Source organism: Rosa rugosa, chromosome 2, assembly GCF_958449725.1.
Source record: "Rosa rugosa chromosome 2, drRosRugo1.1, whole genome shotgun sequence".
NCBI classification, from domain to species: domain Eukaryota; kingdom Viridiplantae; phylum Streptophyta; class Magnoliopsida; order Rosales; family Rosaceae; genus Rosa; species Rosa rugosa.
This window is the reverse complement of record NC_084821.1, coordinates 52,581,824-52,726,002: the sequence shown is the minus strand read 5'-3', so window position 1 is coordinate 52,726,002 and position 144,179 is coordinate 52,581,824. Positions and strand designations below refer to the sequence as shown.

General features: G+C 38.3%; 8 protein-coding genes, 2 long non-coding RNA genes and 2 pseudogenes across 15 annotated transcripts in view; 7 read left to right on the top strand and 5 right to left on the bottom strand.

Annotated features, from left to right (window-relative positions):
• LOC133728253 (uncharacterized) overlaps positions 1-3,176 on the top strand; it is a 3,233-nt gene extending 57 nt beyond the window's left edge. The window contains exons 1-7 of the mRNA XM_062155654.1: positions 1-100; positions 312-683; positions 1,096-1,323; positions 1,451-1,805; positions 1,887-2,014; positions 2,131-2,266; positions 2,600-3,176. The exon at positions 1-100 is cut by the window's left edge and continues 57 nt beyond it. Of these exons, the coding sequence (XP_062011638.1) occupies positions 340-683; positions 1,096-1,323; positions 1,451-1,805; positions 1,887-2,014; positions 2,131-2,266; positions 2,600-2,839 (1,431 nt within the window). The 5' untranslated portion in view covers positions 1-100; positions 312-339 and the 3' untranslated portion in view covers positions 2,840-3,176. The remainder of the gene's footprint in view (positions 101-311; positions 684-1,095; positions 1,324-1,450; positions 1,806-1,886; positions 2,015-2,130; positions 2,267-2,599) is intronic.
• A 12,013-nt stretch (positions 3,177-15,189) lies between these two features.
• Positions 15,190-20,033, top strand: LOC133728250 (protein GRAVITROPIC IN THE LIGHT 1-like). Of its 3 annotated transcripts, XM_062155652.1 has the most exons (4): positions 15,190-15,419; positions 15,656-15,889; positions 15,983-16,097; positions 18,109-20,033. In XM_062155652.1, exon 4 carries the CDS (start codon positions 18,110-18,112, stop codon positions 19,631-19,633), a length of 1,524 nt encoding a protein of 507 aa, XP_062011636.1. In that variant the 5' UTR covers positions 15,190-15,419; positions 15,656-15,889; positions 15,983-16,097; position 18,109; the 3' UTR covers positions 19,634-20,033. The 3 variants fall into 3 exon arrangements, with proteins under 3 accessions (XP_062011636.1, XP_062011635.1, XP_062011637.1); XM_062155651.1 differs by lacking the exon at positions 15,656-15,889; XM_062155653.1 differs by lacking the exons at positions 15,190-15,419; positions 15,656-15,889; positions 15,983-16,097 and adding an exon at positions 16,147-17,987 and having other exon boundaries at positions 18,110-20,033.
• Positions 20,034-29,721: 9,688 nt separating this feature from the next.
• On the bottom strand, positions 29,722-32,491 carry LOC133734793 (uncharacterized). Its single transcript, XR_009858579.1, has 3 exons — positions 32,239-32,491; positions 31,863-32,145; positions 29,722-29,827 (listed from the first exon to the last, which is right to left on the bottom strand). It is a non-coding gene; the product is annotated as an uncharacterized LOC133734793 (long non-coding RNA).
• Positions 32,492-55,842: 23,351 nt separating this feature from the next.
• On the top strand, positions 55,843-56,346 carry LOC133730984 (uncharacterized). Its single transcript, XM_062158470.1, has one exon. The coding sequence runs from the start codon at positions 55,843-55,845 to the stop codon at positions 56,158-56,160; it is 318 nt and encodes a 105-aa protein (XP_062014454.1). The 3' UTR covers positions 56,161-56,346.
• A 2,732-nt stretch (positions 56,347-59,078) lies between these two features.
• Positions 59,079-61,319, bottom strand: LOC133728246 (FBD-associated F-box protein At4g10400-like). 2 transcript variants are annotated; one of them, XM_062155645.1, is made up of 4 exons: positions 61,253-61,319; positions 59,920-60,876; positions 59,643-59,789; positions 59,079-59,550 (listed from the first exon to the last, which is right to left on the bottom strand). In XM_062155645.1, the coding sequence occupies exons 2-4, from the start codon at positions 60,868-60,870 to the stop codon at positions 59,260-59,262; spliced, it is 1,389 nt and encodes a 462-aa protein (XP_062011629.1). In that variant the 5' UTR covers positions 60,871-60,876; positions 61,253-61,319; the 3' UTR covers positions 59,079-59,259. The 2 variants fall into 2 exon arrangements, with proteins under 2 accessions (XP_062011629.1, XP_062011630.1); XM_062155646.1 differs by lacking the exon at positions 61,253-61,319 and adding an exon at positions 60,952-61,240.
• A 13,210-nt stretch (positions 61,320-74,529) lies between these two features.
• Positions 74,530-76,846, top strand: LOC133730983 (uncharacterized; annotated as a pseudogene).
• Positions 76,847-78,580: 1,734 nt separating this feature from the next.
• On the top strand, positions 78,581-80,704 carry LOC133730982 (probable metal-nicotianamine transporter YSL7). Its single transcript, XM_062158468.1, has one exon. It carries the CDS (start codon positions 78,581-78,583, stop codon positions 80,702-80,704), a length of 2,124 nt encoding a protein of 707 aa, XP_062014452.1.
• A 248-nt stretch (positions 80,705-80,952) lies between these two features.
• LOC133728242 (uncharacterized) lies at positions 80,953-87,443 on the top strand. The gene is made up of 3 exons (XR_009855702.1): positions 80,953-81,274; positions 82,125-82,317; positions 86,875-87,443. It is a non-coding gene; the product is annotated as an uncharacterized LOC133728242 (long non-coding RNA).
• Positions 87,444-87,695: 252 nt separating this feature from the next.
• LOC133728240 (mediator of RNA polymerase II transcription subunit 21-like) lies at positions 87,696-117,847 on the top strand. 2 transcript variants are annotated; one of them, XM_062155641.1, is made up of 5 exons: positions 87,696-87,857; positions 88,695-88,915; positions 117,023-117,100; positions 117,203-117,254; positions 117,507-117,847. In XM_062155641.1, exons 2-5 carry the CDS (start codon positions 88,709-88,711, stop codon positions 117,683-117,685), a joined length of 516 nt encoding a protein of 171 aa, XP_062011625.1. In that variant the 5' UTR covers positions 87,696-87,857; positions 88,695-88,708; the 3' UTR covers positions 117,686-117,847. The 2 variants fall into 2 exon arrangements, with proteins under 2 accessions (XP_062011625.1, XP_062011626.1); XM_062155642.1 differs by lacking the exons at positions 117,023-117,100; positions 117,203-117,254; positions 117,507-117,847 and adding exons at positions 89,538-89,615; positions 89,724-89,775; positions 90,011-90,314 and having other exon boundaries at positions 87,701-87,857.
• LOC133728241 (probable leucine-rich repeat receptor-like serine/threonine-protein kinase At3g14840) lies at positions 90,498-102,030 on the bottom strand (annotated as a pseudogene).
• A 2,395-nt stretch (positions 117,848-120,242) lies between the features above and the next one.
• LOC133730981 (probable metal-nicotianamine transporter YSL7) lies at positions 120,243-122,366 on the bottom strand. Its single transcript, XM_062158467.1, has one exon. The coding sequence runs from the start codon at positions 122,364-122,366 to the stop codon at positions 120,243-120,245; it is 2,124 nt and encodes a 707-aa protein (XP_062014451.1).
• Positions 122,367-123,567: 1,201 nt separating this feature from the next.
• On the bottom strand, positions 123,568-126,321 carry LOC133732376 (mediator of RNA polymerase II transcription subunit 21-like). 2 transcript variants are annotated; one of them, XM_062159915.1, is made up of 5 exons: positions 126,163-126,321; positions 124,957-125,177; positions 124,258-124,335; positions 124,111-124,162; positions 123,568-123,874 (listed from the first exon to the last, which is right to left on the bottom strand). In XM_062159915.1, the coding sequence occupies exons 2-5, from the start codon at positions 125,161-125,163 to the stop codon at positions 123,798-123,800; spliced, it is 414 nt and encodes a 137-aa protein (XP_062015899.1). In that variant the 5' UTR covers positions 125,164-125,177; positions 126,163-126,321; the 3' UTR covers positions 123,568-123,797. The 2 variants fall into 2 exon arrangements, with proteins under 2 accessions (XP_062015899.1, XP_062015898.1); XM_062159914.1 differs by having other exon boundaries at positions 124,957-125,139.
• Positions 126,322-144,179: the final 17,858 nt, after the last annotated feature.

Genomic DNA, 144,179 nt, shown 5'->3' with positions numbered 1-144,179 from the left:
AATCCAGATCCAAAATCCGACTCTGCAGCTCTCTCAGATCGAACGGAAAAACCCATTTCTAGGGTTTCGTAGGGGAGCTCCCTCAATCCCAATCCGCAAGGTCAGTCCCTAACGATCTCGATTTCAATACTCTACATCTCGTTGATTCGATTGGTTCTCAGATCTGTTTAAAATCGAGTTCGATCCGTTTGATGTGTTTATTGTATGAATGTTTGGATCTCTATGATGAATCTATGTATGCATGTGTTTCCGCATTTCAATTTCGTAAGAATTAGGCTGGATCTGAATTGGTGTGAATTGATTTGGGGTAGGTGTGATTAGCGTGGACGGAGGAGCAATATGGGAGGTGGATTTAGGGTTCTTCATTTAGTGAGGCCCTTCCTTTCGTTTTTGCCGGAAGTTCAGAGCGCCGATAGGAAAGTCCCGTTCAGAGAGAAGGTCATCTACACTGTCATCTCGCTCTTCATTTTCTTGGTGTGCAGTCAGCTCCCTCTGTATGGCATTCACTCCACCACGGGAGCAGATCCCTTCTATTGGATGCGTGTTATTCTCGCTTCCAATCGGGGGACTGTCATGGAGCTTGGGATCACCCCAATTGTCACATCTGGGCTGGTGATGCAGCTCCTTGCCGGGTCAAAGATTATTGAAGTCGACAACAATGTGCGCGAGGATCGTGCCCTCCTGTAAGTATATTTAAGCCCATTGGATTTTATGTGATGATTGGTGATGCATGCACCGGAAATGGTTTTCAGGACAATGTTTGTAAAACCTGATTGAAAGCATTCGATTGCCTGTGTTCAGTTCAGCGATTATGATATAATTTGTTTTCGAATGGTTTAAAAAACTGTATTAGATAGCGGTCATATAGAACAGTACTGGCTTGAGCATTGCTTCTGTTCATGGTTTGATTGCTTAGTTGTTATAATATATGTATGTGATGGAACATGCTCTGTAAATGCATGCAACTTGTGATTAGTAGATCACATTTAATTTGTATTGTCTATGTTTATGAGCATTCTATTCTGCGATGGAATGGCTTTTGCAGTTTGTGCTATTTCATCCACATGCTGATTTCTGTGTTTTTATTTGTCCCAGAAATGGAGCACAAAAGTTATTGGGTATCCTGATAGCTATTGGTGAGGCAGTTGCCTATGTTCTATCTGGCATGTATGGTAGTGTTGGCCAACTCGGAGTTGGAAATGCCATCCTTATCATCATCCAGCTCTGCTTCGCTGGCATTATTGTGATATGTTTGGATGAACTCCTTCAGAAGGGATATGGTCTCGGCTCTGGAATTTCTCTTTTCATTGCTACCAATATCTGGTGAGTTGGTCCTCTTTTCTGTCTTCTTGCTTTGTTCAGCACAAGATTTGTTTCATGACAATTCAGTAGTTTGTCAGTCAAGTGTCTTTGTTCTTCAAATTTTAACAGTTGTTTCCTTCTTTCTCAGTGAAAACATTATCTGGAAGGCTTTCAGCCCCACCACCATCAACAGTGGCCGAGGAGCTGAGTTTGAAGGAGCAGTTATTGCTCTATTCCATCTGTTGATTACTCGAACAGATAAAGTTCGAGCACTTCGGGAGGCCTTTTACCGGCAGAATCTTCCAAACGTGACCAATCTGCTTGCCACAGTCTTGATCTTCCTTATAGTCATTTACTTCCAAGGGTTCCGTGTGGTTCTGCCTGTCAGATCAAAGAATGCCCGTGGACAGCAGGGTTCTTATCCTATCAAGCTATTCTACACATCCAACATGCCCATCATTTTGCAGTCTGCACTTGTCTCCAACCTTTACTTCATCTCCCAGGTACTGGAGTTTGTTAGTTGGGTACTTGTATGGACTCATTGGGGGTACCATTGTAACCATTTTCTTTACTTTCTTGTACAGTTGCTATACAGGAGGTACAGTGGAAATTTCCTTGTGAATCTTTTGGGCAAATGGAAGGAATCTGAGTACTCAGGCGGACAATTCGTTCCTGTTGGTGGTCTAGCATACTATATCACTGCACCTTCAAGGTAATTAGAATATTTCCTTTTGGAGGATTTTATTTTCTATGCCTGATAAAGCTTAAAATCTTGCTCTTTGTTGGTAAATCTGATGATTATGTGCCTGCTTCATTAATATCTTGCAGCTTAGCTGATATGGCAGCCAACCCTTTCCACGCACTCTTCTATCTCGTCTTTATGTTGTCAGCATGTGCTCTTTTCTCAAAGACATGGATTGAAGTATCTGGATCCTCTGCCAAGGATGTTGCCAAGCAGCTCAAGGTATAAAATCCCAGCAGTTCAAATATCTTCAATTTTGATGAGGTCTCTTTGTTGCAAGTTTAGGAAATTTTTCAGTTCTTTGAACATTTTTCTTCATGATATTACTTGGTCGGTATGACCAGTTTGGTCCCAACCTACTCGTTTTCTGCTCTCTATTAACTTCCGTCCCATTTGTTTGACAATATGGTCTTCATCTTTAGTGGCCAGAGGAGATGTATCCTGATTGCCAATATAAATCTGAACCTAACTTACCAACATTTATAGAAATTCTCCAGTGTGGATACTAGACATTTTTTTATCTATGCATTTAACACTACTGATTATAATTTGCAGGAACAACAAATGGTGATGCCTGGTCACCGTGAGTCAAACTTGCAGAAGGAGCTGAACCGCTACATTCCCACAGCTGCAGCTTTCGGAGGCATGTGCATTGGTGCATTGACCGTGTTGGCAGATTTCATGGGTGCGATTGGTTCTGGAACAGGAATCCTGCTTGCAGTGACCATCATCTATCAGTACTTTGAGACCTTCGAGAAAGAGAGAGCCAGTGAGCTCGGTTTCTTTGGTTTCTAAGTATTTGTTGCTGGAAAATGGTTAGTTGTGCCAATGACAATTTTGGTGTGTTGAGAGATGTAAGTAGGTTTAACAGCGAAGTTCAAGATACTAGGCTAGTCTCTTATCACTCCTGTCCTTAGAAATACCAAGCAATGAAATCCTCCAAAAAATAGTGTTATATGGTTGTTTTCCGTTTGCATTTCCCCCCGCTCCCGTTTCATTGTCAAGTATCATTTGGATCTATGTAACACTATCAGGTCCTATGGATCTTTATAATTTTATCTTTTTAAGGACCCCCCTTTAAGGAACTGACCATGATACTCATCTTTTTGTTATATGATCATTATTTACATGATGCTGAGTAGCCTTGTAATTTCTAACTTCAGTGACATTAAAAGCAAAAGGTGCATCAATTGGTATGAACCAGTATGTACCGCTTTTAACATGACTATCAAAAAATTACGTTCATAGAAACCTGGACATAATTTTGTGATGGTGAAGTTAAATTCGAACCTCCGATGGAGGTACTTGAGTATCAGTTATATGACTGATGAAGCCACAGAAGGCCTCAACCTAGCGTCCCTTGATCTCCCTCCCAACCTCGGATTGCCGTCTCCCCCCTGCTTATCTCATTCGCACTAACTGCTGGCAACCTCGTGGAGCTCTGAACGGCACCACCCTGTACTGTCTCCTCCCTCAAGCGCCATTCTATTTGGGTTGTTAGTTCCCTCGTCTTCTTTATTCTTCGTTTGATGTGGAATTCCCATTGTTTTCAATTTTTCATCTGATGTTGCTTCTAGATGAGTAGATTGCTTCAATGACTTGTTTGCACGGAACGGCATTGGTTGGTTCACAAAGACATCGGGACTGCAAAAGATTCTGATTGGGGTATCCACAAACCATCGATCCTCTCCTTCCTTTTCTTCCTCTGTACTGGTGACCTATTATATCTGCCGAGTATTTTTGCCATCTCTAAAGCAGGCATCTGCTTCGTTAGTGCCTTCGGCATTTTGATCTATGACGGATAGGGAGTTATTTCTTGAAATACATCGATGAACAAATAGTGTAAACTGTGATGAAGTTACGGATGTGGATTCTGCTGTAACGTTTGATCAATGAAGAAACAAGCACGGAAGAAAATCAGATGGTATCAAGTAGACAAGTAGCCCCCACAGGACGTTCATATAACAACCTTACGTTCATTACACACGTCTCTTGGCTTTTACGTTTATTTTGATCCGACATGAAATCGACCGTACATGAATTGAGGTCCTATTGTCGGACAATTTCCAGGGTTCATATATCTCTAGCTAGGCTAGGCTTCTCATTTAGCTCTAGGGAGCTACTACCATCATCTCCGATACTCCGACTATCATTTTTGAAAACAACACTAAAGTTTACAGTGCATATGATTTACAATGCTAGTTTGCAAAATGTTGCCACGGGCTTCAAAAAGATCCCAATTCAAATAAATTTATGAACCTTATACGGTTTTATAAGGAAATAATTCGTATTGATACATTTCCGACTTATGTCTGTCTAAATATTATTATTATTGTTGTTTTATTTGTAGTGTAATGTAATGATCGAATGATCATTTCAACGTATAAGTCCAAGTTAATTTGGACAAAAATGTTCTCCATTTTACACGCGACTTTTGCAGGCTTTATCAAGAGGCCTCACGACGGCATTTTTCTTGCATTGTGTATAATTGTTAGCCACCAACCTTACAGTAGAGCTGGCGCATGTAATTAGTATGCGCACATAAGGCCAAAGTAGATTTATATGTCGACGAATTAATTGATTCTAATAAGTTAAGCTATTGCATGTTCCTAAATCCTAATCAACTGATTTGTTATCATACATTTGTTTACTCAAACAACAATTATAGGGTAGACGGCTACCTTCCCAAGCACGCAAGCTTCTGGTTGTTGTTGATGTATGAACATTCCAAATGAGAAATAAGACATGTCGAAACATCATTATTTAGAGTCGAAATCAATGTATAGTTATGAATTTGTATACTCTATCAATAATGCAAATAAGAAATTACAATACGGGTACTATAGAAACTAACGATTTTAACCACTAAAACTACAAACGTACAGTTTCTCATGTGATACTTTAGAGAAGTTTTAAATACACACCTCAAATTACTGAATACACACTCCATACTGAATACACCACCCATTTAACTTCTCATTCTAATATTTTACTAAATACACAACCCAAAGTACCTAAAATATCATTAATCTCAAAAATCATGAAATATCCTATTATTTGACTATATTAAAAAGGCTACTATTTAATATGATTAGTATATTCTAGTATATTAATTGATATTTTGTAAATAACCATATTTATTACTTGTGTTAGTTATTAAAAAATCTATAAAGAGTTATTATTGTTCCCTTTAAATAGATGCATATAAATAGGTTTTATATTATTTGAGTTCTCATCCACCAAACACCATGTTGATCAAGTATAAAATTATGAGTTGAACATTTAACCAAAACTATATCAGTAGTTTCTCCACAATGGCGGAACTACAAAGTTGTCATTAGAGGGGCCAAACAAATTAACAATTACAAAGTTTTTTCACCCGTGATGTTTTATATTAGAAAATAAATGGATTAATCATATCTCTCAAGAAAAAAAAAGGAAATTAACTAAAAATGGGAGTAAACTGATTCGCTTTAAAAACATTTAATGCCATTGATTTTGAAATTCTAAATATTATGGTTTCCAACCTCACTTAATTAGTTAATTACAATTTATTTAAGGAAAAATTAAATTAGATAGTTTCTAACTTTATTATTGTATTAAATTAGCAGGCCATGTATAAAAATTTATTGTGTTTATCAAACTATTTATACATAAATAGAATAATATAAGGAAAATATGACTATTTTTTTTGTCTTCTAATGCATAGATGTCTATTTTGGTCATTTAACCTACCTACAAAATTTAATTTGAAATATAAAATAATAGAGATGTATATTAAGTAATTAGGGGTGTGTATTTAAAATTTCTCGATACGTTCGGTTTGTTAATAAACTACTTTTCTTTTTTATGTTATGTATAACTCCTTTTTGGCTAATTTAATTATTGCGGTACAACATGCAATCATGCATATTACAAATTGCTTCAAAATAAGAGTACTTTTTGGTCATTACCAAAAAAAAAAAAAGAATATTTTTGGTCTTGAGGACCCTAAACAGGTAATCCAGTCATGTCTAATTAAAACCTCATGCAATCAAATTATTATAGTCTCAACCAGTCATTACCCACCAATCACTTTAATAACCCCACTTCATAGCCAAGACAAGATCATCCGATAGACATAAATGGAAAAATGACAATAGAAACAAAACCCTCATAGATCCTCTCTAATTCTTCATTGACTAATTTGTCATCTTCAAAAACGATTTTCAATTGAAAGTGCTCTAATTTGTTTAGACATATAATTAAATTATCACAAGGAAGACAATTAGACAAAAGAAGGGTTGCTTCATTAGCTAGACATAGTTGGCCTGAGTTTATATTTATTTTCTTTGAGTATCAAACATAATTTTCTGGGACCCTAATTGATGTGAAGGAGAGAGATTTCAAATTTCTATTCTAAGACCAGAACCACAAGCTAGTGTTGTGGTCTTTTTCTTGCCCAAATTAAATTATTTGGGAATATGGAATTTGTATTTCTCAATTATTAAATGTATTTCCCACTATGATTTCGAGTTTCGACTAATCACCTAAAACCCAAATCTAGCTACTTGTTCCTTTCTCTTCCTTTGGAGTTTGGTGTTTAACTTAACTTAGGTTTCTAGATTTGTAGCCAAAAGCTAGCCTAATTAAACGAGGTTAATATGGCCTTATGAGGGACTTGGAAGACGGTCACTCCTTTACCCCAACACAAACACATACAAGAGTTCAATTTTTACCACCCTTTTTAGATCGGATGTTCATGTCGTAAGAATTGAACCAAACTTAAATATATTAGCCTTTTTTGCATGCCAAATGGCAACGGATAAAAACAAAAGTCAAGTGTTTGTGTAGAGTACAGAGATGTTCCCCTGGTCAGCAGCTGACCAGGGATTATTTGCTCAACTACCGTCCGATTGAAATCGAACGGTTGATATGTATCATCTCTGAAAAATCTAAATACATGTCAACCGTCCGATTGAAATCGGACGGTAGTTGAGCAAATAATCCCTGGTCAACTGCTGACCAGGGGAACGGGACCGGTGCAGAGTATATGCGCTTAGGTTTGTAAATTCAGTTGCATAGTTCGATCAAACTCAAGGGACTTCCTCATTCATGTCATCGAAAAAAAAAAAGGACTTCCTCATTCATTGATATTAGATAAGTCGGATGTCTCTTAGGTACGACATCGGGTTTTGTTTTGTAGGTGGAGGCGAGGCAGGCCATTATACATATGCTAAAGCTGGATGCAATGTTTATCACTGTTCATGTAACAGTGAAGTGACGGTTTTGCCCCTGAATTTTGACTGAAATTACAGTTCTGCCATTTTTTTTTTTTTTTAAACATCCTCGAATTGAAGGGAGAACATCCTCATAAAAAACATCCTCAAATTGAAGGGAGAACATCCTCATATTCTTTATCCTTTTTTTTTTTAACAATTCTGCCATAATGCCATATCCTTTCATTTTTTTTTTTAAGGGAGAAGAGTTCTGTTTTGTATTTGTAAATTTCTACAAATCATGGAAAAAGTTTATTATTGTTTGCATTTGTTGCTAATATATTATTAACAACAAAACAAATCATATTCTAAATAGTGTCGATGTTTTTTAGATTGTGAATATTCATTTATTATAGGATTAATTTCAGTTTAGTACCTTGTGGTTTGGGGGTAACATCATGTCAGTCCCTGCTCTTTCAATATGATCAGCAACACCCCTGTGCTTTCAATTTCAATCAGCCGTGCCCAAATTTTACTGTTCCGTCCAAATTTTACTTTGTCAATCCAGTCAAAGTTAACGTTCCAATTGGACGGAACAGTAAAATTTGGGCACGACTGATTGAAATTGAAAGCACAGGGGTGTTGCTGATCAAATTGAAAGAGCAGGGACTGACATGATGTTACCCCCAAACCACAGGGTACTAAATTGAAATTTATCCTTTATTATATATGAAACTTGAAAAGAAAAAATACAAACCCGCAGCATCGCGCGGATCAATTTGCTAGTAAAAATCTAAAGACTGTAAATCCACGATGCTTCAGACATTTTAGAATATTTAATAATTTTGTGCTCAAGTTTGAACTATTTATTTTACTAATTAATATAATTTTTTTTTTAGAGTAATAGTCAACCATTTTATTAATAATAATAATAAGAACGATTACAACTTGTAGATGTAGAGACTACATCAAAATAAAAAAATAACAAAAACAATACTAGATGCAACAAGGCATCGGAAATAAAACCTAGCGAGGATAAGAAGGGATGCTAAAAAGCATTTGATGAGGCACCGGGCAGACCCCGGGCTATGTAAAATGGTACCAATAGTATGGTCAACCATGCTTCCACACAACAATATGCGTCGAATAGAGGGTAACCTTCTATCAAGGTAACCGGCGGTAGTGTGACCGACCTTACCCACTCCACGCAAATTAATACATCGAGTAGAGAGCAATCTTCTACCTAAGTAGCTGAAATTCCAATTCCAGAGTGTAGCAGAAAAAGAAGTCCACAAAAAGTCTCCTGGATCCCAGATGCGAATACAAACAGAAAATAAGGCCCAAACAAAGGCCTATATTGAGTAGCCCAAACCCACAGTTGGGCACCCAAAATTTCTCTGGGCACCCAGATCTGCTCTGCCCTCAACCCCCGGCGTTGCGCCGTCAGTCCTCGCCGGAAACCTCCCTTCCCAGACCTGTCCGCTCGAATCAAAGCGCTGCCACCTACCCTAGTGGTACTCGGATCCACCGAATGGAAACAAATACGGCCTGCATCGTAACTCCTCTATGCAATCCAGACGTCGAACAGCCGAAAAAAGGACGCCGAAAAGCCAGAATAACACCGGTCGTGGAGAGAAATTGCGGACCAAATCTGACCAGACCCGGAAGACCGCAAAAACTCCAATTGCGCCCGCCAAGATCTACCCAGATCTGCCAACGCCTCCGTCATCACGACACTACCTTTGAGTCGCGCTCGCCTAGGCCTAGACAAGCCACCACAAAACGGCACCACCATTGGGATTGCATGCTGCACATCAAGAGACAATCGATCTGGAACCCAAGTCTCCACGCCTCCCAGCCACGATGGCTCAGAATACGTATGCGACAAAGAAAAACCGGCAATAAGCGGATAGGATTTGGGCAAATCCAAAGAAGACGTCGTAGGTATACTCCATTCAGGACAGAGAAAGGTACAGAGAGGCCATAGCCGAGGGCGGCACTCTCCCAACCCTAGCAGAGTTCTGCTAGGTCGAAACATCTGTAAACAATGATTCTGTGTTTTGTTGTCTTATCTTTGCTGCTCTGTATTAATATAAAAATTTATTAAATAAATCTTAAATAAATACTGCATAGCACAGTAGATGAATATATTAAAAAAGAAATTTGTGCAATTGAGAACCAATATCGAATTATAAAAGTTCGTCCCTTTTAGATTATTTTTATAGGCGATTTTTTTTTTCAATGAACAATTCGTTGGCATATATATATATATATATAGATGACTTTTACCGATGAAACTTTCATCGCTCAAGGTGTGTCATATTCTTTTTTCTTTTTTCTTTTTTCTTTTTATGGAAGACTTTAGCCGACAAAAAATATAGTTGGCAAATGTGTGTCCCGTTTTATTATTAGAGGCTTTTGTTGACAAAAAATTCATCCGTAAATGTGTGTCTCAATCTTTTTATTTTATTTTTATATGTGAGCCTTTTGGCAAGAATATATCATTAAATTCATTTTATTTTATTTATTTATTTTAGTAAAGAAAGATGTGGCCTGTCTTTTTTCGTTGCATTTTCTTTTGTGGACTTCGGTTTTTTGCATTTTCCATTAGGATTTTAGTAATGAACAATTGAGCAATAGATGTAATGGTGGTCTTAGGATCCCTAGTTTGACCTAGTAAGATCGTTGATTATCAGTGGAATTATCATCCGTTTTCCTTAAAAAAATAGTGAGATATTTCCTCTCCAACACGCCATCTCACATGCAACTTTGTTCTAGGTCTGCACGTTTGGTCTCATCAATGAACAAATCTAATTCCCACTTGGCAAAATTAACAAATCTATCAGAAATTGAGATACAAGTCAGTCCCATATTGGAGACTTGGTCAATCAACAATCCAATCGCAATATTTTGATGGCAATATAAGGAACCTAAGTCCGGGTCCATTGATGTGATTGAAGAAGGACCTGCTTTGATACAATGTTAAAGAGCGACAAGTGTGACTCTTGCCCCACTATTGTACATATATTGTCTCAATTTAACCACTCGTTAGGTGTTGGATTTAATCACAAAAGACCTCCATACAATTGAGTGTGATCCACTCCCTAAGGTGGGGGTTGTTCATGTTGTCTTGAACACGTACAAAGTCAACGCACCTATTTGGCAATTTTATTTGTTTCTTTTGGAGGTAGAGGTTTAAGAAAACCAACTATACATATACACTATATAAGAAAAAAACGTTTTCATATATTGTGACTAGATCTATCAACTATCCTCATCATATATTAAAGAGTAATTCTTACATAACTTTTATGAGGTTTGATGTTTTAAGTGCGTGCAACAATAATTTATTTTGGTTCCGGCCACTTACTTTAGTAGGAATGTTTCAGTAATCATAATAGTTTTGATTCCGATTCAGGTTAAATTGTAAACAATATCGCTTATGGTTAGTGAATAATAAATTCAAGGGGAAATATCACCAATGGTCACTGAGTTATGACTTATTCGACACTTAACTCACTGTATTTTCAACAATATCACTTAACTCACTCAGTTTTACATCCGTCTTTCACTTAACTCACTGCCGTTAATTCTACCGTTAGAAGCCGTTAAAATTGAGGGTATATTTGTCAAAACACTTAAAAATCATTTTTAACTTTAAAAAACTACATTTATTAGACTTTTTTTCAATTTTTTTAAATTTCTGAAATTTCTAATAAAAAATGATTTTTTTAACTTAAATATAATTTGAAAAAAAATTGTCTTTTTTTTTTAAAAAAAGTTAGAAATGCATTTTTTTAGTGTTTAGACAAATATACCCTCAATTTACATTTATTAGACTTTTTTCAATTTTTTAAATTTCTGAGATTTCTAATAAAAAATGATTTTTTTAACTTAAATATAATTTGAAAAAAAATTTGTCTTTTAAAAAAAAAAAATAGAAATGCATTTTTTTAGTGTTTAGACAAATATACCCTCAATTTTAATAGCTTTTAACGGCAGAATTAACGACAGTGAGTTAAGTGAAAGACGGATGTAAAACTGAGTGAGTTAAGTGATATTGTTGAAAATACAATGAGTTAAGTGTCGAATAAGTCATAACTCAGTGATCATTGGTGATGTTTTCCCTAAATTCAAATATTCAAAATGATTCACTCCCATACCAAGTCACATTCATGTTGTATCCTATTTATGAATTTCTCAATTTCAAGTAAGTAACGTGTCATAAGTTTTACTATAAAAAGTGATAGCATACAAGGTTGCAGGCAATGGCGGATCTAGGATTGAAACCTTTGGTGGGCTTGAATTTCTTAAACAAATTTTTTTTTGCATGACATGATTTGTTTAACAGTTTGTACACAATGCAGATATTGTTCATATTCAACTGTCACATTGGTCAAAAGAGAATACATGAATGCTATGTAATATATAGTGGTTCAATAACTATGCAAAAGAAAAAGCAAGAAAAATAATCTCCAGAACTCCATACGTGTAACTGTGATAAAGGCATGGTTATTCACTATGGAATATAATCATATATTATACAACATGACAGAAAATGTACATAAATTCCAGGTTTCCCCATTATTCGGAGGATTCCGTACTGATAAAAGCTTATGTGACTTGGCATTGGGAGGCAGTTTCTCACAGAAGTTTGTAGCAAACTAAGAAAGACCAATATCCCCAGTATTCCTGGTCAAAGTCATAAATCTATTGAAAAAAAAAAACAAAGGACAAGCATATCAGCCTTATTCTTGTGAAAATGATTTCTGGAAGCATAATAGTAGTACAATATCCTACAGTCAACACTTTCATTGAATTGTGCAATAAGTTCAGCATCAGATAGATACCAAAAACTGCAACATGAATCTTTCTCTTCAACTAAGCTTGTGTATTCAATATTCACCATTTCTTATTATAAACACGCTTGTTTTCCAGATTATCAAATCAATTTGAACTAAATTCTTGAAAACAACTCTGTATTCACTAATTGAATCAAATCCTAGCTCTAGCTCAAGAGAAGCTTAAGCCTTTAGCCCTTTACTGCCACAAATTTAGTGAAACTCGAGAGAGAGAGAGAGAGAGAGAGAGAGAGAGAGAGATACCATGATTGTGGATAGCACAGCAGCAGCTATCCCTCTTTTGACTGCAACCAAAGCAATAGAATTTGAACCTTCATTCTTCAATCCACGAAATCTTCAATCCACTACAACATACAAAATTGAATTTCACATCACTCCTTAAACTTATAAATTTCCCCAAATTGGATTGATTCAATTAAACAAAATTGAACTTACATTTAATTCATTGCCCCAAATTGAACAGGGAGAGTAAGAGAAGTAGATACGACTTGATCTTTGAGAGAAGTGGAGAAGGGCAGAGCCGCAGAAGGCGAGAGGAGGAGGAGGAGAGACGATTCTCCAGTTCGAATAGGCTGTAGTCGAGTTCGGGACTCGGGAGTACTTCGGGTGGGCTACTGGGCTTCAATATGGACTATACCCAATTAAAAAAAAAAAAAAGTATACATCTAACTTTTTGTGAAAGCCCAAATATCTCGAACGAGCTTGAGCCCGCCCCACCCTCTACCTAGATCCGCTAGTGGTTGCAGGCTGTTGCATTTACTCCGATTGGTTGCCTTATTAACATAAACATTAGGGAAATTTTATTCACACATCCCTAAATACTTAATACACATCTCTTACTTAATACACCACCCATTTGATTTCTTATTCTATCATTTTATTAAATACACCACTCAAACTACCTAAATTATCCTCAAATCTCAAAATTCTATATAAAATCACTATTAAAATCATCATGCCAAACTTTATCATAATCACAACATTCTATATATATCATAATGAATTTAAATGCATTTAATTATCAGAATCATCATCATAAAATATCATAATGAAACATTCTGTAGAGATTTCTGATATTATTTCAGAAAATATTCTAGATAAGCATCTAATCAGGGGTTTAGGCTCAATGTCCCCCCCCTTGTATTCGACAGTTTCATTAATCGAGGCTTGAGGGCAGCTGCACCAGCCCTTTATTCAAAAAAAAAAAAAATATCAGAATCATCATAATAATTTTAATTTTCTTTCAATTATTATCATGAGACCTGTACAATCTTAACAATTTTGTTATTCAAAATTGCTGGTAGTCAAAATTGTTGAAAAATAATCAAGAACACATGAAGAGGATCCCAACTAGGTTTATAACTACATTGTTATTATTTTCTCTCCATTAGTTATCATGAAACAACATATACAATCATAAGGATTTTGTAATGCAAAATTGCTAGTAGTCAAGCTTGTAGAAGAAGATTCCAATTAGGGTTTATATATATCATACTAGGTTTTATTTTCTTTCTATTAATTACCAAGAAACAATATGAACCTTTCTATTAATTACCAAGAAACAATATGAACGATCATAAGAATTTTTTTTTTTTTTGAAAGGGGTTTGGAACCCAGCCTAGCTGGGAGCCCCACGCCCGATTCCATTTATTATAGTAATAGTAAAATTTTGCATCGGGGGGGACATAGCACCTATACCCCGAGCTACAGATAAACAATGACAATAATCCTCATAGAGAACATCCTGTATAATAGCAGGTGTCTCCCCTAACCAAACTTCATCAACGGAACAACTACGATCATAAGAATTTTGTAATGCATAATTGCTAATAATCAAGCTTCTCATGAACTCATGACAAAGATTTCAACTTGAATTTATAACAATATTAAAAGCTATTAAACATATTCCAATTATAGTTCATTTTCTAATATGAATGTCTTTTCAGTATTTCATTTACCCATATAATCTGATTGTAAATGTAAAAAAATTAGAATGTGTATTAAGTATTTAGGGATGTGTTAATAAAATTTCTCTAAACATTATTATTAAGAATAACTTAAAAAAAAAAGTTGGCATCCATTTTGCCACTGGTCTTCAATATACCAAAGTGCAATTTGAGAGTGATTGCCTTCAACTAGTACAAGTGGTGAATTCAATTGAGGAGAATCATTCCTTGTTAGGCTTTATTGTCCCATGTAAGCAGGAGAACTATTAGTATCTCATACTTTAGTTCATAATGCAACTGGACCATTTGTATAACCTCATACCATAATTCTTACGTAGGGCAAACATACCACGTGTTTGGTAGAGCTGACAGTTTTATACAAGATGCCCCAGTTTCTTGGTTCTTTTATGCTCCCAGTTTTATACAAGATGCTCTCTTGAAAAATATTTCTTGTTAATTATCAATGAAATTTTTCTTTAATAAAACAAAAAACTTAAAAAAATATGATATTCGAGCGATCTTATTTATGCTCGCCACCCACTAATGAATTTCCATTTTTTTTTCTCTATCAATCTCTACATTAACTTTTGTTCCAAATATTTACCTTCAATCCCTACCTGAGTTGACCCATAATATTTTTTGTGGATACTCAATTTTATTATGTCACGTAATCTATTTGACTATAGGCCTATAGCCTTCATTTTTGGAAATTTCAATAAATCTAAATTTTTTATTAAGAATATTAATTGACCCAAAAAAAGATAGAAGAATATGAAAGCTGGCAAGCAGATGACAAATGGCGGCATGCGCAACCAACTCACATGAAACTTTAGTTCTGAGCATCTTCACTCTAGAGAATCTCCATCTCTCAATCCCCACCGTCCATTCCCCCCACACTCTCTCCCACCTGCGCAAACGACGTAACATCCGCCAGTCTCTACCACATTCCCAATTCCCCAAACTACCCCTCCCAATCTCAAAATCCCGACCCACCCACCGCCCACAACGGAAACACACTCCCAGGGGCATATCCGTCATACAGAAAGAGTACGAAAGCTACCCAGCGATGCGAAGCTGCCCTTTTTAATTCCCAATGCCCCTCCGCGTTGGACCTTCCCCCGAAAACGTGTCTGTCCTCTTTCGTCATTTCCCTCTCTCTTCTTCTTCCTCCTCCTCCTCTCTCAAAGCTCTGCCCTTTCCTTCTCCGAAAGCCCATTTCGCTAATCTGCATCTCCAAAAGCCAATCTGTCAAACCCAACAAGGGTCAGAAGCATTGAAGCTCCTGAAGGGTTTTTGGATTTACGTATACACACACAAACAAACTAGTCAAACTCTGCGGTTGAAGCTACCAGCTTTCTCTCTTTCTAAGGTAAAAGCACAAAGCTTTCAAGGGTTTTGGGTCTTAAACACTTGCCATTTTCAGTTTGATTCGTTTTCCGTTAATGGGTGTTTGCTATTTTTGATTTTTCTCTAACCTTTCATTCTGGGTTTTAGGCCCTTTGAGCTTACCTGTTTAATATATGATATGACAAAATAAATAAATAAATGGGCATTCATATTTGGGATTCTGAAACGGCTTTGATGTTATTGTTTTGCTTTTTGTAGCTTTTAATCAGTGGTAGAGGTCGGTGGTTTTGATAATATATATCTTGTAAGAGAGAATGTTCTAGCTCCACAACGCATTGTTTTTTTTTTTCTGCTTTTGGATATCTCTTAGCTCATTCGCTTTTGGTTTATTGGTACCTTTTTCTTTTCTCTCTTTTCTGAAAGTGGATTTCTTTTTCACCATTCATTGTTTTTGCTTCTGGGTTTCTTAGACCACTTGTGTTTTGGTCATTGGTGAGTAGCTCTCGGATCTTTGTATCAGAAAAAAAAGCAATTTCTTTCATTCATTTTTCAATGGTTCTGATTTCTGGGTTTTGTGGCTTGCAGGGTTCTACTCTGCTTTTCTGTGGCTCTGTTTTCTTGTGATTAACGTTTACAAATGAAGAGGATTTGATTTGAGGTCGGCATAGTTCCATCTGTATCCAGTTTGATTGATTTCAAAAGGTATGTGAATTGGATTTTTCTAATTGTGTTTAATTGACTCTCTAGTAGTAGTCATGTGTTTGGTTTTTGATATTGGTTAATATACTGGTTCACCTCTGTTGGGGTTCTCTAAGGTGTAGTGGTCCTGGTTCTCTGGTCCATCCTTCATTACAGTGATTAGTCATCATATATTTTCTTTTTTTTCAAATTTTTCTCTGTAATGACACTGCCATGGTTATACTTTTGTGGGACCATGTGCTTTAAATTTATAAGAATCGTGTAGATTTCTACTGTCCAGTTTGTGGGGTTCCATATAAGATCTGTAAGGAGACAGTGTAGTAGCTAGCTATAATACACAATTACACACTGCTCTATGCATCTCATACCTTTTTTTTAACGTTCATGTGAGTCTACAGTAGATGTCATATTTGGTTAGATATATGCCAATATTGAAACTTAGTTTAGGGTCTTTCATTACTTCATATTGGAAATTACACTTTAGAGTTAAGAGAAAAATTAGTGTACCTGTTGATCACATCTCTTACAGAAGTCGGTTTAGTTGCAAGAGATCTGATTAGCAAATATGGTCGGTAAATTTAGTATTGGAGTTGAGGAATGGTGGTTAATTTTTTAAGGTTTAAAACATTTTTAATGTGACTTAAGCTTGAGATTTGTGCATGTTTATCTATACAGACCCCTCTAAATTTAAGTAGAATGTGATTTTGGTTTTCATTTTACACCAGAGGCTTAGATTGTACATCCTTTTTTAATATGGAAAAAAGGGAGGGTATTGGAACCTTTTTCTGGGTAATGCAATGTGTCTCTAACCATATACGTGTGTATTGGAACCCAAAAATGGGTTGCTAATGTTTGTCGGTATATGGGGGGGCAGGACAATGGCTTTGGGAATAGATTTCTGACCGTTGGTTTAGAATAGTTTGAGTCATATTATCGGCTCAGATCTCTGTGAGTGATGTACCATAAAAACCAAGAGTCTTTGATGGTGTGATGCATGAGGAAAAGAATCCACCGCCTAGTGTACGAAAACCCATGATTTGTGGTGTATATGATCCAAAATTCCTAATCAAATTTTCACTGTGATGGGTCCCTTTCAGTTCAGATCTTCTGGTTTTGCAGAGATTGCTTTTAGGACTACTGTTGTAGTTAGTGGGGTGCCTCAGGGAATCCAAAGGGATGTTTAGTTTTTTTTTTTTATCTGTTATTTACATTTGGCCAGACATCAGTGTTTTCATGTTGTTATCATAGCATATTATGGTAGCTGAATGAACACACAAAATTGCAAGACAAGGCTAATTGAGAATGTGTCCTTGCATTTGGGGTACTTATTCGGAGAAAAGTAAAAGCTATTACCTAAATTTTGTTGACTTGAATAGTAGGCATGACCAAAAGAAAAAAAGAATAGTAGGGATGACTTGGACCATAGAGTTGAGGAAGTGATTGATAAAGAATATTAAGAGCAAGAATCACCACCAATTGCAAGGTCCTCCAAATTCTAATTAAAGATTTTTTAATAATGTGTTTATTTTAATCTTTGATTTGGATGGTATTCAATTTAATAAACATCTATAATGCATGTTTCATGATAACCGAGGTTCCTAGTGTTCCACATATATATGCATATGCATATGCATATGATGCATTAACAAGTCTTTTGTGATTGTCCTTTGAATATCTCTCCACAGTTTCTCCATCGTCTGTTCTTCTCTGTGTCTCTCATTCTCCTTTTCCCGCCTTTAAATCTGCTTTTCTTACGCTTTCAAAAGAAAGCAAATCGGAAACTCCTAAAGTTGAAAGAGCAGACGAAAAGAAATTCCATCCTCCAGTAATGGCCTTGGTCTAAGTGTTAAAGCATATTGCTTTTTAGCTTTCCTTCAATACCCTCATCATAGTAATCATTGTCGTCCCATATCTTTATTCCAGTTGTTATCTATATGCTTTTTTTTAGATAGTCTCAATTGAGTTTTCATCACTCATATCCCTCTCCATCATTTGTTAATCTTTGTTCTGTAGATGGATTCAGTGAGTCGGTCAGCTGTAACTCCAACTAAGAGTAGGCTAGCACGTACTATTGCCAAAGTTCTTCATCTTCGCGCTGCAACAGGTATTGCCCCGGTTGATGGGATTCAGAAAGGTAACTCTCAAGAAATTGGCATTCAGAAGGTTAATTACCAAGAAATTGGGATTCAGAAAGCCAAGTCCCAAGAAATTGGGATTCAGAAAGTAAAGTCTAAAGAACTTGGAAATCAGAAATTCAAGTCGCAAGAAATTGGAATTCAGAAAGTCCAGGATGATCGGAATGCTCCTAAGGTTCGGGTTACTCTGTCTCAATCATTTGAGAAGAACAACGAGAAGCTACAGGAAAGAGCTGCCTTGGAAGCTCTTCTTGCAAAGCTGTTTGCCAGCATTTCATCTGTTAAAGCTGCTTATGCTCAGCTACAATATGCTCAGACTCCTTATGATGCTGACGGAATTCGTGCTGCTGATCATACAGTAGTTGACGAGTTGAAGAACTTGTCTGAGTTGAAGAGGTGTTTCTTAAAAAAGGAGTTCGATCCTTCGCCGGAGACTACTTTAGTGTTGGCTGAGATTGAGGAACAGAAGAGTGTTCTCAAAACATATGATATTATGGGGAAAAAGTTGGAATCTCAGGTCAGGCTTAAGGACTCTGAAGTAATATTTCTTGGTGAGAAGTTGGAGGAAGCCAATAAACTGAACAAGTTGCTTGAAAAGAGAGTATATCAGAGTGGGCAGCTATATGTGCCTGACAATCTTCATTTATCTGGTTTAAGTCCTAGCCATTTTATTACAGTTCTTCGGCACACAGTCAGGTCCATTCGGAGCTTTGTTAGGGCGATGATGGATGAAATGAAATCTGCTGGTTGGGACATTCATACAGCAGCTAATTCTATCGATGGTGGTGAAGTTGTTTATTGGAAAGAAGACCACAAGTGTTTTGCATTTGAACAATTCGTTTGCAGGGAAATGTTTGATGGTTTCCAATACCCCAACTTCTCACTTCCGAACGAGTTCCTGCCAGAGAAAAAGAAACAGCAGCAACAGCTCTTTTTTGAGAGATTCACGGAACTCAAACCTTGGAAGGCAAAGGAGTATCTTTCCCGGAATCCAAGATCAGCATTTGCCAAATTCTGTCGCGTCAAGTACTTGCGACTGATTCATCCCAAGATGGAAACATCATTTTCTGGCAATCTGAATCAGAGAAACCTTGTGAATGCCGGTGAGTTTCCAAGCACTAATTTCTTTTCTTTATTTGCTGACATGGCAAAGCGGGTCTGGCTCCTGCATTTGTTGGCCTTCTCCTTCGATCCCGAAGCTGCAATCTTCCAAGTGAGCAAGGGGTGTCGATTTTCAGAAGTCTACATGGAAAGTGTGGCGGAGGAAGCGTTCCTTTCAACGGCATCAGAACCACTAGTGGGATTCACAGTTGTTCCCGGATTCAAACTCGGTAAAACTGTCATTCAATGCCAAGTTTACCTCACCTCTCAGTTACAGTCCAATCCGGGAAAGCAAAGGTAAAGCCATTGTTGTTGATCATTGGAGGTTCAAGTTTGATTCTTTGGTAGTTTTGGGCCCACAGCATATCACATTACTGAAGAAGAAATGGCCTGCCTGGTTCCCTCTTTGTGTTGTGGGCACTTCCAATTTGGTCACCTGGACATTTTTCTCCATTTGTTTTTCTTTTTTGCCCATTTCAAAAAAGGAAGGCGCGTCGTCGACTGTTGTGTTGGAAGTTACCTTTGGAATCATTTCATTGTTTAATTTCTTCCTCCAAGGACATCCCAAAATTTTGTTAATATTAGGTCAGTGACAGAAGGGATTGTCTAGCTGTTCTGCATCACTCTTTACCGGACATTGCATGTTTTAATAATGTAAATAGTGATATATTATATAAGAGCTGCAATTTAGTTTCCTATTCCTATTTGTTTAAACCAGTCTACTTTTCCTTTGATGGTTTGGTATTTGTCTGTGTAAAAAGAATTTAGGTGCAAAGGGACTATTTCTGGTTTTGTTTGCTCAGTAGGAACAGTAATATAGAGAATCCAACCAAGACAAAACAGTAATGTACAAGATTTATTCTTCTTGCCCAGGAAAGACTTACTGATATGGCTGTTCGGTAGCTAAGCCTCACTTTCAATATCACTGTAGCGTAAACGGTGATTTTTACTCAAAGTTTTTGAAATGGTCATGAAATAAAGTCTTTGAGTAAACCCATCATGCCACGCATTAACTCCTTTAGGGGTTAGGGTAAGTTGAATCTCCTGGAACATTCTTCCATCTTACAGTACCTCAATAATTAGACCCATTTATAGTTCTAAATCATGACTCTTGACATTTTGCCACACCTTCCCTGTTGCCACTGATTACATTTTCCACTCCTCGGTTCTATTTATTTACAGCAACATAGAACTCACCGCAACAAGCAATGAATATTTTACCACTCATATTCTCGCATCTTAAAAAAATGCGTTGCACAACAGGAACCGACTTGCTTCATCCTATTCTGAATCAGGATAACGTTTATTGTCTTAGAGTGGATTGTTGCCGCTTTCATTGAACTGCAGAAATTTATTGCTCTGCACTCTGCACCCTGCAATATGCATTGCATATTTGCAGTATATACACAGTGGCTCTATAACGTTAACATCCCATATAATATGTAGAGGTCCTACAAAGCATGCCCACTTTATTCTACAAACACCGGTCGGTGCTAGATCAGGGCCGTCAATTTAGGATGACAGAGCCTAAAGCATTAGTCTTGGCCATTTTGTCTTCATCTGTGAAAGGGGCACTTGCATAATTTAGGCTCTTTGGTCACGAGGTGTGTTCCCCGTTTATAACTTTATACATATAAAGGAAAACTATCTGCTTCTGGTCATTCTTCTATTATTTGGTTATTGAAAATGATAGCGATTAGCTCTAGTTTTTAGTAGTTGTGGCATTAACTCTAGGAGAGACATCACTCCCGACATGAAATTTAAGTGGCCGTCCTTTAGTAATCTTATCTTTCTCCATTACCTGAATTATAAATGACAAATTGAGAGTGCGAATAATATACATGATAAGTTACGTATTTTACATTCTACTTGTTATGTGACACGTACATTTATGCTACAAAAATTAATTTTCTTTGTCGGAGTGTGAATTACAAGATTATTTTTCTTCTTAAACGATATCAATTATTAAAACGGATATTATCACATCTCTATCAAATAAGTCTTACACAGTTGCACAACATGCTAATCACACTCTCATGTTCTCATTTAGACGAGGCATGGTAGAGTTTGAGGGGCCAAGCAATTAAACTACAACTTTGAAAAAAAAAAAATGTCATTGAACTCCATTCGTAAATAAAAGAAGTTTTGTTTATACTTGAAGAACGTCATTCTTCACTTTAAAGTCAATAGTTTTTTTTTTTTTTTTTTTCAAAATACACAAGAAAGTGCATAATATTTACCAGATTTTTGCTATTTCTTCCAATATAGCTGGACATTTGCGTTTTGTTTGGAAATTTATGAGTAGTTAGATATGGATCATAATGATAGAGATGGTTGTGTTTACATTGATAACATGGGTGACTGGTATGAAAAGATGGCGGTTTTTGTTTTCTGATAACGATACATATGCGCGCCTTGTCATTCTTAATCTCTCTCCAGCTGCATGGATGAGAATACGAAACAAGTCAAATATTTTGATAGTTGAAAGATTGCTTAAGATAGAGGCAATCTTATCGTAGTTTCTTTTTAATTCATCTCATAGTGGTTTTGTTTTCCAGCAGCTTTTTGTGGGCAAATATTCAAATACTTCATCGACATTGCACATGGACAATTTCAAGCAAAGTCGGTGGTGGAAACAAAATTCCAGACAAACTATAATGGTGTTCATTACAGCATCTTCAATGGTAAATTGCTATTTGACGGCTCAATTTTAGCTTTGGAGAACACTTTTGAAATCTCTTAGACAGTCATTTCTGGACGGAAAGAGTCATGTTAGATGGTTGTCCTGGCCGGAAACAGTACGACATGTATGGTTCTTCCAGTCCAAAAATCATTGCCTTGAAAGTTCATTGGTCAAGCCCCTTCTTAATGACGTACATGTTCTTAATTACTTTGCACGTTGATAAAAGAATATACGTACCAAACTAATATATAAATAATTAACTGAAATTTTTCATTTTTTCTGGTGTTACTCCAGGTAGTGAAAAGACAAAATGTGCAACTAAAACTGTAATCATGAACAATATGGGAAAGATAGTTTACTATACTTTGAGGATATTATGGAATTTCAGTCAGTAATTAACGTTGGTCATATTTACATCAAAATTTAAGAATAACAACTCCAACTTCTTATGCATGCATCAATGTAATTTTCAAACATCAGCATAGCCTACTAATTTTATTAAAAAGTTTAGGGTAGAGAACAAAGGCAGAGTTCTCTATATTTGAGGACCTGAGATAGTGTACAACCCAAGACAAGATAAAATGCTCAAGGAAGAGCCAAACTAATACTATCCTGAAAGTTTGGAAACAAAGTAGCTGCTAGATGATCACCCTTCACTAATAAACCTAATGCTTAATCCACAAGCAAAAGAACCACAGTTTCTTTAGTAATCCACGCTGAATGTTTCATAGAAACAAAAAGTTAGGGAAGTGATGCAGAAATTCAAAATTGAAAAACAGAAACCAGACTAATTAAGAAAAAGCTGTCAAGGGATAAACATATCAGCTTGTTAGCAGAAAACATTTAGTATATGCTTAACAGAAAACATTAGGCGGGCATACGTGTAGTCGTGTAGACTAAATCAACTGATCAAACAATAAGATTTAAGTCAAACAAATTAATCTTAGAATAACACCTTCTCCCGATAAAAGTGAGTTTCAGAAGGGAAGCTAATGCCATAAGGTTACACTATAACTGCAAATAAAGTTAACGCCTACCAGAAAATATAGGATCCATTCATAAAGATCAAAAGATCCATTCAATCTTACAACTCTTAGAACTCTTTTGGAGTTTTGAACATTTTTGCTAGAACTCCACCACTGAGTCTTCCCAAAAATCACTAGAATAAATTGTTACCTTCTTCAAAACTTGACCGTCCTACAACAAGTACTCTGTCACATCAATCTCACCTTTTTGTCCTTTGAATCCCCGTATGCAAATACTCTTCAAGCATGATGACAGACAAATAGGCACAACCTCGGGTGGATACCAGTCACGTACCAAGTCTGTTTTATCATGAGCAAGAGGACATTTGATGTTCTACAGATAAAAAAAATGAAAGTTCAATTACAATCTTTGAAATATATATCTATATATATATATATATATATCAGTCCCATCTTTCATGGATGAATGACAATGTACCTACATTTTGATAGACAAGATATTCCAGATTGGGTGATGCATTGAGAATTTTTATCAGCGATTCCCAAACATCCTTCACAAATTAATGATGGACTATAAGTGCATCTTCCATAGTAGGCCATTTTCCCATTTTTGGCCTACCTCTCTCTCCCACCATAAACCATTACACGGACTTCGAAAACAAATTTGGCCTGCTAACATTTTGAAGGCCAAATTTGGCTTCCCATTTCATAGGCCAAATGGTTGGTCCATTTTTATATTTTGAAAGTATTATAAAAGATACACTTGTGAAATAATAGTTTTCTTATATAAATTTATAATGTTTCTGAATATAAAAATTACATCATTGTTAAGATCTTGTTGAGATCTTCAATATGAGCCTAATATTTGATATGTTCAGAATTTTTTTGCTTAAAAGTATTATGTAGATAAATATTCATTTTAAATATTTAAATCTAACGGTGTTGATGCATTTACATAATCTAATATAATGGTTGTCATTGAAGGTAATCCTATTCACATTATAGCCGTTGGAGATGATGATATTTCATTTTTGGCTTATAGAATTTGACTTACGGTGGCAGCACTGCTTTTTGTTGATAGGCCAAATAAGCATCTTGGAGGAAATATTCTCTTTTTGGTAGGCTAAATCTGTTTGGCCTTTGGCCTATGGTGGAAGATGCCCTAAGTCCACCAAACAATACTTGATCAAAACCACAATTTCCTCAGTATAACATAGCATTTTCCATCCAGAAATTGTGGTGAATTAAAAGGCTACCAGTCACTATGGAAATCAAATACATACTTACCCCCAAAATTGGAGCTGAAAGAGACAGATATCTCACACTGCTAATATCCAGAAACAACTTAAGTATTCGATCAGCAAATTCTACATCAAAGTCATTGACAATGGGGTCCCAATGATAACCTTGTAATTCAATCTTGGCACTGTTAAGGGATTTTGCATTCAAAAAGTAGATCGCTAAAAAGTTCTCCTTTAGATCCAAATTTTCAAAATTTGGAACATTAGCCTTGATGAAAATCTTGTACCTGTAATCTTTGTCCAGAAGATAGGCATTCAAACTTAATTTTAATCTTTTAAGTTTAGGTGCAGAGAGAGTTATGTTCAAAACTGAATCACCAAGTGACCCAAAATTTCCAAATATAATCAGATCTTCAAGTTCGGGACATCAAGCAAATAGTTCTCGATCCATTGAAGAAGTCAAGGACGATCGAGTGTCACATGTAGATACTTGAGACTAGGAAAACAATTTGAGGTAGGCGCAATGGCAATGAAATTAGCTCAGCTTCAAGATACGCAATGTTTTGCAAACGAAAATGCTACTAGCTAGGTAACTCAACATGCAGATCCGAGTCACGCCCGAAATCAGAAAGATCAAGGTCAAGTTCAACAACGTTACGCCTAATGGCAATGTTGATCCAAAGATCAATACGAGAGAAACAATTCTTAAATCTTGTACATTCAAGGCGGAATTTATGAATATTTGTCAAGCCACGAAAGAAAAGTACTCTATCAACAAACCCTGCAGACCAACCTTGTGATGAACATACTGATAGGTCTAAATTTGGAACAGAAAGCCAGGCATTCTTCCATCTATGGGATAAAACACTGGTCTTTACAGCATCTCTTGCATGTGGGCATGAAAGAAAGTATGTGACAACGAATTACATCCGGCAACGCACTGATCCTATCTTCATTGTATTCTTTGGCACGCTTTGAGTTCAAACCCATTTAAACGAAAAAATTTCAGGAGTAATTTGGAATGTGATTGAGAAAGTTGTGGTTGGTGGAGGTTATATTAAGCGTAGGAAACAAAAACAGATGAAAAGGAAGAGAGATCATTTGAGATGATTTAGACCTCAGACAGTGAGACCTCCTAGGGTAATAAGCTGAATATATTTATATCCTTTCTCACCCTTGCCAACAAGGCTTTAACGAAGTATAAGGACTCAGTTATTGGAAGAAACATACCTAATCTTGCTTGTACCGATAACTCTAATTGGCCAGTGAACTGGCGAATTTCGCAGGTAGAGAAAATTCGGAGCTGAACCAACCCCATCGAAACCGATAGAAAAGTTGGGAAATTGGGGCTAGTGGGTGGAGGAGTGTTCACCTTTTACCCTCAACCATCTCCATTATTGATCTGTTTTCAATCTCACCATCACCTTTTCCTTCCTTCCCTTATTTCCTTTTCCTGTTAATTAATCATGCCATATATTTCTATTCCACTCCATATCACCTCCACTGAACAGGGAGAAAACCAGAGAGAAGGACTAGGCCTGGGCTCGGGTCGGGCTGGGCCCGAAATTTGGTAAAACCGAGACCGAGCCCGAAACAATCGGTCCGAGTTGGTTCGGGCTTTTTCGAAAATAGAAACCGACAGAAACCGATCCCAAACGGGCCGGTTCGGTCTTCGGGCTTTTCGGGCCCAATATGCAAAATATACACAAAATTAAGTAAGAGGCGAGGTTTGAACCCCCGACCTCTTACACGAAATGCTTGCTCCCAACCACTAGAGCACGAGATGCTCTCAATACATTATGTGCAAAGCTTATATTTATTTCGTCCTAGGCAGTAAAAGTAAAACAAAATAGAACCCAGAACCCTCTTTTACTTTCTATACTCTCTTTCTCTTTGACACTTCTTCTTCTTCTTCTGCAATTCTACTTCATATCTTTTTTTTTTTGGACTAAATACTGTTTAGTCCTTGAGTTTTTGACCATAAAACACTTCAGTCCCTGACCTTCTAATTTCACATGTTTAGTCCCTGTACTTCAAAATTTCAGACCAATAGGTCCTTGCCGTCTAAAACCTCCGTTAAGTCGTGGCGAAATGTCTATTATGCCCTTAGTTCTTTTTTTTAATTAATTAATTATTTTATTTTTTTTTGGAAAAGGAATTTTTTTTCCCTTTCTTTCTTTCTATTTGTTTCTTCATGTATTCGATTCCTCATTCCTCGGATCCCTCTCTCTTTGAATAAAGAAAAAAAAAGAATAAAATAAAGAAAAAAGAATAAATAAAAAAAAGAGAAAGGAATAAATTTATTTAAAAAAAAGAACTGAGGGCATAATAGACATTTTGCCGCGACTTAACGGAGGTTTTAGACGGCAAGGACCTATTGGTCTGAACTTTTGAAGTACAGGGACTAAACATGTGAAATTAGAAGGTCAGGGACTGAAGTGTTTTATGGTCAAAAGCTCAAGGACTAAATAGTATTTAGTCCTTTTTTTTTTTCCTTTTTTCTTCCTTCCCAATCCCCATTATGCAGTTCTCTATTTACCAATTACCATATATTCATCAAATCAACATCTTGCGTCTGGGGAGCATGAGGTATGTGTTGGATCTGGAATTCCTTCTGGCAAAAAAAAAACTCTTTCAATTCCTAGCTGAGGTATGTGTTGTATCCTCATAGTCTTGTCACTTTTTCTGATTCCAACAAAAGCCCTTTGTTGATTTCTTTGTTCACATGGTTTATGGGTGTTTACTGAAATTTTGCTTCTTCATATGTGGAGACTGGGGACTCCGGTATTGCTTTGGTTGCTTCAGGAGCCACTGCAAATTTGAGTATGGAGGAGGAGGAGGAGCTGGCTTGGGAGGAGAGTTTTGAGAGGCGGAGATGATTTCGAGAGGCTGAGATGGAGGGGAAAGGTTTAGGAGGAGGAGGAGCTGGGCAGCTGGCTAGGGAGGTGATGGTTTCGCTGAGATGGAGGAGAAATCGGGTCGGGTCGGGCTTTCGGTCTCCGAATATTTGAAGCCCGAGACAGAACTGAAAATATACATTCGGGTCGGGCTTTGCACCGAACCGAGATTTTCCATACTAAAACCGAACCGAATCGGGCTTTTTTGCTCGGTCCGGGTCGGGTCTTCGGTCTTTCGGGTCCCGATGCCCACCCCTAAGAAGGACCGTCGTGCGACGGGCAATTTGCGGGTTAAATTTTCATAAACCCAAATTTCCCCTTTGTTTATTATAGAGGGTATAATAATAAATTACAAGTATTAAACTAAATAAAATCATAAATAAGTGCAATTGCAGTGTGCAAATTTTTTTTTTCTTATTTAAGCAAAATGTAAAAGAATGTGAATTGACACACGCTTAAGACTTAAGCGGGTGACCCTAGATGAGAAGAGAATAAAAAGATTATTTAGTTAAAGAAAGAATAACGAAAACGGTTGTTGGGTTGGGATCCTTTTCTAGTCCATTAACTTCTATTTAGGCTAGGGTTTAGGCTCTTGGCCCAAACCTATGTTTTTAGATTTTTTTTGTCTAATTACAATAAGTTTCTTTGTATTAGGAACCTAGAAGTGACTAGAACTTTAGCGCCTCCGGCGTAGTACCAATGGAGGATCTCCGCTATCTCTACGATCTGAAATTTGTAATGAGTGGGTCTACTTCTACGTACCACTGTGGGTACTACCACTACTTTTTTGTCGGTCTATGTCCTTAAATGACAACGGAAGGGTATGTAATGACCTATTCTGGCTTGTGATGAATATACTATTTCGCCCCTAGGGTTTGATTCAAAAAAAAAAAAAAACGGTTGATCATTTGGCGACACATAAATTTTAAGTTTTTAATTTTCATCTACATTTTAAAATCTTATTATCTATTAACTATGGACCCCAATAGAATGACAAGCTCATCACCGAGTTATACACCAATTTGTGATTTAGGGCCATTATAGAATGGAGAAATTCTTACATAGGGCAAACGTACCATGTGACGGTAGGGCAGCACAATCAAAACCTAGAAAATTTTAAGTGTATTCCGAAACTATCCTTACTTAATAAAATAAAATATCCAAAATACCCCTTTGCATGTTTATTGATTGGGCAGCCCTATCAGCCACGTGGTACGTTTGCCATACGTAAGAATCTCTCCACCTCTCAAAAGGGTTGTGTAACGCCCCAAACTGCACCTCACCAGCTTGAGCACGTCACAGTGCCGCGAGACCCCGAAACATAAACCGAAAGTTCGATTTACGTTCCAGAAACCCGCAAGGCATTTTATTAAATAATTTTTCATAAACCGCACAGCGAAAACGTTTAAAATAATATTGAGGTGAAAACTTTAAAACTTTTAATTCAAATGTTCGTCCAAGACTTAACGTTGCAAACAACCGAGGAATAAATGACTTAGCATCTAACAAACAAATTGTGACAAGTTCCGAGAATACAATTTTAAGGAACAGGAATAAGATTGGAACCCAGAACCTGACTTCTATTGAAATATGCACACCCAGCTCCGTCCGCTCCAATCCCGTTCCCAGTGCACAGTACCTGCAACCACACTGTTATAGGGGTGAGCTTTCGTCCTCGCTACTCAATAGGGGCTTCACCCGACTAGGTTTGAAAACCGACACATAAGATAATAATTTGGGATCCCAGTATGAAAAAGTTAAACCATTTCCTTAAAGAACGACAAACTTTAAGTATCTTTCGGACTCAAAATCCAATGCACGAAACTCAAAGAAATGCATAATACCTGATGGCCAGTCCCATGGACCAACTACATGGCCTTACCTCAAATAAAATCATCACCAGGTAAGCGTAGTGAGAGTGTCCACTTACTCCATATCACCTAGAAATAGTGCCACACCTCAGAGGATGTCAGATACCATTCCGTCCATACGGCCCCTCCGGAGGTTTAGGGGATCGAAGCCCAAGGAATCGCTATGTTCCACTCACTCTCAAGCCATCAATAACCAAACCATGCAACTTAAATTTGCATAAACATTTAATTCAAAACGGAAAACAACTAACCGAACCGAATGAGTCCCAAGTCCCCTACCTGGATTCCGATGCTTTAACCTTTTACGTTGTCCGAGATTCACGAACCTTCCGTTCCTCGGGTAACTGGAAATCCTAGATTTCGACATAATTAACGTTAATGATCCGTCGAACAAATATTTAAAGCCAACCCTTCCTGGTTTCCCCAGGATTGACCAAGGTTTGACCGCATTGACTAACGTTGACCAATGTTTGACCAATATTGACTAGTTTCACAAAAATCCCAATTATCAGATACTTTACTTGAAATTAAGATATCAACCAATTATATCAAGTGCACCAAAATTTACTAAGGGCACCCAATAACCTTCTTCTCTACTTTTCTTTCCCTTTTCAATACCAATTTACTTGGTTTTATTCCAATCAGTACAACAGTCCCTTAAGTGTGCTTCTCAAAGTCATAACAACAAATTAGTTTCTCAATTCTGCATTTTATAACTATTATTCAAGAATGAAACCAAGTCCAATTCCTCATTCTCGTAACACAATTTACATTAAGCATCAACTTGAATTCACAGTACGTATACAAGCATGGCAACCTAGGGGTCGTCAACCGGCCCGGCCCGGCCCATTCATAGCGGGCTTGGCCGGGCCGGGCCTTGCTATATTTTTAAATAATAGCGGGCCGGGCTTTATTAAAAATAGACGGATCCAAGCCCGTCCATATAAAGCGGGCTTTGCGGGCTTTTTCGGGCCGGGCCGGGCTTGGCCTTGCGGGCTTTATGTATAAATAAATATTTAAAGACACAAATATTTTTTTTTTAATCAAGCTTTGGAAATTCATTGGATAATGATCAAATACAATCAAAGATAACATATCTATAATTTTATATTGTACCAAAAAAAAAATCTTTATTTATATATAGATACTAATTTATTGATAAATAAATTTTTAAAGGCACTAATTTTTTATAAATTTATATTTATACATCATACACTCCAAAGAGCAACATATAGCAATTCAAAGAAAATGAGAAAACTGACCGTTGGATGTGATTATTACAATAAAATAAGAGTGTGGTTAAAAATTTAGTCAATTTCACCATAGTTTCAAACCCGATCGGATTGGTCAACTGTAGTCACTTGCATGTTTTCTTGGTTGACCGATGGCGTGATGAACACAAAACTTGCTTATTTTTTTACATCACGTTTGTAAATATTTCATCGATGGATGTGTGTGGACATAAGATAAAAATTTCAATTTTTAATTACAAATACGTTGGCCTATACTAATTTGTCTCCGAAAGTTGTATGACTTATACATTGCATTTAAATTGTTGAGGTCCATTCTAAAACAACCGTGAAGTGGAAGATGAATTTGGAGAAACCAACCGCTCGATTGAGAGATTGTAATATTTTATGGTGGTTGTAAAAAATCTAGCCAATTTGGTTATCGTTTCGAATTCGATCAACTAGGTCAAACGTAGTTACTCTTATAAACCTATATTTATACATCATACACTCCAAAGAGCAACCCCTATCAATTCAAAGAAAATGAAAAAACCGACCGTTGGATGAGTTTATTACAATAAATTATGAGTGTGATAAAAAATTTAGCCAATTTCACCATATTTTCGAATTCGATCGGATTGGTCAACCGTAGTCACTTATATGTTTTCTTGGTTGACCGATGGCTTGACAACCGCGAAACGTGCTTATTTTTTCACATCACGTTTGTATATATTTCATCGATGAATGTGCATGGTGATAAGATAAAAAAAATTAATTTTAATTACAAACACATTGATCTATACCAATTTTCTTCCTAAAGTTGTATGACTTATACATTGCATTTAAATTGTTGAGGTCCATTCTAAAACAACCATGAAGTGGAAGATGAATTTGGAGAAACCAACCGCTCGATTGAGAGATTGTAATATTTTATGGTGGTTGTAAAAAATCTAGCAAATTTGGTTATCGTTTCGAATTCGATCAACTAGGTCAAACGTAGTTACTCTTATAAACCTATATTTATATATCATACACTCCTAAGAGCAACCCCTATCAATTCAAATAAAATGGAAAAACCGACCGTTGGATGAGTTTATTACAATAAATTATGAGTGTGGTAAAAAATTTAGCCAATTTCACCATATTTTCGAATCCGATCGAATTGGTCAACCGATATTTAGAATATATATATATATATATATATATATATATATTTGCACATATTTTATATAGAAGTATAAGAACTTCCACACACACACACATATATATATATATATATTTATAAACACACACACATATATAGATATATCTATATATAACACACACACACACAGATATATATATATAAACACACACAAATATATATCTATATGTGTGTGTATATATATTTATAAACACACACACACACATATCTATATCTATATATATATATATATATAATATTTTACGGGCTTTTACGGGCCGGGCGGGGCTTTTGCGGGCTTTTTGCGGGCCGGCCCACTACCCACCCGAGGCGGGCTTTGCGGGCTTTTAAACGGGCCGGGCCGGGCTTTTAGCCCTCAGGGCCGGCGGGCCTCCATCGGCCCACTTGATCCGCGGGCTTTTTAATGAGGCCTAGGCAACCCATTCCAGAACTTAACTATACAAGGCAAATCCCAGAATTTTCAAATAGATTTCAACTCACCATGTGATCAAACTTGATCAAGATCAGAACTCCAAATTGCAAGTTTGCACCTGACGAAGAACACAGCAAACCCAAACTTCTCAGTTCGGTCACCAACCAAAAATTTCCAGATTTTACTCCCAAACCAAGGTCAGCCCTCACCTACAGACGCATTCCAACCAGAATCCAAGCCCAGAAGTGCCGGAAACGTCGCCGGAGTCGAAGAACACGGCCGAGCCGTGGCTACCCAGAAATGCAAAATCGTCAAAACTTGATTAAATCGAAAAAATAATTTTACTAGGGTGTTGAGCATGACGAGGAGGTGAGTTTCCATACCAAATGCAGCTTAATCGGTCGCCGGAAGTTGCAGAGGTGGCCGGAGAAAGCTCGGGGCTTCCAGTCGTCGGAACGGACTTCACAGCCGGCGCATGTACGATCCGAGGCCACAGACGTCACGGCGACGTCATTACGAAGAGGATGCCGGTGATCCGCCGCTGTGATGTGGCCGGACGGAGCAGCGCCGGTCGGATCCTCTTTGCGGGTCTCCGGGTCGCGTTTCTGGTCAGGGAGAACTCTGGTTCTCATTCTCTCTCTCGATCCTTCTGGATTGATCACCTGGTCCTAGGCCTATTTATAGGCTGCCCAAATAGCACTCAACGGCTGTGATCAAGTGATGGAGGTTTTTGACGGCTGAGATCACATCGTAGAATTTCCGTATTTTCTAAAGTCTCAATAACTTTTTTTTTTTTTGATTGAAAAAGTCTCAATAACTTTGGAAAACCGCTATAAATAGCTCGGGTATCCGGAAAATTCCCCGAAAATTTTCACAAACTCGCCGTGTCGTGTACTTTATTATCCAACTCTCAAATTGAGGTTTTCACTTTATGAAAATTTCTGAAAATATTCTCGAACACTTTGACAATTATCGAGATCGCGAAATAATTTCTCGTACGATCATCAATAAGTTCAACACATTTTTTTCCGGGGCTCACAGGTTGCCCATTCGAATATGCAGAGACGCGTTGTAGGACCAGAAAAAGTAGCCTAAACAATGTGAAAATGCAAGTAATACCCGTTTTTAAAGAGAAAGAAACATTTTCCAAGACTAAATTAAGGCTTATCATTCTATAAAGAGATTCTTACGTAGAGCAACGTACCACTTGGCTGGTAGGGCTGCTCAATCAGTTTGAGTAGTTACTGTTAGAGGTGATTTGCATATGGATAGTGGGACCTTAATTTATTCCTAATAAATACAATACAATCTCCTGTAGGAGGCGTAACCCTGACAATGATATTGATTATGAAACAAATTTTATCATTTTAACCTATTAAGAATTACCAAAAGAAACATTTTCCATAGTTCGACTAAGCCTAACAATGAGTATCAAGCCCTAATAGGTCTTCCCTAATACGATAATCTCTCTCCACGAGAGAACCCTAAAGCCCTGCGGCGTCCCAATTTGAGCAATCATTCTCGTCCGGCGGCGCTCGGACGAATGGGCTGGCCTCTGGCCTCACCGTCGTCGTGGGATCAGCTGCCGGACGGGTAGTCATGGCTATTGCTCTTGTTCCATCAGATGGAGTTTTGCTCGAGGCTGCTTGGTGGTTCTGGCTGGGATGGTGAGCGGCGGTTGTCGTGCTAACAAGTCCGGCGATTGAACCCTGATGGGGGCGTCATCGGTCTGAACTTGGTGGTGGTGGAAGATGAGTTCCTGGATCGGGGTTTGGTTTTTCTCCGTGGTGGCGTGGGTTGAGGCGGCGCAGATTGAGGTAGGTGCAGGTCGTGGCGGCGTGCGGCGGACGGAGCAGGGTTGGGCCGATTCGTACGACGGGGATGTGGAAGTGGGTGGACTGGACCGGATCTGGCTGAATGGGCCTTGGGTGGACTTTGCTTCCGTGGGCTTTGAGTTTCTGGGCTGGGGTTTCTACCCTAGTCCAATAGCTTCTAATTTGGGCTAGGGTTTAGGCTCTTGGCTCAAACCTATGTTTTTAGCTTTTGTCTAATTACAATAAGTTTCTTGTATTAGGAACCTAACGAGTGTAGTTTGGCTTGTCTATTCGCTATGTTTTCCATAGCTTTTAGGCTCACTTTTAAAGTGAGCGATTAGTTCGAATATAGTTGGTCTATCCTATGTACTACTGTGGCTCCTCCACGAAACCTTGATCTGGCCATTGTTATGTGTCAGCGGGTGAGTATGTAATGGCCTTCTTGGCATGCGCAATTATCAATGGAATTACCATTATTCAAAAAAACAATGAGTATCAAGCATCGTGACACTGTACTTTTTTATGGTTGTTTTTATATATGCAAGCAACAGAGGCAACAATTACAAAGCGATCCTTTTTTCATTTTTGACAATTTTGTATGAAATTACAATTATACTCATTTGAGCCCTAAATGTCCTCTCCCTTTGCCTCTATTTAATGTTGTCTCACTATCTCACTCTCGCATCGGCCATCATCTTCCAAATCTTATCTTGATACATTTTCCATTCATTTTTTTTTTCTTTTATATTGGATTCGTCAATTTCTAGATATCAAAGACAAGAAGTTCCTGATCTCAGATATAATGATCTAACCTCCTACTAGCTTGATTCTGGCCATCAAAAAATGAAATTGGTAAATGAAAAAGTTTATGATACTCTTCATTTTACATGCAATTTCATTCGCAATGTTAGAGAAGTAAAGATTTTTATGTACACTTGTGTATAAATTTAGAGTTTTAATTTTCTAATTTATGGATTCTTTTCTAATACGACTTATTATTTGCATATTCTATTGTTTAACTATTTTTCATTTCTTATTTACTATTAAAATTAAGGATTTGAGACCTTGTTTTGTTGATGATTGTAGAGTACTCATCCATTTTTACTTGTAAACGTTTACGTTTGTTATAGTGCTATTTAGGTTTTGATGTGTTAATTAGGTTGAAAATTGTGAAGGATCGACAAGAGTACTAACATTTCAGATTATGGAACATGTAAAAAATTTGTTCCACAGTAATTGTTTTGTCAGATGAAAACACTCGCTCATTTCCTAGTTTTTGATAAGCAGCAGGAAGTCAGGGTTATAGTTAAGGGTGTTTTACAGATATTGAGAAGAAAGAATTGAGTATTGAGCTTCAAATGTACCTATCAACACTTATGAGAGACTAAATTACTACAACAACTAATTATAAGCAAAGGTAACACTTATGAGAGACTAAATACTACAACAGCTAATTATAAGCAAAGGAAATAAAGTGGGTGTGTATCATAACAATATTGATCAAAGAATTAGTACGTCTAGTCCTCTTCAGGTAGTCAATTGATATCTTATACAGTTGTATTTAGTAGTTTTTGGATCTAAATTTAGAGGCATTGAGTTTATTTGCCTTCTCCCCAGCCCCTTGAATCTAAATTAAGGTAGTTGAACACAATTAAGTAGAAAATTTACTTTTTTTTTTGTGTGAGAAAATTCATTGAGTATGTGAACATGGTGAAATTCTATAATATGTTAAGACATATTTACTAGAAAGAGAGCCTAATTTACTCTAGTGAGGATCTTGTTTACCTTAACAAAAACTTTTTATTAGTTACTCTAGTGAGTATCAGTGTTTTTTTTTTCTTTTCTTGACAAAGTCTTTAAGAGTAGAAAAGCTTGGAGATATTTATGAATGTTTTTTTTTTTTTTGACACGGTAAAAGAGATTTCATTTAATCCCAAAGCCAGAACGACACTTACAAATAATCCTCATATACTTGCATCCTAGGGGTGGGTTCGGTACGGTACCGGATCTTGAAGCCCAATACCACGTACCGTACCAAACTAAGTTGGTACACAAAAAAGCCTACCATTACCAGCCACAGAAGTCGGTATACCAACTTCTCGGTATACCGATATCTCGGTTCGGTTTCGGTTGGTTGGGCCTAGTACCGAGTTTGAAATTGGGCCAGATTTCAGCTAAGGCCCAACTAAAATTTTAAAAGCCCAAACCTGTCAACAAATGAAAAAAATGCAATCCTCACATCAATTTAAAGGGCCAACCTGGAAATGAACAAACTGGAAATGAAAAATAAGCTAAAAACTCTCATACATCAACTTCACTACTTGAGTTCATCACTTATTCACTTCAGTTCATCCCTTTCATGGCTTCATCACTCCATAGTTCATACGAATTTTAAGTCAATAATTCATAGTTCACAGTTCACACAAATGAATCAAAATATCAAATGATACAATAACTAAGTGCAATAGTTGAAAACAAAGTGTTCAAGGACTCAAAGTTCATCTCATCATCATTTCATCACTTCATATTTGGTTGCTGCCTCTGTGCTCCCTCAAATTCAGTTTCTGGAAATTCAGTTTCTGCAAATTCACACTTCATATGATGTTTCTGCAAATTCAGTTTTGTTGAAAATGGTAAGCCATATTTTACCTTTGTGTGCCATATTTCTGGAGGAGGCCACAAGGCTCAAATACAGTCTCTGGAGGAGGCAACCTAGCAAGTCTAGAGCCCTGCATATTTAAGATATAGTTTGTCACTTAACTTAGTTCACATCTTACCATACGCTACATTTCATCAAGACCGTAACCAATAAACAATCAACCTACCTCACGACAATGGTAATTTGGACCAGGAAGGTGGGTGGAGTAGAATGTCAGGAGTAGAATGTCAATAAAAAAAATAGTACATGGTCATCAATAATCCAAGTACTACTAACTTCATTGTCTGCCCAAGGTGGAAAGTTGGATGAGAGTTTGACAGGACCAAACTTTCTCTTTGGCTAGCTGTATCTGACTGATGGCAACCAGTGTTTGTACTCAGGACGAAGACAACGTCATGGAGTCACATCTCAACTTGAAATCAGAAACTGAAATGAAGCCTTACTTGTAAAAGCAGATGTACCCTTTCTTTAGTATCCTGGAAAATCCAGATGCAGGGCGAAATCAAGAAGATAGAAACAAAATCTCACAAAGCTGAATCATCAAGAAAAACTTAAATGAATGTTATCAAAAAACCTTGCAATGAGAATTGAAATTTTACAATTCTGATAAACTGCTCCATTGCAAATAGCCTTGAAAACATGCAATAAGATCAATGTTGCTACCAATCCAGAAATAGGGATTTTGTAAAGAATGAATGCCCAGACCTACAGATCGAATGCCCAATAAACTCTCATCCAACTTAATCCATATGAATCAGATAAACCAATGAATGCCCAGACCTACAGATCGAATCTCACCAAATCCATATGCGAGAAATTATATTTGATTTTCAGAAATCCGAGTCAAAATCATACAAACAAAGCAACAAAAGGAGCAGAAATCCAACGCCAAACTGAAATTGAAATTGGTAAAGAAAGAGAAACTGATGAATAACATTCGATTCATGACTCAATCAAGAATCCAAGTGCTTCTAGCTAAAATTAAACAAAGAGAAAACTCACCGCCGTAGGACATGAATCGAACTTCAAAGGAGAGGTCCAGAGGCGGAGAGTTCTGGGTTTGACTCAGCAAAGAACTTCAAAGGAGAGGTCGAGAGGGCGGAGAGGCGGAGATTTCTGGGTTTGAATCGAAACGAGTGGCAGAGAGAGGGCGGAGATTTCTAGGTTCGAGCCTTCGAGGCCTCGAGGGAAAGAGCGGCTGAGGGAAAGAGTGGGAACTGGATTACATCTGTAGTCGTATTATCCCTTTAGGGTTTGGAGAGTTCAAAGTCTAATCGACGGTTATAATAAGACTTGATTAATGATCAACGGCTCAGATCGATGGATATAAAATATATTTAAATAAATAAATAATATATATAATATACGGTACGGTACGGTATACCGTATTTTTCTGAAAATCAATACCAGTACCGTACCATTATTTGGAGTTTGGTTCGGTACTACCGTACCAATATCTCGGTAACCGACAAGTTGGTTACCAACATTGTTGGTTTCGGCTGGTAATCGGTTGGTTGGTTTGGATCGGTAGAATTTGCCAGCCCTAATGCATCCTACATCAGTGGTCAAGTAGGTAAGGGAAAATGTGTACCATCCACTAGTACATTGTCGCTCACTTATTCAAGGGACTACACTACTACATCTCTCAGATTACACAAAGAAAATTACCTCGAATCTCCCTTCATCAATACACTCAATTGTGGTACTCTAGGAGATTCATTGACTTGGTGTAAAAAGGAACCATAACAATGTAAACTTATGCTCGATGAACCAGCCAGCCTAAATTGGGCCAAAACCCACTAGCTTCCCCAAAAACAATGGAGTTATTTGAAAAGTAAAAACATAATCATAAAAGCAACCTTAGAGCCCAAAAAGAAAGATCAAGCCCTAGGTCCAACCAGGAAAGGCCCATTTCAGGTCCAGACAACACCTCCTCTGCTAGTGCAGACCCACGCACAGCTGCAACACCACGACCACCAGCACCCATCCCTGCAGCCCCAGCGTTGCACCACCTCGACGACACTCCAAGAGGGCCGAGCGAAACTAGGTGTACCGAAATGAACCAAATCTCACCGGATGAGGATCCACAACACCCCAAGCCGTCGACAAAACCTCCATGACGCCGCCATGAAGTTTGAAACTGGAGGAAACCAAATTTATCCCAAACCACTATGCCTACGACCACCATAGTCTCAGAGTTGCGATCCAAAACCCGACGCCAAATCTCCTCCGGAACCTCCAAGCTCGATGATCGATCCCAGAGAACTCAAACTTGCAATAGCCATCGATCACCCGTCCGATAGCAAACCCGCACACCATTAGCATGGCCGAAGGCCATCACCGACGATGGGGTGCCACCAGACGAGGGTAGACTCCCTAGATCGGGATCCAAGTACTAAGGAGTGCGGCGCTCGTAGAAAACTAGAGCTAGGGTTGCTCTTTTTTCCCCTAGAAACAATATATATATATTCATGAATATTGAATCATAGATGTGAATAAAAATTGTATGAAAATTTTGAGCGAGGTAGAAATATATGGAAAATTAACTATTCGTTTAGGACAAATACTAAGTAGAAAATTATACTCCCTTTTGTTCTCAAGAGGGCATGAAGGTGATGTGTCAAATAAGAGTCAAAATTCACGTTTTGTTTGTAGAATCCGAAAGTAACATAAGAACTCCGAAGGTGACACAGGAGAAGTCCATAAGACTAAGAGAGGGAAAAGTTTCTGAAACATAGAGGCTATGTTTGGTTGGTGGGAAAGGAAAGGAATCAATTTCCTTTCCCATGGGAAAGTGAATCCGGAGGGGGGGGGGGGGGGGGGGGGGGGGAATGGATTTCCTCCACTTTTTCCCTTCATTTGGGAAAGTGTTTCCCTTCCAATGGCTATCCCAAACACAGGAAAGGAAACACTTTCCTTTCCCAAGGCCCATTTTCCGGGAAACAAACAAGGCCAGACAGTTCAGGGTCCTTAAAGTGATATAAATGGGAGAGTTCAAACTTCAAAGTCCTTAAAGTGACGCTCATCTTTTAATTTGTGAAAAATATGCCCCAAGAAGAAAAATTCTATTACCAGGCGAATTTTTATTTTAGCTTACTTTTAGTTAAAACATATAACTAATTGTCTAATAGAAAATAATATAGTAGCACATGACCAAAGATGTAAACACAAAAAACCCACTTTCAAAAAGATTTATACAAATAAGGACATGAGCTCAGGCCCAAAAACCAAATAATGCAAGCCTGACTCCCAATTTTAATAAAAAATGACCAAAATGCTCAGTTTAATGAAATATTTACGCGTATGCCACTGACCCAATACCAACGCTCCAAAACATTCCAACTCTTCTTCTTAACTCCACCTGCAATTATGAATTAAGGTGCTAGGTTTCTGTGGTGGGTGTTATCTTCATTTCTCTTGTTTAATTGTTTTTCATTTCTGCTGAAAAGTTGTGATCTTGGTAAAGGTTTTTATGTAAAGTTGGGATCTTTGGTTGTGATGGGATTGATGGCTTTGTGGGTATGGTGTTATTGTGGATGGGATAGGCTTTAGGGATTTGTGGGGTGGAAGAAACCAGAAAATCTATGGGGTTGTATTGTTGGGGGGATTTGATTGAGTTTATTTGGTGAAATTTGTGGTTTCAGTGAGCTAGGGTTGGTTGTTGTTCAATTGGGTATTTTTGTTTGGTGGAGTTTGACTATAGGCATTGAAGAGTTTGTGGGTTTTGAGGGGAGTTGTGATTAAGGCAAGCCTCGGAATTTGTATGGTCCGGTGGTGCCGGATTTGAAGGCGGTTGGGAAGAAGAGTTTGGAGTGAGATTTGAATGATTGGACATGCATACCACGTACCCATGATTTTGCAAAAGGAAAAAAATGATAATTTATCTTTAGATGAGCTCATTATCTAATGCCACAGTATGGTATACTTGTCATTGTCTAATGCTACACGTTATAATTGTCCGCCAATGCTCAAGTAACACACATAGCCACAAATTGATTTGCACGTGCTCCACTACATATTGATTTATACATGCTCCGCTACATATTTAAGAATGTGGGTGATATTCAGAGCCATTTTGTCATTTATTCACTACCTAGTGTCAGATCATAAAAATAAATATGAACATGTCATAATCTGCATAGAGATAGAGATACAAGTACAAAACATTTTGAATGAGTATAAATGTTCATAGATAGAATGAATACCTATGGAGTCCATCGTCTTCAAGCAAGGATTCGGTAAGACAAAGTCTTCTGTTCTCTCCAACAGTGATTTGTTCTATCTCTCAATGGGGCGAGATTACTTGTGAACCGGTAGAATTGGGAGAACAGGGACCTTGACTTATATAGGTGCCATGTGATAGAACCCACCCATCAAAGAGAATTTATCACTTACCATATGCACCTCCTTAGTGGTTAAGTCACTTGATTTCATATCCTTTAAGACATATTATTAGGCTCATAATCTATAACATCAATCACAACATTATAGCCACTGATTTACTGCATATATGATCCTTTGATTTAATTGAAAAGACATCACATATTATTATTGTGTAAACTTTATTATTAGATGATATGTCCAATTGGGTTCTTACATTCTCCCACTTGGACTATCATATAATACACAATAAAGATATCAATCCAAAACCAAATTAAACCAATCTTTAGTCGACATGGACAATACATACAGTATAACCTAACTTCAAGACTCTGTCAAACACAACCACTCAAACCAGATCATAAGAAATCTTATGCAACAATTTGCATAGCACCTTATGTCCATAGCATAAGCACTTGTATTCACATGAGCCACCACAAGATATGAAAATATTTGATATAGAGCAACTGAATGTGATTACTTAACGTCTCATATCATGGTCTCACCTTATGGCTTTGTAGAAAAGCCCTTTATGCTTCCAAAAAGCTAATGTGTTTCCAGAATGAAAACACATTTCAATTCATTGTGATCAAATACTTGAAGACAATGATCTTTCAAATAGCTATTCAAGACTTGAGCTGCAGCAATAAATTGTCATATACTAGCAATCAAATAATCTTTTAACAATTGCAGAAGTGACAATACATTCCAATATTAATGAGAAACAACCAATTGTATCAAATTGCAGCAATCAATATAAACCAAATCTGCAGACAAAAGGAAACAAACAGACAAACATTTGGAGATATGCTCCCACTATCCTATGGAATTATAGCTATCAACTAATCCCATATTTTTAACATGCTTGTTAAATACTGAAACTGACATAGGTTTGGTGAGGGGATCAACAATCATTTCTGTTGTCCTGATGTCTTCAACAACCACCTTTAGCTCTTCAGTTTTCTTCCTTACATGAAGAAATTTCAGTTCTATTTGTTTTGAGCTAGAAGACCTCTTGTTATTCTTTGCAAAGAAAACTGCAGCAGAGTTGTCGCAATAGATAGGCATCGGTCTTTCTATAGTTGGAACAACCTGAGTGTAGCAAATAAGATCTCTTAACCAAACTGCATGAGTAGTGGCATGACTCAATGCAATAAATTCATATTGCATGGTAGATAAGGTAGCCTCAGTTTGCTTTGAACTACTCCATGATATTGCTCCACCAGCCATGAGGAAAACAAAACCAGAAGTAGACTTCAAGTCATCCTTATCACCTGCATGATCTGAGTCAGAATACCCAACCACATCTAATGATTCACCTTTCCTGTACACTAACTTGTAATCTCTAGTTTTCTTCAGGTATCTCAAAACTTTCTTGCCCGCTGTCCAATGAATCTCTCCTGGATTAACTTGATACCTACCAAGCATACTAACAGCAAAAGCTATATCCAGGCGAGTACAAACTTGGGCATACATCAAACTTCCTACGAGTGAAGCATACGGCTTGTTCTTCATGGCATTCTTCTCAAAATCATTCTTCGGACACTGTGACTTATTGAATTTGTCACCTCTGCTCATAGGTAAATCTCCACCAGCACAATTTTCCATAGAAAAACGCCTCAGCACTTTGTCTATGTAACTCTCTTGAGAAATTCCCAGCAGGCCCCGTTTTCTATCTCTTGTGATTTTGATTCCCAACACAAAAGATGCTTCCCCTAAGTCCTTCATCTCAAAAGACACTGGATAAGAATGCTTTAATCTCTAAAAGCAGTTTCATATTTGTACTAGCCAATAAAATGTCGTCAACATACAGTATCAAGACAATGAACCAGCTCCCACAAACCTTAAAATAAATGCATTCATCTAGAGGATTCTCCACAAAACCATTTTCAGTTACAACTGAATCAAACTTCAAGTACCACTGCCTTGAAGCTTGCTTTAAGCCATAAATTGACATTTTGAGCCTACAAACCATGTGCTCACTTCCTTGTTCCTGAAAACCTTGTGGCTGCTTCATATAGATTTCTTCTTCCAACTCTCCGTTAAGGAAAGCTGTCTTAACATCCATCTGATGTAGCTCCATATCATAATGAGCTACTAATGCCATAATCATCCGAAATGCATCTTTGGTTGAAACCGGTGAAAAAGTTTCATGGTAGTCTATTCCTTCTCTTTGAGTAAAACCCTTTGCCACCAACCTGGCTTTATACCTTTCTATTCTTCCATCTGAGTTCTTCTTTGTTTTGAAGACCCACTTGCACCCAATTGGCTTGACATTTGGGGCTGATTCAACTAGCTCCCACACTTGATTATCTCTCATGGACTCTAACTCTGCATGCATTGCTTCTGTCCATAAAGCTGATTGGGAACTATTGATGTGGCTTGGTTATAAGTGATTGGATCATTCTCTTCGCCGATATCAAAATCGACCTCTTGAAGATAGGTACTAAACTTTTCAGGTTCTACTTCTTGAAGAAATAGCACATAATCATCTGAAATTGCAGACTTACGAACTCTTTCAGACCTCCTTATTGGAACAGCTTCTGGTTGTGCTATGGCTGCTTGATTAGGAGGAAGATCTTGGTGTTCGAAATCAATGGGATTCTCAACAATCTGATTATCAAGAACAGGAGGATCTTCTAGTACTAAAGGGTATACTATGGCTGGAATGGCTGGAGCATTTGCTACTGGATTTTGAATAGCTTCTTCACCCTCTTCCTCCAAAATAAAATCCTGAACAGTAGATGGCATATTAGTCTCAAGAAACTTGGCTTTATTAGTTTCAATTATCCTAGTGGAGTGACTAGGACAATAAAACTTAAAACCTTTAGATTTATCAGGATAGCCAATAAAATGGCAAGTAATGGTTCTTGGATCTAGCTTTTTCTCTTCTGGATTGTAAGGACGAGCCTCTGCTGGACATCCCCAGGTACGAAAATGCATAAGACTCGGTTTTCGACCATTCTAGATTTCAAATGGTGTTTTATCAACGGCTTTGCTAGGTACAAGGTTAGAAATATAATTCGCAGTCTTGAGTGCTTCACCCCACAAAAAAATTGGTAAACTGCTTCTGCTGATCATGCTTCGGACCATGTTTAACAACGTACGATTTCTACGTTCTGCAACCCCATTCTGTTCTGGTGTACCTGGTGTTGTGTATTGTGCAATGATTCCACATTCCTCCAAATATTTCGCAAACGGACCCTTATGTTGTCCTGCCTCATCATATTTGCCATAGTATTCTCCTCCTCTGTTGGATCAAACCATTTTAATGGATTTCTCCAACTGTTTTTCAACTTCAAGTTTGTAAATTTTAAATGCTTCGAGACTTTGAGATTTTTCAGAAAGTAGGTAGATATGGCAATACCGTGAAAAATCATCAATGAAGGTTATAAAATACTTTTTGCCACAGATGGTATTGACATTAAAAGGACCACAAATATCTGAATGGACAAGTTCTAGAAGATTAGAACTACGTGTGGAACCTAACTTCCTAGAGTTTGTCATTTTGCCTTTTATGCAATCAACACAGATTGCCATATCAGAAAAATCTAAGGCTGGAAGTATTCCAGACTTAACAAGCTGTTGAAGACGTCTTTTGGATATGTGTCCAAGACGTTTATGCCATAGAAAAGAGGAATTTTCATTAATTAAGACTCTTTTGGAACCTATAGATTGCTCTATGAGATAAGAATCAATAGAATAAGAACACCTCAGACGCCACATGTCATCTTGAAGATAAGCACTACCAACACAATTTGAATTAAGGAAAAACTTTATTTCTTTAGAAACAGTAAAATTGAAACCATCCTTAACAAGTTTGACAGGGGAAATTAAATCCTTCTCATTGAAGGAATAAACAAAACATCCTTTAAAATCAACACAAAACCAGATTCTAACTTAAGGTGAACAGTTCCTATGGCTTCAACAGCAACTTTGACTCCATTCCCTACGAAAACTTTGACTTCATCTCTACTTGGAGTTCTCCGGTTTACAAAGCCCCGCAAGGAATTTCAGATGTGGATAGGAGAACCGGTGTCATACCACCAGGAATTTGAAGGAACAGAAATAAGATTTGACTCAATTATTGTAAAAACATGAGCTGAACCTAGACAAGGACCTAGGATAGTAAAAACACGATACGTACCCTTCTTTTCTAGCCACGACTTATACTTAGCACAATTTTTCTTCATGTGACCAGAATTTTTGCAAAAGAAGCATTTGAAAATTGTTGTTTGTTTTGGCTTAAGGTTCTGAGATCCTTTGGATGAAGAGGAGTTCTGCTTTGGAGAAGCACTCTTGGCATGATGAGGTGGGCGTTTGTAGGATCCAACAGCCTTCCCTTTATTCATCCCTGACTGGGTAACCAAAAGGACAGATTTCTTCTTTTCCTTTTTCAGCCTAGCTTCTTCTTGCACAGAGTGGGCAATAAGCTCATCTACGTTCCACTTCTCTTTCTGAGTATTATAGCTGACCTTCAGTTGGCTATAGGCATCTGGAAGGGATTCAAGAGCAAAATGGACAAGGAAAGGATCAAGAATAGGAATTGCTAGGGCTGAAAATTTCTTGCTCAGGTCAATCAGCTTCATAATATGCGCCCTAACGCTTCCTTCTCCTTCAAACTGCGCCTTAGACAGTGCCATCATCAGGTTTCCTGTTTCTGCCTTTGAGGATTCCTGAAACTTCTGTCCTATGGCTGCCAGATAAGCTTTGGCATCATTAGTTTCTGCAATGCTACCTCGAACAGTCTCATTCATGTACTTTTTCATGAACAACAACGCCACCCTGTTGGATCTCTCCCATTTTTCAGCTTTCTCCTTCTGAGCATTAGTACTGGTTGGAGTAATCACAGGTTGATCCTCCCTTAAGGCTAAATCGATATCCATAATTCCTAGGTTTATCATTACATCATGCTTCCAGCCCTTAAAGTTGGTTGCACTCAAAATTTCTATGGGTGTCATAAGCGCAGAAGAAACTGTAAAGTAAAACATGTAATAGGCCTTAAGAAAATTATCCTAAACATGTCATACAATGAACAAAAGAACAATTCAGAGAGCACAAAAAAATTGTTCAAATAACCCCAATCTTTAGTTGCACTATTAAATAACACATGTGAGCAAGAAATTTATTAGTGCCTTGAGTTCTTTATCACACCACAAGCTTTATAGAACACGAAACTTGATAAATTTTATCAACGCATGTGAGCAAGATGATAAGATTTCTTTATGTACGTGCTCTAAATTCCTTTGATGTGCTGACTTAAACTACGATATACTTAATTAACACCTGTATGGCAAGATAATATCCATATATCACATTTTAAGGTCACAATTTTGGTCTAATATTATAACCATGAACTGAGAAAAACCTGAACAATTTTAACACTTGTATGGCAAGAAAAAATCATTATGGGGTATCTCAGAACTAGACCAATGTTTTGTTTGAGTCTTATGAAGTGTATATTTAAGCGTGAAGGTTTCGATTAAAAACTTTAACTTAAATAAGACCTCAAACAAAAAACATATATTGCAAAAAATATATATATATAAACATATGTTGGATGCTGAATTGCCATCTAGCCCAGAAAAATACTCATAATGAATAATTCTGCAATTATATGTTCTACGCATTCATATACTCTGATATGCAAGAATGAAACTTAATTAACTTAGCAAAAATTGCCAAACTGCATACCAATACCTGAGCATTTTGTTCCTGCAAATTGAAGTATAATACATACATACAATTTCTGATTATATCCAACCACACAATCGAGACATTAATTGGAAAGAAAATAAATGCTAACCTCAATGAATTTCGATCCTTAAATTTGATGATAGAAGCATGAAGTATGGATGGGTATAAGCATGGAAACAACAAAATGGACATGATATGGGCTCGCATGTGATAAGAGGATGTAAACTCATTGCTTGATTTGAGTAAATAAGAAGCATGAACACCCAAAAGAAAAACCCCCAAAACTGGGTTTGTGAAAACCCATATGTGCAGCGGAAGAATGAGGATGATTCATATTGATTCCTATGAAACAAAACGCACCGTTTGAAATAAAGAAAAAACCAGGCCCCATTTTATTTTATTGTAATTTACTTTATTCCAAATTTCCCTATTGTTTTGTTTATACAAAAAACCCAAATGAGATATAGAGACAGAGAGAGACACATCATTTTTCTTTTTAAGGAACAACCAAAACTTCAACCGATCTCTATATATGCAGAGTGGCTCTGATACCACTTGTCAGATCATAAAAATAAATATGAACATGTCATAATCTGCATAGAGATAGAGATACAAGTACAAAACATTTTGAATGAGTATAAATGTTCATAGATAGAATGAATACCTATGGAGTCCATCGTCTTCAAGCAAGGATTCGGTAAGACAAAGTCTTCTGTTCTCTCCAACAGTGATTTGTTCTATCTCTCAATGGGGCGAGATTACTTGTGAACCGGTAGAATTGGGAGAACAGGGACCTTGACTTATATAGGTGCCATGTGATAGAACCCACCCATCAAAGAGAATTTATCACTTACCATATGCACCTCCTTAGTGGTTAAGTCACTTGATTTCATATCCTTTAAGACATATTATTAGGCTCATAATCTATAACATCAATCACAACATTATAGCCACTGATTTACTGCATATATGATCCTTTGATTTAATTGAAAAGACATCACATATTATTATTGTGTAAACTTTATTATTAGATGATATGTCCAATTGGGTTCTTACACCTAGAGCAAGATGTCTCTAGAGCAAGTATGCTTAGTTTTCACTCATATGCATAGGATCATCAAGATAGACACAAATCTGCATGTCTTGATTCTCTAATTGGTCTGGATGAGCATGATTGCAGCGAGTGCAGTAGTAGGATCGGACGAGTGAAGTAGCAGGATTAGGCGATGACGAGTGCAGTAGCAGAACACGAGTACAAGTGCAGTAGTAGAACTGGACGAGTATGAGTGCAGCGAGTGCAATAGCAGGATCGGACGAGTACAGTAGCAGGATTAGGCGATGACGAGTGCAGTAGCAGAATACGAGTACAAGTGGAGTAGCAGAACTTGACGAGTATGAGTGCAGCGAGTGCAGTAGCAGGATTAGGCGATGATGAGTGCAGTAGCAGAATATGAGTACAAGTGCAGTAGCAGAACTTGACGAGTATGAATGCAGCGAGTGCAGTAGCAGGATTGGACGAGTGCAGTAGCAGGATTAGGCGATGACGAGTGTAGTTGCAGAACACGAGTACAAGTACAGTAGCAAGCAGTAGGATTTGAACAAAAAAGAGTTTGTATTAAAGAAAATAATTAAGATTTAGTTATCCATGCATGAAGGTTAGAATTGTAAATGTCTTATTGACACATGGCAACAAAGTAACATAAAGAGATTATTCTCAGAAGAAAAAAAAAGTAACATAAAGAGATTAGAAGTCAAAAGAAGTAATTAAATGTAAAAAAGTAAATTAACTCATGACATATGGCAAGTGGAGAGCAGGTTGTCCTTATTTGCAAGGTTTCAAATTTCAGTTTCGGTTTCGATTTCGGTACTTCAAATTTAAGGAAATTTCAGAGAAAGTTTTGATTTCGGTGGAAATTTCGGTTAAAAATAAAGAAATCAAATTAATTGCATTTATAAAATGATATTTTTGAATGAAACTTTTACATAGACTAAACTAACCTATAATAAACTTATTTACAATGTAACATCTCTAAAATTATACATTTATAATAGAATTATGATATTTTATATGGACGAGATTGCTAAACTAGTGTTTTTATCTATGTGTATTGATAATGTGTTGTATATTGATAATGTAAATATGATTTACTTTTTTTAATAATTAGAAAATTACAAGGGGGTGGGGCGGGGCACGTAAGACCAAAACCTCGTGAATGAAAATGAATGAGTACAACAAAAGGAATATAAAAGCTACTACGATGTGGTTCGATCTAGCTGGTTGAACTGCTTTCATTTAGTATCATACAATACTGCTCCCAAGTACATGAATTTTGGAAATGATTTTCGTACTTCATCACATGGTTATTGTATGTGTACGTGTTGTTCCCTTTCCACATGCAATCCATATATCGGATATTGTGGAATTACCTAATATGATGTTACAGTGTATGAAAGCATACAATATTTGAGACGAAGCACAAAGGAAATCATGTTATGGTTGGAGCATTCAACTTTGTAGCTGCAGATAAAAACAAAAAAGTTTTTTGTTGTATTCAACTTGATTGCAAAAAAAATAAAAAATAAAATCAAAATTTCATATTTTCTCTATAAAAGTGTGAAGTAAAAATTCATTGTAGGTGACAAAAAAATGTAACAGAAATTTTAGAGAAATTTCGGACAAAATTTCGGTGTGAATTTTTAAATATATATTGTGTGTAGATATTTCGGAAATTAAGAATTTCGTGGAAATGTACGGAAAATTTCGGAAAATTTCGGGAAACTTCTGACGGAAATGATATAGCATATGAATTTCGTTTCGGTACTTCAAAATTACGGAAATTTCGACCGAAATTTTGGCAGTTTCGGAGAAATTTAAAACCTTGCTTATTTGTAAGATTTAATCCTTATAAAGGGATTAGAAATCAAAATAAATAGTTAAGGGTAAAAAAATAAATTAACTCATAACATGTGGCAAGTAGAGAGCAGATTATCTTTATTTGTAAGATTTAGTACTTATATGTTTAATTCAATCTTTAAAGGGTGTATTTTTTTTTTTTTTGAAGTAAAGATGAAATTGTGTTAATGATTTATACGATTACAATCGTACTGTAGGGCATCCAGAACAAACTCTGGAGCTTGAAAGAACCATTCCATATGAATGTCTGAATCAAAACCAAAACCTGCTAATCTATGAGCAACATGGTTAGCAGTTCTATAAGTATGATGAACACCTATAGAATGCAATTCACCTAACAAACCTTTAATTTCTTCAACAATAGTTCCCAAAGGAGAAAAATCTTGGTCATCTGATGTCACAGCCTCTAAACAATCACTCATTAAAGCAACATTTGTTATACCAAGTGCCTGGATGATCTCCAACCCAGATTTAATAGCAAGCAACTCAGTATGATAAGCAGAAGACACATTAAGCACCCTATAAGCAAAGCCAACATCTTTAAAGGGTGTATTTGTTAAATCATCTTTTGTCAATAACTTATATGTAATTTGTTAATTGTTTAATTAGAATAAAAACTATAATTAGCAGTGATTTATTGAAAAACTGGAGAAATAGTTAAGCATACCATGAGTTCTTGCCCATAAAAAGTTTTTATTTAAGTACTTGAACCAAAATTAAAATATTCTGAACACTTTTTTTTAAAACCCGACATGCCTAGACGCCGCTTAGACTAATCGAGGCAATTAGCCACCGCCTAGACTAATCTATGCGGGCCACCGCCTTGGGTCTGTTAAGAACTTTTGAACACAAGAAGAATGTGAGCAAGAACACAACAAAACTGGACTTGAATGACTTGATTAATTCAAAGCAAAGAGCATGGCTTTATAGCCTTTACAACTTTAACAGAAAGAGACAATTCTAACAAGGAAACCTACGTAACAAATGATAAAGATATGAGCACTACAATAGCACATGAGGGGACAACCCGTGCACTACATCAAAAGGAGACAGCTCGTGCTCTCACCCAAGTACAAAAGACAAAGCATGCCAATGTCCGTCCTCCAAGACAAGTCTTGTCTGCATGTTCTATCCAACTCTATCATACCCTCCCTTAAACTAAGCTGCATAACTTAGTTTACTTTGGTGACTCACACACTCCCAAGAGACCTCGAAGCTTTTGAAACTGCTCCAGTTTTAATGGCTTCGTCAGAACATCAGCAATTTGCTCCTGTGAACCACAATGAACTAGCTGCACCACTCCTTCCTTGGACAAATCTCTTAAGAAATGAAACCGTACTCCAATATGCTTGCTTCTTCCATGCATTACTGGATTTTTGGACAATTTGATTGTTGAGCTATTGTCACAGAAAATAGTTGTACACTCATTACCTTCACAGCCAAGCATTTTAAGTACCCTTTTCATCCATATTGCTTGACAAGCACACGCTGCAGCAGCCACAAACTCAGCCTCCGTTGTAGATAACGTTACAATCGGTTGCTTCTTAGATGACCAAGCCACTGCCCCCGAGCTCATCATAAATGCATACCCCGAAGTGCTCTTCCTGTCCTCCAAACACCCTGCATAATCACTATCGGTGTACGCTGTCAAAACATCACTTGCCTCCTTCTTATACAGAATACCAAAGTCAACAGTCCCTTTCACATATCTTAACACCCTTTTTGCAGCCATAAGATGAAGTTCTGTTGGTTGAGACATATATCTAGCAATCAAACTTACTGCATACATCAAGTCTGGACGAGTAGAAGTTAAGTACATTAAACTTCCAACAAGCTGCTTATAGAAGGTGCCATCAACTTCAATCCCGCTCTCATCTTTTGAAATCTTGAACCCTGGAACTATAGGATTCAGTACTGGATTGCTCTTTTCCATCCCAAACCTCCTAAGCACATCCATTGCATACTTCTTTTGGCTGATAAAGATCCCATCCTGCAATTGTTGTACTTCTAATCCGAGAAAGTATCTCATTTTCCCTAAGTCTGACATGTCAAACTCCTTCATCATTGAATCCTTGAACTCCCTCATCATTGCATCATCATTCCCAGTGTAAATTAAATCATCAACATACAAACTTACGATCAACAGTTTACCTTGGGTGTTTGTCTTGACAAAAAGTGTCTGCTCACTAGGACATTTCTCAAATCCCTCCCTTAAGAAATAGGCCTCAATGCGACTAAACCAAGCTCGAGGGGCTTGTTTTAGTCCATATAAGGCTTTTCTTAGCTTATAAACTTTGTTGAGCTCCTCCTTCTTCTCAAAACCTTTCGGCTGCTCGACATACACATCCTCCATCAATTCACCATGCAAGAATGCTGATTTGACATCAAGTTGATACACCTTCCAACTCTTGTGAGCAGCGAGAGCAAGAATGATTCTCACTGTGTCCATCCGAGCCACTGGTGCAAATACTTCAGAATAATCGATCCCATACTCTTGCACGTAACCTTTGGCAACCAACCGAGCTTTAAACTTCTCCACCTCACCATGTTCATTCAGCTTTGTCTTGTAGACCCATTTGACTCCAATCCGCTTCGCTCCTTCAGGTAAATCAGTGAGAACCCATGTTTCATTTTTCTCTATGGATTTGATCTCGGTCTCCATTGCTTTCCTCCAATCTTCGCTTCCCACGGCCTCTTCAAAACTCACAGGATCTGCATTTGTGAATAAAGCAAAGTTTAAAAGGTTCACATCAACTTCTCCTTCTGAAATCCCTTCTCCACTTACGTAGTCATCCATCCAAATCGGTGGCCTCCTATTTCGTGCTTCTTCTGAACTCGAGCTTGAGGGAGATACCACTGCATTCTCATCATCAACTACCACATCTTCACCGACTACTGCATCTTCCTCTTCATTGTCACTCGGATTCTCAATCATCTCATCCTCACTATTCCCCATTCCAAGTCAACTAATATCTGTCGTTCATAACTCTTGTCCCAATCCCACTTTTTCTTCTCTTCAAAAACAACGTCTCTGCTGGTCATTATCTTCTTTGTCATGGGATCATATATCCTATAACCTTTCGACTCATCACTAATCCCCAAGAGAACACCACTGGTACTTTTATTCTCCAATTTTGTTCTTTTTGCATCAGGTACATGCACGTGACACACGCATCCGAAGACTCTCAGATGTTCAACTGACGACTTCACACCACTCCAGACCTCTTTTGGTGTTGCATCTTTCAAAGCCACAGTGGGACACCGATTTAGCACATAGATAGTCCACTTTACTGCTTCAGGCCAGAAAGGCTTTGGAATTCCCTTCTCTGATAGCATGCATCTCACTGAATTCATCACCGTACGGTTCTTTCTTTCTGCAACTCCGTTCTGCTGAGGAGTGTATGCAGTTGTTAGTTGCCTTCTGATTCCATTTTCTTTGCAAAAACTGTTGAACTCGGCTGATGTAAACTCTCCTCCTCGGTCTGTTCGTAGACATTTGATGGCAAGACTAGTTTCTTTCTCAACAAGTATCTTAAAGAACTTGAAAACAGCAAATGTCTCTGACTTCTCATTTAGAAAATAAGACCAAGCTTTCCGACTATAATCATCAATCAAGCACAGCACATACTTCTTTCCACTATTCGAAATTGGAGAGATTGGACCACATAAGTCAGCATGAATGAGTTCTAACCTTTGAGTTGCTCTCCAGGTGCTCCTTTTTGGAATAGGTTCACGATGTTGCTTGCCTTTCAAACAGTCAACACACACCACATCTGAGGCTTGAAGCTGAGGTAACCCATGAACCATTTTCTTTCGTTGCAAGGCTTGTAATCCTGTGTTACTGATGTGACCGAGTCTGCAATGCCAGAGGTGAGTAAGGTCCTGTGTTGTAGTGTTGAAGCAGATTTCTTGGTTTGAGTCGGACAAAGTTGGCTGAATCCTTGCTACCAAAATAAACATCCGATTGGCTGTCATCTCGGATTGAATGATAAGGCCTTTATGTGGGTGATATATCTTGCACTTCCCGGATTGAATGAGAATTGCAAGACCTTTCTCCTGTAGTTGTCCTATGCTCAAGAGATTGTTCTTCAATTCCGGTACATAAAATACATCACCAATAACACAATTAACTCCATTTACCTCCAACTTGACATTCCCTTTCCCTGAGACCTTCATTCTTGTGTTGTTGCCCAATTTCACAGTATGTTGAAAGGACTCCTCTAGCTCAGCGAATAGTACCTTGTTACCACACATGTGGTTGCTGCACCCTGAGTCTAAGAACCAAAGTTCTTCTCTGCTTGCTCCAATGTCTTCAACATAGGCCATCAACAACATCTCTTCTTGCTCGTCTAGCTCGGCATAGTTTGCTTGTTTATCCCAGGTGGGACATTCATACTGAAAGTGACCGAGTTTGTGACAACGGTAACACTCCACAGTAGCCTTGCTAAATCCTTGCTGCCCTCTTCCTCTACCTCTTCCTCTACCTCTGAAACTGCCTCTCCCTCGACCTCCTTTGTTTCTCTCATCGATAGTCACCTTTGGAGCATGCTCCTCTCCACTCATTCCACTGCTATTTCTGTTGAACTTTTGCTCATGCACAACCAATGAACTTTGTAATTCATCAATAGTGAGTGAGTCGATATCCTTGGACTCTTCAATTGAAACGACCACGTAATTGTATTTCTCAGTGAGAGTCCTGAGAATCTTTTCCACAATAGTGACGTCCTTCATGTCCTCTCCATTACTTCTCATCTTGTTTGACAGATTCATAACTCGAGCAAAATACTCAGTGATGGTCTCACCCACCTTCATCTCCATGATCTCCCAATCTCTTCTCAATGACTGAAGGGCTGCGCGCTTCACTCTAGCATTGCCTGCATACTTCTTTTTCATTGAGTCCCATATATCCTTCGAGGTGCGTTTCTCCAGAATCTGCTCCAGAATTGTCCTGTCAATGGCTTGAAACATGTAATTCTTTATTTTCTGGTCTTTCTGCTCCACCTCTTCCAATTGTCTTCGTTGTGCCTCTGTCAGCTCTGCTTCTGCTTGTGGCTCAGCATAACCCGTCTGAACCAGCTTCCAAAATCCCTTAGATCTCAGCAGATTTTCCATGAGCATTGCCCAATGGTCATAGTGCCCACTGAAGCGTGGTATGGCAGGCTGCGTGAACTCTCTCTCTTCACTCATCTCTCTCCTTTTTCAAGTCACTCAAGAAGACTACAACTCTCCTTTCTCAGGCCCCAGTGGAAGGGGGCTCTGATACCAGATTGTTAAGAACTTTTGAACACAAGAAGAATGTGAGCAAGAACACAACAAAACTGGACTTGAATGACTTGATTAATTCAAAGCAATGAGCATGGCTTTATAGCCTTTACAACTTTAACAGAAAGAGACAATTCTAACAAGGAAACCTACGTAACAAATGATAAAGATATGAGCACTACAATAGCACATGAGGGGACAACCCGTGCACTACATCAAAAGGAGACAGCTCGTGCTCTCACCCAAGTACAAAAGACAAAGCATGCCAATGTCCGTCCTCCAAGACAAGTCTTGTCTGCATGTTCTATCCAACTCTATCAGGGTCTAGGCCAGGCCTAGGTGACCGCCCTGAAGGATTTTTAGAACCCAACTTCCCACTGAGCAATTTGCTGACCTCTGGCATTCACGACCTATGTTTAGGTTAAAGACCTGGGGTTTAGACAATTAGTTTAAATAACTAATTAAAAATAAGGCCACTTATAATAACTTTGTTGCTCTCTATGCCATCTAACATTTTTTCCTCATAAAACCACCAAAATATAAGAAATATCAATATTTACAAAACTGTCACTGCACTTTTAGTTGTCATATATTTTTGTAAATATACTTAGTCAAAACAGCTACTGTCATTAATTGAAAAACCTACTTCCAACGAACAAAAAAACTACTTCCCATGAATAGAAAAGATACTTCCGACGAACAAAAAAGCTATTGTCGAATGACCAAAACACTACTATTGATGCATCGAAATGCTAGTATCGACGCACCGAAAAGCTACTATCAATTTTCAGAAAAGTTACTATTAATTTTCAGAAAAGTTATTATCATTCATTATAAAAGTCACTATCTTCTTTCGAATAGTTATTGTCAACTAACAGTAATTTTTCAGTTCATTAACAGTAACTTTTTGATTCGTTTATAGCAGTATTTTTTTAGTCATTGGTAGTAGCTTTTTAATTAATAAGAATAGTTGCTTGGATGCCGTGGTATTTTCGTAAATAATGATATTTCTTATATTTTGGTTGCTTCATGAGGGATAAAAACATATGGTGGCTTAAGTGATAATATAAGACCCTTATGGGTAATTTGCTAAACAAAAAAAGAAGCAACAAAGAAACTAATCCAATGGAAAATAGGAAACTTATAGTTACTAGGAGTTCTTTGATCGTCGTTATCCAAACCTTTTATAGTCTGGATTCTTTGGCAATAATAGACCACATATAACTTCTCTAACCAATTGGTAAGTAGAAGCAGGAACGACATGGCGGTTTCAAGTTCATTAACAACCATTAATTCATCCAACATAGGTTTTCGGCTTTTGAAGAAACAAGGTTGGAAAGAGGGAACTGGTCTTGGGATTTCTGAGCAGGGAAGGTTGGAGCCTGTAGCAACCTACGTGAAGAATAATAAACTGGGCCTGGGAGCAGACAAATTACAGAAGAAGAAGCTGCGTTCAGAAACCAAGGAATCTCGACTCGCAGCAAAGAAGAGGACGAAGATACAGGAGTTGGAAAAAAGATTGCAAGAGAAGGAATTTGAGCGCGCCTTTTGTAGGGAGTTCTGGCCAGATAATGTTTGACTCAAAACCTGCATCGATATCTTCTCATAAGGTGAATTGTGACTCAACTTTTCAGAGTTGAGCATTTAAGTTCATTAGGAGTAATTTCTGTGTTAACTTTCTTAAAAGACTTGATTTATTTGCTAGTCTACTATAGTGCGAATGGCCAGAGCGGTGTTATCTTCTCTGTTCTTCCTTTGAACTCATCTGTTCGTACGTAAAGGTATGTTATTTTGGGATTTCGATTTCAGTAGTCATTTTCAATTGTCATTATATTACCTATTTACCTAGCTAGGATATCTATATATCTTTTCTCATTCAAAGTAACTAGCTCAAACTTCTTCCTGATCGAGTAACTCAATCTCTGTAATTGCAGGCATCAATGTTATTACACTTGAAACATACTAATGGATTCGGGTCCATGGGTGGAAAGGAAGAGTGCGCCTATAAAATTTGTACTCACCAATGAAAGTGCCAAACCATAATTGCAATGTTTTTTTTTTTTGTCAATTATAGTTAATTACAAATTGACAAAAAAAAAAAAAGCATTGCAGTTATAGTTTAGGTGCAAAAAAATTATATGTTCAAGAAACTGAAAAAACTAAACCAGTCAAGTTTTAACTACAGTTTAGGTGCAAAAAAAATTATATGTTCTAATTCATGGTTAGAGAATATAAAAATCCTCAACAGTCAACACTATGGTAACAAACTTGTGCAATAGCTGTAGCTAGAAGTGAGAATGCGGTGAAACTAATCAGATAGAAAGAAAAATCACGATGATGAGTTTGAGACGCAAAACTGATTTTACAAAACTAAGCTATATATAGTTCTATGGATGGAGTACTAACAAAATAGTTTTGGTTACAATATCAAAATCTTGAGAAAATATCACATTGTATTATGAATGCTTGCACAGCCGTACTCCAAGTCAATCAAAAGTTCCATACCAAACCAATGATGCGAACTAACAAACTGCTATACAGAATTTGCAACAAATGAGTATCGCAGGCCAGCCATGGTTTTTTTTTTTTTTTTTTTTGAGAAACTAGATAATTTCAGTACTTATCCATAGCAAAAAAAACACATACATCAATTTTTGTCTTGATCCAAACATAAATGGCTCAAGCTATTGAACAAATTGACAAGAACCCTCATTAGAATACAAATTTAGCTCGATTATTAAACAAGGAGCCTAACAACAGACCAAAACCTTGAATAACCTAACTCTCATAATAGTAAAGCAGTCTTCTAGAGACCTCAATTTGTGTACAACTAGAGAAACTAAAATTAAGCAGACAAATGGCAAATGCCTATTTAGTAGGAAAAATTAGAAGACAAAACAAGCCTAGACCGGGCCGAAACTGTCAAAAGGCCCAAAGAAAGTCAAAACAGGCCCAACAGCAGGTCTAGCCCATTTCCAGCTCCACCTCCCATGTAGGATCGACCATAAGCACCGCGAGAGACACCGTTGCTGCAGCCCACCACTGCCGTACCACCGCCATTGACTCTAGGAAACATGCGCCACCGAGACGCCACTAGCCAGAAAAGACAGACGCATCTGTACGTGCCAGCCAGACCCGAACCCAAACCGAAATCGGATCCCTTGCGCACCAATCGATCGGTTAATTCCTCGATGTCGCCCTCGCTGCCTCTGCTGCCGGAGGAGAGCTGGAACACCATCCAAACTCAGCCCGACGCTGCTAACACGTCCCTATACCTGTGCCCTTGACCGCCACTACTGTCATCCCCACGCCAACAATCTCAGAAGCCAAAGGCTATATATATATATAGACCATCCAAACACCCGTCCGGCAGCATCACAACAGCGACGTCGAGGTCTATTTTACAAAATGGCAGTAGTAGTCTATTTTTTAAAAAAAGGTTAAGGATGCAAATTGGAGAGGATCTCGGCGGCTTTAGTGATGGTTTGGGCGGAGGAGAAGGAGAGGAGAGAGAGAGAGGAGGAGAGAGGAGAAGAAGAAGAATAGCTAAAATGACATCCCTAGAACTGGACCGCCTTCCATTCGGAGACCTTACATACTCCGCCTCGACGGCCACTCTCTCACGGTACCTTCCGGCTGAACGCCTCGTCTCGCTCAACAACTCGGCGGCCCCAATTTACGCCGACGGGTCGTTGATCATCTCAGCACCAGCAGGTTCTTCGACCGGTATCGGGTTCGATTGGAAGCTTCAGCCCCAAGCTGCTTGGCGCCGCGAAACCCTAAGAAGAAGAAGAAGAAGAAGAAGAAGAAGAAGAAGAAGAAAATCCTAGAAGAAGAAGGAAGAAAAAGAAATGAAAAGAAAAGAAAAAAAATGAATTAGCAAAAAAAAAAAAGGTAAATTGGTCATTTCACTTTTTTTGGGACCTACGTGCTTGCCACGTCAGCAAACATACGGCGCTGTCAGAAATTTTGGACGGAGGTATCACGTTGATATCAATTAAGGTCTTTGGGTATCATATTGACACTTTTGAGAGTTTGGGCATCAAATTGGTCTTGGCAAAATAGTTTGGGGACGATAGATGAATTTTTCTATAAAAAAAGGGTAAATTGGTCATTTCACTTTTTTTTTTTGACCCACGTGCTTGCCACGTCAGCAAACAGACGGCGCCGTCTGAAAATTTTGACGGAAGTATCACGTTGATACCAATTTATGTCTTTAGGTATCACATTGATACTTTTGAGAGTTCGGGTATCAAATTGGCCTTGGCAAAATAGTTTGGGGACGGTAGCTGAATTTTTCTCGAAGAAGTATAATGAAAACAAACCTCATTGCTTCTGTAGCGTTCAAATAAGGGTAGGGACAACTAAAGAGAAGATTGTTTTACCACTTACATAAGAAAGACAAAGAAATTGATTTTCCGCGAACTAGATGAGGCTTTAGTACGTTAGAACAACTAACACAATAGATTTGCTCATTATATGTTTAAAAACTTGATATAATCTTTAAATCCATCCACCACTATGGCCGAGCACTAAGATTAAATGATCTTGGTCCTCCAATATTAAAGAAGCCCAAAAGAGAACATAAAAAGTCAAGAACACAAATACAGATAAATTCAGGTTTCATAGACAAGAACAGGACCCGATGAGTCACTTAAAATGAGATCCAAAGACAGACCTACATATCAATCTTTGGAAATTCGACTTGACAAGTGTTTGAACCCTTTGGGAACATCGAAATTTCTTGGGATACCTTCAACATGTCTTCTGCAGGGACATCACAAGAATAAATTGTTACATTATTCAAGACTTCACCATGCTTCATCAAGTACTTTGCAACTTCTATATCATCTGGCTCTCCCTTGAATCCGCGTATGAACAGATTTTTAAGGCATGAGACCAAACAAATAGGCACAAGCTTTGGTGGAGACCAGCCATCCTCGTTAGGATACTCACAACATTGTATGTTCTACAGATAATTTCAGATAATCAAATTAAATTAAAATCTCTGAGACTTGCATATGGTAGAATTAGCTTAGGGGTAGATGGACGAATACTTACAATTTCAAGTACAAGATATTCCAGATTTGGCGATATAGTGAGCAATCTGGTCAGTAATTGCCAAGAGCAGCAGTTTTCCAGTTGTAGCTCCAAATGCTTCAAATTATTTAGTTTAGGCAGATTACAACGGCTTTCAGTGTCCGGATCCTTCAGCAATGAAAAAAAGGTAGAAAAGTCAATCAAAGTACTCTATCAGCATAAAACAGCATTTCCATTTACAGATTCTAGCACAGATAAGGGGTATCAGCACTAAGGTAGGAGGTCAAAGCATACTTACCCCTAAAAATGGAGCTTGAAGTGACAGATGTTTGACATTGAGAATCCCTTCAAAAAGCTTTTGTATATGGTCAACAGAACCAGTGATGAATTGAATGTCCTCAGAATGCAGGTCACTGAAACTAATGTTGGCTTCACTTAGGGCATTTTCACTCAGACAATAGCTCGCCAAAAAGTTCTCATTCAGATCTAACCTTTCAAGCTTAGGAGCGTTGATATTAAACAAAATGTTGGACACAGAATCAACTTCATCACATGGATCAAATCTCAGTTCCAGTCTTTTTAGTTTAGGTGCAAAGATGTTGAAATTCAAATATTGGTCCTCACCAAGATATCCCTCTATGATCAAGTGTTCAAGTACAGGACCACAAGTAAAGAGACTCTCCATTGTGGCAGGATCAGGATAAAAGACTGAAACATCAAGAAGCTTGAGACATGGAAAACAATCTGAGCTGGGAGGAATTGCAACATAATTCTCTTCCAGCGTCAGCTTCAAAACCACCAAACTCCTGGACATGAAAAGGCTTCTAGGCAACTCAAGAGGCTCATATCGAAAATCAGACTCATGAAGATCAAGTTCGAGTTCGACAACATTACCCCTAATTGCACTGCAAATCCACTCATCAAGATGAGGATAATTCTCCGTATCACTACATCTAATAGAGATTCTATGAATGCTTGAGGAGCCACGGAGGAAAAGTGCACGGTCCACAAAGGCCACAAAACGCTCTGGGTCGAATTCTCTTTCATCACTGCGAAAGTCATCATCACTTAAGTATAAAGTGGGAACACGCAGCCACATATTCTCCCATCTACGAGACAAAACGCTGGCCTTCACAGCATCAACTGTGGAAGTGAAGGAAAGAATGTGGCAAAGAATCTCATCGGGTAAGCCACTGATCCTATCTTGACCGGGCTTCGAGTTGGTCTTCGAACCCATTTGCATAGTCATATGTTTCTGACAATTACAATGCAACATTGGTTAAAAAAAAAAAAAAAACCCAGCAACCATGTAAATTTGGTGGCTTCTTACTTTCTTAGCATTGAGTTGGGTCTTTTTCTGCTATAACTGGTTCTTTTATGATTTGGTGGCTTGGTTAGAAATTAGTTTCAGGAAATCTCTCTCTATACCTGTAAAGAAACATTCTTTCTTTGTTCTATCCAATAAATCAGCTTAATTCGATTGTGGTTGGGATTCAATTAACTGTAGAACAACATTTCATTTTCTATGTATACAAACAGAATATATCCAGATGATGATGCACAATACAAGACAAATAAATTCAGACCCAAAAATGCAAACAGTTAAAGATAATTGAGCAAAGGAAAAGTACCTGATGCGGCTGAGAACCAGAGGAAGAAGAAGGGAAATCGGTCGGCTTCAAAGAGAAGGGTGAGAATGAGTCAATAACTGAAAACAGTACTAAACAACAATGATCCGTACTCCTGCCCCACAGCCCCGCTACCCTTTTTTTTTTATGTTTTTTCTGATAACTTTATCTGATACTCTGAGTGCCCATTATTTATTTTTATTTTTATTTTTTTTATAATAAAATTAAAATTAAAACTAAAAATCTACTTTAAAAAAACACTATCATTTTTGGGTGGCGTAAACACTCCAATGTATTTAATCCATATTATCATCATGTGGCAGTTACGTGAGGGGCTGCACAATTAAAATGTAGTTAATCCATATATATAGTCCTATAACATTAAGGAAAGGGGTTTCCTAAGTCCTAACTACGTGAATTGAATCTCAAGACTTATGAATATGTAGGTTTTATAGATAACGCAAACTAGTGCCCCAAAACATCAAAGTGTAGATTGAGAATTCACGATATCCACTAATTTCTTACAAAAACAAAAGAAAAGAAGTTAGTTCGCAACCCACAAATTAGTTTACGGAAAACCTTAATCTTAAGATGCAAGACCTATTCCTACGAAATTGAAGAAGAAGATCGAATCGCTGGGTGGTTTTCAAGTGAAATTGGTCACAGACTCGCAGAGAAGGTTTATCTTTGCTCATTCATTTTCATCTTCTATTAACCATTTTACTCTATTAAGCCTCACCAATCTATCATTTTGACTCAAGTACGTTGCACTATTTGGACTTTGAGTTTGGTCCTATAAAAAACAATTGAAGGGAGATTAATATAGTGTGAGAAAAATTCCCAAGGAAAGTAAACAGTAATTTGTTTGGATCAAAACTTCAGATATTTTCCCAAATTTGAACAAGGCATGTGTTTTTTTTCTCTCTAAAATCTCGGATACGAATATCTTGTACCTGAAGATAAACCACTATCTTTGCATTGTTTTGATCCTCCAAGAGTTGTTTCTTGGTCAATTGGCAAGCAAAGAGAGAATCCATCAGAACATTGAAATGTAATCTTTATGAAACACCTTCTGGAAATTCAATTTAACAAGTCAATGAACCCCTTGGGAGCATTAAAAGTCACTGCAATAACTTCATTTCTCTTCTACACTACTTAAATCACTGGTATAATTTGTCCAGTTATTCAAAACCTCACCATGCTTCAGAAGTACTGTATCTGAAGAACCTTGATGATTGACAACAAACAAATAGGCACAGACTCTGGTGGATACGATTAATGTTCTCACTCACCCTTGAAGTTTTGTAGTTCACACTGAATGTTCTAAAGATGACCAAGAAAAAAAGAGTTCAATCAAATGAAAAGTGCAACCCCCAATTAGTATAACGATTACTGCACATGCAAAATCAGAGGGGATAAAACGTCGGGCACAAGAACTTACAAAGAGGTAGGAAATTCCCCCGCGTGCACTCATTATCCGATTGATTTCCCTAGATTAATTTCCTCTTGATTACTTTCTGCTTTTGGTCTCCCCTCGCTGTTGGGGTAATGAACCAACTATTTCTACTAGTGATGAAGAGTTGCTAGTTAAACATTGTATCAGAGATGACAACTGGGCTGCAGAGTAAGGCACATTATCATTTCAAGGAACTAGGAGACAAGGAAACTAGTCATCATTGATTGATTGTTTGAGGGTTAAGATCATAGAACTAGAATAGCTTACAAAATCTTGTCCCTCCAAAGTTTCAAATCTTACAAAGAGGAACCAGTGTTTTAAGAACGTACTAGTGTAAATTAATTCATGAAAAACACAGGTGACAAGATACAGAATTAATTAACAGAGGAAACACTGCAGAGTAGAGAAAATACCTGTTTGGTTGCTGAGAAGCTCAGGAACAGAATCGAAGATGACAGATGAGAAACTGACTGATATCTGTTTCAATATTTTCCCTTCCAACTGGCGAACAGTGACAGCTGACCAGAGCAATGACGAACTACCAAACAAGTGTTACAACAGTCGATTATGCTTTGAAAAATGACTTCTATCAATGTGTGTGTGTGTGTGCGCGCGCGTGTGTGTAAAACTTCTCTCAATATGTATTCAAGTGTTACAAAAGCTCTCACTATAAAAAAGTAAAAGGTTGTGCAAACCTCAGCTCTTGCGTATGTGGATGGAATGAGCTATAGCTCACGAGTACATTCAGTTGTAGTTTCTAGTTGTCCAACAAGGGTATTGAATACATTTTTAGCAGTTTGATTTAGTTTTGATATTTGGTCGGTCTCAATCCTACGATTGTAAATGTGTTCCACCTGTGTTAAACATGGTAAGAAAGCTCAAGAGAGTTTATTTCTTCAAGTGTTCTTACCCGAAATCATTCTGGTTCCTTCCCTCACAATTGCTGAAGCTATGAAGCCAAGCAATGGGGCAGACTTTAGAAATGCATTCAGAAAAGGGTTAAAGGGGACGGGATTGAATTGAGATCGGATACGGTTTCACAATTATAGTAAATAGAAACACATTAAACCAAATCCATACCAATAACACCTAAAGACCAATTACGAAAAGCAAATAGAATAACTATATGGCGTCATTGTTGTAAATAAAAAGGAGAAAACATGCCAAGTTGCAAACCAATGTCCGAGTACATGATGCAAATATTGGTCATTTTAAGATAAAGCCATGCCATGTTTTCAAAACCGAGACAGAGAAATAAATACAAACAAGTTTAAATCTTGTTTTACAGCAAAAGACTGATTCACAACTCTGTAAATGGACTAATGGAAAAACTTAGAAGTCATTTTTTACGAAATTCAATTTGACAGTACTTTGCCCTTTCGTAATTGGCAATTTCCAGCTTCATCTCATCTTCTGTATGGAAATCACAAGTGAACATGGTCACCTTTTTCATGACTTTGCTATGCTTCAACAAGTACTTCATCAAATCCATCTCATCTCGGCTTCCCTGAAATCCTCGTATGCAAATCGTCTTGAGGTGTGAAGACAAACAAATAGGCACATACTCTGGTGGATACCATACATGGTATACAAAACAGCTAACCCGACCATAACATAAACCATCTTCAATATGACACCGCAAGTTCTAAAGATTATTAAAAATAAACAAGTTAGATTAAACCTTAAAACATTGCAGATGAGATCTATCTTAGGAGTGTTAGGAAATCAACCTTGTTAGGAAAGTAATCCTAAATATCCTCTGTATGATGGTAGTATGATCTGTAGATATCCATTAGTTTGGGTTTTTTACTTCAACAGTGTCTGAACTCTTTGAGGACTTTTAAAATGATACATGAAAAAATGATACCTGAACTTTCAAAGTTGTCAATGTGATACCTGGACTCAAGTTTTCTTATCAACGGCATACCTGAGTCCAAATTTCGTTACGGCTCCGTTAAATTTTGCACGTGTGACGCACGTGAGTCACTTAATGAGGGTAAAAATACTAATTTACCCTCAAAAGCTTTTTTTTTTTTTTTTTGCCTTTCTTTTTTTTGATGACATTTTTTTTGCCTTTCTTTCTTCTTCTTCATTTTCGACTTCTTCTTCCTCCCAATCTGAATCATCAAGACCTCACCCTGCAGGTTCTGGTGAGAACCTGGCCTCAAACCCAAGAAGCCCAAGTTTGATCTCCAGCTGATCTAAGGGAACCTAACTAATTTAATCGGAGATGCAGGTTTGGTGATGGTGCTGCAACGTGTACTGGAGTTTCGCGGTGGCGAGGCGGGAGGTCCAGAACTCGGAATCCATCTTGGACGGTTTCTACCGATTCGATCAAAATTTGAAATCAAAATCAAACTCGTTCCCAAAATCCCCGATTTCCGATTCCCAATCTTTGAATCCGGACGACTCTTCCGGCTTTGAGCTTCTCCAGAAATCAGAATTCGGTCACCAAATCCGCGGTTCCAACCACCATCGCCTTCCGAAACGCGTTCATCACACTCTCCGACTTGACTTACTTGGCGAGCTCGAGCCTCTCGGCGTCGGAAGCTTCCAGATCGAGGTGGAGCAAGTAGTAATTTCTCGAGTGGTACGCCGCCTGAAGCAGCCGCTTCAGCTGAGGGCCGTCACCTTTAGAACCGGTAATCAGGTAGCGAATCTCGGGAGTCTCCGGAGCCCTAGACCATAGTTCTCGTCGTCGCTGTTGACAAAATACTGGTCGGGATTAGGGAATCGGTGGTGGTCGTAGGGGAAGTCGGGGCCGGCGGAGGAGGAGTACTTGGCGTGGGTTATGGTTAGGGCCATGAGAGCGAGGAGGAGGAGGGCGGAGGTTGCAGTTAGAATGACGAGCCATTGACGCTGATTGTGGCCGGTTGTTTCAGGAGTTCGATACCAAAAGGATGAGCAGCCTCGCCGAAGATAATATCCAATCATCGGGTTTAGGTTGATTCCGGGGATATGGTGGTGTAGTCGGAGGAGGAGTAGTCATCTAGGGTTTGGGTGGTGGCGGTGATGGAGGAGGTGGGGCTGAGAGCTTGATGATTCGTCATCATCTTCTTCGTGTAGTCGAGGAGGAGGAGAGTCTCTCCTCCGTTTAGATTTTTTTATTTTTATTTTTTTGTTGGAGGAGGAGAGGCTGAGAAGAATTTCAAATTTTCTTTTTATTTTATTTTTAATAATAAGTTAGAGTCAAATGACAATTTTATCCTTCAAACTCCAGTCACATGAGCGTCACGTGCTCATATTTAACGGAGCCGTAACGAAATTTGGATGCAGGTATGCCGTTGATAAGAAAACTTGAGTCCAGGTATCACATTGACAACTTTGAAAGTTCAGGTATCATTTTAAAAGTCCTCGAAGAGTTCAGACACTGTTGAAGTAAAAAACCCCATTAGTTTTTGTACTCCTTTATTATAGCTTGATTATAGGATCAGTGAGATTAGTTACCTTGTGAATATAGGTTTGTACCCTCTATATGTAATCTGTATGTAATCGACAATGTATCAATGCAATATCATTTTAGCCAATCTTCTTTCTTTCATGGTATCAAAGCAGGACTAAAATCCTGATTCCATAGCCGCTGCACCTTATCTTTCGTGCAACGAATTTTCTTCTCATTACGTTGTACTCTATATCTCGTACAACAATCCTTGATCTCATTTCCATGGGAAATCAAAATGTCAGATCATTTTTCATTGATCATTCTGATCATCCGGCTTTGGTAATAGTGTTCAACCAACATAATCGACCAAACCAATCTAATCGGCAAAACGGTTCCTCCGGTTGCAGTCCTCTCTCCGAGCAACAACTTCAACAAATTTTGGCTATTTTGAATCACAAAGTATCTTATGATTCTTTTAGTCCTCAATCACATTCAGCTACCACTAAACCAGGTTTATCTAAGATCGCTTCCCGCAGCTGGATCATTGACAGCGGGGCGACGGATCACATCTCTTCATCTCCTAAATTATTTTCTCATAAGAGTAAAAATTGTTCATTACCTCCTGTGTTATTACCTAGCGGAGAGAAGACTAATATTGTTGCAAAAGGATCATTGCCTCTGAATTCTGTGTATTATCTGCGTGATGTATTGTGTGTGCCTACATTCAAAGTTGATCTGTTATCGGTCAGTCGTCTAACAAGGGGCTTGAATTGTTCAGTGACATTTTTCCCATATTGGTGTGTTTTGCAGGATCTGGCTACAAAGAGGATGATTGGTTTGGGTAAGCAGCGTGATGGATTATACTACTTGGTAGCATTGGCAACGAAGAAAACCTTGACCCATTCCTATTCATCACCAAACCATCTACCAGCCTGCAACCTCACAACCTCCTCTACCAATCTCTGGCATAGCCGTTTAGGTCATGTTTCTCATTCCTCGTTCAAATTCATTGCTAAGAACTTCTTAAATCTTTCAGTTCAGCCTATCGATGCTTGCCCTATTTGTCCTTTGGCTAAGCAACATCGCTTGCCATTTGGTGTTAGTTCCATTTCATCTGAAAAACCGTTTGATTTAATCCATTGTGATATTTGGGGTCGATATAAACACCCTTCTCTTTCTGGTGCTCATTACTTTTTAACTATCGTTGATGATTATACTCGTTTTACTTGGATATTCTTGATGAGACACAAAAGTGAAACACAATCACTTTTGAAGCATTTTTTTCGCTATGTGTCTACTCAATTTTCATCACATATTAAGACTTTTCGAAGTGACAATGGTGCTGAATTTCTCTCACTCCAATCTTTCTTCAAGGATAATGGTGTTATTTTCCAACATTCCTGTGTTTACACGCCTCAACAAAATGGGGTAGTGGAACGCAAACATCGTCACATTTTGCAAGTTGCACGGGCTTTGAAATTTCATGCTCAACTCCCTACACAATTTTGGGGAGAGTGTGTTCTTTCTGCCATTCATATCATCAATCGTCTTCCAACTCCTCTTCTTTCTTTTCAAACTCCTTTTGAACTCCTTTACAAAAAAATCCCTTATTTTTCTCACCTTCGGACCATTGGTTGTTTAGCTTACGCTACAAATCCTCGTGTTGTCCATAAATTTTCTCCTCGTTCCATCAAGTGCATCTTCATTGGTTATCCTGTTGGGCAAAAAGCTTACAAATTGTTTGATCTATCGACTCGACGAATCTTTACTAGTCGAGACGTCATCTTTCACGAAAACATTTTTCCTTATGCCTCTGTTAAGCCCAATCCAGTTTTCCCTACTTTGGGGACCACTTCAGGCCCAATTCCAACTTCAATCCCTGACCCAACTCCTTCTCACAGCCCTAACATTGAGTCTATTCCCAACGTTGACTCTCCCATCTCAGATAATTCCCTTCCTCCTTCGACCCCATCCCATCTTCCAGCCATCACACCACCTGCAATTTCTGAGATTGACCCCATACCAGACCAACCCGTACCAGCATCATCATCGCCGACACTCTCTCCGGCGCCACCATCCGATCTCCCAGCCACGTCTTCCTCCTCTTCTTCCCAGTCCATCGCCCCAGAACACGTCATCCCTTCTCCTACCCACAGCTTTGACCTCGCGCCACCATCCTCTCCTCCTCCACCCCTTGGTACTTATGCTCGCCGTCCCACAACCCCAGCACCTCCAGACCCACTCACCCACTCATCGCCTTCCGATCTCCAGGCGTCCCCTTCTCCACCGCTCGATTCCAACACAGTTGCTCCTCCACCAGCAACCCTTCCCGTGACCGTGCCCGAGCCACCCGTCGCCGACCTACCCATGCCCGACCCACCAGTGACCGTGCCCGAGCCCCTTCGTCGCTCCAGCCGGACCACAGCTCCTCCGGTCAAATTCCAGGATTATATCGTCTCACAGGTCACGCTTCCCCGCTCCGATCAGTCATCCTCATTGTTTCCAGGTCCAACCACCGGCACCCGGTACCCCCTCTGCAATTATGTTTCGTATCACCGATGTAAGCCTGCACACCAATCTTTCCTTGCTCAAATCAGTCACACCACCGAGCCACGTTCCTATTCCGAGGCTGTCTCCCATCCGGCATGGCAAGCGGCGATGAAGTCTGAATTGCAAGCTCTCCACGACAACGGAACCTGGACTCTCACTTCTCTTCCGATTGGTAAGACCCCAATTGATTGTCGATGGGTTTATAAAATTAAACATCGAGCTGATGGTTCCGTCGAGCTATACAAAGCTCGCTTAGTTGCCAAAGGATTTACACAGATGGAGGGTGTTGATTATCAAGACACTTTTTCTCCCACTGCCAAGATTATCTCTGTTCGATGTCTCCTTGCTTTGGCAGCAGCTCGTGGCTGGTCTCTTCACCAGTTGGACGTCAACAATGCTTTCTTGCACGGCGATCTTGAGGAAGAAATCTATATGTCTCCTCCGCCAGGGCTTCGGCGACAGGGGGAGGAACACTTAGTCTGCCGACTCCACAAGTCGTTGTATGGCCTAAAGCAGGCGTCCCGTCAGTGGTTTGCAAAATTCTCAGAGGCTATTCAGTCTGCCGGATATGTACAATCAAGAGCTGACTACTCTTTGTTCACCAAGAAACATGGCAAGTCCTTTACTGCTCTCCTAATTTATGTTGATGATATTTTAATTACCGGAAATGATCCAGTGAGTATTGCTGCACTCAAGAATTTCCTCCATTCCCATTTCCGTATTAAAGATCTAGGAGACTTGAAATATTTTCTTGGTATTGAGGTTTCAACCTCTAGCAATGGGATCTTTATCTCTCAACGTAAATATGCATTAGAAATTGTCAAGGATGCAGGGTTAATAGGCGCAGCCCCTGCTGACAGTCCTATGGAAAGAGGTTTAAAGTTGTCTGACAAAAGTGACTTGCTAAAAGATCCAGCTCGTTACAGAAGACTTGTTGGGTGATTAATATATCTTACAGTTTCAAGACCAGACATTACATATTCGGTTCATGTACTAAGCAGGTTCATGCATCAGCCACGAAAGCTACATATGGAAGCAGCTTTGCGTGTTGTCCGGTATATTAAGAAGGCACCAGGTCAAGGATTGTTCTTTTCTTCTAAGAGTGATTTTAGACTGCGTGCTTTCTGTGATTCTGATTGGGCAGGTTGTCCAATTACTAGGAGATCCACCTCAGGTTATTGTGTCTTTCTTGGTCCCTCATTGGTTTCATGGAGATCAAAGCGACAGAAAACTATTTCCCTCTCTTCAGCTGAAGCAGAATATCGAGCAATGACTGTGCTTGTTGTGAACTCACATGGCTTCGATATCTTCTCAAGGATTTGGGAGTATTGCATCAAGAACCAGCCCTTCTATATTGTGATAATAAAGCAGCGCTGCACATTGCAGCAAATCCCGTCTTTCATGAGCGGACTCGACACATTGAAATGGACTGTCACTATATAAGAGATAAGATACAAGATGGATCTGTTGTCACGAAGTTTGTGGGTTCGACACATCAATTGGCAGACGTTTTCACCAAACCTTTGGGAAAGGAAATCTTCATTAATTCCTATGGTTGGCAAGTTGGGAGTTAGAGACATTCACTCTCCAACTTGAGGGGGAGTGTTAGGAAATCAACCTTGTTAGGAAAGTAATCCTAAATATCCTCTGTATGATGGTAGTATGATCTGTAGATATCCATTAGTTTTTGTACTCCTTTATTATAGCTTGATTATAGGATCAGTGAGATTAGTTACCTTGTGAATATAGGTTTGTACCCTCTATATGTAATCTGTATGTAATCGACAATGTATCAATGCAATATCATTTTAGCCAATCTTCTTTCTTTCAAGGAGCAAGAATCAAAATACACTTACATTTTGCAAGAAAAGCTGTTCCAGATTGGGCGACATCTTGAGCAACATTGTCAGTATTTTCCAAGAGCAGCAGCCATGAAGAAACAGCTCCAAGTATTTCAAATTATTAAAGGGCTGCAGATTATGTCGAAGTACCTTGTTGGGATCCTTCACAAGCAATAAGGTACAAGTCAATACAAAAAAACGCAGAAAAAAAATTAAACATCTAGTCATTATATATAAACCTTGTTAGCATTTCCATTGATAAGTTCCAGCATATGAATAAGCTACAACCCTCGGAGGGAACAGGTTTGAACATACTTACCCTCATAAATGGAGGTGAAAGTGACAGAAATCTAACATTAAGAATGTCTGCGAAATCCTCTGTAGATGATCAGCAGGGTCAACATCATAGTTAATCCACTCAAATCGGAACTCTCCCAAGTCAATCTTGGCTTCGCATAGGAGTTTTGCAGTCTTTAGAGAATAGATTGCCATACTGTTGTCCTTGAGATGGACATTTTCAAGGTTTGGAGCAGTAACATTAACAAGAATGTTGCACACACGGTTGTCAGGATTGTAGTAGTTAAACCTTATTTCTAGTGTTTTTAGTTTCCGTGCAGAGATATTAATAGTGAAACTTGAAACAAGCTCAAGACCTCCATCTACAATCAGATCTTCAAGGACAGGGCAACAAGAAACCAGCTTGTCCATCGACTTATCAATAGGACAGCATATGTAAACCTTGGGGAACTTGAGTCTTGGGAAACAATTTGAGGTAGGTTTAATGGTGATAACTGATGCCAGGATCAGTTCTAAAGAAACCAATGTGCTGCAGTTGTAAAGGCTTCTAGGCAACTTAAAAAGCAATCGCCGGAATGCAGAAGAGTTGTAGTAGGCAGGATATATCAATGTAAGGGTGGTAGCCACACTGATCAAGTTGAAAAAGATGAATTTCCAGTTTAACAACATTACACTTAACGGCTGTGCGAATCCAAGCATCAAAACGAGAATAGGAATAATTATTTTAAACTATGATACTTTCACGACTTATATTTCTTTTCATCTCATTTTCATTCGTTATAAATAAATTCTCTAAAGTTAAACGGACTAAACATAGAAGATAAAAGGCTGTAAAAATACAAGTGTTTATAAGTGCATATTGATTTGAATACGAAATTCCAGATCCACCGACACTTCAAAAATGAAATCCATATACTACATAGTCCTAGATATCAATTTTATAAAATCCAATTTGACAAGTCTTTGAACCCCGGCCTCCAGAAGCATTGAAACTTCCTAATTCCTTTAATAACTTCATCTATTCTTTTACACATACATGGAATTCTAGTACTTTAATTGATTTAGCTTTCAAAACCAGCTCGTCAATCACCATGATTCACCAAAACAAGGATCATTTGCACCCGTTTGTACGTAATTAACTTGAACATAACTAGAATCCAGCATTAATACTAAGTTACACGTCATTAATGATTTTTAATGTAGCAGATCGATCAGTAGGACTTAATTACTTGCTGCATGCCCGGGGACTCTTTTCTACTTGCAATACTACTCATACAGTCATACCTTAGATTTTGATCGAACCCCACGTAGCAGCTCCTCTGCAAAAGATAGTATCCAAGGGTTATATTTGAAACCATGAGTACCTGCAGCCAACCCTTCATCAACATCGTTGCTTCCAATAGGATCATCAGCTCGATGATGATCAGTTGAAGTACTTTTCGAGGCAACCATGTCAGGCTGATGATCAGTTGAAGTACTGACCATGCTTGCATTTTGTTTCTCTTTCAAGCTACTACCCTCTTGTTCAGCTACTCTTGGTACAGGATGCTCTTCCCCCAACATGTAGATATTACTCAGTTCGTTAGCTGCTGCAAATGGTTGTACGTCATAGTCACAGTAGATGCATTGCACAGGGCACTGTTTCGACAAATAATTCTCTGCCCCTAGCATGTCGATCATTATTTCGCAATCAGCTGTAAATGGTGGCACCAATGGTCTATGTTCTAGGCATTGCTTTCCCCAATTTTCCGCTCTCCTTTGCATTTCATGATCAGCTACTAGATATGGTTGCACATTGTCCTCGAAGCCTGGCACAGAGGATTGTTTACCCAAATAATTTTCGCCTTCCCACTGCAAGGCATCTGCATTTGGTGGCAGCACATTGCAATCGTGAACTAATAGTATAGGGCTCAGGTATTGCACCCAACAGTTTTCTTCCCCTTGCAGTTCAGAAGATAATGATGGACCAGCATCGCGGACATCGTCTCCGGTTGCATGCATAAGTTGATCTTCCTCTCCTTGTTTAATTTCGGATTCCTCTTGTTTCACATTCTTATATCCATCCAGCGCTGGACAATCATCGGGGACATCATCTCTGGTTGCAAGCTTCTCCCGGTCATCATCATCAACCCGTTTTCTTTTCTCTTTGGATCCCTCATTTTTCCTAAGTATGCATAGAACATATTTTTGTGCCTCCTGTATGAGATAAATATATATATTAGTACCTTTATAATCCGAAATCCCGTGAAAATAAATTAAGAAAAAGGATTTACAAGGCTTCAAGAACCGGAAAATTCTACAATGTGTTAACATATGACATGCATACAATTGCCTTAAAAGTGGTAAAATGAGTCATCAAAATAGTAATATTAGTCCTCAAAGTGGTAACATGAGTCCTTAAAGTGGTAAATTTTTTTAGTTACCACATGAGTCCTCAAAATAGTAATATTAGTCCTCAAAGTGGTAACATGAGTTCTTAAAGTGGTAAATTTTCTTAATTTACCGTATGAGTCCTCAAAATAGTAATATTAGTTCCCAAAATGGTAACATGAGTCCTTAAAATGGTCAAAATAGTTGATGTATGAGAAATGTTAACATACCATAGTTTTACCCTCAAGAACCTACTCCAAAATAATTAGAATCATCTCGTTCCATATATTAAACACATATACTTAACATTTTTAATATTTGAATAGAAAACACATATACTTGACATTTGAATGTATTAAAGATATGTTACTGTCAAATCCGAAGTACAGCGTCCTCATCTACTCCGAGCCATTTATAGTAACTTGAATTTTCTTTTGTGGGCTGTTAATTAGGGTTGTTGGGAGGAGCATGCTGGTATACTGATATTCTTTCTAAAGAACAACTCTTCTTTAAGCTTTCTTACAAGAAAACACAAACATGTTCATGTTTTAGAAACTCGATCTCTTTCTTCCTCCCATTATTTTTTTGTTCTCTACTGTTATATATAGCTAGTTAGGGACTTGGTGTTATGGTAAAGGAGCATGTTTAAAGAAAATAATATGTGGGTACGTGGATCGGGTGGAGTAATGTTCACAAGACAGGTCACAATTAGTATGTTAACAAACCAAAAGAAAGAAGTGAAAACACAAATCATCAACGTAGAAATCAACTTACTTGTTCGTCAAGCATGCCTACTTGCGAGTGATCAAGTTCGAACTCGAGCATGATCCATCTGCCATGTTGCTCGGACCCCTTTTTCTCATAAGTAAATCTTTTCCTGTAACCTACAACAATGCCACTTGCGTATACGTTCTTGGCAGCGTCCCCCCCTTTCCAGGTGCCGCTTCCGATAGATCGGCCCTTCCGGGAGGCATTCACAGTCATCTTCTTTCGTTGAGTGAAGAAGTAGAGATCTTTGTTGAACCTCAAGTCGTTCTTTCGTCTTTCTTTGTACATGTCCCATATGTCCCAAGGCTCTTGTTCACCGTACAAATTGGAGTTGAAAATCAAATAGTCTTCACCGGGTACCTCTTCTCCTTTGACCTTGGGACATAGATAGCGGAGGATTAGTTCCTCCTCCAAGGGGCAGAACCTGTAGCCCGGAAGAAGATGATGCTTGTCATGTAATATTTCATTACCATCCTCATGGATATCCATTGGATAGAATCAAGAACTTACTTACAGTTTTTTTTATGTTTCTCTCTGCAAGATATATCAATTAGTTTCTCTTTGAGAGTTGGAACTCTAAGTAATGAGGCCTGTGATATAGTCTCGCTACAAATAGATGAGTATGAGTGACGGTAAATCCAGGTTTCATCAGTAGTCCATTTTCCAGTTGTATTTCTATTTTCAATCTTTTATCATGAAGAAGAGGGTTTCAAGGGCATAGCAAAAGATCTACAGGTTTTTCCGGTTCTATATTCCCGCCAACGTAAGGTAAAGAAATCTAGAAGAATATCCTATAGTCAAATTAACGGCCACCTTGCCTCTCTTCAACCTTTCAACATCTCCAAAACCCCAAAGCGTAACCGTGCTCCACTCCCTCCTAAACCCACCCAAACTCCGACCCCTTAGCCAAAGCTCATCATCACTGGCCCTTCCAATCCGGCCATGTATCCATACCAGTGGCTCCAAAAACTCAGCTTTACCCATTCTCGCTGGGACCCTTTGCTGCTCGATCAGTCACTTCATCATTCACAACTTGTTCGATAATCGCACAATGCCTTCTGTCTTAGCCTCCCTGGGTGCTAAAGCTCAAGTCTTTGACAACGAAATCATGGTTAACATTGATGGGATTACATCGGTTGAGCCTATTTCTGATGAGATTCGGAAGATTCGAGGTGGGTTTTTCGTCCTCGATGACGCTGTGGTTGCATCACCCGGTGGCTGTGATATTGGGCTTCCAGACCGGTGGACCTTTACATTTGGGGTCTTCAAGCTCTTGGTGCTGTTGTGGAGTCGAAGTAAGGGTCTTGAAAACTCTCTGCTTTAGCCAATTTCGGAATTGTGCAATGGTTTGATGCAACTGCCAGTTCTATAGAAATGCTGACATTTTGATATGATTGGCATTGGAGTAAGCATAATGGGTAATGTGCAGAGGTTGTATGGTCACTATATGATAAACATAAACTGGTGTACTTGAATTGTTACAGATTTTGATTGTGTTGCAAATCTTGTGCTACTGTCACGCGTGGTTCTAGATGGACTATTTTGGTTTACAGATTCTAATGGAAGATTTGGAGTAAGAGTAGTATGATATGTGTGTCTTGCCACTTTCTAACTGAATTTTGTAGAACTATAGCGCAGTTAGAATTTACCTACTCCTACTAATAATGGGTGATAACTGTGATCAGTTGTTGTTCACACTATTGTGATGTATGTAGTTTATAGTTTGTGATTTTGCCATGCTCTACAGTCTTGTTTCTCATTTGATGAATCAGTAAACAATGGAGGATTGGACCGGCGGTTTCTTTTTTCTTTTCTTTTCTTTGTTTTTAATTTACATGGGTAGTCTACAAATTTTATCATACTAAACATGTCATTTTCCCTTGAAGCTATAATGTTTATTGATCAGCAAAATGACTGAGAGTGTGCATGCTAAGATAATAACATACCCTCTCCTGAACCAAAATTTTTCATTTTGTTTTTTATTTACCACGCACACGGATACATCTCTTTGTTAACCATCCTTCAGATCTTAAATATCAAGTATTCACCATTCAGTTATTTTCAACTTTCATTTTTGGTCAGTAGCTTCTTGTGTAGTGCTTGGAAATGTAACTAAATTTTTCACTAATCTAGTTTGTTCTTACTAGCGTTTCAATACTGGATCTATGAAACGTCTAGATGCTTGCTAGTATATATATACTCATTCTACTTGAAAGTTCAATACTCTTGGGTAAAATGCTTACTTTTTAAGTGCTAACTTTTTGGTATATGGCTTTGTTTTTATTAATTTATTTATTTATTTTTCCTCAAAAAAATCATTTTATACACTATCGCACTCCTGCATTACTGTGCAGGAGTGGCACTCCCTTCAATTTAACATGATGTAGCGTTATGTGTTTTGAATTGATCTCTTTTATATTACAAGATCACTCATTAAGAAGGAGACCAATTTTTGGTAATTGTACATGTGAATTGATTTGCCTGATTGTAGTCTTGTATATAGTTATGTCTGAAGAAGGGAATACAATGCATTCTCAGGTTACAGCTATAATAATAGAAAATTCATATTGTTATATTACTGTGAATTAGTTACAGAGGTAAAAAACTCAGTTTCTAATCTCAGCTATCAGTTCTGGTGTGTTAGTGAATCTGTTATTCTATATGATTCAATCACCTGTTTTCTTTATTTTCAAAATTAAACTTTGGTAACCAACTTGTATTGGTACCAACTATTTACATGGTATATGAATGGTGGGAGGAGTAAATGAAATAAAATTTCTGGGAACTTGTATTGGTACCAACTATTTACATGGTATATGAATAGTGGGAGGAGTAAATCAAATAAAATTTCTGGGACATATTGTGATGGAAAAGTCCATGCACATGCGGCAAATGGAAGAGGATTAGTTGTGGGAAGTTTCCAACTTGAATAGCAGAGTACAATAAGTGAATGTCACCCAAGTTTTAAATTCTGATTGTGATGCCAATGGACATGTTTAACTATTATGGTTTGTTTTCTAATGGATCATATGAATTGACGTTTTTGTTTCCCCAAATTTCACCCCAGGAACCAAAGTTAGTTGATGTTGCTCAATTTCTGAGTAAAACTGGACCTGAGTAGAAAGAGCAGGAAGCAAGCACCCATCGTATTCAAGCAGACAAAATTAATGATTGCTGCAGCTATTACTCATTCGTGTGCTCAATTTCACCAGTCATTCTTTCCCTAGTGTCCTGTCTGATACAAAAACTCTTGGCCGCTGGTTGCAAACTCTGGCAATGATCTCATGATACCCTTGGAAGTATGTTGAACTTCTTAAAATAGTTTTGTTCCCATTTTGTTTGCCTCTTTCCGTAATTGACCTGATTATACTGCAAGTTTCTACAGTTTCCGAATTCTGTGGTGAGAATCTGCGAGATTTTGAGGTTAAGAGAGGTCTGTTTCGTGGGTTTCCTACAGATCTCCATCTCCAATGGCCCCGCTAGAAGTTTTTTTTTTCTTTACCAAAAAAAAAAAAAACATGAAATGGTTCAAGTCCTGTAGAGGAATCTGTAATTTACCATCTCATGTCATGGTATATGATATATTGTGTATCTGCATCGGCATCGGCATGTGTATTATATATGCAGATTCAATTCTCAATTGCTTGAAGCAGCCGTGAATCATTGAGGGCTGTTGATTGTATTAACCGCGTTGTGAAGTCAATACAACACTCAGAGGCCTCATGCATCTGCATCGTGAAATTCTTTAGTATGCATTTGTTACATGTTTTTACGCGTGTACATGCTTACATACATACAATAAACACATCTAAGTTGCATTAAGGTGTTATACCAGCTATATTGTCAAGTCTTGTACTAACTTATTTTTACTGCATCCAGCTTTTCTCCTAGAAACATTTTTTGATAGTATTAAAAGAGTACAATGAGCAAGGCACTTCTTTCTAGTCCTCTGTATTCTTGGTCTACAGGGTCCCACTTATGACTCTGATTTTGTTATGGTTTTGGTTTTTGTTTTTGTTTTTTTGCTTTGTTTTTGTTTTTGTTTTATCTTCTTTTTTATATTTTCAATTGGAACTAATATTCGATGGTGCATGCTAAAGACTTTTTGTTCTGCTGTCTCAGTCTTGTCCATTTCCTGTCTTGCTGCAATTGATCTTAGAGATGGAATGTCATCGATATTAGTTCATTGGCTGCCGAAGGTACTACTGAGATCAGCGGTGTTGTTCATATTGACTGCGGTTATGAGAATGTACATACAAATCTTCACTTTGTGGGAGCTGATATCGAAAGGTTAACTCCTCTTGCTTTTTCCTAATTGAACAGGTACATATTTCTTTTCCCATTGTTATTCAAATTCTGTCCGGAGCCTACTTTTACTGACAAGAGAATATGGAGTGTAACTTAACCACTGTTTCACTTACTGACAAGAGTGAACCTTATCCTACCTGGATTTGGTTTTAAATCCAAATGAGGTTTCAAAATCTGCTAGCAACAAAAAGAAAAGGTTTCTATCAAACCTACTTCTACTCTTACTCTGACCAGGACTCCAAATCCTTGCTGAATGCAGTCAGATACTACTATTATAAATACAAGGCCTCTTCACAGCATAACCACAAAATCTGAAAATCTCACATCCAACAAGAAGAGAGAAAGACGATACAATTATCATGAAGACTGACGATTTCGACAATGATCAGGCTGGAACACAAATGGTTCAGGCTCAGAATGACTCGACCGAAAAGGCATTCAGAGACACGGAGGTGCTGCCATGGCACAAGCAAATAACTGTGAGGTCTATGGTCACAAGTTTTTTTCTTAGCATCATCTTCAACTTCATCGTGTGCAAGCTCAATCTCACCACTGGTGTAATACCATCTCTAAATGTCGCGGCGGGGCTGCTGGGATTCGCAATCATGAAAGGATACACTGCCTTACTTGACAAGTTAGGTCTGTTGAAGCAGCCTTTCACTCGTCAAGAAAACACAGTGATTCAAACCTGTGTTGTGGCCTCGTCTGGGATAGCCTTTAGCAGCGGCATGGGGAGTTATTTACTAGGGATGAGCCCTCTAGTAGCTGCTCAGGGAGATGCAGGCAACACTCTAATCAACATCAAGAGGCTTTCGATTCCGTGGATGACAGGATATCTCTTCACAGTCAGCTTCGTTGGGCTGTTTTCAATGATACCCTTGAGAAAGATGATGATCATTGATAGAAAACTAACGTACCCAAGTGGAACAGCAACGGCGCACCTCATCAACAGCTTCCACACCCCCAAAGGAGCCAAGAAGGCAGCGAGACAGGTTGCTGTTCTGTTCAAGAGCTGCTGCGGCAGCTTTGCGTGGTCCTTTTTTCAGTGGTTTTTCGCGGCTTCGGATGGCTGTGGGTTTGCTAGCTTTCCAATTTTCGGTCTCAAAGCCTACAAGCAGAGGTTTTACTTCGACTTCTCAACCACATATATTGGTTGTGGAATGATCACCTCTTACATGGTGAACGTATCCATGCTCGTTGGAGCTGTGATATCATGGGGAATCATGTGGCCTTTGATTGAACAAAAGAAAGGTATCTGGTATGGTGCTCATCTTTCTGCGAGTAGTCTTCATGGAATCCAAGGTTACAGGGTCTTTATTTCCATAGCAATGATCCTTGGTGATGGTCTATACCATGTTATGTACCATGCTGGTTATGCGGTTTTCATTATCATCAAAAGTCGGTTCAGCAATAAACCAGAAGAAAAGAAAGTAGAGTTGTCATCGCCGCCACCTCTACCATTAACCAATATGGATGCTGGATTGCGCTCATCAGAAACTGAACTGAGTGAAAACTACGACGAGCAACGAAGAACTGAGTACTTCTTGAAAGACCAAATTCCGCGCCGGTTTGCTGTCTGTGGCTACGTTGCTCTTGCAGCCATATCGACTATTGTCCTTCCATTCGTGTTTCACCAACTAAAATGGTATTATGTTGTGGCAGCTTACGTCATCGCTCCTGTTCTGGCCTTCTGCAATGCCTATGGCTGCGGCCTCACAGATTGGTCCCTCGCTTCCAACTACGGCAAAATCGCAATCCTGATCTTCAGTGCTTGTGTTGGCCCTGAAAAAGGTGGTGTCATTGCTGGCCTCGCTTCATGTGGTGTAATGATGAGCATTGTCTCAACAGCCTCGGATCTCATGCAAGACTTCAAGACTGGATATCTAACTCTCGCGTCTCCTCGATCCATGTTCGTTAGCCAAGTTTTCGGGACAGCCATGGGGTGTGTCATGTCGCCTTTGACATTCTGGTTCTTCTACAAAGCTTACCGAGTTGGCGATCCAACGGGCTCGTATCCTGCACCCTATGGCCTAATGTACCGTGGAATAGCACTCCTCGGAGTGGAGGGCTTTGGCTCACTCCCCAAACACTGCGTTGCACTTGCAGTCTCCTTTTTCGCATTTGCCATTGCCATTAACGTAGTAACCGAGCTTTTGAAGCGTTACGAGACCAAGTACAAGATGTACAGATTTGTTCCAAATGCAATGGCCATGGCAGTCCCGTTCTATCTCGGCTCCTACTTCGTGATTGACATGTGCATAGGAAGCTTGATCCTTTTCGGCTGGAAGTTATGGAACAAACAACAGGCTGAGGATTTAGCACCGGCGGTTGCATCTGGTCTCATTTGTGGCGAGTCTATGTGGGGTGTTCCAGCTGCGATCCTATCTCTTGCCAATGTCAAAGCACCAATATGCATGAAGTTCCTCTCTTACTCAGACAATGATAGAGTTGATTCCTTTTTATCTTCATCAGGACCTAAGTAGTCTACTATAGTGGTTTTTAGTTTTGAACTAATTAATTACTTAGTTTTAACTTTCTTGCCAAAAAAAAAAAAAAAATAGTTTTAGCCAGCTTGTCTACAATTTAAGATGTAACATCTTTTGTATTGATAATGAAACAATTAATTTGTTATTTTTCAATTTATTTTTCTTCGTTATTTCTTTTTTCAATTTATTGATAATGAAATGTTGATAGTGTTACAAAGAGTAGAGTAGAATGAGAGAGAAGGGCATCTTGGGTAGTTCAAAAATATAACCCAAGAGATGAACTCGAGACTTGGAATTGGATTTCCCTACAGAAGCCCTGCCTCTTCTTCTTCTTCTTCTTCTTCTTCTTCTTATTCCAGTCGACACAGGGAAACCCTACAATCCAAACCCTTTCTTAGAATGGGAGATATTATTCATGTAGGCTTCTTCTTGAACTTGCTACGCCTCAAAGTGGAATAGCGACTCCGGAATGTTGGAACCCGAACCCGGAAAATATTTGGTTATGTGGATAGTGGGTGTTCAGTTCCATCATGCTTGAGCTTCAGATTGAGATCAATCGCAAATAAAGTAAGCTGCTTTCTCTAAATTGCTTGCCGTTCAAGCACTTCAATTTTAAGAGGCACCCATTTGATACTAATACCTGCCTCAAAGAAGCAACAAAGTATGACTTTAATCCCAAAATTCCTTTTACGATTATCAGTTGTTGTTAATAGTTAGAGCCCAGTTTCGGGTTTTTGGTTTCTTAGTATGTATTGGAAACTTGCCCATTTCTCTGCTTCGTTTCTTTTAGTATGCTAATTAAGAGCCTTTGTTATGTTCATTTTGATTAGGAATAAAAGACGAAATCTTTCCTCTCTTGACACAGTACTAATTCGGTAGAGATAGGATTTTGCCAACTTATCTATGATTGTAGGAGCTGACATTAAGAATGAATCGACGACTATCACTCTTATCTTCATGTGTATTGTTTCAAAATTGTCCTGTCTAGTATCAGCCGTTACAGACTTATATAGCAGCTTTCTTATCTTATATTATACAATTAATGTATCAGCAAAAGCAGCTTGATCTCAGATAACTCCCCTGAGACTGAAATAGATGTATGCTTGTAACAGCTATGTCCATCCCCAGTGGTATTTGTTAAAAATTACACTAGTGTAGACTGTAGAAATAATCACCCTTTCCGTATGAATTCCCTTAGCATTTGATAACATAACTATTTTGTTACTGGATATGACTTTTCTTCGTCCTTGATGTATATTGAACCTATTATGCTCTCTATGAGTTTTTTTTTTCCTTATCACGGTATATTCATCACCGCATGGTACAAGTTGTAATTATTTTCAATGTTCTTGTAGCCCTGTTCTTTTTATGTGTATTCATTGTTTGGTAATCTGATTAAAGTCTTTATGCAATGCAGCAGAACAAATATGTCATCTTTCCTTCAGATGACGATGATGATGACGATTCTCACGTTGATGACAATATATGGTATGGTAAATTGTCTCCTAGTACCCTGCAGCGTCAAGTTTTTTGCCGGATCAACAAGATCTGATTATGAATCATCAGTTATCAGAAACAGAGGAGTGAATCGGTTGCTTACCTAACTACAGGTTTGTGATCAATCTATTTTTATTAAGTACTTGAATCAGTTCTAATCTTTGGATAATTTTGCTTTTAGTTAAGCTATAAAGCATTCACATCCAATCCTATGATAATAGATATTACCAGTTTGTAGTTTGTTTTCCTCTAAAAGCTTGTCTGCACAGTGCACACATACTTTGCTATGTCATTGTTCTTATGCATGCCTGGTGAATGAAATGTTAAATTGTGTACGAACGCACCGCTGCATGACTTTTTTTCCTTATGTTTTGGAGTTGTTTGTTTTCCTTTAATTGAAATTTGGTTAATTATTGTTGGATTCTAGAGGATTATATTGGCCCTGCTTATCTTATGCATATTTCTCTTCCTTGTGGGCTTGATGCTAACTTACTATGTGTGTATACTAGTCCTAGATTAATGTAGCATACATAAGCCTGCGAGAGTCGTATTTGATTTCTAGAATCCGAGTGAAGAAATAACAGTTAGGCTGATTAGCAGACAGTACAGGATGTCCTTAGGAACGTTGTTTTATCAATAAATTTAAGTGGTAGACCAGATCTATGTATGTACTCTAAATCTTAACTATCCTATACAATTCCCTACATAACTTGAACAATGAGCCATACCTCACTTTTTTTTTTTTTTTTTAAACTGTTTAAAAAAGAAGAATTGTAGATGTCTAGATAGCTTTGAATTAGAGGGTACTTGAAGTTACACTATTTCGTCCATGGTCAAGCACTCTATATTAGCCAATCTAGCCTTAGCCTCTGTGGGCCCTTGAATTTTTACTGGCTTCAATCTTACAGCTTACAAGTCACAGAAGTGGTTACCAGTTAACTCTTAACCTGTTGTGTCTACTTAATAGGAGATGGTTAATGTAGGTTAGTTAAATTTAAAGAGAAGACACAAGTAGAAGGGGAGGCAGAGGCCCGGAAGAGCTCAGACCAAGAACTATATGCCGCAAGAGGTGTAAATTTTCAAATCCAAGCCTTTCGGAACCTTGATCTATGGATTTGTGGAAAATAAGGACCGTTTCATAGGAAACAATTTTCTATTCATATTTCTAAAAACATAATTTTTGCGCATTTTATTATTTATTTTATGATTGATGTTTTCACACCAGAATGTTACCTCTTCGACATTTGCATTTATGGGTTAGCCTTTTTTTCTTTTTCTGTTTTGTTGTTTTGGTTTATTTGTTTATGTTTACACTAGCTTGGTAAAGTATGGCCTTCATGTATGCTTTTTATTGTTTATAGCATTTACTATTCAATTGAACTCATTTATTTATTCATTCATTCAATCTTTCTTAATCTGCTTATTTTGATTATACTGAGTAAGAGACATCACCAAAATGTTTAAAAGGTCATAAATGACTAAATGAGAAATATCTAATATATCATGCATGAAAGGCAAAATAAATATGTAACGCTAGTAGCATATTCTTCTATTCTAAACCCTTAGTACAACATTGTATTTTCGGTAGTTTCCTAATATACTGTATTTACTTCACATGTCTCTATAAATTGTACTTGCTAATAATGTTTGATTTATATGTACCCCTGAAGCTGGCTTTCTTTAGGTGGTTTTCTGCTAATGGGAAATTTTTAATTGATAAATATTGGGCTAAACTGGTTAGTAGGTGTTACATATACACGGATGGATGGGAGTTGGTAGTTATGTATTATTACGGTTTCATATGGCCTAGGAGTTGTTGGGTTTTATAGCGCATCATTTGGTATTCACTGATGATGTAAAGAGCTGTCGCAACTTACTTTAAGATGATATAGTAGCATTGTAGGAAAATCTGATAAGGTCGTTTGGAATACGTTCTGTATGTGTTATTGCTGCCTGTAATTTCAGAGGAACACAAAAATCTTTTGATAATTTTGAACGATGAATTATGGAATTGAAGGGATAATTGTTAAGAACTTGAGATAGCTCTCTGAGCAGTAAAATAGGGCCTATAACATTCTCTTTATATTCTTTGGTGGTACTGTATGCAGCTTGTGTGCTAGTGTAGTGCTCCTGCCATGCTCAATATAAATAAATTCTACGTAAAGTTTAATGTACTCTTTTGGTGTGCCTTTCTGGTTTTTGCTGTTTTTATCATTCTGTTGTGGACCTCGTGTCCATTATTTTTTTGCATCATTCATTATGATCTATAAAACTCGTTTATTATGATTTTCTTTTAATGAACCGGTGGGTTTCCATAGATGTTACTTAACTCTTTGGTTGGTTGCTTTTGTGATCAATTTTGCAAAATTAGCATTCTCACTTTGTAAATCTCTTAAAAACTCGGTAAGAAGAAAACTTTTGATTTTAATTTATGTTTTTTTTTCTTTTGGTTTTAAATAGTAAGGGAAATGATTTGAATAGCTGATGATATGAAGATTGTTCCTATTGACTCTAAAAGGTCGTGTAGAACACTGAAAATTGTCCAGTAGTTTAATTGAACACCATCAATGATTTAAAAGATGACGCCAACATGGGTCTGTGCATTCAGGAAATTATGTTATTTTTCAGTTCGATACTTCCATTTATGCAAGTAGGTGGAATACGGTCGATTCATGCATGTTGAGCCTAATTTGTGTTTGGGGGGTCTATAAGGAAAATTGGACACCAATGTAAATGTTACCATTGCGTGAATGAAATTTCAGGATTGGGAGCTCGCAAACAACTTTACATGGAAAATCCTTCACTTTTGTGGAACAAGATAGGGGATGGGGTTGGGTGTCGGTTGTTAGGATGATGTTCCTGTTTCTGTTGTCTGGATGGACTGGACTATGATTAAGTTCGGAATAGGCCAACTCTCTACCTTACAGGCTTGGCACAGTGCTTTTCCCAAAGCTCCCGGCCCAAACGATGTAGATTTTTTTCTTCTTTTTTAGGTACAATTGTAAATTCTAGCCATTTAATGGGCTCTTTGAATGTGGATTCCTCGGGTTCCTTATAAATAAGAAGTTTTCCTCGTTTGCTGCCTCTCTCGTTCTGCACTTAGTCATCGTTAATACCGATAGTAATACAAGAGTCTAGATCTGCGGCTCAATCCTTCAATCCTGATCATAAATTGGTGAGAATTTGGTTCTGACTTCCAATTGTGATTGTGATTGTTTTGTTTTCCTATTAAATCAACATTTCCTTTGTACAAAATTTAGTGGAGATCTGATGATCCTAAGAGATCTTGAGGAGTCCTTTTGTGAATTAGTCTATCTTAGAATTTTTGGCTTGATTTATACTTGAATTAGCTCAATTTAATTCTTAGTTTGTTTTGTAAGTAAACTTCGAACTTGTGATAGATTTGAAATTGATTGAGGTAAAAGAATATTGTGCTGTTGTAATTTGGTAACAAAAGAATACTTCTTTCTGGTCCAGGCTATAAGGTGTAATCTTTGGCACTGATGAGTTTCTGTTTTTCCTTCACTTCTCATAAATGTATGCACCTCTAAACTATATCCCATCAGTGGAGATATGATGATCCAAAGAGATCTTGAGAAGGCCTTTTGCGAAGTAGTCTTTCTTATAATTTTTGGCTTGATTTATAGTTGAATAAGCTCAGTTCAATTCTTTGTTTGTTTGGTAATGCAACTCCAAACTTCTTATAGGTCTGAAATTGATTGAGGTAAAACAATAGTGTGCTGTTGTAATTTGTGAAGAATACTTATTTCTTTCTGGTTCAGGGACTGTAAGGTGTGATCTTTGGCGCTGATGAGTTTCTGTTTTGTTTCATATGTATTACCTCTCACTGATCATACATTCATACCTCTAAATTATGCCCCATTTTCTTTTCTTTCACAAAGTTTGATAATCTATTCTCTTCAGTTATGGACAGTTATCTTGTCCACTATCTAGAATTTCTATTGTAGAACATGACACCTTATTATCTAAAGTTTTCTTTTACTCTTCTTCTCACTTTTACGAAATGGTTACTGTCCCACCTTTCGTTTGGGAATGATACTAATATGCTGGGGGTTCTCTTTGGGAAATACGCTTGTCAAAAGGAGCACCTTTGTTTTAAATCTGAAGGGTATCAGGACTGTTTGATATGAATTTAGAGTTTGTAGCATTTTAAGTCATGTATCTGATACAGTATGTTCTATAGTAAGATGTATTTGTACCATAGCAGACATTGGTGAAGTGGACATGCATATCATAAGAACAGAGGTATTTGCTTCCTCATGTTACTGCTATGCCCCTGATGAAGCGTGAAAGTATTTAAGAATGGACACACTTGACCTGTGGGATTTCTAATAGTGACTGTATTCAGCTAGATTAATGTGTGTTGCTGCTGTATCTATTTATGCAATTATTGGTCTGAGGAACCTACTTTTGTAAGTCTGATTGCAGCATTTGCCTTACTCATTGTCATTGATTCTTTCTTGCTGAGCATTACCAGGATATTATACTTCCTGAAACTTGACTCTTTTAAGCCATCATTTTTTTAGTATTAAAAATGAGTGACATGGGTACCCGACCTCTTTATATCTGTATAGTCATATGATATTGTTTTCAGTTGCCATTTTTTAACGCATATTGGAAAGATTGTAAAATCACTTTCTTCCTTGCAGGGTAAAGTTTTGAAACCAGAGTGAAATATGGATTCTCCACCAGGTTTCTCTTTGAAGCGGAAACGTGAACATCGACGTAAGCATGATAAGTCAGAACATGAAGAGAATGCAACCGCAAAGCCTGGACCCGACATCTTGAAGTCAAACAAACAGAGTACGAATACAAGCAAGGTTGAGGTAGGTCAAGCATTTAATGGTGTTGTGGAAGAATATTTCTATGGCGGGGTTCGAATGAAGGTGAAGGTAGGAGATACTGAGATGAAGGGTGTTGCATTTTATCCCGTCCCTCCGCCAAATGTTGTTCCCCCTGATATTAAGATGGTGACGAGAAAGGACCTTGCTATACCAGCCGTGCGTTCTTTACTTCATCGCTCAGCACAAAGTAATAGGCAACGTGCTGAGGTGAAAAAGGAGAAACCTGCAGATCCTTAGATGTGCTAGGCTTTTCGGTTTTTCAATGTTTGTAACTTTGTGTTCCAATTTCAGTTTGAACTTCTATAATGTTCAAGATTTGCGACTTTGTTTGGGTTCCAGACAATGAACAAGTTGCTACCGTTGGTTGTTGTTTATCTCCTTTCCAAAATCTTGTTTTGCTTTCTGTGTGGCGTGCTAATCTTAAATGCTTCGACTTTGTTGGGTGTTTGGACAATCGATGGTGAATTCCATGACCTAGTATGGTTTTCGATGCTAAAGCAAGGTTTCTTGGAAGCTGAACTTCGACGGATATTGCCTGTGGGATTGTATAAGCTGAACTACAAGTATGGTTCATTCTCAGAAAAAAAAAAAATATATATATATATATATATATATATATATATATATATACCACGTGGCACAGACTCAGGCACCTTCTAGACTTTGCACCACACATAATGATATAAACAGCCTGTGTGTGAGACACTGACATTCGTCTCTGCGACGACGGCGTTTGAATAGCGAGTGGTATCGGCAGCTGCGACGACGACGGTGTTTTGAGTAGCCAGGTAAATTCTTTTCTCATACTAGCGTCGTTAGTGTTGTTAAAGAATGATCAGATCATTAGAGAAACCCCTTTGCCCTGTGTTTGGATTGGAATAATGCTGCTGCTTAGATTGGTGACCATCTTTCTTTGGTGACCATCTTTCTTTCATTGTGCCAATAACAAGTTTATCTGTTTTTCATTGTGCTTCGCCTGTGTTACAAACCACCATACTTGTATTAGTATTCACATAACTCTTTCATTGTACGAATGATTGCTTTCTACATTTGGAACTGTAATGTCTCATCATTTGTATCCACGAACTCCCATTTTTGTGGATCTAGTTTCCTCATTAGTTCCATAAGATGATCAGCGGGCACAATATGAGTAGCTCTACATGGGCTATGTTCTTTGGTTTTGCATAAAGCCTAACTCAGTTTCTTCTTGTTTATGATGTGCTGCTATATGGATTATGGTAGTTTTCATGTGTATAACTAATCGTGTTACCAGTGCTTATTTCTGTTTAACTTTTCTATGGCTCATAGGCAATGACTGGATTATGAAATCAGAATGTAATTCTTAAAATTAAGGTGTTCAGGAGTGACATGTCTAGCCTCCCTTAACGTGTGTTTGGTAAAATTGAGGATTGTAAATGCTGTCGAGGTCAACATCTGAAATTTAGTTTCTCTAATACTTCCATTCTTCACAGAGGAGTTACTAATATCTTAATAATTAAAAACACTGAAACTTAAATGTTGGTCATTCGGCAACCAGGCTAGGGACCGATTTCATCTCTCTTTTTGGAGTTTCTTTGTGCTATTAGTGTTCAATAACTTTTGTTATTCTACAAAATTCCTCGCAGGCGGAGGTTGCGAGATGGACATAATCTCTCAATTACAGGAACAAACCAATAAAATTGCTGCTCTTACCTTCAATACCTTTGGAACATTGCAAAGGGATTCTCCTGCTGTCAAACTTTCTCCAAATTATCCAGAACCACCTGCTAACCCTACAGAGGATGCAGCAAATTTTGCTGAACAACCCAAGCTCATGAGTGCAGCTCTGGTTCAAGCTGCAAAGCAGGTGTGGAATGTTGTTCTGTTTCATAACCTATGTCAAAATATCAGAGTCGTCTTCTAAATAGATGGATCCTGCTTGTTCCTCAATGAACTGTATCTTTATCATCCAAAGTTACATATTTTATATTTTACCACAGATGATTCATCTGATAAGAAAATGCATCTTGTTGTTTTATGATAGTAAAATTGAATGCTGGCTGGAATCGTGTGCATGCATTGGTTTTAATGGCAATTAACAATTTTGCTTAAAACTTTTGGACTTCTAAGTTCACTTTGACAAATAATGGTTTGGGTGTAGTAAGTAAAAGGCATATTCCTGGATTTATCAAGGAGTATAGTTTGTAGAAGTAGAGTAGAAAATAATAGCAGCCTTGGAGTTTTTCATGACTACTCAGATGATGCATCTTAAGATAATTGAGAGCTATTGAGTGAATAATGTAATTTGTAAGCCTTTTTGGGGTCAAATGGTTAACACAGGAACCCTCTCAGATATAATGGAGTCTTGTAACAGCTCTCATGTTATGTACTGAATGCTTAGATGTGTCCATAACCTCTCATTGATCAATTCATTATGAATCTCCTTCTTGAGAAGTTTAACTAACGCATCACTACTTGAGTCCTTACAGTTTGATGCATTAGTTGCAGCACTGCCATTAGCCGACGGAGGTGAAGAAGCACAGCTCAAAAGGATTGCAGAACTGCAGGTATGGAGCGCCCAAAAGGATTTCACATTACTTCATTTGACCAAGTTCTCTCTCTCTCTCTGACAGTCGGTTTTTTTTTTTTTTTTTTTCTTCGGTGAAACTATTTAGGCTGAAAATGATACTGTTGGCCAAGAACTCCAGAGACAACTGGAAGCAGCAGGTCTGTCTTTACCTTCCTTTATGTTAGCTATCAGACTTCTGCTTTCGAGAACTACCTTGCACTTCATATACAAATTGGTCATGAGATGTTTTTTGTTCATGGGACTTGTACTAAATTATCTTAAGAAGCTGCTGCACTATCAGAGAAGATAATCATTATGGCTGCTTGTGAGAAATAGATCCATTGCTATTCTGCGATAACTAAAAGTCTAAATCGTATTTTGTTGTGTTGCCAGAGGAGGAACTAAAGCAGGTCCGCGAGTTGTTCAGCCAAGCTGCAGATAATTGTTTGAATTTGAAGAAACCAGATTAAAAATAAAGTGACTGGTCTTCTCTTTGGAGCTTCCAGATCCTGTTGTTCCAGCCAATCTTCTCAAATTTCATGAGGGAAAAACATTATTCTCCGTTCTTTGTCCTCTGTAAATGTCAAAAGAATGCTGGCTGTTATCTCTTTTCCTTTCCGGTTCTATTGTGTGACGGCTTCAATATCATACAGATTCAAAGAGTTGCTCATTAATGTTTAAAGTTTCGGTTTTTAAGAGTATTTATAAAGTTGATGTGATTAGGTTTGAACTCTCATCCCCTCCATAATCTGACAGATAAATTTGAACTACGCACGCAATGACACACGAAATAGAGGATAATAGAGAAGGCTTTTTACGTATTACACTACTCGAACCATTCTTCTTTGCTCAAGTCCGAAGCCCTTTTTTCCCAAGCTCTTCCAACGGAGAACGGTGCCAATCACAATCGTTTAGGCTACTACTTATACTCGACACATGAGGAACTAGTTCTGTGCTTCCTATTACCTGAATTGAACTGAGAAGCGGTTCCTGAATTACAGCACATTCTGCAGTCAGCTCAAGAAGGGGTAGAGCATAAGAGACGAGAAGAAATTCCCAGGGACTGCAATACATGCCCAAGTACTGTTCCAAACTGCCAGCACTAGTGTGTTCCACTCAGACTCGAGATTCACAATATGTTAAATTTCGACTAATGCTCATTAATGTTTAAGGTTTCGGTTTCGAATTGATGAAGGCACTCAAAGCCTCTGTTATTTTAAATAATTATAGGAAAGAATCACAAATCATCTTCTATAGTGATCTCATTACTGTCTTTCGATATGGAGCTGTCCACGTCTCCTGGAACAAGGGCCTGGAAACTTCTCTCAAACCAAGGGTTGCCCTCATTATTTGATGTAGTGGAAACGAATTCAGGAACTAGTGCGTCGCCCACAAGCATGTTCACTACTAAAGACATGCTAGGCCTATTGGCTGCAATCTCGTGCGAGCAAACGAGAGCCACTTTGATCGTGGTGATCATCTCAACATCATCAAATTCTCCCCCCAACCTCGCATCCACTACGTCCAACAATTTCTGTTCTTCCCGAAGACGATGTGCCTTGAAAGCGGAAAGGGAAAGTAAACAGTCAAATCATAGGAAACTAAGCACCTCACAGTATCATATTACTTTCTCCAAGCCAGATAAGGAAAAAAAAAAAAATATATATATATATATATATATATATATATATATACCAAATACAGATAAACAGCACCAATAAAAATTTAAAGATAGAAGCAGGTTTGTACCCAATCAACGAGATAAACACCTTCTTCATTTGTCGGGTTGCTGTTCCTGCTCCGTCCACTGACAATTTCGAGCACAACAATCCCGAAACTATAAACATCAGCTTTGTCAGAGAGATGGCCACGCAGTGCATATTCTGGGGCCATATACCCACTGCAGAACATGAAATCAAACATAATTAATCATACAAAATAGGGTCTTACTAATCAACAATTGATTATTTAACTAAGATAATAAGTTGAAAACATGGAGACTTACTAAGTTCCACTGGTCTCTGTAGACATGTGAGTCTTATCTCCTTCATCAAGCTTTGCCAACCCAAAATCTGATATTTTGGGAAGGAAGTCTTCACCAAGAAGCACGTTTGTAGCCTTGATATCTCTGTGGATTATCTTCATCCTTGATTCCTCATGGAGGTACGCCAAACCTCTCGCTATACCAAGACAAATCTTCTGTCTGGTAGGCCAATCCAAATCCAACCGACTCTCTTCCGGGCCTTCACTTTGCCAAATTTAATAAAGTAGTTAAGAAAACATTTATTTGTTAATACAAGTAGATAAACTAAGAGAAGGTCTAGTTTTATGTTGGAGAATAGTTACCAAACAAAGCACGTGCAAGACTATTCTTTTCCATGTACTCATACACTAGTATCAATTGATCGCCCTCAACACAGCAGCCAAAAAGCTCAACAAGATTACGGTGTCGCAGAGAAGAAATTATGCCTATTTCGTTGAGAAACTCCCGATTCCCTTGCTTCGACTGGGTAGAAAGCTGCTTAATAGCAACTGAGGTGCCATTTGATAGAAGGCCCTACATAGTAGAAACATGATCAATATCCCTTCGTAAAGACCATATAACAAAAGCCCCCATAATAGGTCAAAATAGCCCAAATGCAATAAATTAATTGGTTCAGAAGAAAACCTTGTAAACAGCACCAAAACCACCTTCACCAATTTTGTTGGCTATATCAAAGTTGTTGGTGGCATCTCTGATTTGCTTCCAGGTGAATTTTTTTGTTTGCAGGTCAACACCCTTAAAATCTGTGTATCAAGCAAAACTTATGTAAGAAATTGGCCGAAAATTTCAGAGCAAACCAAGTCACTGAACCTATTGTTTCAACAATCAAACAATGTAGATGTAAAATATATGACATGTCAAAATTGCGTATGCATTGGTCCGATCCCTTAGCATAGTACCAAAATATGAGCACATCATGCTCTTAAAACTGGCTCAGCTAGCCTTTAAGAAAGGCAAAAAAAAAAAAAAAAAAAAAAAAATTCAAGCATCTAACAAATGAAAAGAGCCAGCTTTCTTGTTTTTTAGCTGGATATTGAGAACACTTCCAACTAAGATAAAGTGTCCTTCTCTTATTCACAAGATAGAGAACCTAACCAGCCCACACTATATAGCTGTCACACCCCGAATTTTGAATAATCAATTTAAAGTCCGAAACATGAATAATAACAATTACAAATAACGTCCTGAATTTTTTTCTCACACACAACCACACTTCACACCTCTCAGTATTACAGTAAAACAAATCCTCAAGTTATTTAATACAGCACACTCTCACCAAATCAAATTGTAAGGCTCAAATGAGCTTAACTCACCTCACTATTACAATTGCTGTAAATCTATAACAAATACTCTAACCTGCACGATCACCGCCCTGATTCTCCTGACCTGCAGGATTACCCGCTACACAATTTGAATAGTGTACCGGGATTGCAACAACACCAAACCCGGTAAGCTTTTGACAGCTCGTATGAGTAAACAAGAATGAACTGTTGATTTATTAAATTACAATTCCTTTAACTCAAGTAAACAACCAACACTCTCAACATCCACAACGCAAACGTCAACAACTTACGGGAAACAACAAGGAATACATTCTTAAAATTCCCTGACCTCTATATCACCTATGTGGTCTTTCCCACAACCAGTTGTTATTCCCATTGCATGTGGTCTTTCCCACCCGTGCAATTATCCTCACTGCATGTGGTCTTTCCCACAACATGTTACTATTCCCATTGCATGTGGTCTTTCTCACTCGTGCAATCATCCTCACTGCATGTGGTCTTTCCCACAACATGTTAGAGCTCTAACTACATCGTTACTTGTCACCTTGGCCTAGGTTCAATGTAAACGACATAATCCCGGGTTATTTAATTAATAACCCTCGATCCTTGGACCCCTGTCCTCAGAACCCTACCTTCTCTACCCTCTATTCAACTCAAAAGGTCAACATGATTATCACAAACATTCATCGGTCAGCATTATCACAAATAATCATGGCAATTTCAAAGACAATATCATATCATAACCAAGTTATCGCAATTCCACACACACCTCAATGTCACACCATTCCATATATAACCACGTAAAAAAAAATATATATATATATATATATATATATATATATATATATACGTAATTATCCGCTCAGGGATAATCACTAATACCAACTATAGTTCAAGCATAAAAATTGTGAAATTCATTTTGTATAATTAAAATCATTTTACTTACCTATGGACCGTAGTTGATCAAGTCCATATGATTTAAAACAAATATTTACTTCATAAATATTTTCACACAATTACAACAAAATAAAGTAATTAAATGTACTGGGTTCGTAATATGAACCACGTGAGGTTTACTCACCTCTAATCCCGCTGCGTCTTCTTAACAGTTCAAAATACGATTCACAATCGTCCACCAACTCAAATCGTCAATCACCTAATCAGATACGATCTTAACTTAGCAAATCAATCATAAACCACACAAATACGGAAATCCAACGGTCGGATTCTAATTTAATGATGATCCAACGGTCGGATCGTAATTAAATGATGATCCAACGGTCAGATCCTCACGGATCGCCCTTAGGATCATCCTCCAAAATTATCACGAAGATCCAACGGTCGGATCTTCCTGAATCGTCCTTCCAAAACACTATTTCACAATTATACGAAGATCCAACGGTCGGATCTTCGCCCGTGACCACACAAAGTCATCGGGACAGTCATATGATCAACATATTAAAACTACAAGTCCATCAAACGGTCTGATCTTCACAGATCACAAATCGAACGATCGAAATCGATCGAAACGTAAAAATTCATAACTTAATCATACGATATCGAAAAATTGCTTATAATATATCGAAATGATCGTATTGAAGTAAAGAATCTAAAAATGCACAGAAACTGTCCTTGTGACCCCCGGAGTTGGCCGGAAATGGCCGCCGGAGTTAGTGACAGAGCCGCCGCCGATCACCACCAATGGTGTCGGGGCCGGGCTGCCCTTCTTCATCTCAACAAACTTAACCATTTTCATAACTAGCATGAAGTCTGAAAACGAAAGGAAGTGGTCGGAAATTACCTAAAACAGTTGGGTTTGGCCGGAAATTTTGCTGAAACCGGCGAAGAATTGCTGAAACCGGCGAGCTATGATTTCGACGTAAAAACTTCAACCTCCGGCCTCGATGTCTTCTGGAGAGTTGTTCAGAACCTCAAGGCGAACTCACTGGTTCAAGAATCACCGGAAGAGGTGGTCTGTAACTCGAGATATATCGATCAAAGGGTTGATTCTCGATCAAGAACAAGTCGAGCTCCGACGAACGTGAAATCGTCCTATCCAGGTCCGGTCCTTCTTGGTACCTGTTCAGAATGTTGAGACGAGTCCAACGAGTCAAAAATCAAGAGAATTGGTGGCCTGTAGCTCAAGATATCCGGATCGATAGCCCGGTTTCGATTTAGATCGGGTCTGGCTTCCAGCCGCCACCACGCGCAGTGCCGCCGTGCAAGGAAACTTCTGGGAGCTTCAGGAGGTTGAGGCGAGCTCGAGGATGAAGTTTGGTGAGGAATGGCGACCTGTAGCTTGAGATATCAAGCTTGGAACCAAAACGAGCTCAAACCGGGCGGAGCTTTCCGCCGTCGCTGGCGGCCGTGTTGCGGGGCAAGGCTGCCTCTGGTAGCTGCGCAAGGCCGATACGAAGTTAATGGAGGTGGTCCGACGCCGTTTGGTGGCCGGTGGAGGGAGAACAAGCTTGGAGAACAAATGCTCTGTTTTCCGGTGGCTTTCGGACGAGTGAGAGAGTGAGAGAGAGAGAGAGAGAGAGAGAGAATTTGTCTGATTCATCTAATTAAGCAGACATGAATGATGATTAAAACAGCAACAGCAGCCTTGAATCAAGGATCACCCTACCTTTTATCAAAGGTGTTTGCCACCAACTGTTTTGATAAAAAAAAAAAAAAAAAAACAGGTTATTACAATAGCACAAGCTAGGTGAACAGGCTTAAAGCTCTCTACCACTTTTGCAAAAGATGACAGCTTAGTTTAGGGGAAAGAAAGATCACATTACTTGAGAGCATCGATCAAGGCTATCTCCCTATGTTTTATAAACTATATGTTCATCTACTAACACAGGAACCTGCTATTTATCATTGCTACCAAAGAAAACAGTGCTTAGGAGTATAGTCCAGTTGGTAGCACACCAAAAGGACCAAAACCCATGTCCTAAGTTCACATAGTTGTTGTTTGCAGCCAAGGAGCTAGACTTTCCTTCCCAATGACTTATTTAACATACAATGATGAAAAAGGGTAAAGCGTCACAAAAAAAAAAATTGAAAAGGAGAGCAATCAAACAACATAAGTGAAACTTAGACAGGCAAAGTCGAATTCATCTAAAATTTTTGCAGAAGCCTTAAAAAATAAACAACAAATTTAAAGAACACGGACAAAAAAATTATAAAGAAAAATTATGGCAGAAATAGTGCAGAACTATATAGCGATACGCAAAATTCTTTAATAGATACAAGAATACCTAACCTATCCAGCAGCCAATATTCATATAATAAATTCTACAAGCATCAAGCACCGGAAAGTTTGAAAACAAAACAGTATCATCTTACAAGTATGACAATGCATACATTGGTGATATCCATGAATGACCGGAAAGTTTGAAATCAAAACAGTATCATCTTACAAGTATGATAATGCATACATTGATAATATCCATGAATAGTCATACAGAACATATAATCAAATATACTCTTAGCAATGGGTTATGATTTTTGTTTGAAATCAACAAAAAAAAAAAAAAAAAAAAAAACCTTGTTCAAGAGCCTTTTCACGTCTTAGACTTAGGAGACCTCTCCACCAAAGGATACCACAAACCAGTGAGACAACTAACACGAATCCAACCACCATCCCAACTACTACACCTACAGAGATTCCACCTCTTGGTCTGTCTTTGTGCGAGTATACAAAGTCTGCAAAAATAACAATAACTTCAGTAGTTAATTAATACACAAAGAAACAATTGGGGAACTTCAACAATTCAACACAAGCAGATAGTAACATAAATAAGTTGCCATGAACTTTTATATTGATACCATACTTATTGCATTTTTTGTTAGGAGAAAGAAAGTTTTGAATAGTAACGTAAAATTTGACTGCTGTTAACAAGTAATGTATATGGATAACTAGTAAAGATAACAGAACTTACCATATTCTACAGAAATGGCAGATATCAAAGGACCATAGACTCCTCCGAAAGGGATTCCGGTGGTCCCTTTCCCAGCCCAAGCCAAACGGATCTCTAATGTCCTAGTGGTCACAGAGGCGTTAAATTTCTTTACTACTGCCTTACCGGCCCCACCTGCTTCCTTCATAATGTTAAAATCTTTCAATACTAGCATACCCTGTCATAGATTTATTCAATTGTTAAGTTTCATACTTTCTAAATACTCGTTGACTATTAGAACTTTGAAAGAATATGTAATTACATACCTGGATGTAAACATCAAATATGCGCCTCCCCAAGCTGCTGTATGTGTGGTCATCAGAAAATATAATCTCTGAAAAATGAAGACTCACACTGTAGCTCCCATTCGCTAGGCAGGAACCATAATATGTCAGGGAGATGGCACTAAGCCGTGCAGTCATGTAGAGCTGAGGATCCTCCATAGAAAGCTGAGATGTGTTGGACCAGGTAAAATAATCCCTAGACTAGTTGTCATCAGGGAAGTAGCCGGTGCTACTGAATGCCCAATTTGTACTTGTGTGAGATGATGATGCTCCATGTGGACTTCTATCGTCATCAAATGTTGCTCCATCCACTAATACTCGACCTCCACCACAGTTTATATGGAGAGAGGAATAAGCTAGGACAAAATAAAATATAGATTAGTAACCCTTAGAAAAAAAATCGACAAAAATCAACCCAAGAAGAAAAGGGCATTACTTCTATTATCCACTTTACATTTAAAATGTGAAAGCAAAGATAAATTGTTCCTCCCACACCTCTGATCATTGCAATCAGTGCTTAGATACTATAATAGACTGTCACCATACAAGTTCATTACAAAGGAAATATGTGGAACCCAACTTACTTTCTTGACAATCCTCTGTGCTCAAACATGCAACAGATCTGCAGATAGAGAGGTCATCAAGATACTATCATAATTTCAAAAATCCTCTGTAAAACATAATGCATTCTTTCAGGTTTCAACTGAGTTTATTTGAACTTACGAACTATTTTCCCCTGAAGAGCTTGCGAACAAGTTCCTGTAGGAATTAAAACATAGTCAAGCGTTAAGTTTTCTCTACAAAACACAGACGAATAAAAGCTAACAAAGAAACTCTTACAAGCCGACTCGTGGTTCACAACTCATGTGTCTCGAGTTAATGGTGAAGTTGTTATATGAAAGATCACTGCACAGAGAGGAGGAAAAGATCAGAACAAACGTGGAAGAAATTCCTTATTAAGTTACTAAACAATAAAATTTGGAAGAGCAACTTACATGTTATCTCCTTCCAGCCAATTAGGAACAGATCCATTCAGCATATTTCCACTTAAGAACCTAAACATAATTAATATATATACAAAATAAAAAAATCAGTAATGAACGTAGAATTAATCATAATGAATTTCATAGTACGATTTGCTAGAATGATTTTACAAATCCCGAGTGCTAAAATCAATACTTTCATCTGAAATGCAATGTTATAGACATACAGAAACAAATAAAAACTCTATATAAATTAAAAGGGCCTCCACGATTCTAGATGCTTCTAATCTTCCAATGCGACCAAATATATTTTTCTTATATAAATAAAGAAATTACAATTTGTTGCACTTGAAAAACTGTTTATCCTGTTAGCAACATGTGTTTCAGGTTGGGTACTTGATAGGTGGAATGTTGGAGCAGTATCGCTTTCACATATGAGTATGCCAAGTTTAATGTGGGGACCAGGTACATTTTATGACCATAGAAATCAAATTCTAACTTTGTGCAACTAAGCCACATCACTGGTACATTATATATAGAGAGGGTTTACAAAGTTAGAGAAAGGCAATTAACATCACACACTACTGAACTAACAAAGACAATGTTCATCGACACAATGAAATCCTACCTTATCTGTGAGGGAAAGAGCTAAAAATGTATCTCAAGATGACACCTTCCCTCCCATCATTATGTAGACAAAAGCAAAGAGGAATAAAAATAAAAAAAATTGATGCAGACTCACTCTCTACCTTGTTAACCAACAAAGAAGTAGATTGTTGGACTTGGAGATTTCAAACCTAATATAATTGAGATCTAATGATTCGAATCGCTTACATGTAATCAATATTTGTCAGACCAGCAAAGCTGTTTGGGATCTGTCCTGTTAGCTTGTTAAAGCTAAGGTCTCTGCAAAAAACCAATAGAAGTTTAATTAGTATAATAGCACTTAGAAAGGAGATAGTTTATCTGAATGCAGAAATAATGCATTTGTACTAACAAAGTTTTCAAGATCTTCATGTCCCCGAGATACAGAGGCAGTTGTCCACTAATATTGCAACTCCTCAACATCCTGTTAGCAAAAGAGGACAAATTTGAGTTTCAAGTTCTGGTACAGCAATTAATGTTTGTTAAGACACATTAACTCACAGTATCTTCAGGTTTTCATGTTAGCAATTGGAGGAAAGAATGATTCAGGTCCATTCAAGTCAGTAATTCCCCTGCAAGTTAAAATAACTCCATGGACAGAAGTTACATAACTCCCCATCTATTTTATTTAATAAGCCAGAAGATTATAATAAAATTTGTACTAACAGGTCAGTTAATCTTGTCAGAAGAGAGACGCCGGAAGGAATTGGCCCTGTCAAACCACTTGCCTGAATTCTGTTATCACAATGTGTAGTTGAAATTAGTGATAATATAAACTTCAGAGAATGAAGCAACAGTGAACATGAGACACATAAAAGGAACTCACAATTTCTCAATGCTTGTCCAGTTCTGGATAAAATCAGGTATTTTCCCAGAAAAGGAATTGTCACTAATACGACTGCATAATGATGAGAAAAAGACAATCAGACCAACTACTGTTCACAATGAGTAAACAATGACTAAGTTGGGTGCTAAGGAAACCATATAAGAAAGAAAGAACAATAACAGCTTACAAGTCTTTTAATGTGGTAAGCCTTGCAAATGTTTCTGGCAACTCCCCAGTAAGATGTTTGAGGTAAGCAACCTAACAATTTAAAGGGATAAAAGATAAAATAAAATAAAATAAAGATGCAATGATAGATGGCTACAGGAAAAAAAATCCAAAGAACCAAACTACTATCAAGGCTAAAATTTATATATTATATCTTACATTCTCTCTATGCTTGGTAGATTCCCAAGCTCTGCAGGAAGACCTCCAGAGAAATTATTAAAGTTGATAATCCTACACAAATACATTCAATTGCATTAATTATAGATATAGTTCTCTAATAACTAATTAGATAAGCAGAGGAGGAAATAAATGCTTTTCAGAACTTACAAAGTTTGCAGTGTGGTGATGTTTGCAAGCGCAATAGGGAGAGAGCCCGTTAACCGGTTTCCGAGAAGGGAACTAAAACAATTATAACATTAAAATGGCCATGAAAGTTAAAAAGTGACCAATAGAACATGAATATCCCACACGCACACAAAAGTAGGTATAAAGAGAAAAAAAGGAGAGTACATGTTAACTAATGGCAGGGAGCCCCATTCTGGAGGGATTGTACCATTCAGGTAGTTGCGGCTGAGGTCACTGAAGGAGAAAAAAACAAGGAAAGAAAATAGTCATTGCCTCATTGAAAAACAACATACAGTAGATTAGTTAATAGAATGAGCTAGTATGAATCAAGCTTGGAGTGGTGAAAGCTGGCGTGTTTACATTTCTTGGAGATAAGGGAGCCTGATCAACTCTGGCGGTAGTTTTCCTGTCAAATTCTGCCCCTTCAAAACTCTGCACTTCATCATAATGCACGGTGGGATTTAAAATCGTATAAGGAAAAACAAACACATGACTAAGACAAAACTAGATGAAGTACTTATCAAGTACTATTAAATAAAAAAGCAACCTAATTTCTTACTAACAACATTTTCGTCCATTCATAAAAAATAAAAAAAATGAAATAATAGTTAACCTCAAAGTTTAGAAAAGAATGTTAAGCATATGATCATGAGTTACATCCATGTACTGGTACATAAGGATGCTGTGTAGCTCCTATGACATTTCTATGTAAGTTTATTTTAAGATCCATGTTACTGTTCTTTTCATGTTAACAGTAACATGCAGGGTTAAGCTATCCGGAAAGGTAATAACTTCAGCGGCTTTCTTTTTTTTTATCATAGACCTTACATCATTTTAATGTAACCTTTTGTTGTTATGAATGAAATTGCTCTTTCCTCTATGACTTAACCCAGAGAATAGAGTACTCCTAAATCCTCAGATTGATGAAGCTACATTTTAAGTTGTATCGAAACTTGTCCGTGTAACACCTTTTTATTGTTATTGCATAGATTACAAGAGAGATGTAATGATCAATACATTGCATAGGTTTTATAGGATCTTAGATACTATTGCATCTATGGTAGCTTTAATTATGCAGTTACTTACATGCTTCTCACGTAGCAGAGACTGGAACAGTTGCACTTGATACCAGGCCACCCATCACCTCCTCCCTGACATGGATCGGTACTGAAATTCCAATCGGTCTTGCCTAGAGTCCTTGCAATGTCAAATAATGCTCCCACTAAACACACAAGAAAAAATAAACAGGGAAACACATTTGATATCAATCATCAAACAATTGCTCTAAAATAAAAAATCAAACTCTAAGTCAGCAGCTTTCCAACAACCCAATTGGAGAGGCTGAATGTTAGTATAGATCAACCGGGATGAGAAACAAACAAGCATGGACAAATAAGCACAACAAGGGCTGAAACTTGAAGTATTTTTTTTTTTTTTTTTGGTCTGAAAGATACTTAAATTGAAAGCTCAAAACGAGCAAAGAAATACAAGAGATGAAGAAATGAAAATAAGGACAGCAAAGCTAGAAACATAAAGGAAAAGTACAGCAGCAAGCTGCAAGAAAACCAAACAGGGATGAAATCTCAGATGTCCACATGTGGGCATGGGAGGCCATCATTCACCAGAACATCGATCATAGAGGTTGGAGGACCATCGGTCGAAACTTGAGTGCACGACGTCTTTCTAGCTAGCTTGGCCGCGGCATCAGCAGCGCGGTTAGCTTCTCTAGTTACCCAGACCCATTCCAAGCTTGTAAAGGAGGATTTGAGTTTATGAAACTCATTTAGGAAAGGATAGATTCTCCAATTTCCCCTGCAAATCTTGTTGTCAAGCCCATTCACCAGCTCTTGACAATCACTTTCCAAATAGCCAATAGCCATTTTCAGTCCATGTATAAGAGCTCAGTTTCAATTGCAGAATTTGCAGTAGTGACCAGCAACCAAATCACCTTTTTTCATTTCTAATGATCACACCAATGCCTGCATGAATAGAGCTTGTAGACCATGCACCGTCTACATTGATCTTCAAAACTTGGGTCATTGATCTTGTGTGCCTCAGGAAAATCTGCCACTGAATTGTCTGTTTTCAAGATGGTAGCTTCAATTCCAGGTTTGTGACCCTTAAAAACTGCAGAACAACGACTTTTCCAGGTCTCCCAAACCATAAAACCCACATAAAGATACAGTAGCCATTCCAGCAGGCTTGGGGTGCGACTCAAGAATATGTGCATCAACCAGGAGTCAAAAAATTCACAGCCCTTGGGGTTAATTTAGACTTCCAGATGGAATTCCAAATTTTCGGAGAAATGATATGGGAGGTTTAGGATGCCTTAGAAGGGGCGGGGCTACCAGAATTGGAATTGGTAGGTTTTTTTTTAATGATGAAACAGACTAATGTATATATAACAAAAAGGGGGAGACAAAAGGCATACCCCAGGTACAAAGAAGAAAGAGAAGATGGAACATCAACAGAAAAGTTCAGAACTAAAAAGAAAAAAGAAACAGAGAAGGTCAAAACTAGACCAGTATGATTAAAAGAATTGAAATCACGGGCCTTCAAGAGCAGCAGGCAATTGAAACCAAATTGCATCCTTAAGAGGGCATCAATAAAGGGATTTAAATTGGCCACAATAAGCTGCCATTCAAAAGTGAGAAACCAAGCAAGTCCCAGAGAGTAACTGAAGAGCCGCACAAAGGTAAGAAAAATAAGGCTGAACTGATAGTTTAGATAGAAGCTGACTCATCGTTCTCAAGGTAGCAATAACTACTGCAGGAGAGAGAAGAACCATGCCCATCATCAAAGAGACTAGCACTGGCGGATCCACATAGTTGATGGGGGGGGGGGGGGCTCAAGCCCGCCCGAAAGTTTTGAAGAAATTTTTTTTTCTATATATAGTATCATCAAATGTCGTCGTCTTGATGTTGAAGCCCACCCAAAAATAATTAGGGATCAGTCTTCAGTCTCCTCTTCGTCCATTCCATTACTCATTAGAAATTGAGCCCTCGTTTTCTTCTTCTCTCAGGTTTCTCACTCTCGTTTCTATAGCCTATCAGTCACTACTTGTTCTCTTTCAAATACTCTCGCCTCCTGGCATCCGTCAACGTCAATACAACACGATACTTCTTACATTTGTACATAGTTGTACTGGAAAAAAAATTTTGGGCTTCGCCCAAAAAAAGACACTTTAATATGTAGCCCACCCTATTTTCGAATCCTAGATCTGCCACTGAAAGAGAGCAGAAGCTGCAACCCAGAAAGCAAAACCACTAAAAACTGCATCACATAAAACGATATTCAGGGAGGCCACAAAGATTACGACCAAATGCATTTGACGCAAAAGGAGGACATGTATCTCCCACCAATGAAAACCAAGATTATCGACCCCAAAACAAGCCAATTTGCATGTTACCTTCCCGATAGACATGGGATAATCGGACTTGCATTCGGGATATCAAAGTCCGACAGTTATGCCAAGCTACCACAAGCCGCCATGGAATAGTAGCTAGCCGAAGGAGAGGCCGGTAAGTAAATGAATTGCCAGTATAGAGTCACATTCAATCCAGAGAGAATTGGTAGTAGCTAGTACGAACAGTAAACTCACCATCTTCTTTTGTGAGGGGCCTTGGTTTGATCCCAATAGGCAAAGCAAGAATTGCATTAGCATCTGACTCATTAAGAAAAGGCCGGCATCTCCAACAGAGTAGCTAAACTCAATTTTTAGCTATATATAACTATTTCTAATGCAAAATTCAGCTCCAACAGACTAGCTATAGGTAAATTAAATTTAACTATAGCTAAAATGGTTAGCTATATTTAGCTAGAGTATCCTACATAGCTAAAGCAAAAGTTATATTTCTCTCCCTTCTTTTGTCCACATGTCAGTTTACGATTTGGTAAAATATAGTTATTATTTATAAATAGCTACTATTGTTGGAGCAACATTGCTAAATCAATAGCTATATTTCACAACTTTAGCTAAATTTAACTATAAAACAATTTCTACTGTTGGAGATGCTTAAACCAACATCTCCATTTCTTTCCGCATTCAAGCCAAACTTCACCACTAATATCAATCCGTCGATTAGAGTATTCCATAGCGGAAACAAGGGAAATCCGAAGGTCGGATTCCAATAAATCGACATTCGAAACTCCAAACTTTGAAAATTCACAATCAATGTCAAACTTCTCCAAAATTCACAAGCTAAATTTAACTTAGCAATATCTAGTCTGTTGGAGTTGAATTTTGCTTTAAAAATAGTTATATATAGCTAAAATTTGAATAGAACTAGTCTGTTGGAGATGCCCTAAAAGGAGAAAACCAATTTCTAGTGTCATCAGCCCATCACTAAAATTTGGGATCCATTGGTCTTTCCATACATCAATGCCATTAACCTGCCTCTCATGTTTTTCTCAACAGTCACTCTACCACACAAAATGCTACTCCATGCACGACCGCTTAGCTTTGCTTCAAGATCAAACTTGAAGTCTCTAAAAAGTAGAGAGGGCAAAGGCATCTCAAGAATTTCAACCGAAAAAGGCCTAAGCTACCAAAACTATTAACAAAGACAAGACAACAGAGAAACCCATTTGGAAAACAGAGAACCCAAATCCAGTTTGACCCAAATGAGGTAAAACTGTGGCACATTATTTCCTCATTTGGGCCAAACTCAAAGCCCAACATAACCCAAATCCAGTTTTTACCAAACAAAGAAAAAACGAAGAACCAAATGAACTTGATTTAAGAACACGCATCCCTCTCTTTTGAAAAAAAAAAAGTAACATACCTTCTTCTTGAGGTTAGGCCTCATCAACGGGCCGGGTCAGGCCGCGGGCTTGGGCCGGGCCTTACTATATTTTTAAATAGTAGCGGGCCGGGCTTTACTGTAAATCGAAGGATCCAAGTCCGTCCATATAAAACGGGCCTTGCGGGCTTTTTCGGGCTTTTGCGGGCTTTATTTACAAATAAATCTTTAAAGATACTAATTTTTTTATAAACTTATATTTATATATCATACACTCCAAAGAGAAATGTCTATCAATTCAAAGAAAATAAAAAAACTAACCGTTGGATGTGATCATTACAATAAATTATGAGTGTGGTAAAAAATTTAACCAATTTCACCATATTTTCGAATCCGATCGAATTGGTCAACCGTCGTCACTTCTATGTCTTCTTGGTTGACCGATGGCGTAACAATCGCGAAACGTGCTTATTTTTCTACATCACGTCTATAAATATTCCATCGATGGAAATGCTTGGACATAAGACAAAAATTTCAATTTTAATTATAAAGACGTTTACGTATACCAATTTGCCTCCTAAGGTTGTATGATTTATATGTTGCATTTAAATTGTTGAGGTTCACTCCAAAGCAACTATGAAGTGGAAAATGAATTTAGAGAAACCAACCGCTTGATAGAGAGATTGTAATGTTTTATGGTGGTTGTAAAAAATCCAGCCTATTTGGTTCTCGTTTCGAATTCAATCAACTAAGTCAAACTTAGTTACTCTTATAAACCTATATTTATATATCATGCACTCCAAAGAGCAACCCCTATCAATTCAAAGAAAATGGAAAAACCGACCGTTGGATGGGATTATTACAATAAATTATGAGTGTAGTAAAAAATTTAGCCAATTTCACCATATTTTCGAATCCGATCGAATTGGTCAACCGTCGTCACTTGTATGTTTTCTTAGTTGACCGATGGCTTGACGACCGCGAAACGTGCTTATTTTTTCACATCATGTCTGTAAATATCCAATCGATGGATGTGCATGTACATAAGATAAAAATTTTAATTTTAATTACAAAGACGTTGGCCTATATCAATTTGCCTCCTAAAGTTGTATGACTTGTACATTGCATTTAAATTGTTGAGGTTCATTCTAAAGCAACCATGAAGTAGAAAATGAATTTAGAAAAACCAACCGCTCGATGGAGAGATTGTAATGTTTTATGGTGGTTGTAAAAAATTCAGCTAATTTGGTTCTCGTTTCGAATTCAATCAACGAGGTCAAACTTAGTTACTCTTATATTTATATATCATACATATTTATATATCATACACTCCAAAGAGCAACCCCTATCAATTCAATAAAAATGGAAAAACCAACCGTTGGATGAGATTATTACAATAAATTATGACTGTGATAAAAAAATTTAGCCAATTTCACCATATTTTCGAATCCAATCGAATTGGTCAACCGTCGTCATGATATGTAGAATATATATGCACATATTCTATATAGAAGTATGAGAACTTCACACACACACACACATATATATATAAGAATATATATATAAACACACACACACACACACACACACACACACACACACACATATATATATATATATATATATAAGAATATGTGTGTGTGTTTATATATGTGTGGAAGTTCTCATATTTTTATATAAAATATGTGTTTATATATATATATATAGATATATATACTTATATATATATATATATATATATATATATATATAAATAAAAGTATATATATCTATATATGTGTGTTTATAAATATATATACTTATATAGATATATGTGTGTTTATAAATATATATATATAACACATACATATATAATAGTTTACGGGGTTTTACGGGCCGGGCCGGGTTTTTGTGGGTTTTTTGACGGGCCAGCTCTCTACCCACCAAGGCGGGCTTTTTAACGGGTCGGGCCTGGTTTTTGGCCCTGCAGGCCGACGGGCCTCCATCGGCCCACTTGATCCGCGAGCTTTTTGATGAGGCCTATTTGAGGTAGTTCAGCATAGCCAATCATCACCGCAGAAGCCAACAAATGGAGGATCAAAAGAAACGAACGCAATGTGTGATCCATTGTTCTTTGATTTTTTTTTTTTAAAATTTTTTTTAGAGAAAAATTGTTCTTTGAAACTCTTGAAGGAGAAAAGAGTCTGAAACTATTTCGAAAAAAAAATCAAGAGTTTGAAACTTTGAACAAAAAATAGACTTCACCGAACCTCCATTGACACAAACCTTACTGGGTTTTTTTTTTTTTTTTTTCTTAAAGCAAAAAGAATGTCTTGAATTCTAAATGTTTCTTTGTTCTTCCTAATTGTTTATGAACTATTTACTGGTTTTACTCATACAGGTGAACTATTTACTCATACAGGTGATATTAACTTTCACTTCCTACTTTATGGAGAAGAAGAAGAAAATCGTTGACTATATATGTACTTTTCCTGCACCTACAAAGACCAAAAGTGGTCATTTGTTCCTAGTTAGAGCAACTCCAAAAGATTCCCTATATTTTGATTTTTCTCTACTTTAGGGAAAAATAAGTCTCTTTTGCTCTAACAGATTCCCTATAACTATCCCTATTTTAGGGAAAGTGGGGAAAGAGAAAACCAAATTCCCTATATTTACAGCAAACTCTAAAATTTTAAGAAAGAATATGGAGATTTTAGAGATTGTTGTAAAATAGGGAATCTGTTGGAGTTGAAGAAGAAAAAGATGCTAAAACTTTGACTTTTGCTTTCCTATAATACAGAAATTATGGGGAAGTTGTTGGAGTTGCTCTTAGTAGCTAGCTAACGGGCAAACAACACCCAGATATAGTTTTGGTCCTTTTGGACGTACATAGTAACATAATGACGTACTTGGTAGGATTAAGACTCAATTTAGGTAACCAATTAATTCAAAGAGAACAAAAAATGCATGTGGCAATGATGATCATGTTGTAAATATTATATATATGTGGCTATCCACTGTAAATACTCAGTAGTTATGTCTTTATGATGTAAACACTACTCCTATATAAAGGGGTCTAATGAGAATGAAACACACACTTCTACCTCCTCCATATTCTGTTTCTCTCTTCTATCTCTCTATTTTTCTCTAGTTTATAACACGTTATCAGCACGCATTTGCTCTTAGATTTCTTCTTCTTCTTCTTTGAACTCCATGATGATCCGCAAGCCTTATGGTGCAACATAGTTGCATATGAGCGAGGCTAATGATCTATGAGTTTTTCTCTCATTCTCAACGAATTGCTTCATATTTAACATATATATTTTATATATATTATCGCATAACAGATGTATGTGTTTCATGTTTATCATCTTTGTTCCTATTATATATGAATATCAATTTTTTTTATGCGATCATTTACATATATTTGTATGTATCTGTTATATAATGTAATTGTTGAAATTTATATTTCATATGCGACTTTGAGAACTACATGTTCCAATAGTCAAGACTCGAGTCCGCTGACTGAGTAGTCTTAGACCTATGGCTCTACAGACATCAAACGAATGTTTTTCTTGTGTTTTCTCTATGGGATCCATTGTTCATATTTATGAACGCTTCGAAACTCTGTTTCGTATATGAATTTCTATCATTTTTCATAGAACATATTGTTCTAATACTTATGGATCCTGATATATCTCATTTTTTCTCTTTGTGAAAAGATGATGCATCTGACAAAATTGGACTTTGATCCTCTTGAAATTTCTGACAAAAATTATTTGATGACGAAATTCACCTTATGGCTCACAACCTTGGAAATGCCATAAAAAAATTGACAATAAGTCATCAGTGCAAAATCGCGCCAAGGCTATGATTTTCTTGCGTCATCATATTGACAAAAGCCTAAAAGATAAGTATCTTACGTTGTAAGACTCGTTTAAGCTTTTTCAAGCATTGCTCACTAATACTATTGTTCTACCTAGAGCACGATATGAATGGATGCATTTGCGCCTTCAAGATTTCAGCTCTGTCATTGATTTCAATTCCGCTGTGCATCGGATTAACTCCCAACTAAAATTATGTGGAAAATCTGTCAATGAAGATAACAAGCTCAACGTCTCTGATTTTTTTGTGGACAATAGAAAACATGTTGATGACATGATCAGCGGTGTTTGGACCCAAAATGAACATTTTGGCCTGACAAGGCGTGTCTTGGAGAAATTGAGCCAATGTCAGTGGCTCAAGCTATATATTGTCGACAAGCTCGAAATATATATTTAGAGGCTAAATAAAGCCTACTATGGAAGTATGACAAGTCAACTTTAGCATATTTTCCTACTTCGGCTAGGAAAAAACCGAGCTAGACAAGGAAGGAGGGGTGGCAGACTAACCAAATGAAATCGAAATGTGCTGAAACTTTCCAGATCCATTCTAGACAGCCCAAGGATCATTTCTTATGAAGAGTGCCAGAGATGTTTTTGAGTGGAAGGCCTTCAAACAATCAGTCCAATCTTTTGCAGAAGCAAAACTGGAAAACTGGACCTGTAAGAGGTCCAGCAGCATTTTCGGCCCAACCACTATACCAAAAATTCTGAAATTTTTCCAGGGTGATCTACACTCATAATGGAACATTTTTTATGAAGAGGTCATAGTGAAATTCGGAATGCTTGTTGGAGAAACAATTGAAGGAATAAAGGGGCAGAAACTGACCTAAATCCAGCTCAATATTCACATGTTCATGTTTCCTACCCACATGAAGAAAGCTAGATGCTTTTCTTCTTTTCCTTGGATATATTTTTCAAGACAATCTCTTTAATAGATCATCATCACTTCCATGTTGTTGCACCTTCATGCCTTGCTTTCATTTCATCATTTCTCTATCTTTTCCATATTTTACAAATCACTTTCATATTCCACTTTCATTATTTTTCTTCCACTCATCATTTCACTCTTCTTTTTCTTCCCTATATAAACACCTTCTCTTCTCATTCTAAAAGACACATTCACAACACAACAACAACATCTCTAAGATGATCTAAGTTCTCTCTACAACAAACCTCTCTAAGAGCAACTCCTCTCCCTCTCCTTCTCTTTCTCTTAGCGGTGATCACACTCCTAGTCCCAGTCTTCTCAGAAGCCGACTTTCAGTGCCACCAAACCCTCTGTCAACGTGCTTCGGTCCTAGTCTCCTCGGGAGCCGACGGTAGTGCCGCGACCACAACGATTACAGAACCAGCCAAGCAAGGGTAACGCCCTAGCAACCCAGCCAAGCTAAAGTCACGCTTTAGCAAGTTCTCCTCACTTCCCAGTGGTTCTCGCTCTGCTCGATCTACAACATCGAGTATCGATTGTGATTTTCAAGAAGCTCAGCAAAAGTCCTCACCACGAGGCACAAAGAATCCCACAACGAGGTTGGTGCTCTCCTCGTCCACAATTGCTTGAAAGAAGTCAGGTCAAGGGACACCCCCGACGACCGCACCCGAACGGTGCTGGCACGCCCGCGCAGAAAAGAGACTGTTGACCAGCTGCAACAAAATTGGAGCCAAACAAGCGGCAGTTTTCTTGATACCGATTAATTCTAAGCCTATGTTTTAGGCCTTTTTTTTCTTTTTGTCTCTATTTATTTTATTTAGTCATTTTAAGCCTATATTTTGCCACCGATTAAACATAATTACGTTTCATTATCTTTATCTGTTTAATCACATTTATTACGTTTAAATTACCTTTATTACAATTCTTTTGTAATTGAATTTTAATGAATATTTGTTGCAAGAGTTACAATTATCAGGTTAATGTTTCTAATTACCATTATCTTGTAGTTATTGTTATTAATAACTCATTTTATTACCAGTTTTATTATCATTCTCCGGTTATTATTGTGGGCCCCGGAAAATTTATTGAGCTTAAATTGAGATCATTCAACAAGTTATTTATTTACGATCTTGATAAATGTCAAGATGCTCGAGAAAATTTTCAGAAATTTTCATAAAGTGAAATCCTCAATTTAGGAGTTGGATAATAAGATACACGTCACGACGAGTTCGTGGAAATTTTCGAGGAATTTTTCGGATACCGGAGGTAATTATTACAATTTTTCAAAGTTTTGACATTTTGGAAATCATTTAAGAAAATAGAAAATGTCGTGGACCAATCTGGGCCGTCTGTTGACTCCACCGCTTGATCTCCACCGTTGGATTTGAGTTGTTTGGACTATAAATCCCGTGGAAGGGACCAGATTGCATCAGAAACATCGAGAGAGATTGAGAGAGGTCGACCCATTCTTGAGAATCGGCGACCCGATCACGTGACCCAACCGGAGTGACGCCGTCCGGCCACCCCACGACGGCGCGCGGCCACCAGAAGCTTCATCTCGGTTTCGCCTACCTCCCTACATCCTCAGATCGTCCATGCACCGACGGTGAACGAAGCAACAACGGCAGGAAGCCCCGAGCTTTCTCCGGCCACCTCTGCAACTTCCGGCGACCGATTAAGCTTCATTTGGTATGGAAACTCACCTCCTCGTCATGCCCAACACCTTAGTATGATTAGTTTTTCGATTTAATCAAGTTTTGACGATTTTGCGTTTCTGGGTAGCCACGGCTTCACCGTGTTCTTCGATACCGGTGACGTTTCGGGCACTTCTGGGCTTAGTTTCCATCTCGAGTTCACCTGTAGACGAGGAATTAAGAGGATTTCTGGGTTGTTGGCATCAAAATCTTCAACTCACCAACGTTCCAGTTCCGGCAAGAGGTTCTGTAAACCCGAGCTTGATCAACGTAGAGTTTCGAAGGTATAATTTCAAACCTTGAATTAGAAGGCTGTTCTTGTGACGAATACGAACTTGTGGGCTGAAGGGTTCTTGAATTATTTCCGTCTTGGTATTTTGGTTAACTGTTGCCGGTTGGTTTTGGTTGAATTGTGTAGTTTTGGTGGTTTGACAATATGTTGGAACTGGGAGGACAGATTGGATGAGTTGTGGTGTTTTGAATTGAATGAATTGTTGTGCTGTGGTTGAGATTGAGATATCCTGGTTATAAGTTTTGAATGCATAGGCAGAATGGGTTGTCGTATATTTGATTTGAATGGACTTTGATGATCAAGTTTATGTTTTGTTGGTATTGCTTGGCTGTTGGTTGAATGATATTGTTGATGCATTTTTATTCACTAGTATTTGGGTTTAGTGTTGAAGTAAAATTATGGGGAAAGTGGCCTAAAGTGATGTATGGGTGTCCTTAGTAATTATGCGACACAATCGTTAAGTAAAGAAAATAAATCAATATATATTGGGTGGCCCTAGTAAATCGGGTGCACTTAATATATATTTGGTCGATATCGTAAACTTCAAGTGAATGTTCGGTATTTTGGGTTACTTATCGAACAAGTCTCGATTGGTCAATATATATTGGGTGGCCCTAGTAAATCGGGTGCACTTAATATATATTTGGTCGATATCGTAAACTTCAAGTGAATGTTCGGTATTTTGGGTTACTTATCGAACAAGTCTCGATTGGTCAAAGTTGGTCAACTCCTGGTCAAACTAGGAAAAGTTGGTTGTACGATTTGTTAATCGTCGAGATTTCATATAATTGTTCAATGGATTATTAACGGTCGAAATGTCAGAATCTAGGACTCCAGTTACCCGAGGAACAGAAGGTTCGCAGCTCTCGGAGTACGTGAGAGAAAGCATCGGAATCCAGGTAGGGATTCAGGGCTCTCCTCGGTTAGTGATTTTCTTATATTGTTATTAAGTGATGCATGTTAGTTGGTATGGTTTGGTTATGTTCAAATGCAATGCATACTAACCAAACCATGTGAGAAATGTGATGGCTTGAGAGCGAAGGGTGGCTCTGACTTCCTTGGGTTCGATCCCCAAAACCTCCGGAGGGTTAGTTACACCGGTCGGACGGTGAGCGATCGCAATGACGACCCGATCCGTGTGTGTAGCTAGGTAGCGGACGCTCTCGCTACGCTTACCTGGTGATAAATTAAATTGAGGTAAGGTCGTGTGGTGGGTCTATGGGACCGGCCATCAGGTAAAACTTGGATTTGGCGCCGTAGTTGTTTAAGCATCATGCATCAGTTTTCAAATTGAAAAACATTAAAGTTTGTCGTTTCTTTTAAACACTTGGATTAAGCATGTTTTCATACTGAGGCCTCAATAATTTATTTACCGATTTTCAAATCTAGTCGAGATAGAGTTCCTGTTGAGTAGCGAGGACGAAAGCTCACCCCTACAACAGTGTGGATGCAGGTACTGTGCACTGGTGACGGGACAGTAGCTGACGGAGTTGGGTGTGCGGAACAAGTTCGGTAAATCATTGTTTGGATTCTGTTTTAGATTCTATTTCTCGAACTTCGTGTTTCGGAACTTGTGGATATTTAGCATCGTGTCAAATTTAGTTGAATTCTCTTTCATTGAAATTCATACTTCGTGTGATCCTTATCCAAGTACTGGACGAGTGAAATAGGTTTTAACAACTCAAGTTTTTCACCTCAAAAATATTTGTAGCTTCTGCTGTGTTTATACGAAAAGTTTTCAAACAAAATGCCTAGCGGTTCTCTAGAATGTAAATCGAGCGTTCGGTTTATGTTTTAGAGGCTCGCGGCACTGTGACGTGCTTAAGCTGGTGAGGTGCAGCTTGGGGCGTTACAATTATTGTTATAAGTAACTCATCCTATTAGTATTTGATACTTTTTTTTTTTTTGAGAAATTAGTATTTGATACTTATCATAGTTATTTATTTTATGCGATTATAATGAACATTTGTTACTTATGATTATTTCATTTTTCTTTTTGAAAAATATTAAAAATAGTTTTCTGTTGCGGAGACTTGAACTCGGGTCTTTTTCGGTGAGAGCCAAATATTTTAACCAATTAGACTACAACAGTTTTATTGATTATTTTGTTATAATGTTATATTAATGCATGTATCAATTATTGGCTCTAAATGAGCACCCCTCTATTTTGGCGTATGATATTCACATATTGGTATCAACAATATCAATTATATTTTCAACATAATCGAGGTATGTATTTTTATGAGTTTGACGAGTTCAATTTAATTTCCTCTTATTATCTTATCTGATAATTTAATATAAAAATTGTCACTTTATAATGAGATCAAAACTACATGTTTCTTGTTTCAATTACATGAGGACTTTTGTTTTTTATATTTTAAAAGAGGATCAAAGGATTTCACTCCTACCCCCATGGTGACTCGAACCCATGACTTCATCATTAGGTAGTGGGTGCTCTAACCACTGAGCTAACACCACTTCATGAGGACTTAAAATTCCTCCACTGATTGTTATACAATCAAATAGATCGAAACCTCTTGTTTCTTGATCTCTAATTATGTCAGGACCTTTGTCCACTCTTTTTACGAGTACATGTGAACCTTTGTACACTCCACTTTTAGAACATGCTTCTAATTGTGAAGACTCAAAACAAATGTTTTGAGTATGAGGGCCACGATCCCTAATTCTATTATTTCTTGGAGTATACGCTTATACCTATATGATCTACTGTCCGAAAATAGATCGAAATTCGAGTATATCATTTTGATATTTGTTTTCAGTGTCAAATAATAATACGAACCATGTGTTCATTAATAAATTGAACTATGAATGTTCATGATAAACATAATGACAGACATATTTATCTTGCATAGAATGCAACTATGGACATGATCCATTGCAATTGTTGATAATTTTTCACAATTGATGCTTCCAAAAGCTAAGGTAACAATCATCTCAAGAGCTGTAGATCTTGATTTAACCTTTTTTTTTTTATCAACAAGAAACTTCATTAATAATGAACTGGTTACAATGATTTTGGGCCGAGCAACATCTCTTACACAGAAATGGCCACTAGACTTCACACTGAAACTCTATAATGACTGACTGAAGGAGCCAAAGGGGCTCCGACTAAAAAGAAAACTTGCACAACAACTAAATGGCAAAGATAACATGCGCAGGAGCAGTGAATCCTTAACACTCAACTTTGTCAACACTAATTCGCCACCCAGAGTCCGCCTGACCTGCCTTTGATCGACCAAGCCAACACTCGTTGTGACTTCGAACCCGACCAAAGTGAATTGCTGGACCGTCGAACATGGGACTAAAGTAAACCAACATCGTCACCACCCTAATGTCAACGCCGTCAATCCACTGATGCTCCAAATTGCCATCGCCTCTAACCCGAAACCAGATAGGAACGACCCACTAGAAGGCTAAGGATGATTGTCTATGCCACGACTAGACTTTTTCACCATCGCTGCTGACCCAACTCCAGAACAGGAACGACCCTCTAGACGGCCAAAAGGAAGATTGTCTCTGCCACAACTTGCAGTGCGCCTGACCCAACAGCTAATACCAAACACAAATAGAACACCAGCTAATACCATAAACCAAACCCGTCGAAAACCATGACGACAACCTTAACTCAAGAGAGTAAGGACTTATTTGAGATCTGACAAACAGATCCAAAACTAAAGACAATGAAAGAAGAGTAAACACCAAATACACCAGACTAAAAAAGGCCCTAAAACAAAAGCCCGGCCCACCACCACTCCCTCCGAGGCCCCAGCGTTGCAGCCCACCAACCTTGCTGGCAGCGCGCCCTGCCGTCACCACACAGTCTCCATTCACCACACAACCTTGCTAACAGAGAACCAACAGATAGCAATCCCCACCATCCCAACCCAAAACACGACCCCCCCCCCCCCCCTCTCAATCCATGAAGATCAAAACCAGATCCAGGACACCCACCGTCACCCTCCTCCAACCCACCATCAAGGGATTGCCAGTTGCAAGATCAGAAACCCCAATCTCCAATAGATTTGAGCCGCGATCCGATTGGATCGAACCACAGATCCACAAACCAGATCGAAAACAAAACCCTGCAACACAACTGGTCTCCACCACCTGCCACCAACCCAAATCCTGTGCAACCTCCATCCTCGACAACAGGCGCCGTCAGCAAGCCACACCCACGCTGCACCTCATCTGCTCTCGCCCAAGATCTGAGAAGAACATATCGAAATCAATCTGCAGAATCCAAGATCAAGCCACCATGCTCCAACCCTGTACCAAGCCTTTGTCAAAGAACCCCGCTGCGAGCCCAGATCATCATCCTCTCCTGGACTGGAACGCGACGGGGGGAGTGCCGGCGGCGTTCGGCCGGGAGAGATCGCACAAAGCCTCTCTTTTTTCTTCGCGCGTGGGGCGCGTTCTAGTTGTCAAATTTTTTTTCTTCAATAACAAATTGGTAATTATGTTGACAGATTTAACCTTAAAAGATTAAAAAACTTTAAGAATAAATTAAATTAAAAGGGTAAATTGAATAATTATAAAATAAATTTTTATTTAAAAATTAAAAAGAAATGATTCCACAACTCCTACTTAAAAGACCCGGAGAAAACCAAGGCCCAAGATAGCAAATACAGAAGGCTTTAACAACTCCACCTAGTTCACGACTAAACCAGGGAGTAGAGAGTTAAGACCAGTCCAAAACCATAACTGGAAAGAAACCGATCCCAGCTGATCTCACTAAATCGGAGACTCTTTCTTCAATCAGATCGAGGGTAAGTCATCCAATTTTTGCTCTTCCTTTTTGATTGAATCTCTGAAACCACCTCTAAGGCATCAGATTCCGCAATCACCTTAGTAATGTCGTGCTGCATCTAAAATTGCTTTCGCTTCTGCTACCAATGCAGATCCACACATATCCGATCTGATAGAACCACCTACTACAGCTCCCAGGTGATCCCTAAGCACAACACCTAAACCACAGGCTTTTGAGGCATCGGACCAAGCTGCATCAACATTGATTTTTACAATCCATTTGGAGGAGTGAGAGTGAGAGTGAGAGTGATTTGAAAGAGGGAGGTCTCTTTGCTTCCCCAAACTCAGAGGACAGATGGGAGAGAGAGAGAGAGAGAGAGAGAGAGAGAGACTTTTCTTCTGTATAGGTTTAGAAAGGTCGGAATGGCCCCAGACAAAGCTCTCCAAAAGAAGATTTTGACTTTTGGTAGAGTGTCTAGCTTCCAAACCCGGCTCTCCACAAAGTGTGATGTGTGGCTAGTGCTTGATTCCTTACAGTTTGATGCATTAGTTGCAGCACTACCATTAGCTGATGGAGGTGAAGAAGCACAGCTCAAAAGGATTGCAGAACTGCAGGTATGGAGTGCAAAAGGATTTCACGTAACTTCATTTTACTAAGCGCGCTCTCTCTCTCTCTCTCTCACATATTTTTTTTGTTTTTTTGGTGAAACTATTTAGGCTGAAAATGATACTGTTGGCCAAGAACTCCAGAGACAACTGGAAGCAGCAGGTCTATCTTTACCTTCCTTTATGTTAGCTATCAGATTTCTGCTTTCGAGGACTACCTTGCACTTCATATACAAATTGGTCATGAGATTCTTTTTATAGTTTCTTGTACTAAATTATCTTAAGATTTAGTTTTGGAACATTCAAGTCTTAGGTGCTACACTATCAAAGAAAATAACCATTATCGTTGTTTATGAGATAATTTATATGCTAGTCTGATAACTAAAATTTAAATCATATTGTATTGTGTTGTCAGAGGAGGAACTAAAGCAGGTCCTCGAATTGTTCAGCCAAGCTGCAGATAATTGCTTGAATTTGAAGAAACCAGATTACAAAATAAGGGAACTGATCTTCTCTCTGGAACTGGATGGAGGGATTCCAGATCCTGTGGTTCCAGCCAATCTTCTCAAATTTCATGAGAGGGAAATAGTATAGGATTATGCTCCGTCCTCCTGCCATTTTTATTCTCCGTTCCCTGTCCTCTGTACATTTTAAAAGAATGCTGGCTGTTATCTCTCTTCCTTTCCCGGTCCTATTGTGTGACAGCTTCAGTATTTATACAGATATATAGAGTTGCCCATTAATGTTCAAAGTTTCTGTTTCTAAGAGTATTTATGCAGATATCTTCGCGTCATATAAGGATAAGCTGCATACCTTCAATTATCTTTCCCGAAAACCAGAGCAGCACTTGCGCAGACAGGAATTTAATTTTACTCCAAGCTCCACAGCTCATCTGCTAGTATAAAGCAGGGAGTATGTAAGAGAATAGCTCAATGCAAGGAGCCAAGGAGTGTCCTTTGTAACAAATATCAGCCTTCCAGACAGAAACATGAGAAGGAACTTGTAGACCAAGAATACAGGAGACTAGTAAAGTACTACTTTTCTCATTGGACTCTTTGGATTCTATCAATATTTCTAGGAGAAAAGCTGGAGACGGTAAAAATAATTCAGTGCAAGATTTGACAATATAACTGGTATATGACACCAATTTAGGTCAACTTGGATGTTTTTAACTTCCTATGAATGTATACATGCATGTACACATACAAAAATGCACCACACGCATACTATCCAGGGCACATTATCTATGCAACCCAGTTGCCTGACACCTGATCAGTATTGTTGATCAATTCACGCCTTCAAGCAATTGAGAATCTACCAATATAATACGCAGGCGAATGCAGACACAGAATTAAACCACATACCATGACCCCATGCGTTTTTAAAATGCAGATTCCTCTACAGGACTTAAACCATTCCTTAAGGTTAGCAGTGCCATTGTGGTTGGAGATCTGTAGGAATCCCAGAAAATGGGCCTGTCTTAACCTCAAAACCTCGCAGATCCTCACCCATACATCAAGAGACTGCAGAAACCTGAAGTGTTGATCATATAAATTATGACAAGAGGCAAACATAATGAGAACAAAACTATTGTAAAAAGTTCAACAGACTTCCAAGGTATCATAAGAGCATTGGCAGATTTTGCAACAGCGGCCAAGAGTTTTTGTATCCAACAGGACACTTGGGAAGGAATGACTAGAGAAATTGAGATGCATGAACGAGTAATAGCTGCAGCAAGGAAGAACGTGCCTGCTTCATTACGACCAGGTGCTTGTTGCTTCCTGCTCCTTCAAGGAATGACTTCAGAATCGAGCAAGATCAACAACCTCTGGGCTCTGGTTCCTGTAGTGAAATTTAGGGAAAAGACGTCACTTCATATGATCCATTAGACAACAAACCATAATGATTAAACTGATAATATCAGAATCTAAAAATTGATTGAGGTTCACTTATTATACTCTGGCAACTAACCCTCTTCCATTTGCCACATATGCTTGAACTTTTTTATCCATATATGCATGTCCCAGAATTTTGCTTCATCAACTCCTCTCACTATTAATATACCATGTAAACAGTTGTATATACAATTTGTTTACCATAAGTTAATCTTGAATAATAACTGTTATAATAAAGAAGACAGGAAAATTATATAGAAAACATATTTAATGGTACTATGAATACTGATAGCTTAGAATACCAATTTAGTTTTGTTTGGCCTCTAAAACTAATTCAGATCAAGTAATATAACAATTGACTGTGCTTGCGTTATCCCTTTAACCTGAGAAAACATCGTATTCTCTTTTCCAGAAATAACTACATACAAGTATAACTATAATTTGGCATCTCGATTCTGAAGTATCCTAAACCAGAGATTTCAATTTTCATGAACAATAAGGAAAAAGTGGTCTCCTTCTTTAGGAATGCTCTTGTAATATAAAGGAGTATGCACTTTACCAATTTAAAACACAGAAGGCAGAACACAGAAATCAAGTTAAATTTAAGAATACGACTATCAACCAGTAAGCATCCAGTATTGAAACACTAGTAAGCACAAACTAGAATAGTGATAAATTTAGTTACATCTCCAAGCACAACACAAAAAGCTACTGACAAAAAAGTGAAAGTTGAAAATCCCGGGAAATGATGAATACTTGATACTTTAGTTGGAAAAGATATGCTCTGTAGGATGGCTATATATAAAGTGACTATATATATATTCCCCATTATGCTTATTCCCATGTCAATCGTATCAAAACTTTCAGTATTTCTATGGTACTAGCAGTTGCATCAAACCATAGCATATTTCCGAAATTAGCAGGAAGTAAGAAACTTACTGCAACTCCATATATAACGTACACTCCCAAGAGCTTGCAGACCCCAAAGGTAAAGGTCCACTGGGCTAGAACCCCAACAACACAGCCACCCAGTAATGCAACCACATTGAAAAAAGAAATAACAAAGACAAACAAATTCTAAAATAACAAATTAATTGTTTCATTATCAATACAAAAGATGTTGCATCTTAAATTGTAGACAAGCTAGCTAAAACTTTTTTTTTTTTTTTTTGCAAGAAAGCTAAAACTAAGTAATGGAAACTAATTAAAAGCAAGAACATCAACGCCAAGAATCAAAACTAAAAACCACTACTAGACTACTTAGATCCTGATGAAGATAAAAAGGAATCAACTCTATCATTGTCTGAGTAAGAGAGGAACTTCATGCATATTGGTGCTTTGACATTGGCAAGAGATAGGATCGCAGCTGGAACACCCCACATAGACTCGCCACAAATGAGACCAGATGCAACCGCCGGTGCTAAATCCTCAGCCTGTTGTTTGTTCCATAACTTCCAGCCGAAAAGGATCAAGCTTCCTATGCACATGTCAATCACGAAGTAGGAGCCGAGATAGAACGGGACTGCCATGGCCATTGCATTTGGAACAAATCTGTAGATCTTGTACTTGGTCTCGTAACGCTTCAAAAGCTCGGTTACTACGTTAATGGCAATGGCAAATGCGAAAAAGGAGACTGCAAGTGCAACGCAGTGTTTGGGGAGTGAGCCAAAGCCCTCCACTCCGAGGAGTGCTATTCCACGGTACATTAGGCCATAGGGTGCAGGATACGAGCCCGTTGGATCGCCAACTCGGTAAGCTTTGTAGAAGAACCAGAATATCAAAGGCGACATGACACACCCCATGGCTGTCCCGAAAACTTGGCTAATGAACATGGATCGAGGAGACGCGAGAGTTAGATATCCAGTCTTGAAGTCTTGCATGAGATCCGAGGCTGTTGAGACAATGCTCATCATTACACCACAAGAAGCGAGGCCAGCAATGACACCACCTTTTTCAGGGCCAACACAAGCACTGAAGATCAGGATTGCGATTTTGCCGTAGTTGGAAGCGAGGGACCAATCTGTGAGGCCGCAGCCATAGGCATTGCAGAAGGCCAGAACCGGAGCGATGAAGTAAGCTAGCGCAACATGATACCATTTTAGTTGGTGAAACACGAATGGAAGGACACTGGAAGATATGGCTGCAAGAGCAACGTAGCCAGAGACAGCAAACCGGCGCGGAATTTGGTCTTTCAAGAAGTACTCAGTTCTTCGTTGCTCGTCGTAGTTTTCACTCAGTTCAGTTTCTGATGAGGGCAATCTAGCGTCCATATTGGATAATGGTAGAACTGGTGGCGATGACAACTCTACTTTCTTTTCTTCTGGTTTATTGCTGAACCGACTTTTGATGATAATGAAAACCGCATAACCAGCATGGTACATAACATGGTATAGACCATCACCAAGTATCATTGCTATGGAAATAAAGACCCTGTAACCTTGGATTCCATGAAGACTACTCGCAGAAAGATGAGCACCATACCAGATACCTTTCTTTTGTTCAATCAAAGGCCACATGATTCCCCATGATATCACAGCTCCAACGAGCATGGATACGTTCACCATGTAAGAGGTGATCATTCCACATCCAATATATGTGGTTGAGAAGTCGAAGTAAAACCTCTGTTTGTAGGCTTTGAGACCAAAAATTGGAAAGCTAGCAAACCCACAGCCATCTGAAGCCGCGAAAAACCACTGAAAAAAGGACCACGCAAAGCTGCCGCAGCAGCTCTTGAAGAGAACAGCAACCTGTCTCGCTGCCATCTTGGCTCCTTTGGGGGTGTGGAAGCTGTTGATGAGGTGCGCTGTTGCTGTTCCACTTGGGTACGTTAGTTTTCTATCAATGATCATCATCTTTCTCAAGGGTATTATTGAAAACAGCCCAACGAAGCTGACTGTGAAGAGATATGCTGTCATCCACGGAATCGCAAGCCTCTTGATGTTGATTAGAGTGTTGCCTGCATCTCCCTGAGCAGCTACTAGAGGGCTCATTCCTAGTAAATAACTCCCCATGCCGCTGCTAAAGGCTATCCCAGACGAGGCCACAACACAGGTTTGAATCACTGTGTTTTCTTGACGAGTGAAAGGCTGCTTCAACAGACCTAACTTGTCAAGTAAGGCTGTGTATCCTTTCATGATTGCGAATCCCAGCAGCCCCGCCGCGACATTTAGAGATGGTATTACACCAGTGGTGAGATTGAGCTTGCACACGATGAAGTTGAAGATGATGCTAAGAAAAAAACTTGTGACCATAGACCTCACAGTTATTTGCTTGTGCCATGGCAGCACCTCTGTGTCTCTGAATGCCTTTTCGGTCGAGTCATTTTGAGCCTGAACCATTTGTGTTCCAGCTTGATCATTGTCGAAATCTTCAGTCTTCATGATAATTGTATCGTCTTTCTCTCTTCTTGTAGGATGTGAGATTTTCAGATTTTGTGGTTATGCTGTGAAGAGGCCTTGTATTTATAATAGCAGTATCTGACTGCATTCAGCAAGGATTTGGAGTCCTGATCAGAGTAAGAGTAGAAGTAGGTTTGATAGAAACCTTTTCTTTTTGTTGCTAGCAGATTTTGAAACCTCATTTGGATTTAAAACCAAATCCAGGTAGGATAAGGTTCACTCTTGTCAGTAAGTGAAACAGTGGTAGCAGATTTGGAGTCCTTGTTAGAGTCGGAGAAGTAGGTTTTAATAGAAACCTTTTCCGTCTGTTGCTAGCAGATTAAAAACCTCATTTAGATTTAAAACCAAATCCAGGTAGGATAAGGTTCACTCTTGTCAGTAAGTGAAATAGTGGTTTGCTCCGTATTCTCTTGTCAGTAAAAGAAAACAGGTGAATCATATACAATAACAGATTCACTAACACACCAGAACTGATAGCTGAGACTAGAAACTTAGTTTTGTTTGACCTCTGTAACTAATTCACAGTAATATAACAATTTGAATTTTCTTGCGTTATAGCTGTAACGTGAGAAAGCATCGTATTCCCTTCTTCAGACATAACTGTATACAAGTGTGTAACTATAATCAGGCAAATCAAGTACCGCCTAAGCCAGTGAGTTCAATTCACATGAACAATTAGGCAAACGTAGTCTCCTTCTTAATGAATGATGTTGTAATATAAAGGAGATCAATTCAAAACACACAAGGCTTAAATCATGTTAAATTGAAGGGAGTACAACTCCTGTACAGTAATGCAGGAGGCAATAGTGTATAAAACTTGTTGATTAATGATTTTTTTTTTTCTTTTGAGGAAAAATAAATAAATTAATTAATAAAGACAAGAGAAAGCCATATACCAGAGAGTTAGCACCTAAAAAGTGAGCAGTATTGAACTTTCGAGTAGACTGAGTTGATACTTGCAAGCATCTAGACGTTTCATAGATCCAGTATTAAAACACTAGTAAAAACAAACTAGATTAGTGAAAGATTTAATTACATTTCCACTACACAAAAAAGCTAGTGACAAAAAAGAAGAATGGTTTTAATGTAATAACTAATAAGTACTAGAAGGCCTTCTCTATTATCCTCTTTCGTGTGTCCTTGGGTGCATAGTTCAAATTTATCTGTCACATTATGGAGGGGATGAGAGTTCAAACCTAATCACATCAACTTTGTAAATACTCTTAAAATCTGTATAATATTGAAGCCGTCACACAATAGAACCGGAAAGGAAAAGAGATAACAGGCAGCATTCTTTTCACATTTACAGAGGACAAAGAACGGAGAGTATAGTTTTTCCCTCATGAAATTTGAGAAGATTGGCTGGAATCACAGGATCTGGAAGCTCCGAAGAGAAGATCAGTCGCTTTAGTTTTAATCCGGTTTCTTCAAATTCAAGCAATTATCTGCAGCTTGGCTGAACAACTCACGGACCTGCTTTAGTTCCTCTTCTGGCAACACAACAAAATACGATTTAGACTTTTAGTTATCACACAATAGCAAATGGATTTGTTTCTCACAAGCAGCCATGGTGATTATCTTCTTTGATAGTGTAGCAGCTTCTTAAGATAATTTAGTACAAGTCCCAAGAACAAAAAACATCTGATGACCAATTTGTATATGAAGTGCAAGGTAGTTCTTGAAAGCAGAAGTCTGATAGCAAACATAAAGGAAGGTAAAGATAGACCTGCTGCTTCCAGTTGTCTCTGGAGTTCTTGGCCAACAGTATCATTTTCAGCCTAAATAGTTTCACCAAAAAAAAAATTTACTGACTATCAGAGATACATAAATTAGTCAAATGAAGTAATGTGAAATTCTTTTAGGCGCTCCATACCTGCAGTTCTGCAATCCTTTTGAGCTGTGCTTCTTCACCTCCGTCGGCTAATGGTAGTGCTGCAACTAATGCATCAAACTGTAAGGTATCAAGTAGTGGTGTGTTAGATAAACGGCTCAAGAAGGAGATGCATAATGAATTGATAAATGAAATGTTATGGAGACATCTAAGCATTCAGTACATAACATGAGAAAAAGAAAGGATGAACTGTTAAAAGACTCCATTATATCTGACAGGGTTCCCATGTTAACCATTTGACCCCAAAAAGGCTTACAAATTACATTATTCACTCAATAGCTCTCAATTATCTTAAGATGCATCATCTGAGTAGTCATGAAAAACTCCAAGGCTGCTATTATATGCTACTCTACTTCTACAAACTTTACTTCTTGATAAATCCAGGCATATGCCTTTTACTTACTACATCTGAACCATTATTTGTCAGAGTGAACTTAGAAGTCCAAAAGTATTAAGCACAATTGTAAATTTCCATTAAAACCAATGCACACAATTCCAACCAGTATTCAATTTTTTTTTATCATAAAACAACAGATGCATTTTCTTATCAGATGAATCATCAGTGACAGAAGTATAAAATATGAAACTTTGGATGATAAAGGCACACTCATTGCACGATCCATCCATTTAGAAGACACTGATCATTTGACATAGGTTATGAAACAGAACAACATGCCACACCTGCTTCGCAGCTTGAACCAGAGCTGCACTCATCAGCTTGGGTTGTTCAGCAAAATTTGCTGCATCCTCTGTAGGGTTAGCAGGTGGTTCTGGATAATTTGGAGAGAGTTTGACTGCAGGAGAATCTCTTTGCAACGTTCCAAAGGTATTGAAGGTAAGAGCAGCAATTTTTTTGGTTTGTTCCTGTAATTGAGAGATTATGTCCATCGTGCAACCTCCCCCTGTGAGGAATGTTGTAGAATTACAAAGGTTATTGAACACTAACACCACCAAGAAACTCCAAAAAGACAGATGAAATCGGTCCTAGCCTGGTTGCCGAATGATTACACTCCAACATTTAAGTTTCAGTGTTTTTAATTATTAAGATATTAGTAACTCCTCTATCAAGAATGGAAGTATTAGAAAAACTAAATTTCAGATGTTGACCTCGACAGCTTTACAATCCTCAATTTTACCAAACACATGTTAAGGGAGGCTAGACATGTCACTCCTGAACACGTTAATTTTAAGAACTAAATTCTGATTTCCAAATCCAGTCCATTGCCAAAGAGGCGTGGAAAAGTTAAAAACAGAAATAAGCACTGGTAACATGATTAGTTATACATGAAAACTACCATAATCCATATAGCACATCGTAAACAAGAAGAAACTGAGTTATGCTTTATGCAAACAAAACCAAAGAACATAGCCCATGTAGAGCTACTCATATCGTGCCCGCTGATCATCTTATGGAACTAATTAATGAGGAAACAAATCAACAAGTTGATCCACAAAAATGTGAGTTCTTCGATACAAATTAATTATGAAACATTACAGTTCCAAATGTAGAAAGCAATCATTCATACAATGAAAGAGTCATGTGAATAATAATACAAGTATAGTGGTTTGTAACACGGCGAAGCACAATGAAAAACAGATAAACTTGTTATTGGCACAACGAAAGAAAGATGGTCACCACTAAATTCAGAGGCACACCTATCACCAATCTAAGCAGCAGCATTATTCCAATCCAAACACAGAGCAAAGGGGTTTCTCTAATGATCTGATCAATCTTTACCAATAGAACGGCCCCCAAATTTGGGAATCGCTATTGTAATATAAACAACTTTGTGTCGATATATAGTGCCATACTAGCAAAAGGCAGAAAGCAAGATTGGCCACCCGGAAAATTGAAGCATTCAATCAATAGAGAACATAAGAATTTACCTGGCTACTCAAACGCCGTCGTCGTCGCAGCGCCGATTCCACTAGCGATTCAAATGCCGTCGTCGCAGAGACGAATATGAGTGTCACAGAGAGACTCATATATAATCATAGTGGTACAGTCTAGAAGGTGCCTGAGCCTGTGCCACGTGGCATATATTTTGCTTCTACGGAACGAAAGGTGGTTTATTTTTTTTATTTTTTTTGGGTCAGAAACGAAAGGTGGGTTTAGCTGTGTTAATAGACTGAACCATATTCTTGTAGTTCAGTGAGAGCAGTTGATTATGAGAATTTCTTCTTACTGGTGAAAATTCGATATCAAAGCTTCAAGGTGATTTGCAATCTCATACAATCCCAAAGGCAATATTCGTCGAAAGGGTTCAGCTTCCAACAAGCCTGCTTTAGTATCAAAAACCATACTAGATCATGGAATTTACCATCGACTGTCCAGACACCCAACAAAGTCAAACCTGCATTTGAGATTTGCACACCACACAGAAAGCAAAACAAGATTTTGGAAAGGAGCTAGATAAACAAGAACCAAAGGTAGCAACTTGTTCATTGTCTGGAACCCAAAAGAAGCTCTCCAGAGAAACTGGAAGGACAATTCTTGAACAACACATTTTAAAAGTTCAAACACACATTGAATGACCGAGAAGCCTAGCACATCTAAGGATCTGCAGGTTTTTCCTTTTTCACCTCAGCACGTTGCCTATTACTTTGTGCTGAGCGAGAAAGAATAGAATGCACGGCTGGTATAGCAAGGTCCTTTCTTGTCACCGTCTTAATATCAGGGGGAACAACATTTGGCAGAGGGATGGGAAAAAATGCAACACCCTTCATCTCAGTCTCTCCTACCTTCACCTTCATTCAAACCCCGCCGTCGAAATATTCTTCCACAACACCATTAAACGCTGGACCTACCTCAACCTTGCTTGTACCCGTACTCTGTTTGTTTGACTTCAAGATGTCGGGTCCAGGCTTTGCGGTTGTATTCTCTTAATCTGCTGACTTCTCATTCTTACGTGGATGTTCACGTTTCCGCTTCAAAGAGAAACCTGGCGGAGAATCCATATTTCACACTGGTTTCAAAACTTTACCCTGCTAGGAAGAAAGTGATTTTACAATCTTTCCAATCTGCGTTAAAAAAAATGGCAACTGAAGACAATATCATATGACTACACAGAAATAAAGAAGTCAGATACCCATGTCACTCATTTTTAATACTAAAGATGGCTTAAAAGAGTCAAGTCTCAGGAAGTCTAATACCCTGGTAATGCCCAGCACGAAAAAATCTATAACAATGAGTAATGCAAATGCTGCAATCAGACTTATGAAAGTAGGTTCCTCAGACCATTATTTGCATGAATAGAGACAGCAGCAATACACATTAATCTTGATCTGATCCCTTCAGGGCCTCTCTCTCTCTCCCTCTAGTTATGTCTCCTCTTTAAATTTAACTGACCTACGTTAACCATCCAGTTAAGAATTAACTGTTAAACCACTTCAGTGACTTGTAAGCTGTAAGATTGAAGCCAGTATAATTTAGAGTGCTTAACCATGGATGAAATAGTGTAACTTCAAGTACCCTCTAATTTGAAGCTATCTAGACATCTACAATTCTTCTTTTTTAAATTTTTTTTTTTTTTTTTTAAATTGAGGTGTGGCTCATTGTTCAAGTTCTGGAGGGAATTGTATTGGATAGTAGAGATTTGGAGTGCATACATAGAGCTGGTATACCACTTAAATGTATTGTTGAAACAACGTTCCTAAGGAGATCTTGTACTATCTGCTAATCAGCCCAACTGTTATTTCTTCGCTTGGATTCTAGAAATCAAATACGACTCTCGCAGGCTTATGTGTGCTACATTAATCTAGGACTAGTATACACAACATAGTAAGTTAGCATCAAGCCCACAAGGAAGAGAAATATGCATAAGATAAGCAGGGCCAATATAATCCTCTAGAATCCAACAATAATTAACCAAATTTCAATTAAAGGAAAACAAACAACTCCAAAACATAAGAAAAAAAAGTCATGCAGCGGTGCATTCGTACACAATTTAACATTTCATTCACCAGGCATGCATAAGAACAATGACATAGCAAAGTATGTGTGCACCGTGCAGACAAGTTTTTAGAGGAAAACAAACTACAAACTGGTAATGTCTATTATCATAGGATTGGATGTGAATGCTTTATAGCTTAACTAAAAAGCAAAATTAACCAAAGATTAGAACTGATTCAGATACTTAATAAAAATAGATTGATCACAAACCTGTACTTAGGTAAGCAACCGATTCACTCCTCTGTTTCTGATAACTGATGATTCATAATCCAATCCTGTTGATCCGGCAAAAGACTTGATGCTGCAGGGTACCAGGGGACAATTTACCATACCATATATTGTCATCAACGTGAGAATCATCATCATCATCGTCATTTGAAGGAAAGATGACATATTTGTCTCCTGCATTGCATAAAGACTTCAATCAGATGACCAAACAAGGAATACACATAAAAAGAACGGGACTACAAGAAAATTGAACATAATTTCAACTTGTACCATGGGGTGATGAATATACTGTGATAAGGAATAAACTCATAGAGAGCAGTATACAGCATAATAGGTTCAATATACATCAAGGACAAAGAAAAGTCATATCCAGTAACAAAAAAGTTATATTATCAAATGCTAAGGGAATTCATACGGAAAGGGTGCTTATTTCTACAGTCTACACTAGTGTAATTTTTAACAAATACCACTGGGGATGGACATAGCTGTTACAAGCATACATCTATTTCAGTCTCAGGGGAGTTATCTGAGATCAAGCTGCTTTTGCTGATACATTAATTGTATAATATAAGATAAGAAAGCTGCTATATAAGTCTGTAACGGCTGATACTAGACAGGACAATTTTGAAACAATACACATGAAGATAGAGTGTTAATGGTGACTGACAGGACGGATTACAGATCATTCATTCTTAATGTCAGCTCGTACAATTATAAATAAGTTGCTTATGGTATTTGGCAAACGTCTTTTATTCATAATCGAAATGTACATAACAAAGGCTCTTAATTAGCAGACTAAGAAACAAAGCAGAGAAATGGGCAAGTTTCCAATACACACGCAACAAACTAAGAAACCAAAAACCCGAAACTGGGCTCTAACTATTAACAACAACTGATAATCGTAAAAGGAAGTTTGGGATTAAAAGAAGCCTCTAGAATACTTTGTTGCTTCTTTGAGGCATTTTATCAAGCAGGTATTAGTATCTGTGTGAGGCCCCAAATGGGTGCCTATTAAAATTGAAGTGCTTGAGCAGCAAGCAATTTAGAGAAAGCAGCTTACTTTATTTGCGATTGATCAATATTAAGCTCAAGCATGATGGAAAAGACCATCACGGACCACCAACTATCCACATATAACCAAATATTTTCCGGGTTTGGGTTCGGGTTCGGGTTCCAACATTCCGGCATATATAGGAGTCGGTCTTCCACTCTGGGGCGTAGGAAGTAGAAGCTGTTGTTCTTCCGATGAACTGGAAGTAGAAGCCCAGAGGAATCATTGCAACAGCTTGAGAAGAAAGGTTTCGGATTGTAGGGAAAATAGGCCAACAAGAAGAAGAAGAAGGGGGCTTCGGTAGGGAATAACTAAAAATTAATTATTTTTTGCTAACTAATTAAAAGAATTTTTTGATCCAAAAAAAATTAAAAATTTTATTGGTAATTTTTTTTATAATAGTGCTTCTATGTGAATAATCTATATCTATCTATACTATTATTAGTAGTTATTTGCATAGGGAAGAAAACCCGAAAAATTAAAACAACGTTTTCTCTCTCTGAGAAAACCCTAAGGAGGCTTCAAGACCTTGAGAATATTCTCGTCCGGCGGCGGCCCTGACCTAGGCTAGTCTTTTGGCTTCGCCGAAGCCGCATGGCTTTGCTGCCAGGCGGGATTTGAATGTTTGCCTATGTAGCTCTTGGATGGAGTGGTTGGATCAAAGTTTTTGCAAGGTATGTTTCTTGGCAGCGATTCTGGTGGTCGTCTTTGTACTCCGGTAGCCATGTTGCCTGGGACCGGAGGAACTCGTTTTGACAGCGCTGGCTTGCGGTTTCGATGGAGGCAAAGGCTGTGTGCTGTAGGGTCGTGCAATCCGGTGTGGCGGCGTCAAGGAGGCGTACGGGATGGGTCGTGGCGGCGTGCGATGTTGGTCGTAGCGGTGAGCGATGTTGGTCTAAACGGCGCCAAGGCGGCATGCGGAGGTGCAGCATGGCTTCAGATACGGCAGTGGTTGTCGGGTCAAGTCAAGGCTGCCTTGATGGGCCTTGGTTGGGTCACTCCTCTCTGGGCTGCGTTTGTTGGGCTTCTATGGTGAGCTGGGGTGTTTGCCCTATGCCCATCCCTATGTTTTTTAGTTTTATCTAATTACAATAAATTCCTTGTATTTAGGAACCTAGGCACTATTGTGCACCTAATGTCTCTTTAGTATCTCTGGAGTAGTACCGAATGAGAATATCCGCTATCTCTACGTATTTGAATGTACAATGTGTAGGACTATATGTACGTACCACTTGTGGGTATTACCGTACTACCACTAGCTTCTTGTCTGTCTCTAAATGACAACGGAAACGTATGTAACTGCCTATTCTGGCTTGTGATGAATATATTATTTCGCCCCCGTGGCTTTACTAAAAAAAAAAAATCTATACTATTATTAAGAGAAGAGGTTTTGTTAACTAAAACAAAAAATTTTGACTGATTTAATCCTGAATGATTAAAAATCTTTAAGAATAATTTTTTTTTTTGGAAAAGATCTTTAAGAATAAATTAAATCACAAGAGTAAACATGACAATTATAAAATAGATTTTTATTAAGAAAAGTAAAAAGAAATGATTCCACAACCCCAACTTTTCTCTCTTTAGTAACTGTCCTATTTCATTTTTTTTTTCTAGAAGAAAAAAACTATTACACATGCAGAGCATGTATGAAGAATGCTAGTTATGATTAAGAGAAGAGACATGTCAGTCAAAACAGGAAAAATTGTTATCAGCAAATAGTGGATAGTTATTTGCAGAGAAAGTTGGTAGTTTTTTTATGGATTGTGTAGTTTTTTCTATGTGCTTGTCTGTCACCATTATTATTTTTTTCTATTTTTATGTTTCTTTTATAATTTGACTATATTATCCCTATCTATATATATATTTTTTTTGAAAGAAAGGGCTGGTGCAGCGGCCCTCACGCCTTAACCATTAATGAAACCATAGAATACATGGGGGGGGGGGGGGGACATAGTGTCTTAACCTCAAATTACAATAAGCCACAAGAGAACCACCCGAGATAATAACAGACGTCTCATCTAAGAATATGCATTCTAACATGCACCATTTAGCGAAGAGTGCTCTACAAGCTACTCCATTCGCTTTACAATTGTGGTGACAAACCGGAAAGACAATGCTCACGTGGAGCCATGAGTTACCAATACTATCAGCTTTCCCAGTATGCTGCCACCGGAAATATAATCTGGTGATACTTAGTTTCATTCTGCCACTAGGAGGCTGCGACCATTTGATAAAGCAAGGAACTCGCCTCCTACCTAGAGCAAACATGGCACTCAAGGTGCACAGGCCGGGACAAAGCCCACATCTCCAAACCAAAACGTGGTCAGGGCTTATTGAAAGCATAAAAAAAGTTACAACTAAAGAACCAAACAAGCTGAAAAATAAAAGCAATAGAGCCCAGATTGGGCCCAACACCAGGACCCAGGCCCAAGACCCGACCAAAAATGTGGGAAAGCCCCACTAGGCCCAGAAGAGTTCCAGCCGCATTCCCACAGTCGCACGTCCACCACCATCCGCCGATCGAGCCTTCACCGCTGCCGCAGCATCGCCGTTCATACGCTGCCACTCGCCGGACCAGAGATGACTACTCCCGTTGGCCAGATACCAGATCTGGAAAGGGTGAGGCACCACCGATCGAATCAGATCGGATCGATCTCCCCATGGCAGAAAGATCTCCGATCCTAGCTTCCCTCCACCGCGTGGCCCCCAACTCCGTCGAGCCTTAGCACTTCGTAGCGGTGAATGCCGCCTGCACCTCCCTCTCAACCCCGACAGCCACCATCGAACCCGAGCACTCTTCCGGCCATCCCAATCTCTTTTCCCCATCCTTGACCCGGATTCCAGACACAAATCCTATCACAACCAATCAAGCAACCAAAGCGGCGCTAGAACACGAGGTCCCTATCTATATATTTTATAAATACTAGAGTTTATTAATATTTCAGGGTTAATTTGTTACATTTTTTTAGTTTTGGCCAACAACACATCTTTTCTCAATAATAATATAGATTTACTATATTTTTTTCAAATGAAAAATTTTCTTACACATGCAAAGCATGTGATTGCAAACTAATTTTCTATCAATTTTTTTAAAAGTTTCAAAATCCTGTTTTACCTCTTCACAAAAAAGAAAAAGAAAATGAACTATCAAGCTTTAACTCTGCTCTTTGCCATAGTCATTGAATACATGTTTTCATCGTTACAATTGCAGCATATATAATTACATGTTAAATTAACATCGTTCACAAAACTACTTAACGCTAGACCAACAAACAAGAGCGGTTGAAGTCCATTTGTGTGAGAAAATCAATTCTTGTACTCATGGATCATGATGAAATTGTAAGATGATGTTGTTGCAATTCCCATCAACATATTGGACTCAGAGCCAGGCATATTATAAGAACGAAATTCTAAGTGAGTATGCTTAAAACTTAATATGAGAGTAGGATCAAATTGAAATAAATTGAAATACGATCATCGTTGTAGCTAAAAATGGAGGACCTAATGATTTGCAAGGTTTAAGTCTCGCTGTTGCAGCTATGTTTGGCAACTCCAAACAGAGGAAATAGGATGTTTGAGATTAAAAAAGAGAGACAAAATTGGAAGGGAGGAAGATGAAACGTGAGGTGCATAGAAAAAAGAAGAATATAATAAAAATTAGAATTATGGTGTGCAAATATATTGAAGGAGGTCAAAAGGCAAAATTATAAAGAGGTATAAATAGAAGCACCAGCCCTTTATTAAAAAAATAATAATAATAATAATAGAAGCACTATCTTTGTAATTCTTAGTTGTTGTTGTATCATACAAAAAAAAAAAAAAAGTATTAACACTTCGAAGTTCGAACTGGTGATGTGTTGCATGTCCAACATTTCTCAATGTCATTGCCATTTCGGTTGAATTTTTTTTTTTTTAGGGAAATGGAATCAGGTTCCAATATATTATGACGTCACAGCGTCAAGCTAGAGGGTTTTAAGAAACCACTCATAGTACAAGTACAAGCACAATATAGACTGCGCAAAGCAGCCAAAATCTCCTAACCAAACTGCCCAAAGCAGCCAAATTATTACTAGCCAACAAAACTAAAACCTAAAGGAACTGCAAAAAAGAAAAGCAAAAAAAAAAAAAAACTTCCCTAACCCTACCCTAGCTGAAGATGGAACCACTGTCTTGAGCATCTTGACGCCTAAGACCTAAATGGTGTACGTCGCAACAACCAACACAGTCACACGGTAACATCCAAAAGACAGAAGTAGGGCTAGACAAGAAACTGACTACCTCCCCAAAAGCCCAGTCCAGCCCAAACCAAGTGAAAAGGAAAGAGGAGAGCTGGGCCAAAACAAGGCCCAGGTCACTAGGCTACAATCACAACCCAGCAAGGCAAAGGCCCAAGCCCACTGCCGAGATCCATCTTCCTCACACCAGCCGGACAAGACCAGCCTTCCCTAAAGGCAGCCCGGCCAATCACTGTTCCGGCGGCCTCCAGCGCTCCTCCACCATCACTGGGTCCTCCTAGAGTCTGACCCGGAAGCCTACTTCAAAAAAAAAAAATCACCGGAAACCCAGAATACCTCCGCCGCCGACTTAGAAAACCAGCACCCTCTCTTGAAGGCCGTGGTTGTCGCCGACCGCCTTAGAGGAACAAAGCCCCCTCCACAAACCTCGTCAGAGTCTTGTGAAGCCGCCCCCGAAACCCGAGATCAAGCTTTGGCACCCAGACAACTCTGAACAGATTCACCACCGTGATCAACCGCGCCTTCGTCACCGATTACAGCTCTCACTACCCTCGCCCATCGCCATGCCGTCACCTAGCCACCCTCACGCTGGAGCCTCACATATGCTTGGTCTGGGGAACCCGCATTGAATTTGATTTCTTACTATGATACTTTTTCGATTGTTTCTTAATTGTTAGAAAACAAACCAAGATTTTTATTTTCATTCTTTTAATGTGCAGTTGAAATTTCAAGACTCTATCGTCGGATGATATAGGTGTATAAAAATGAAGCTAGAAGTAGCAGAATAATGATATTATGGAATAAGTTATTTTAAATTTATTAGTGCGTGTTTAATTTATGGAAAAATATAGTTTTAGTCGCTCAACTTTCGCTTGATTGATACTTTGGTCACTCATGTTTATAAAATCTCACTTTAGTCACTCAAATTTAACTCCGACTATCACTTTAATCCACCGGTGAATTTTTCCAATAAAAAAAGTCACATGACGCCTCTCATGCCATTTTTCAAGGGTTATTTTAAGATGTTGAAGAGATGTGAGACCTTTGGTTTGAATATAGGTTGAAATTTTCTGAAATTGTAGGACGAAAATAACCCTTAAAAAATGGCATGTTAGGCGTCATGTGACTTTTTTTATAGAAAAAATTCACTGGCGGACTAAAGTGATAGTCGGAGTTAAAGTTGGGTGACTGAAGTGAGATTTTATAAACATGAGTGACCAAAGTGTCAATCAAGCAAAGTTAAGTGACTAAAACGATATTTTTTCCTTAATTTATTGTCATCCATGTTTGTGCCTCAAAAATTAACAGGACCCGCCTCAGATTTCACCCTGAAATCCGAAGTGGCCCTGCGGGGCCCACTTTAGAAGAAATTCTACCAAAAATTTGGCGGAACTTCCCCTAAAAGTAGGCTACCCAAAACCTGTAGGAAAACATTTGCACTTCTAAATCATCCATCCTTAATCTTCTGGAGCCATCTGCTACCCAAATCACAACTCCAATTTCACAAATATCAGTCTCAACCCAAAAGCAATATCAATCCCATAGGTTATCAGAGCAATACTAATCCACTAGGTAACAAAGAAAACAGAAATAGAATGAGTACGCCGAAGCAATGCTGTTGGCTATGCCTCGACTCCATGTACGCCCGACCTCAACTAATTTCGCCTGCAAACTGGGCATTTGAAACCGAATGGCCCAGGGGAAAGTAATTGAAAAACACGTTAGAGTGAGTGGACAAAAATAAACGACTAAATACATAATTTAAATAAAGCAAGTTGTATTACTTCCCCACGAATTTAAATTCATAAAACTTCGATGCATGCAACGTTTATAAAACGTATGTCTTTAAAACTCGGAGTCTCGTGAAAACATATCAGTCCCCGCTGGCTAAGAGAATTGGACTAGCCCCGCTAGTCAAGTAACAAATAAAAGGATATGGGGAAGAGATTTCACCATACTGGTAAAGGAGCCCCTCAGGCTCTACCTACCCTCGACTGCCACTCACACATATATTGTGTGAGGAGGAGAACTAATAACCTCGATTGCCACTCACGTGAGGAGGAGAATAAATCACCTCGACTGCCACTCACAAACACAAAGTAAGTGAGGAGGAGACCTAATCGAATGACCCGAGTATGGTGAGGAAAAACAATCGAAAACCAGTAAATCAGTAAGGCTTCCCCAACCTCGCAACAAAACACGAGTATGAATCCCATCCATACTCGGAAAATCTCACGAAAATATATACTCCAATGACGTGGCCCCGCACGCCAAAATATTCTAGAATTCATAAACCATTGGGCGAGAAATAATCGATAAAATAATTCAATCGAAAATCCCATTTTCGAAAAATATTTCAAAAAAATCTCAATATCGACGAATAAAATATATTAATAAATTCCGGAAATCACCTCGGAAAGTAATTCATCGAAAATCACTTAAATCATGATTTCAAATAAAAACCATATATCGGAGATACTTATCAAAGGCTCAAAATCCATTCCCGAATCATAATTGAAAATAAATTATAATTAATCTCTGAAAATTTAATCATATTCCGAAAACAAATCATGAAATCCAAATCTGAGCATAATAGATTCGTATATGAAATTCATATGGAAAAACAATGCCAAAATTATAATCCAAGGCAAAATATTATGCTCGATAATAAAATGATAAATAAATTATTATTTCTGGAAAAATAAATGCATGCGTCATTCTTTAAAAATAAAAGTCCACTCACAGTACTATTCAGGTGATCACGCATACGAGTTCCTTCGTCGAGCAATCGCTCGGTACATCACCCTGTACACAATTATATTCCGTAAATAACTATTCAACAAATTAATATGATTCCTATGATCAATTCCTTATAATTACATCTCCACTTCTTCTCGGATTCAACCCAAATTATACCACTAATACCAATTCGTTAATTTAAAGGTTCCAAGGCAGAACCGAGAGATATCCGACGGTCGGATCCTCGTAATTCGATAATCGAAACCCTAACTTCAAAAATTCATAATTAATTCCAAGTTTCTCCAAAAATCACCAAACTTCACATACAAGCTCTACAAAATTTATAGAATTTAATGGCCTAAAAACTGGAATTAAAACACTGCCCTACACACCTCCACGCGCCACCCACAGTGGCGGCGCGTGGGGCTCACGCGCCGGCGGCCACCACCTCCGATGGCCACCAGAAATCAACAGTAGCTGCAAAACCACAGACCCAACAACATTCTCAACTACAACTTCTCTCAATTTTACCTTTAAACGTCCGGATTAAGCCCGTGAAGAAAACCCAGAAATGGGTTTCAGATCCCCTCTTCGATTCGACCTCTACACCGGAAATTGCAGCAAGAGGGGATTGGGGAAAACGTTCACCAGCTCGAGGAGTCCCTGCTGTCCACTTTTGGCGGTCGGAGGTGGTCGGAAACGATGGAATCGCCGGAAGGATCGAAATTGGACCCGGAAGGAACTTCACGTCGATTTGAGCTTTTCCGGCCAAATCGTTGCAAATCAAGGGCACCAGCGTGAAGGTGGGAAGGAGGCGAGTTTGTGGTAGCTTGGAACACGCCGGGGGACGGCCGGACGACGTCGAATTGCAGCGAGGAAGCTGCTGCCCGAAGAGGAAGGGGGAGAGCGCGGGGAAGAAAGAGAGCTGGGGTGAGTTTCCGGAAATGGAAACCTACCTCGGTAATTTTCCATATATATATATAATTTTTACCATGAACAGTAACTTTCACATTTTCGCGTATAACTTTCGCATGCGAACTCCGATTTTTACGAACCACATATGCACGCGCTCGGTTTAACATCCTCTACAACTTTCGTGAAGAAAATTTTCTCAGATTTTGACCCGAACAAAAAGTCATATTCTAACCCCCCCTAAACTGTAAAATGATAACTGCGAACGGTAAAACGTACCGTAATTCACATACACATAGTAAAAGAGGTTAAATCGGATATGGGGTGTAACAAAAATAGTGAAACTTTATGTATAATTTTTGTCTATTAATATATTGTCTTTTTTCCATGAAAAAAAAGATTCTAATGAAGGTTATTATTTACAATGTAATCAATAAAAGCTCAAGTAAAAACTATATATATTACATACTATATTTAGGTTTAGTTCGATCAAATGATACTTCAGTTTTTGTTAGACAGCTTTCTACCTAACCGAAGTAAGGAAATCGAGAGTTTCTCAATGAAATGGGCATAGTTTTTGCCTTGCAACTATATCCTAATATTATTAATGTCCATGGATAATATGTTGTAGGCAATAAACTATTACTCATCTATAAGTACATGAAAAAGAATAGTCTCGCACCCACTAAAATCATTTGGTACCAGTATATGTATAAAAATGCATTGTTGCACTCCTAATTGTCCTAAACCTTATTATAGTAAGCGCCCCACGCGCTCATAAGTTTTTCTCAGAAAACCCTAAGTCGGGCTTCAGCCCGTGGTTTCTTGTGGCTCCGGTAGTCTTCCCGACGCCGGTCGTCGCAGCCAACTCTCGGCGGCTGTCGTCCGTGTACCCCGACCTCTAGACGAGGGAGGAATCCAATTAGGTCGCTGCTCACGCTGTGTGCCTGCATATATCGTCGTTCATCGACGATTTTTTTCTCTGCTCTTCTCTCACGTCGAGCTCTGCATCTCCAAAACAAAATGGAGATTTTGGCATGGAATTGTCGCGGATTGAACAACCCCACGTCGGTTTAAGCACTGCAATTACTTATTCAACAGAGGCAACCATCAATTATCTTCTTGTCAGAGACGAAGATAGCTGACTGGGAGTATATGCGGGATTTGAGATTGCGCATTGGGTATTTGAATTGTGAGGCCGTGTTTAGTGTCGGTCAGTCTGGTGGAGTGGCTATGTTCTGGTCTGATGGCGTGGATATCAAGTTTCGCTCTAAATCCTTGAACCATATTGATGTGGAAGTAAAAGAATCCGATGGTTCTGGGATTGTTTGGCGCCTGACGGGTTTGTATGGACACCCGGCGACGGCAGACCGTCATCGCACTTGGGTGTTGCTCCATTCGCTTAGTGCAGAATGCTCTCTTCCCTGGGTGGTGGTGGGTGATATGAATGAACTGTTGCACGCCTATGAGAAGGAGGGTGGTGTAGTGCGCAGGGAAAGCCAAATGCAGCCATTTAGAGATATTCTATCTTTCTGCGACCTTTTTGATCTGGGCTTCCAGGGTTCTCCTTTTACTTGGAGAGGGTCGGGGATGCGCAGCCGCCTTGATAGGGATGTAGCCACGGCGACCTGGACTGATGTGTTCACTGCAGCTAGGGTTGTTCATTTGGCCCCCATTCATGGTGATCATACTCCTATTCTTTTGGGAGTCTACCGTTGTAGCATTACTGTTCAGGAACGTCGTCGACACAGGTTTCGGTTCGAAAGTTTTTGGACATTGCTTGATGAATGTCAGGATGTCGTGAGATAGGGATGGGACACCAATGTACTTGGTTTCCCAATGAACCAAGTAACGAAAAAGATTGTGCAGACCAGATTTTCTTTGAGTCAATGGCAAAGGAATTTTTTTGGGGCACGACGTAGGGAGATTGGACTTATACGTGACCGGCTGCAGGTTTTGTTTAATCTGCCTATGTCTTCTGAAAATCAAGAGGAGTGTGTTGTGCTTAATTCCAAGCTCGATGGTTTATTGGCGGATGAGAATGCTTATTGGAAGCAACGATCCAAAGTGACTTGGTTATCTGAGGGGGACAGGAATACGAAATTTTTCCATAGGAAAGCATCTAATCGGAGGGCTAAAAACCGGCTTCTTGGTTTGTTTGACCACAATGGAGTTTGGCAGGACTCAATGAACGGGATGGAGGCTGTTGTGCTGCAGTACTTTTCTAATATGTTTAAGGCAAATGATTTAAACATTAATCATATGCAAGCAGTGGTAGCAACTGTGCAACCAAGGGTGACTCCTGAGATGAATGCAGATTTGTGTGCTCCTTATTCCGGGGACGAGATACGAGCTGCTTTGTTTCAGATGTACCCAACTAAGGCTCCTGGGCCTGATGGGATGCCTCCTTTATTTTTTCAGAAATATTGGGATGTTGTGGGAGGAGATGTGGTGTCGGCAGTCCAAAATTTCCTTCAGACAGGCCAATTCTCTGGTGAGATCAATTTTACACATATTTGTTTAATACCCAAGGTGAAAGATCCAGTTTCAGTTGCTGATTTGCGTCCTATTGCTCTATGCAATGTTGTCCATAAAATTTGCTCCAAAGTTATTGCTAACAGGCTCAAGAAAATATTGCCCAAAATTATATCTCCATTTCAGAGTGCCTTCATTCCTGGGAGATTAATTACGGATAATACTCTTGTGGCAAACGAGGTGTCACACTTTATTCATAACTGTTACTCAAGTTCAGAGGATGTTTTCTCGCTGAAGCTTGATATGAGTAAAGCCTATGATCGTATGGAATGGAGTTTTTTGGAGGCCGTGCTTCTTAGGATGGGGTTTGATGAGTCCTGGATTGGTCTGATAATGCAATGTGTTACTACAGTGAGATATGCATTCCTGATTAATGGGCAACCAAGAGGTTATCTGACACCTACTAGGGGGCTCAGGCAAGGGGATCCCCTTTCTCCCTATTTATTTCTATTGTGTGCAGAAGTTTTTTCTGCTTTATTGGATCTTAAAGTGGTGAATGGTGACTTGCAAGGGATTACGATTTGTGAGGGTGCCCCTGCTATTCATCATCTTTTATTTGCAGATGACAGTCTTCTTTTTGGAAAGGCTACTTTGAGCGAGTGTCAACATATTCAATCTGTTCTGCATGATTATGAATTGGCTTCAGGTCAACAAGTTAATTTCACCAAGAGTAGCATTGTTTTCAGTAAAAGGGTTCCTGAAGCTAATAAGCTTGCTTTGTCAGATTTTCTGGGGGTAACTGTTGAAGCTAAGCACGAGAAGTATTTGGGGCTTCCCACTTATTTGGGAAGAAATCGGACTGAATCTTTTTCATACATAAAAGAGCGTTTGAGTAAGAAGTTGGCTGGGTGGCAAGGGAAGTTGCTTAGTGGAGCAGGAAAGGATTTACTAATTAGGGTGGTGGCTCAGGCCTTACCATCCTACGCTATGAGTTGCTTCTTGCTCCCTAAGGAGTTTTGCGATGATCTACATCAAATGTGTGCCCGTTTTTGGTGGGGGAGTAAACCCAATGAACGGAAAATTCATTGGATGTCATGGGATCGCCTCTGCCGACCTAAAGAAGAAGGAGGAATGGGTTTTCGGGACCTGCATGCACACAATTTAGCCTTACTTGCTAAGCAGGGGTGGAGATTATTGCGTTAGACTGATTCACTTGTAAGTCGCCTTTTCAAAGCTAGATACTTTCCTCAGTCTACTTTCTTGACTGCCCCTGCACCATGTCATGCTTCTGCTTGCTGGAGGGGTATATTTGCCGCTAGATCAGTTTTGCTTGGAGGGATTAGATGGCAGGTTGGTGATGGTACATCTATCAGAATTTGGGATGATCCTTGGATTCGACGACCTGTTTTTTTCCGCCCTGTAAGGTATGGTGATTCTCCACTTGTTATGGTGAGTGATTTAATTGTTGATGGCTGTTGGAATAAGGAATTAATTCACGCTAGCTTTGATGCTGAGGAGGCTAGCCTAATTTGTTCAATTTCTCTTAGTTCTAATGTTGTCCCTGATAGATATATATGGCACTTTGATAAGAAGGGTAGATTTTCTACTAAAAGTGCTTATAAGGTGGCTTTTGGCTCTCTACATCAAGCTACTTCGGGTAGCTCTCCTTCTGATATTATTCCCAGTTTTTGGAAGCATCTATGGGCTGCCAAAATTCCAGGTAAAGTCAAGATACATATTTGGAGAACTTGTGCTTCTATTCTTCCCACTGCATCACAGCTTAGAAGCTGCAAGGTTCCTGTGGGTGAAGGTTGTTTATTTTGTGACGCAGAAGAGGAGACGGTTTCTCATGTAAGTAGAGAGTGCAATTTTGTTCGTGAGGTGATTTCTCTAGCTCCACATTTGTCACCTGTCCTGGCTACCCCTTCAAGTTCATTGCTTGAATGGTTAGTACTTTGTCATTCTTTGGTTTCAGAGAGTTCATTCTCATTGTTGTTCATGTTGCTATGGGGGGTGTGGAAGGAACGTAATCAACGGTTATGGTCTGGTAAATTCCTTCAAACGCATCAAGTTTACTTTCAAGTTGTTACTTCTTACCACTCCTTTAAGGCTGCATTTAGGGGTACCAGGCCTACGGTTGGGCGTCTAGTGAAGCCTTGGAGCCCTCCTTCGGCTGGCTGGCTGAAAGTAAATATTGATGGTGCTTTTGATCAGGCAACACATACAGGAGGACTAGGTGTGGTGATTCGAGATGCTACTGGTACTGTGGTAGCTGGAGCCTGTGAGCCATGTGCTGATGTTTGGTCTCCATTGGTGGTTGAGGCATTAGCTAGTAGGTTGGCTTGCAGTGTGGTGACAGATAATCATCTAGCTCCGGTAATTTTTGAGTCTGATTGCCTTCAACTAGTTCAAGCTATTCGAGCTGAGGGTGATGATACTTCTGACTTGGGAAGGATTGTTGATGATATTTCTGCTTCTCTTCCTTATCTAGCAGGTTCTTTCTTTTCTCATATCTATAGGGAATCGAATATGTTAGCTCATAAAATTCTATACTATATAAATATCAGATGGGCGAAGTAGGAACGCCGTCTCGATAAATAAAGAAGAATTTTATCTCATTTAAGGCGGCAACTCATATGAATCGGATTGAAAATGGATGTTCCAATTCTAATCCAAAAAAATTCCTAAGTACATTTATTGTTCGAATTTCAATTCCAAAATTTTGAATCAAATCCGATTGAAACTTTGAAATATGTTCGGAGTTTTTAAAATCAGTATTATTTTGGAATTTTCATAATTCAATTTAAAGTAAGTTTTGCTTTCACATTTTACATGAAAAGTGGATAATAGAAGTAATGCCTTTTTCTTATGGAGTTTATTAATTCTTGTCGATTTTCCTTCCTAGGGTTTACTAATCTTTATTTTCTTTTGTGCTAACTTATTACTCTCTCCATATAAATTGTGGCGGAAGTCAAGTGCTAGTGGATGAAGCAACATTTGATGATGGAGCATCATTTTTTTACCTAAGTAACACCAATTGGGCATTAAGTAGCATCAGCTACTTCCCTAATGACGGCAAGTCTAGGGATGATTTCACTTGGTCTAACAAATCTCAACCATACATAAAGAATTCTCAACTCTACGTGACTGCACGACTTAGTACCATCTCTCTGACGTATTATAGGTTTTATTTAGCGAATGGGAGATACACTATGAACCTTTTTTTAAATCCAAAATATGGGAAGGTCATTAAATAATATGTTCAACTACAATCATAGAATGCTTTACTTAATACAGACATTTCAATAATAAAAATCCTAAGAAAATATCCTTTAAACGTCTCTTAAGCAGGATACTAAATTTGAAGATGATTAGCCTAGTTTTCAAGCAATTGCTCATTCAGAGACATATAAGCCAACCTGTGAACAACATGATTCTGAGCATTCCCAACTAAAGACCAATTAGGATGTAGAGATCTCAAATGAACCTTCATTTTTCAAAGATTATATTTTCTAATGATAACACAAACAACAGCTTGGAGAGGCGCCTATTTGATGTTTACATCCAGTATGTAATTACATATCCTTTCAAAGTTCTAATAGTCAACAAGTATTTAGAAAGCATGAAACTTAAGGGATTGAATAAATCTATGAGAAGGGATGCTAGTGTTGGAAAATTTTGATATTATGAAGAAAGCAGGTGGAGCCGGTAAGGCAGTGGTAAAGAAATTTACCGCCTCTGTGATCACTAGAACGTTAGAGATCCGTTTGGCTTGGGCTTAGAAATGGACCATCAGAATTCCTTTCGGATGAATCTATGGTCTTCTAATATCTGCCACATCTGTAGACCATGGTAAGTTCTATTACGTTAACTAGTCATCCACATACATTACTTGTTGACAGTAGTACAAATTTTACGTTACTGTTCAAAATTTTCTTTCTCCTAACAAAAAATGTAATATGTATGATATCAATATAAATTATCAACAACTTATTTATATTACTATCTGCTTATGTTGAAGTGTTGTAGTTTCCCAATTGTTTCTTTGCGAGTCGGTTAGCTGCTGAAGTTATTTTCTTTTTGCAGACTCTGTACACTCACACAAACACTCACCAAGAGGTGGAAGCAATATCCCTATAGTGGTTGGGAACGTGGTTGGATTAGTGCTATGAGAAAGCACTATTCAAACAAGGTATTTTTTTTGTTAATTTGGTATACAATTATTTCTTAAAGAAAAAGAAAAAAGATGAAGTACCCTGAAAATAAGAATATAAAGAGATTTATCTTTTAAATAACAAATAGAACAAAGAGA

Coding starts and splice junctions, on each gene's coding strand:
- LOC133728250 (XM_062155651.1), top strand. CDS start 18,110: ATGGATTCAGTGAGTCGGTCAGCTGTAACTCCAACTAAGAGTAGGCTA.
- LOC133730984 (XM_062158470.1), top strand. CDS start 55,843: ATGGCGGTTTCAAGTTCATTAACAACCATTAATTCATCCAACATAGGT.
- LOC133728246 (XM_062155645.1), bottom strand. CDS start 60,870: ATGACTATGCAAATGGGTTCGAAGACCAACTCGAAGCCCGGTCAAGAT. Junction 59,790..59,919: donor TTCAAGCTCCATTTTTAGGG/GTAAGTATGCTT, acceptor TCATTGCTGAAG/GATCCGGACACTGAAAGCCG. Junction 59,551..59,642: donor AATATCTTGTACTTGAAATT/GTAAGTATTCGT, acceptor AATTATCTGTAG/AACATACAATGTTGTGAGTA.
- LOC133730982 (XM_062158468.1), top strand. CDS start 78,581: ATGAAGACTGACGATTTCGACAATGATCAGGCTGGAACACAAATGGTT.
- LOC133728240 (XM_062155641.1), top strand. CDS start 88,709: ATGGACATAATCTCTCAATTACAGGAACAAACCAATAAAATTGCTGCT. Junction 117,101..117,202: donor AAAGGATTGCAGAACTGCAG/GTATGGAGTGCA, acceptor GAAACTATTTAG/GCTGAAAATGATACTGTTGG. Junction 117,255..117,506: donor GAGACAACTGGAAGCAGCAG/GTCTATCTTTAC, acceptor TTGTGTTGTCAG/AGGAGGAACTAAAGCAGGTC.
- LOC133730981 (XM_062158467.1), bottom strand. CDS start 122,366: ATGAAGACTGAAGATTTCGACAATGATCAAGCTGGAACACAAATGGTT.
- LOC133732376 (XM_062159914.1), bottom strand. CDS start 126,261: ATGAGTCTCTCTGTGACACTCATATTCGTCTCTGCGACGACGGCATTT. Junction 124,163..124,257: donor AAAGGATTGCAGAACTGCAG/GTATGGAGCGCC, acceptor GAAACTATTTAG/GCTGAAAATGATACTGTTGG. Junction 123,875..124,110: donor GAGACAACTGGAAGCAGCAG/GTCTATCTTTAC, acceptor TTGTGTTGCCAG/AAGAGGAACTAAAGCAGGTC.